Source organism: Schistocerca gregaria, chromosome 6, assembly GCF_023897955.1.
Source record: "Schistocerca gregaria isolate iqSchGreg1 chromosome 6, iqSchGreg1.2, whole genome shotgun sequence".
Classification (NCBI taxonomy): Eukaryota; Metazoa; Arthropoda; class Insecta; order Orthoptera; family Acrididae; genus Schistocerca; species Schistocerca gregaria.
The window spans coordinates 428,818,245-428,962,423 of record NC_064925.1 but is presented as its reverse complement, the minus strand read 5'-3'; the positions used below and the strand labels follow the sequence as shown (position 1 = coordinate 428,962,423).

At 42.7% G+C, this 144,179-nt stretch overlaps 2 protein-coding genes across 4 annotated transcripts; one reads left to right on the top strand and one right to left on the bottom strand.

Moving 5' to 3' along the window:
• Window positions 1-81,128: 81,128 nt before the first annotated feature.
• Window positions 81,129-103,122, top strand: LOC126277978 (kxDL motif-containing protein CG10681). Of its 2 annotated transcripts, none has more exons than XM_049977639.1 (4): window positions 81,129-81,289; window positions 81,380-81,579; window positions 102,639-102,773; window positions 102,855-103,122. In XM_049977639.1, exons 1-4 carry the CDS (start codon window positions 81,147-81,149, stop codon window positions 102,977-102,979), a joined length of 603 nt encoding a protein of 200 aa, XP_049833596.1. In that variant the 5' UTR covers window positions 81,129-81,146; the 3' UTR covers window positions 102,980-103,122. The 2 variants fall into 2 exon arrangements, with proteins under 2 accessions (XP_049833596.1, XP_049833597.1); XM_049977640.1 differs by having other exon boundaries at window positions 102,639-102,778.
• Window positions 103,123-108,963: 5,841 nt separating this feature from the next.
• On the bottom strand, window positions 108,964-143,245 carry LOC126277977 (ubiquitin-conjugating enzyme E2 C-like). Of its 2 annotated transcripts, none has more exons than XM_049977638.1 (6): window positions 143,012-143,245; window positions 142,859-142,886; window positions 121,060-121,146; window positions 111,910-112,114; window positions 111,699-111,831; window positions 108,964-109,492 (listed from the first exon to the last, which is right to left on the bottom strand). In XM_049977638.1, the coding sequence occupies exons 1-5, from the start codon at window positions 143,113-143,115 to the stop codon at window positions 111,719-111,721; spliced, it is 537 nt and encodes a 178-aa protein (XP_049833595.1). In that variant the 5' UTR covers window positions 143,116-143,245; the 3' UTR covers window positions 108,964-109,492; window positions 111,699-111,718. The 2 variants fall into 2 exon arrangements, with proteins under 2 accessions (XP_049833595.1, XP_049833593.1); XM_049977636.1 differs by lacking the exon at window positions 108,964-109,492 and adding an exon at window positions 111,238-111,551 and having other exon boundaries at window positions 143,012-143,244.
• Between the last annotated feature and the right edge of the window lie 934 nt (window positions 143,246-144,179).

Sequence of the window (144,179 nt, the reverse complement as noted above, 5' to 3'; positions counted from 1 at the left end):
TGTCGTGGGAGCTCGTCAGATTTACTTTTTAATTCTTTAACCTCATAAATGAGCATATTGATTATATCGTAAGTACAGTCTTTGTTATTCAAGTCTAGTCCTAACTCGTCTTCCATACACAGCCAGAACTTTTGTTTAGATTTCATATTTACACAAGAGAAATGAAATACAGTTTTACATTTTATGCACATAATTCCTTTACAGACACGATGTCCACAGTAACAGAGTCCTGAAACTTTTCGACTCAGGAAATTTACTAATGATATTCTGCAAGTTCTGTCTGAAGTGGTCTACAACTACAGATCCTGACCAAGGGGGTATATAAAAGTATCCGAACACCATTCTTGGATGTCCTTTGATATTCAGTTTCACCCATATTAATTCGCATTCGGAATCCGTGATAACCTCGCTAGATTTTATCGAATTTCTTACTGCAAAAAACACGCCGCCACTATTGGCGAATTGGCGACTAACCTGTTGTTGTTGTTGTTGTGGTCTTCAGTTCTGAGACTGGTTTGATGCAGCTCTCCATGCTACTCTATCCTGTGCAAGCTTCTTCATCTCCCAGTACCTACTGCAGCCTGCATCCTTCTGAATCTGCTTAGTGTATTCATCTCTTGGTCTCCCTCTACGATTTTTACCCTCCACGCTGCCCCCAGTACTACACTGGTGATCCCTTGATGCCTCAGAACATGTCCTACCAACCGATCCCTTCTTCTTGTCAAGTTGCGCCACAAACTTCTCTTCTCCCCAATCCTATTCAATACTTCCTCATTAGTTATGTGATCTACCCATCTAATCTTCAGCATTCTTCTGTAGCACCACATTTCGAAAGCTTCTATTCTCTTCTTGTCCAAACTATTTATCGTCCATGTTTCACTTACATACATGGCTACACTCCATACAAATACTTTCAGAAATAGCTTCCTGACACTTAAATCTATACTCGATGTTAACAAATTTCTCTTATTCAGAAACGCTTTCCTTGCCATTGCTAGTCTACATTTTATATCCTCTCTACTTCGACCATCATCAGTTATTTTGCTCCCGAAATAGCAAAACTCCTTTACTACTTTAAGTGTCTCAGTTCCTAATCTAATTCCCTCAGCATCACCCGATTTAATTTGACAACATTCCATTATCCTTGTTTTGCTTTTGTTGATGTTCATCTTATTCCCTCCTTTCATGACACTGTCCATTCCGTTCAACTGCTCTTCCAAGTCCCTTGCTGTCTCTGACAGAATTACAATGTCATCAGCGAACCTCAAGTTTTTATTTCTTCTCCATGGATTTTAATACGTACTCCGAATTTTTCTTTTGTTTCCTTTACTGCTTGCTCAATATACATATTGAATAACATCGGGGAGAGGCTACAACCCTGAGTCTAAAAATAAAAATTGTATTCTTATTTGAAACCTCCATTAATGAAATCTTTCAGTCCTTCTATCGAAGCGCTGTTGTATACTTCAGGTTCCATTAGGCTTATGATTAATAGTGAACTTTAGAAAGTACATTGCACTAATGCACGAATCACTAGTAGCTAAAAGACTGAAGCGTCGTTCCCAGTCGGTTTATAACTGGCATACACATTGTCGGTATTATCAATACTCGGATGAACTGCTTGTACGATATATTAGAAATCGTGTTTCGACATTCTGATAAAATTCCAGTTTGGAGCAGAATGGAAGGCATAAACCAGATGCGCAGACGGTATGTTCCGTGAGTCTGAGATCTTTGTATACAGTACTTTCGACCTCCCAAAGCTCTGGTCGTAGATGAACGGTATTAATGAAATTCATAGTTCTATCGTTCGTTCAAGTCTCCATTGCTGAATACAACAAAACCACAACAAACAACTGCAATACTTGTGGCTATATGTAAGCGTAAAAACTTTCGGACAAAAACAAAACTATATTTTTCTCGTTCAGAGACATGGCTCGAGCGTTGTCGTTGAAAAAAGTAGGATACAAAGGTGAGAGAGAGATGGAAGCATTTACAGACAAAGGCAGAGATAGATATTGCCCTACAATACGAAATATTCTTCAGCCTTGATGGACAACACTGGAAACCCCTCAGCAATGCATCTGCAGCTACCTAAAACATCAGCAGTACTCCCCAGTTACACCCCAGAATTGCTGTATATTATAGCCACATTGCGCAACAATGTAGACAGTAACGCTACTCCAGAAAAATATCGTGGTAAAATATATCCCATAAAAGCGCACTTTCACACCTCTCATTCTTATTGCCGAGCACATCTCCAGAAACTCTCTTTTTACTTGTTCTGTATTCCTGAAGATTCACGCTCTTCGCCAGGTAAGTGTGTGTGTGTGTGTGTGTGTGTGTGTGTGTGTGTGTGTGCCATAATAGCTTAGGCATTGTTGTGTGGCCTGCTATTGCGGTAAGAGGTATTTCTAAAGATATGAAAGCAAACGAACCTCTTACAGAGAGACGACGCCCGCCTGAATCTCCGGGAGATAAACGACTAAGATAAATAATGCCTTTGCTTTCATAACAAGTGCGGAACTGAACGAGTAATGATTCCGATCGTCGATAGTAAAACAATTGTCCGTAATCAAGTTCGATCTCTTTTATCTCATGCCTCTGCCGCTCTTGATATCAATCGACAGGTATACTCACTCCATTCAAGATTACCATTCATGTAACCCAGCAAGTGTTGTCGCAGTGTCTTGACCTGTAATGAAGCTGTTAAACAGTGGATTTTCTCTCTTGTTTTGTCTTGAAATACTACAAAAGTTCACCGCGCCATTACCTCCCAGTATTCAAAACTAGGCGTTCGGATATCATGACAGTAAGAAAATCATGAGCAGTTTTTATTCTTTTTCAATCCAGCTACCCCTGTGTGCTTTGAACTCCAACCCCCTCCGCCCACCTACCACCTCTCCCTACTCCACCGACTTTTTCACCAACGCCTCCAAAAGTCTTTTCCGTTTCAACATAGTCAAAGTTTACCTTACATACGAGCACTTCCTTGTACAATGTAGTTCTGCACCACAGCAAGAGGCCTAGGAAAGTTTTTATAAACACTATACACTGCTGACAAAGAAAGTAGGCACACAGATGGTGAGTGGGAAACGAAATGAAGCTTAACAGGTTGAGAGGGTATGTGATGTCATCACAGCGATTTCAAAATCGGGTCAAATTTATAGAGAACTCGGCAGTATGAAGTTATTTATGAATATGATGTTGCACCCACTGTGGCAGGGATGATGCATTGATTTGGTTGCGGAGAGTGCTATAAAGTCGTTATATCCTATCCTGAGGTCAGCTGGCCCACAATTGCTGTAACTGCTCCTTGATGTTCTGGTTACTGACTGTGGGATGGATCTGATGACCGATCTAGTCAGACACGCGCTCTATCAGGAACAGATCTGGGGACCTCATCTGTCACAGGATAACCTCATCATCACATAACAGTTCTGGGGTCACGTGCTACGTGTGGACGACCATCCTGCTGCTGAAAAATGTCACCACGATACTGTTGCATCATGGTTAACACATGAGGACGCACGACGTGCGTGACGGACCATCGTGCCATCCAGTGTTTCTTGATCACTACTGTCTGTGAACTGAAGTCATATTCGGTGGCTGCCGACGCCATGGCGCCGGGAATAACGTCGCTGCACTTCTCCAAAATATTGAGAGAATGGGACCTCTTCCTAGGTCACTGTCATACTCGCCAACTATGGTCATCTGGTAGTGCAGAACAATGGTTCATCGATGATCACAGTGTGACGCCATACATCAGCAATCCATGTTACCCAGTCATGGAATAACTCCAAATGTAGCCTCTCGTGCTGTAGTGTTAATGGCGGCCTATGCGTGGGACAATGATTCCAATGGTGCAAAGTGACATAGAATGTTATGGGGAGTCCATTAACTGTTCTTGTGTGGCGGCAGAAAATGTGAAGGGTTTATGATGTACTTGGTGCACAATATGGTGATCCTCCTTTGTGGCCATTAGACTTGGTCGACCTAAACCTTGAGGACGAGTATGCTTGCCACAAGACTGTCATGCTGCTCAACTTCAGGTCACTGTCACATCCACATGCCCCACAAATCTGGATATTCCACGATTCGACGAGCCAGCCAGAGGCCCACAATGATGTCTCTTTCAAACTCTGTCAGGTGCCAATAATTGTTTTCCACCAGGGTAACTGGCATCTCCGTGTCCATCATCAAGATTACCCAACAGCCGATGCTCCACGTGCCCTTTAATCTCTGGAGAGGAAGAAATTTTTTGAAGAAAATGAGTAATTCAAACTTCAATTACAATCCGATACAAATGTAAAATTTAGAAAGTATGTGCAAGGTACTCATTAATTTCTAATTTGTATAAAATGAATGTACAGTGAAAGTAATAATATTGCTATAGCAGTCACACACACACACACACACACACACACACACACACACACACACACATATATATATATATATATATATATATATATATATATATATATATATATATATATATATCATTGTGCTCTCTTGCGCCTGAAGCACAGATCCGGATCTTGCAACACCTCTCTCCGTCTTCCTCAACCAGTGTCTCAGTTCTCCCCTTCATATACCTGTATTTTGTTTTGCACTTCCGTATGGGGGCGGGGCGCTGCAGCACACAGGCCATATCCCCAAAACAGGTAGATGAGCAAGCTAAGGTAATCAGCGTAACTTCCTTCCAAAAAGGACAAATATAAGTTTGTAGGTGTCCCACAGTGCGAAACAAATTTCAATAATTGCTCGAAGACATGTTTCGTAAGCGAGTTCTCTTGTGTATGAATTAAGCTGTTTTTTTAGATTTGTATGAATTGCACTTCTATAAGTGTATGTAGCTGTGGAGGAATACTCATATAAAATATGCCTTTGATGCAGTCGGGAACTTCGTTAGCAGATTGCACAGAAAAAAGTGTTTCTGAGGCCATATCCTCAGGCGACAATCTACAGCATGAATATATTTTAGAAAATGCATTTACTTTGCTATATTGAATTTTACATATTTATTTCGACCAGTTTCGGTTGTCATCCATCACCACACAAAATTAAAAAAGAATACAACATTTATATATTATATGTCATGCTACTTTTGCATTTCACGTATCGGGCACGCTTTTATTTTTTTTTATTTTTTATTTTTTTTCTTGGACGGGGTTGACAACCGGAACCTGCCGGAATAAGTGTGTAAATTTCAATACAGTAAAGCCTTAACATGCATTTTATAAAACATCCTGCATTGTTCCCAGGTTTCCCTCAAGGTCAAGATCACCATCCTCCACATTCCCTCTCTTCTAAACCAATTGCATGACGTATAAATGAGGAGAAATTTAAAAAAAATGGGGTTGAGGCATTGTCCTATTGACTGGGCGTAAGAGGACATCCTGCATGGTTTCCAGATTTCGAGGACCCTTTCAAGTAATTTATTACACAATTATTATGAATTATGATCCAAATCGGTTACCCAATCAGCATAATTTATGATCTAAAAATGGCTGAAGGTCGCCAAGACACAGGACATGTACATTCTTGTATGATGTCACAGCAGACCTATCGCCTTCTTTGTAGTTCTCAAACCTAGCGATTTTACGATATTCTGACCGAATCTGTGAAACAGTGTGAACTTGCTACGACTTTACCTGTATTCGGTAGCGTTTAAAATTCGGACTCGTGCATCCATGCAACAATATTAACGCTTTGAACCCTGTGCTGCTTTATGAAGAATTATTTGACTAATCATGCCAGCGTATTTAACTGACTGACTTTTAATTTGAGTGTAGAATTCCTGCTGAAACGTATAGTTGACAAAATATTGGGTCGTTTTATTTAGCAACAAAGTATTTGTCACCCTCCGCTGCTTAACTTGAATTATTGTTTGGAAAGTTATGTTTCCCTCTAAACATAATGACTGCATTCACCACTGGAACAGGCACGTTGACTAAATTCACCTTGAGCAGTTCCTCCTGAAATTCAACTCTGCTGTTTGATATTTATGGCCTCCGCTTTCTGATGAAACGATTTTTGAAAGCTAAATCTGTTCATTCAACAAGGAACAGTTATTTATGTTTTAGTAACGTTAGAATTTGCTTTTGAGAACCAGAATGAAATTGAAAGATATTTATCGACTTCCTTGCTTTAGCTCTTTTCAAAAGACATTTAACGTTAGTATTTGTCATTTGAGTAAAGTTAATATTCTCTTGGAACTTTGAGTAAAATTTGATTGCATACGATCATTTTCTTAAACACGTTTCTTATTTTTTTTTCTTATGCATCGACTCCACGCAACAAGCTTCAACTGCATCACAACTCGTGCGGCGTGCAGCTGCCAAAACTTTCATTTCAGACACGACTCAGGAACCCACAAAGCGATGAAACTGAAGTATATACTGGTTTCGCCGTGTCTACAGTCAAATATGAAACCATTTGCGTGCAAGTCATTCCACGCAACGAGTGGCGCAACCCGATGTCGTCGTCTAAACTAGGCTTAACTGTCACGAATCCGCAATGCTGCCACCTGCCCATGACTACCACTACTCGTTTCAAACATTCTCGCTATTCTGTGTCACCCCGAAGAAAACAGCAAAGACACTGTCACCCTTCCCTGGGTCACTCCTGACATTACCTCTGTCTCCAATGAACACTCGCTGTAGAGAACAACATACTGGGTTCTATTACTTAATAAGTCTTCGAGCGTGTCACTTATCTCGGAGCCTGTTCCGTATGCTCGTTCTTTCATTAATAGTGTGCAGTGGGGTACCATGTCGAACACTTTATCTAGAAATATGGAATCTGCCTGTTGCCCTTCATCCATAGTTCGCAGTATATGGTGTGAAAGAGCAAGCTGGGTGTCGCATGAACAATGCTTTCTAAAGCCGTGCTGATTCGTGGACGTGAGCTTTTCGATCTCTAGGACATGTATTATGTTCAAACTTAGAATATGCTCTAGAATTCTGCAGCAAACCGATGTTATAGATATTGCCCTGTAATGTTGCGGTTCCGTTCTTTTACCCTTCTTATGTACAGGAGTCACCTGCGCTTTTTTGCCAAACGCTTGGCACTTCTGGAGGCAACAATGCGGCAACGAGAGATGTGCTGAAAAAAAAAAAAAAAGACAAGGAAATACTGGAAACCATTTCGAGGAAGTACAAAGTTCTGTGACTGTATCATATAAAGTGGAATTGATGGTAGCTCAAATTGATATTATAATGGATCAAACGTCTGAGCTATGCTGTGGCTTCATCGAGACAACTATTACCAATTGGATGTGGATAAAATGCAAGATTTTCCTAGCATTTTCAAGAAGATGGAGATGTGTGTCTATCCATCTGTACAGAAGACTACAAGGAAACAGTGATCGTAAGCGACAATATGACTGCTTAATGTCGACTAGCCCCAATTGTAGAATATGGATAGATAACAAATTAATATGTCAGATCATAAGCCCAGGGGTGAACGATGTTATCGGAAACCATTGTGTCGATTTTATAGAAAGCCTTGATAAGCATCTACAAGAAAAGTATACATATTCCTTGGCTAAAGAACTTGATAGTACCAGACTAGAGGTTACGATTTATCACTGAGTAACGGATGGTCTATTTGAGCATGTGGATGTGTGTCTACATGCATTAAATGTCAACAAACAGTATTTACAATATTTTCCGCTACGACCTGTGGCAATCAAATCTCTGTGGTTTAAATTACCAGACAGTTTACAAAACAGCTTCCATGATGTATTTAACAGTGTTCTGTAGTTTGTCTACTGATGCAATAAGAATACACAAAAGTTGAACGCACAGCAAATAAAACTTCTGGATAATCAAAAATGAGAAAAAATTATAAATTGTTTTCTGTCTGCCTATAGCTTTAGTTAAAAAAATGTATCTGTAAACTAAGTGGAGACTATTAACACCAACTCCAACAAAAATGATGTTAGTATTGTATGGGAGTGTTGTACAATAGTTGGAACTTTAAAAGTGGCAACTATTTATTTGCAGCTCCTACAAAATACAAACGTGCTTCAAAGTTTTACTAACCTTCAGTGTAGTCACCAGTCACCGTTGCCAGCGATGCGGAAGTCGTAGGATACTCTTAGCAGTGCCCATTGTGCTGATAGTTCGAGCGGCGCGGTCTATTGCCCGACGAATTTGTAGCAGTACTGAAGCAAATGCCGTGTTGTGCTTCCTTCTGTTTAGAAATCGAGTTGAACTCACGAGGGCTTAATTCAGGGGAGTGCAGTAAGTGGTGTAGCACTTAGCCCCGTCAGTCAAACAAATCAGTAACAGCTTGCACTGTATGTGCTTCAACATTGTCCTGCAAAATGATGGTCAGGTCCTCCAGAAAGTGTCATCGCGTCTGTCTCTAAAATGGCCGTAGGTTGTGTTCCAAAAATGAACAGCATAGAGACAGAAGTGATGACACTTTCTGCAAGGCCTGACCATGACTTTACAGGACAATGCTCAAGCACATACAGTGCAACCTGTTACTGATTTGTTTGACTGATGCGACTGCTAAGTGCTATACCATCTACTGCACTCCCCTGACTTAAACGCTCATGAGTTCAACTTGATTTCTAAACTAAAGGAAACACTTTACGGCATTCGCTTCAGAACCGATACAAATTCGTCGGGAAATAGACTGCACCGAACAAACCGTCAGCACAATTGGCACTGCTGAGAGTATCCTACGACTTCCGCATCGCTGGCAACGGGTTATACACATTGCTGCTGACTACTTTGAAGGTCAGTAAAACTTTGAAACACGTATCTATTTTTTACAAGCTGTAAATAAATAGTTGCCACTATTAAAGTTCCAACCCTCGTATTACAGCTGGAGAAACATACTTTTCGTAATCCACTTTATTATTCTCCTCATTACTGCCATATATATATATATATATATATATATATATATATATATATATATATATATATCTGCAAATTAGGATTGGTTCCCACAAACATCGCCATTAGACAGGTCTTAAGAAAAAGAACCAATATGTCAAATAAACGTAAATCATTCCCTATGAAAGTTCAAAAAATGGTTCAAATGGCTCTGAGCACTAAGGGACTTAACATCTGAGGTCATCAGTCCCTTGGGACTTAGAAGTACTTAAACCTAACTAACTTAAGGACATCACACACATCCATGCACGAGGCAGGATTCGAGCTTGCGACTGTAGCGGTCGCACGGTTCCAGACTGAAGTGCCTAGAACCGCTCGGCCACACCGGCCGGCCCTATGAAAGTGATAAGAATTTGCAACATAAGCTGTGGAGCTTTAAAGTAAGCAGTAAATATGGGATGTAGATAATAGCACATATGTATACTTTCACAAATACACTGTGGTGTATGCAAAGATGCACACACATCCATCACACTTACAGACGTTTACTGCAGGCCAGGTAGAGCCCCTGCTATGAATAACTTTACTTCAGAAGTTTGTCTTCAATCAAAAGACAGCAGTACAAGTCCTGGATTGTTTTTCCTCCAACCCTCCCGCAGCCACCAGGCATCAGGGGGCGCGAGCCGCCCCGGTATACGGTTCACATGTCATGGTAAACAGCGCCGCAATTGCAGGCAACAAATCGCTTTCATATCCTCATGACATCACTCTAATATTCGCTAGCAGTCGGGTATTTAGGTCGCGGCTTGCCCCTCAGAGGCCAATTACGCTCCAGGCTCCACACTGGTCACTGGACTTCAGCCAGTTGCCCTCGAGTCTACATTTTGGACTTGTTGCTCCCCATCGGAACGTGTCGACTCGCCTTCGCTGTGACCACCTGACGGCACTCCTTCGCTGGACCTGCATGTTGACCGCCACAAGCTCACAGCCCCATGGGACCATGTCGCTACCCCTCCAACGCACCTCCCTGCTGATCGCCCACTGCGACATTCATGGTCTTGGTCATGGTGAGCACCTTTTATAAAATGTCAAGGACTGACATTTCAGTTCAGGTAGAGTGGACATTTATCCCCACAAACCATAATGCGTCCTGGTCTTGATTAATAAACAAACGGTTGTTATTTGCTAGGTGTGTAATTCAATCGCCATCTGTTGCACCACTTAACATCAGACAGAAAAATGTTGGTTATGATGGTTCGTTTTGCTGGAGCTGGATGCACTTTCTTTTAAATTGTTTGTGTAGGTTTTCAAATCAATAGATATTCGCTTCTGTGATAGTTTGTCGTATGGAACAGCATATTCGCACTCAGTGTATTGTGATAGTGGTGTTCAACTGTGAATTGAGAAATTATTGTTAATGCTTTATTACAGTGTGAGTGTGTTGAACTATGCACCGAACAAGGCCTGTTAATGCCTTATTACACTACTGGCCATTAAAATTCCTTCACCAAGAAGAAATGCAGATGATAAACCGGTATTCATTGGACAAATATATTATACTAGAAGTGACATGTGATTCCATTTTCACACAATTTGGGTGCATAGATCCTGAGAAATCAGTACCCAGAACAACCACCTCTGGCCGTAATAACGGCCTTGATACACCTGGGCATTGAGTCAAACAGATAGAGGGCGTGTACAGGTACAGCTGCCCACGCAGCTTCAACACGATACCACAGTTCATCACGAGTAGTGCCTGGGGTATTGTCATGAGCCAGTTGCTCGGCCACCATTGACCAGACGTTTTCAGTTGGTGAGAGATCTGCAGAATGTGCTGGCCAGGGCAGCAGTCGAACATTTTCTGCTTCCAGAAAGGCCCATACAGGACCTACAGCATGCGGTCGTGCATTATCCTGCTGAAATGTAAGGTTTCGCAGGGATAGAATGAAGGGTAGAGCCATGAGTCGTAACACATCTCAAATGTAACATCCACTGTTCAAAGTGCCGTCAGTGCGAACAAGAGATGACCCAGACGTGTAACCAATAGCACCCCATACAATCACGCCAGGTGGTGCACCAGTATGGCGATGACGAATACACGCTTCCAATGTGTGTTCACCGTGATGTCGCCAAACACGGATGCGACCATCATGATGCTGTAAACAGAACCTGGATTCATCCGAAAAAAATGACGTTTTGTCATTCGTGCACCCACGTTCGTCCTTGAGTACACCATCGCAGGCGCTCCTGTGTGTTGCAGCGTCGAGGGTAACTGCAGCCGTGGTCTCCGAGCTGATAGTCCATGCTGCTGCAAACGTCGTCGAATTGTTCGTGCATATGGTTGTTGTCTTGCAAACGTCTCCATCTGTTGACTCAGGGATCGAGACGTGGCTGCACGATCCGTTACAGCCATGCTGATAAGATGCCTGTCATCTCGACAGCTAGTGATACGAGGCCGTTGGGATGCAGCACAGCGTTCCGTATTACCGTCCTGAACCCACCGATTCCACATTTTGCTAACAGTCATTGGATCTCGACCAACGCGAGCAGCAATGTCGCGATACGATAAACCGCAATCGCTATGGTCTACAATCCGACCTTTATCAAAGTCGGAAACGTGATAGGCACACATTTCTCCTCCTTACATGAGGCATCACAACAACGTTTCACCAGGCAACGCCGGTCAAGTGCTGTATGTGTATGAGAACTCGGTTGGAAACTTTCCTCATGTGCCCGGCCGGTGTGACCGGAACCGCGTGACTGCTACGGTGGCAGGTTCGAATCCTGCCCCGGGCGTGGACGTATGTGATGTCTTTAGGTTAGTGAGGTTTAAGTAGTTCTAAGTTCTAGGGGACTGATGACCTCAGAAGTTAAGTCCCATAGTGCTCAGAGCCATTTCAACCATCTTTTTCCCTCATGTCAACACGTTGTAGGTGTCGCCACCGGCCCCAACCTTGTGTGAATGCTCTGAAAAGCTACTCATTTGCATATCACAGCATTTTCTTCACGCGTCTGTAGCACCGCATCTTCGTGGTGTAGCAATTTTAGTGGCCAGTAGTGTACATAGTGTGTCCAACCATGTACCAGACAAGGACAGTTCATTTCTTGGATTCAGTAATTGTGTGTCGGTTTTGGTCCATCAATTTTGGTAATTGTTCGTTTTGAAGATGTTGTGTAGGCTTCTCCCAGGGGATTCGAGATCGCGCAACAACTTTCTTGGTATTTTTCTTTTCTGCGTAGTTCAGGGAATAAGCTATTGTTTTTAGTGATTAACTGATTCAATAAAATCTTTTGAGTGTACAAGCCGCGTCATCTGAAATAAAACATTTGAGCTTTTTATAGTCGTCTCTGCCATCTTCACCAGGAGTTAAATACGCAATGGCAAATATGCAAATGGAATGGTAGCGTATAGAACACTTCAGAGTGGGCTGAAGTGACACATGCACAGAAAACAAGTTGCAGAGCTCCCAGCAGCTCCGTCCTGCCGTGGAACAGAGTGATGTCAGATGGCGTGAGGCATCAGCACCACCTTTGTAACTGCACTTCCTGTGTTATGCCTCTGCCTCCGTTTTCGCCCAGTGTCCGAAGCCGGTCCCCATGCCCTAGGTATACCCTGGTCTCTCTTAAAATTATTGCTGTTTATTCTAATTTCGGCCGCTTCTTTGATAACAAAATCTCACTATGATGGTGTTTGAGCCAAAACACTCATCTTTTCAAATTGCATTTTATGTCCGTTTTCTAGGCAATGTGCAGTGACAGCCGATTTCTCAAGTTACCACTGTTTAATATGACACAAATGCTCTGCACAGCGCTAAGCAACAGTGCGAATAATTTGACCTATGTAAATGCTGCCACATTCACAGGGGGCGCCATACACGCCAGGAACTCGAAGACCTGTGTTGTCTTTAAATGGACATAACATATTTCTTATACTGAAGGAGGGCGGAACACTGGTCTCAGACCACGTCTCTTCAGTATACATCCTGTCTTGCTAGTAGTTGCTCCACAGTATGGAAGGAATGCTGCCTGCTTGATCTCTTCCGCCGATCCACAGGGCGTCTTTCGTCAGTGATACCTGAAAGCTTTAGCAATTTCTACCTTGCTGTAACCATTTTGTCTGGACTTCATATGCTGAAACGGGTTAAGTGGTGATTTCCTCCTACTTATGAATAAGCTTAAGCTGCAGTTCACTAGCAGTTTGGTTTTGCATAGTAGAGTGTCGTTTGAATTATCACGTCTGTTCAATCGCTGGTTCTATGTTTGCCTCAAATTCAGGAACCTGTAAAATCTCCAGGGCTCTCTTTGACTCAATTTCAGGGACTGTTGCATGGAGTCACTCAGCTCACTCACATACTGATGTTCGATCCTGGGGTCAATGCCCACAAGCTGCAGCAGAGCATCTCTCAGGTACTGACTAAAGTGGCCATGTCTCAGCACGCCACTACTGCACCTGCATCGAAGTTCAAAGAGTTTGACGGTCAGAAAGAGGAATGCGCCATATACCGTCAACAGCTGGAGATGCATTTCACAACACGTAATGTACAAGCTGTACAGTGCAGTGCTCAGTTCCTCGCAAGTGTGAGTGCAGATGTCTTGCGTTTAGGTTGTCAGTTTTTCTTGGACTCCCATCTTGAGTATGTAGACAATGAGACTTTGGTGGAAGGGTTAAACTACAGTCTGGAACCGCACGACCACTACGGTCGCAGGTTCGAATCCTGCCTCGAGCATGAATGTGTGTGATGTCCTTAGGTTAGCTAGGTCTAAGTAGTTCTAAGTTCTGGGGGACTGATGACCTCAGATGTTGAGTCCGATAGTGCTCAGAGTCATTTGAGCCATTTGAAGGGTTAAATAAGCATTTTTGTAGAGACACTCGGTGCCGACCGTACTTAGTGTATACCACTTTCTTGGTTAATGACAGACAGAGTAACCACAGGTTTTTTTTTGTTATGGTTTTAGGGCGCAAAACTGCTACGCTCATTAGCGCCCGCTCTGTGGCTTAGGAAAAGGTAAAAAAACTAAATTGGAAACCAGCAGCAATGGGAACAAAACTCAAAAAAGTGGGAAGACTAAAAACAGAAGGAAAGCTTAAAAAACCACTATAGGAGGGGGGTTGTTTGTCCCCAAAACGAGCTTCAAATGACTGACGTCATCTCACTGGCACTAATAAACTCGAGAATGCGATCTGCTGAGCGCATGGCATCCACTAAAGTGGAAGATATATCAGGCAACAGGCAACAGTTGTAGACGGGCGCGTAACGGAGTAAAATAGGAGCACTCAAGTAAAAGGTGTCTCACCGTCCACAGGTGAGAGCAGTGGGGACAGAGTGGGGGAGGATCGCAACTTAAAAGATGTCGTTGGCTAAAAAGACAGTGCCCTATCCGGAGTCTAGTTAAAATTACCTCCTCTCGACGAAGAGTTTGAGAGGAAGAGGTCCAAGCACAGGGAAGAGCTTTCACGTCCCACAATTTATTATTGGGAAGAATCTACGCACACTGTTTGACTGAGCACGATTGTGAACAATGTGCGGACTGGGTGTTCAAAGAGTTCTGTGTGTGACAAGCTGGGCCACTTTTAGTCAGTTTACAGTGTTGTGCCTTGCAGCCCTCAGTAAATTACTCACAGATTTCTGTGGTGGAAGTCCCTACGGTATCAGCACGTCCTTCGCACGGGGCACAACCGGACACCTACTCTGTTGTCGCTGGCGCTGTAGTCTCTGGGCCTCACGATACTGATGCCATCTCCGTCATCAGTCCAGTCATCGCCGACCCAGTCACAGCCTGCCCTCTTGACACTGGCCTAGCCACCACCTTTAACGCCGACGCTGTCTCCGTGGCTGTCACTGCAGCCAGTCTGACCTTGCTGCAGCGGTGCCTGTGATCGCATGTTGCGTCATTGCTGGCCCTGCTGCTGGTCTACCCATCCCTGCTGGAACTACCAATCCCGTCGTTTCGCCGTTTCCTTGGGTCCCATGGCAGTTCTCTTCTAGCCTTGTCTTCGTTGCCACCAGCGCTTGTCGTGCATGTGCATTCCAAGGATTCCTCCCCTCTATTTGGTTCTATCAGTACTGTGCCCCTCATAGCCTGCGCTACCTAGTGGTTGTTCCTCTCTGTGCTGGCACACCAGGAGCCCTTGTCTGCAGCGTGTGATCTGTTCAGCTTTCGTCGCCTGTGAAGTTGCCTACAGCCGTGGACAACCTCCACGCCTACAGTGATACCTTGCAGCCTTCGGCCGCTGCTACAGTTCATCACCTGAGATCTTCTGGGCATCAGGTTGCCCATTCATGGAAATTTCGTCACGAGCCCTGCCTGCGCCTGGATCTCGCCACCACTACATGAGATGACCAGTTGCCATTCCACTATGTGGAAGCGGCTTGTCTCTTTTTTTTTTTTTTGTCAGAATCGTTTTCTTGTGTTATTGTAATCTGCACTAGGAACTTTCTCTTGAAACTTGTGGTTGCTCTTCTTTTGCACACTCTAGTCTCAGAAACCAATGGTTCTGCACATGTGCTCACTAGTTATGCTTCCTTATATCTTGCATTCTTATTCAGTGGTTGTGTGTTTCTCAGGGGCTACTATCGATCTTTTCATGCGCAGTGTGCGGTTATGTTCAGCGCTTATGGAATGCAGTGTCGTGTTACAGTAAGTAGAAATTTCTTGATAACTTCTCAGGCAAATGTTTGCAAATTGGCTGATTGTACTGTCATTTCATTCAAGTCAATAGGACAGCCTACTGTGGTGGCTGAGTTGTGCATTCTCCCTTTTACAGAATATGGAAAAAAATTTGCATTGCATATTTTCTGTCCATTGCCGAAAGCTGCAACAGACAGAAACTGAAATACTAACATAGCAACAACAACTGTTTGTTTATTAACCAAGAACAGAATTCAATAAAATTTAAAGAATGAATATCCACTCCACTTGAATACAACTGAAGTTCATGGACAATCACCTGATGAGTGGCACACTGCTGTAGTGACACAGTCCCACGAGGCTGTGAGCTCATGGATGGTCAACATGCAGGTCCAGTAAAGCAGTGCCCTCAGGAGTGGCTGACAGAAGTCCAGCATGGTACAGGGCTCATGGCGAGGCCGAGGCACCTTCTTATGGGCAGTGGCAATGGATGGCGTCGATCCCATAGTATAGATTTGGGGCACCTGAAATAAATCCACAACTAATGTGGGACCCTGAGCAGAACTGGCCACTGAAGCGCCAAGAAGTGACCTAGATACCAGATCATAGATAAATACCAAGGTGGCATTACATAGACATGTGACTGTGTAGAAGGAAATTATTGCCTGTGATTGCAGTACTGTTTAGCATTACATGCATACCTTATATTAGCCTGCATTGTGCTTCTGTTGCTATGGTAGCAGTGGGAGGCTTGGAGGAAAACAGTGTGGCAAATTGTACACTAACCTGTGGTTGTGTTCTTCAGTTCATTGTCCGAGTTGAGGCTCTCCCTTTGAGTTTTTTAGTGGACCAAAGACATGGAAGTCGCAGGGCGACATATCTGGGCTGTAAGGCAGACATTCAAACTGCTCCCTCTTCAACTTGGACATTACACTTTTGTGAGCTTGTAGACATGTAGATGCGTGTTATCGTGGAGCAGAATCATCCCCTCTGTGAGCAGCCCAGATGTGACCTGTACAAGGTAATTGCATCATCTCTCCTTGAGGAGAGGTATGTGGTACCACTGCATACATAGCCACGATAGTTAGACACTTGTACCACAGGTCAGTAAGCCACAACAACGTGATAATTCATTTCGAGAGTTCACTTACAAACAGAAGGCATCAATACAGTTCGCCAGGCCATTTTCCTCCAAGTCTCCCATAGCCGCCACAACGTCAGGGGTCATGATCCCCGCCGATATGGAGTATGCATGTTGTGGTAAACAGTGTGGCAGTCACATGCAACAATTCATTTCCTCATAGTTGTATGTCCATACGAAGTCACCCTAGATGTCATCTGTTGTCGGGTATTTAGGTCGACATTTGTCACGTCAATGGCCAGTTACGCTCCGGGCTCCACACTGGTCGTTAGACTTCTGTCAGCCACCCTTGAGCCCATACTTCAGACTCATGCCTGGTACTGCTGCTGCCATCGCCTCATCTTCGTCATGAGCACATATGATGCTGAACGTCCGTCAGCAACTATCGAGGGCACTTTTCGGCTGTGTGTTGACTGCCCATAGCCTTAGAGTCTCCTGGCACCATGTCGCCTCTCTTGAATGTCAGGGCCCTGCTAATTGCAGCTTCTCCGTTCATGGTCTTCATCACTGTGAGCACCTCTTAGGCAATGTCAAGGACTGGCATTTCAGTTGTAATCATGTAGAGTGGACATTCGCCCCTGTAAGTGTAGTAAGTTCTGTTCTTGGTTGATAAACAAATAGTTGTTATGACAATTTACTCCATACATAGCTGTTATAGTAATGAACTGAAATGAACTGCTCTGCTGGCAGTACAATCTTGGTTCGAAAATTTTGGGGTTGTGTAGTAGAATACTATATCCATTACAAGTAAAAAATGTAAACACACACACATAATAACATTGTATGTTATACACATACACATACACACACACTTGTGTGGACACTTACATCAGTAGACCTAATTAGCAAAACACGCTGTGCAAGAAGGATTAAAAAATATTTATATTTTTTGTAAAGAAAACTACACTCCTGGAAATTGAAAAAAGAACACATTGACACCGGTGTGTCAGACCCACCTCACTTGCTCCGGACACTGCGAGAGAGCTGTACAAGCAATGATCACACGCAAGGCACAGCGGACACACCAGGAACCGCGGTGTTGGCCGTCGAATGGCGCTAGCTGCGCAGCGTTTGTTTGTGCACCGCCGCCGTCAGTGTCAGCCAGTTTGCCGTGGCATACGGAGCTCCATCGCAGTCTTTAACACTGGTAGCATGCCGCGACAGCGTGGACGTGAACCGTGTGTGCAGTTGACGGACTTTGAGCCGAGGGCGTATAGTGGGCATGCGGGAGGCCGGGTGGACGTACCGCCGAATTGCTGAACACGTGGGGCGTGAGGTCTCCACAGTACATCGATGTTGTCGCCAGTGGTCGGCGGAAGGTGCACGTGCCCGTCGACCTGGGACCGGACCGCAGCGACGCACGGATGCACGCCAAGACTGTAGGATCCTACGCAGTGCCGTAGGGGACCGCACCGCCACTTCCAGCAAATTTGGGACACTGTTGCTCCTGGGGTATCAGCGAGGACCATTCGCAACCGTCTCCATGAAGCAGGGCTACAGTCCCGCACACCGTTAGGCCGTCTTCCGCTCACGCCCCAACATCGTGCAGCCCGCCTCCAGTGGTGTCGCGACAGGCGTGAATGGAGGGACGAATGGAGACGTGTCGTCTTCAGCGATGAGAGTCGCTTCTGCCTTGGTGCCAATGATGGTCGTATCAATCAGGACTGCATAAGACCGAGGCACACAGGGCCAACACCCAGCATCATGGTGTGGGGAGCGATCACCTACACTGGCCGTACACCTCTGGTGATCGTCGAGGGGACACTGAATAGTGCACGGTACATCCAAACCGTCATCGAACCCATCGTTCTACCATTCCTAGACCGGCAAGGGAACTTGCTGTTCCAACAGGACAATGCACGTCCGCATGTATCCCGTGCCACCCAACGTGCTCTAGAAGGTGTAAGTCAACTACCCTGGCCAGCAAGATCTCCGGATCTGTCCCCCATTGAGCATGTTTGGGACTGGATGAAGCGTCGTCTCACGCGGTCTGCACGTCCAGCACGAACGCTGGTCCAACTGAGGCTCCAGGTGGAAATGGCATGGCAAGCCGTTCCACAGGACTACATCCAGCATCTCTACGATCGTCTCCATGGGAGAATAGCAGCCTGCATTGCTGCACTGTACTAGTGCCGACATTGTGCATGCTCTGTTGCCTGTGTCTATGTGCCTGTGGTTCTGTCAGTGTGATCATTTGATGTATCTGACCCCAGGAATGTGTCAATAAAGTTTCCCCTTCCTGGGACAATGAATTCACGGTGTTCTTATTTCAATTTCCAGGAGTGTATATGAAAATCCGAAATCGAGTGGTCAATGCTAAAAAGGGCTTTGTGGGATTTTTGATGTTGTTTGTCCCTTGTGAGAGAATCAGTATCTGGATTTAAACTAGGTAATTTTAGGGAACTGGCTCCTAAATGAAACATGAAAAGACTTAGATACTGTTCTAGTATGTCTGTTCAGTAGATTTCTCATTTACATCAATGAAGAACAAAATGTACAATCACAGTATAAGACAAATAACTAAAAGAAATTATCATCAGATTTAAAATTCATATTGTTTGAAAAATTAACTGTTTTAGATAAAGTTATTGTTTAAAGGAAATTGGTGTTTACAATTACACCAACTTAAAATATTTCCATAAAATGCAAGAAAACATATAATGTCAATTACCTGAGGCTAGAAGCCAAAGATTTTAGATGATATTTTGTGATTGTAGCTGTTATTATCAATTTTGACTTCACTGGTTTCCATAAAAACCTGTTAGACTGGAAATACGACAAATGAACCTTATTCCACTTTTTGAGCCCATCGTCGAAGATTTTCGTTAACATTGCTTCTACTTTGTATTACACAAAAAATGTATGAAAACGTCCTTGCCCTAGAGAATTAAGTTAATAACTTTGAGGGCACCGAAAATATCTGCTAGATATGCCAGCTCTAGGTACCAGTTTTCGTTGGTCAGACAGTCTAAGTAGAAATTTGCATGTTTTCCATCGAAATCTCCACAAGAGAAACCCTGAGTTCTTCATGGAGTACCAAAAATCTTGATTGTACTTACCCCTCGACAGTTGCCGAACTTTACAGAGAAATACAAGCTCTCTGTGTCCACACAAAATACCAAACAGTTAGAGTTTTGAGGCCTTGCTTAAATAATGTTGGAGATTTAAACTGCATTAGCAAGAGTCCTTTAAGACCCTTATCCAAACACTTAACTGTAAGAGTCTCTCTACATATGTTGCACAGTGTCCACTGAACTGAGGGAGAAACTGACCTAACTTCCAGTGTGACTAGCAGACATTAACATTTGCCCCCATCAGTTGTCAAACCTACATACTTCGATCAATATACTTCATTTTCTTTCATTAAGCTTGTCAACAGATATGACGGTAGTAGGGGGTCAGAGCGGATATGAGGACAATCTGCATTACTGCTAAATTTATTCAAGATGTCGTTGGTAGATATGGCAACGAAACACTGATGATATCACTGCATATCATGGGTTCCAGCCCCACTCCTCCCACCACTACTCCTCTGAAAAAACGCAGCCTCTTTCCCCTCCAACCTCACTGCTCCTCAAGCCCACACCACCCTCCCCACCTGACCCTCCCTGACTCTTCCAGAAACTGCTGGGAAACTCTCAGTGTGTGCTGACCTGTTGGTGTGGAAGGATACAGTGTGCTCTCTTTAATAACATGTTGTATTGTCGTCCAAGTTCTTGTTTGTGCTCCTTGTGAGGAGTAAGGGTATTGTGGATAACATTTTCCAGAAGATGAGTGCAAATATTACAGCGAAGGTTGCAGTTAATTTAAAAGGTCCATCAAATCTTCTGAAAGTGGTATCAGAACACTATGTGACTGCAGAGCTTCTAAAAATGCTCACCCATGTAAAATCTGTTTCTGGGAAGAAATGGGAGTACTGTTCTTTCCCTGAAGACATATTGCTGCTTGTGTTAAATGTAGACCTACCCTTTTCCCGTGTGCTTTGTGTCAGAGACCTGTATTAGTACAGTAAGAGCATATTTGACGAAGGCAACGATGTTTTAAGAGATACTACTCGTATTATTTTATGGTGTACTTTCTTAATACACATTGTGATGAATTATTATTAAAAGATTTTCCTCTCTTTTTTTTCTATATCAATCACACTTAGGTCTGCTCTTAATATGGTAGCTATGATTACACTGTGATCTTAAAACCTCCTGACCTGCGTTAAAGAATCAATTTTTTAGCATTGAAGCCTGGAACTGATGTAGGATACCACTGTTCTGTTAATGGATGCAATCTTCCATGGGGTTAAAAAACATCATTTCGACACCCACCAGAGTACTATTGTTAAGACCTGTGCTACAGAGTGCCATATGATCTGGTACCAAGTGGTTTGCAACATTTACACCTCACTAAGCTAGTAGTAACTAGAGTCTCTATTGGGGTGTATTGCAGGTAGAAAAATAAAATCTTATTGCTGTCTCCAGCTATGGATCACATTATTTTAGTATAAAGTATTACACAGCAGATGTAATCTGTTCTGGTATATCAACAAGTGCCGGCACAAAGATGAAGAACAGAACCGCAGACAAGGCTGTGAGATGCCATCAGCCAATAGCGTGCTGACTAGCACATCATCATGATAGGAGTGGCATCTAGACGATTTGAATATAAGCGCCGCTCCTGCCAGCCTTGGCTGGACAGTATTTGCACAGTACTATGAGAGCACTATGACAACAGTGACATGTGATCCATATCAATTGCTTACATGGACCTTGCATACAGCAAAGGACTTTGACTGTTTGCATGTCGGCCATCGCTTGCGACACCATTGTAAATTCAAAGTTACTTATTGTCAATCTGCTTTATTGAAATAAAACTATTAATGTTATTTGACTGAATTGTTGTATAGCTACATGAGAAAGCAGCATGCTTTAGACACAACAAGTAGGCAGGACCCCACTTAATCAGAATTGGTGGTTGAAGGTGCTTCGATTCTTAATGTGTGTTCTGCATGTTGGATGGAAAGATAACGTCACATATCAGTATCTTAAGCCTATGCACTCTAGAGATATTGCACCATTTTCCATAGTCTGGGGCATGGTGTATATTAGGAGAAACTGGTTTGGATGCAGCAGGAATATAAAAAATCAATCTAAAGTAGAACTGATTGACCCTGAAATACTGTTGCAATGGTCTTCTACAGATAACAACAAGCTTATAGGTTGGGCTGAAAAGTAAGATTTTTTAGAATCAGAATGGATATCTTTGAATACGTAATGTTTTGGAGAAACGATTACATCTTCCTCAACTAAAAAGAACCTGGATTATCAGATTTGACTTAAAACTATTGAAATCGACTGTCAAGTTTGATCCCATCTAAATTCTAGCGATACAGAAGTATATTTCAAAAATCAGTGTGAAATGTATATGCTGCAAAAGTCTGAGGTTTTAATGGTAGTTTTGTTAATGGTGGTAGGGAGTATCCTACACAGAAGCACTATACTTAAATAGCTCAGATAGTCGTTTGGAACCTATGTTACACTCATCTGATTCCACTACACTGCAGGATTACTGGGTATTTTGTTCTTCATAAGATTACATTTGGAAATTAGGATGGAGTCTGTATGGGTGAATATTGCATGGAAGACTGTAGTTTTAATGGAGCATTTGTTAATGTTGGGAGGGAGTATCAACACAGCATCACTGTGCTTAAATGGCCCTGACAGACGTTTGGAACAGTGTTACACACATCTGATATCACCGCTTTGCTGGACGACTGGGTATTTTCATCATAAGCAAATTACATTTCAAAATCAGGAGAGAATCAATATGCACATATTTGGCGTGGAAGCTGTGTTTGTACTGGAATACTGGTAGGAGGACATACAACACACAGCATATAAGGTGGAGGAATAATTTTGTCCCTTAACATACCATTTTACATATAGAAACGTAATCTACTCAGCAAGCCGAGGAGTTTGCTACGACCCATGTCCGTGGCTCGAATAAACTCGATATTAACAAGCATTCCCTCCTTTGCTTGTTAATATTCACATAGTATTGCAATCACTTTGAAGTGAAGTGACGCAGGGAGTTCCCAGACGTCGAGAGAAGTAGAACATGGAACGCATTACGAGAGGGGCCATAAACCTTCGACCCTTCACAGTGGGGAGGCAAGCAGCATTAGCTAACAATAAACCATTAAGTGAGCTTCTCTGACTCACACCTGTGTCGAATGGAAAGAAGCATCTTAGCACAGCAGGGGTCCACGTAGCCGCTCTTAGATGACCAATACACGGAATTCGCATTTACGAAAAATGTTGAGTCACACAAAACAAAATTAACAGCAGGGCAGAGATTATGGGACGGAACACACATAGAAAGACCACGCCTGATACCTGGGGAAGCTTCTAGGAAAGGAATGCTTTCAGAATCACAATGAGATGTCTCTGAAAAGCACAAAAAACATTATCGCTGTGTTTCTTTCTTTCAAAACAGAAAAAAGCCGACAGTGGAAAGCACCGCAATTTTTAACAAATACTCGCATATCACATGATGAAGGCGTAGAGAACACGAGGGTGCACATGGACAGCTCGTGTATGGGCGGAGTCAGAGTATAGGAGCGAAAAATGAATGCTATAGGCCAGAAGGAAAATAGTTTCCACTCCCAATACGCTTCTCAAGCCTCACTGGGCCAACAAACGACGCAAGTCGTATCACAATCAGCATTGGCCACTACAACCTGTGATAGGGGGTGATCACAAAGTGCAGTGGGGGAAACAAGGAAGATATACAGACTGGGGCTGTGAGTAGAAGGGAGAAAGGTCTCTTCAGACAAGGGCCATGTGTAGACGGAACACCTCCTGTTTTGTCGGTCTACAACAGCTTTTTAGTGAACACTTGCATTTACTGGGTTCGAAAATCTCGTAACATCTCTGGAGTGGAGATTAAGGATTTTGACCCGAGTTAGTTACGTTCTGCGGAACAATTACAGAGGGCAAAGGTGTACACGTCGCTAAGGCAGAGCGAGTGGACATTGCCAATAGGTTGGCTAAGGTAAAACACAGTTTTTCACCTCACGAAAACTCAGTGCAGTCCAACTGCTGATACAGTCAAGGCCAGAATAGTATTGAGGTTTACAGGTCTGCACAGCATCGACGCACCGCCGTCTTCACACACCACTGCCAACCACAACAGTTGCCAACAAAGCATGGTAAATAATGCATTTGCTCAGTTGCTCAGTAAGGGAGTCATTGGCTTGTGTGTGCTCTTCAGTTCTATTGGAGTTGTGTTACATATTTTCTTCTCATTCCCTCGTTTCCATGCTAGCCATGTATCGCCTGTGTGTTCATAGGGCTTAAAAGTCGGGAAAGGTATTGGTAAATATACGTTATTGTCCAGCTAAAATAGCAAAGACAATAGAGCATATTAAAGTGTTGTAAGTGTAATGTTTTGAAGGATAAATTGTTTTGTGATCATTGTATTGTAAGTTATGCTAGGGCTTCATTCTCATGTAGCAATCCTTTTCAAAGATTGTTAAGTATTCATGTTTATCACGATTAATTTCATTTAGTTTTGTGAATACATTGTCAGGATCTTCCTAATTATAGAAGATTTTCCAACGTCACCAACTACACACTTAAACCTAATGTGTATGGTGATTCTGTAATAAAAAGATTTAATACACATAACAGTTGTTTGTGTGTTCTAAAGTAGAGGCTACCCCTTCCTCACTAAAATATTTTAGACTATGTATGATGGCTGTTATACTGATGTCTAATCGTGACTTCATCTGAGATCTCTTTACATTGCAGGACATTGGTTCACAGGCACTTTCGTTCTGTCAGATATCTCTGTGTATGGCAAGTGGTAAGGACAGGTCATAACGACCAGGAGAGTTCGTTAGTGACTCACTTTTCGAAACTACGCAACAGTATTTTGCAATAATTATTTTTTGTATATTTTTGATTCCATGTTTATTGCATCAAAATCTGTTGGAACAATGCAATGCAATGAACTATCACTGATCTTAGAATGGCTGAGCGAAGCAAATCACAAACTGCACATCTCCATCTCTATGCTCAACAAGCCTAAGCCAGACAGTGGCATAGTTCTGCTCTCTGTGCACTGCAGTGCACTGCATTAGGGGACATTCATAGGAATATGGACAATCAATTTTTACTTGATCTTTATGCGAGTGAGCGAGATAGGATCGAAAAAAAATCAGGAATACTGCTAGAACACAGCCCACACCTTGCAGTGTTTTGCGGAATACATATTTAGATGTAAACCCTTATGGAGCAGAAGGCTGTGCCACTCGTAGGCTATAGCCATTTGCAGAGGAATGACGGTTGGTGGTAGTTGAATGTAAACAGTTGTATCCTTTGAATCTAAATAGCCAAAGAGATCTGTTACTGCTGTTCCATTATGCCATTGACCACAAATCACTAGAGGCAGCACAAGTCGTAAAAAATATCTGGATGCAAGCATCTGCTTGGTTGTGAATTTCTTTCTGTAAGTTAGTGTGCTATTTGTCTCATTATGATAGCTCTCTACCCAACCAGTGACAGGCTAGACAACCTTATAACTAATGAAAAAATACTGTCAGAACGTGATGCAATTTTGATAGAATTAGCAGGGGTCTGTTACTTGGTTGTAGCCATCTCTTACTCCCAAGCTCAGGTAGATGCAGCTGCCATGTATTGAAGACTCGACAATTCGTGATATGTTGTGAGCAACCATTTTACTCCCTCCCACATCTTGCGAAGTGACTGCAAAGAGAAAAATTGGAGCTAATATTAAGCTTTTTATCGAAAGACATTCAGCAGCATAAGTTACATTTTTTCTCTGATAAGTAACAGACAACATTCTTCTATGAGATTTGTGGAGACTAAGTGGGTGGACTGACATTTTAATAGGTAGACTAAAAGATGTCTCTGAACCACATCTTTAGGACCACACACAAAACGTTCATTCTAGAAAATAGTCTTAACAATTTCTGGGTGGGAAGATGGGAGGCATATTGCACACTGTTGATAAAACGTCCTGGTATTTCCACAGTTCTGGAGGGCAGTTACATTTAAGTGCCCAAGTGTTTGCCAGGCGTTACGAGAAGAATAGAATGGCTTTTGCGAGCATGGACAAGCTGAGGACTGTCGCCGAACCACCCTCAAAACACCTACTTGTATGTGAAGTGCTGCTGCAAGGTCGCCAACACACAGAACGTTTTCTTCTGGAAAACATGATTAACGATCTGCAGGTGGTCTTTGTGTGAGGACATGAAGCACTTCATTCCTTGTTGGTGTTTCAGGTGGTCGGTGGCTGTCCATCTCAGAATCATTTCATTCACTGTCGGTGACACGTTTCCCTCAAGTGGTCGGCAACGGATGTCCCAAGAGCATTGTAAGCTATCTGCACAAGCCCCCTGGGGGTTACAGATCGCGGTAACAAAGATCAACAAAGCAGGCTGTTGGGGTGACCCAGTGGCCTCCATGGCACAAACCGCCGCCAGTGAGCATCTCCTGAGGATTTTATTACAGAAGTGCTATCATTTTTTTCGAAATGTTGATATGTTATTGTCAGTCGATTATTTTTTTCAAAGTTTAGAGAGGATTTTTCAAAATTTTGACACAGTATTTAAAGCGAAGTTTTCCAACACCTGCACTACATTATGTATTGGACCTTCATATCATCTGTAGGTGAAGATTAGAAGTATCTAGGTGAGGCTTTTTGTGATCGATAGCTGTGTTGTGTGCCGGTACTATTTTTTGACGAACTTTACAATATGTTTAGCGCTGTGTTGGATCTTTATATGGTGTGTAGCTGTACATATAGATGTTTATAATTTCTTATAGGTGGAATTTGGACATCTCTTTAGATGTGTTGGCGTATTATTTTTCATGAGCTTTGCAGTGCATATTTGATCTTTATGTGCTGTTTAGGTGAGGATTTCATTGGTACATTTTTTTAATATGTATTGGATCACAGAGCTATGATATTTTAACACTACAGTCTGGAGCCGCGTGACCGCTACGGTCGCAGGTTCGAATCCTGCCTCGGGGATGGGTGTGTGTGATGTCCTTAGGTTAGTTAGGTTTAAGTAGTTCTAAGTTCTAGGGGACTGATGACCACAGCAGTTAAGTCCCATAGTGCTCAGAGCCATTTGAACCATTTTATCACGAAGCGGCGGCAGCAGAGCGGCAGTCTGTCGCCGGCAGTGCTGCGAGGCGGTCACGCGCCAGACCGCTGCGGGCGAGGCGCGCACGGTGTGTTTGTGTTTACTTCGGCTGCTGTAAGAGCCGTTTTCCTTCTAGACCACCATGGCGCACAACTATCGGAAGGAGACATTACGTTTCAACTTTTGTTCCGACTTCGCCCGACCCAAGACCCTGGAGGTAGAACGATTTATCCGCGATGAAGTTAAAATACCACCAACGGATCTAATTGGTATCCACTTGTCCATAGTTAGCAGTACCGTCTACGTCAAAATGATCAACGATGCGGCGTGCGACAAGGTGCTTCAAGAGGCAGAACGTGGACTGTGCTTCTGTCATTCCGACGGCAACGTCGGACCCGTTATCGTCGATCACGCAGGTCTCGGCATACGAACGATAAGGATCTTCGAACTGCCATTCAAACTACCTGCAGACGTCGTCATCGAGGCGCTCCGTCCCTGTGTCAGCGTTCTGGGACATGATGCCGAACGATGGACACAATTTCAAACCTATCCCGTTTTAAACGGTGTTAGACAGGTCCGCATCGAGTTGCAGAAACACATGCCTTCCTATCTACGTATCGGAGGCTGCTGTGCCGTTGTAATGTACGACGGCCATCCTCGGACCTGTTCCGGTTGCGGGAAACAAGGTCATCTACAGTTTGAATCCATTCAACGACGTGTCGCGCAGCTCCCGTTGTCGGAAGCGTCCGTCCCACCCACGATGACCGCCCTACCGGTCACTTAGGCAGCGGCTCTTGCCACGTCTACAGTTTCGTCCAGTCCGTCGCCCGGTTCTTCCGATCGGCACGTCCCACCGTCCCAGTCACCTACAGATGGTGCAGACATCCCACCTGACAACCTTGCCGCCGAACAGGCTCCCGCACGGGACGCTGAGGAGACCAGTACTTCTTCACAACACCTGGTTGATAATTTCATTGTACCCACCGGCGCCTTCGAACCAGCTCGACGCTCCTCCTTGACGTCGTCCAACACTGAGGAATATGTGCACAAACAACACTCGCCACGTAGGCGCAAACGCCGCCGCCGTTCACCCACGGGCTCTCAAAGCGTCGCCACCCGCGACGACGAAGACGACACCCAACCAACCGACAATTCCACACAGAGGTCGGCGGACAGCTTTCACGATGAACAAGACGTTTAGCAGGACGGGACCACCATGGAGGTCACCACGCACAATGTAAAGATTGGTAAGCTGGTTGTGACGCTTGTTTCCCCGCCGACAGCTCCAGATCTCTCTTACCACGACGCAATTCCCATGGACATTGGACAGACCCACGGCACAGGACCATGGGCTGACGACGTTGAGGAACGTACGCCCCCTCCTGTGGATGAGCTGCCTCCGCCGGACGAGGCTGTCTGTTAACACCAAAAGCGAGGCGCTGCAGCAGATGGGACGGGACTTCCTGTCGGTGCCCTCCTCATACTTCCCTTGGTGATGGTAGATACACATCCACCACCACTGAAACAAACGTACACAGGTTCGCCACACTGAACATCAACGTGATCGACACTGGTCCCAAGCTGCAGCTCCTATGTGATATGCTTCAGGCCTCTGACGTCGACGTTGCCCTTCTTCAGGAACTACGTGTTGCCACAGTACCACCGGTCTACAGATACGACTCGTACACGTCCACATGTGACCAATCAGGGCGTGGAGTTGCTTTCTACACACACGAAGGAATCCCACTCAAGGACACGACAATCCTTCCCTGTGGAAGGGGCATGGCTGTTACCATCTTCGACACGCGCGTCATCAATATCTACGCTCCATCTGGCTCCGCGAACTGTCAGCAGCAGTCCACTTTTCGGCCGTGACGTGGCGCCCCTGTTTTCTGGGCGCTATGATCGCTTTATCATGTGAGGCGATTTAAACTGCGTCCTCCATCCGCAGGACCAAATGCCTGGTTATTCGTCATGCCCAGCACTGCTCACCTTAATTCAAGTTTTTCATCTAGTGGACGTTTGGGAGAAAATTCATGGCAATACTCCCGGTTTTACTCATTATACAGCACATTCTGCGAGCAGACTGGACCAGTTTTATGTCTCTTCCCACCTTGGCAACGAAGTCGCCCAAGCAGAACGATGGCCCCTTGCATTTTCGGACCATTGCGCCGTCATTTGCTCCCTGGCTTTGCCACCTCAGTTAGTATGGCGCAGAAGAGGTTACTGGAAGCTTAATACCTTCCTCCTTAATGATCCACACTGCCGACAATGTATTGGCACAACATGGGCGTCTTGCGAGAGACGCCTCGTGGAGTACACATCCACATTCCATTGATGGCTCAAATGTACCAAACCTACGATCAGAAAGGTCTTCATGCAGTGTGGCAAGGAAGCAGCAGCATGGCATCGAGACACCACAAATATTCACTATGCCGTCGTCCGTGAGCTCGACGCGCTCCCTCCATCACCTGAAACCCATAGGGAACAACAGCGTACTAAAGCTCGTCTCCTCTCTCTCCAACGTGCACGACTGCACGGTGTCATGGTGCGTTCCCGACGACAGGACATCCTCCTCGACGAAACACCATCCACAATCCGTGCCGCATCCGACCATCGTCGTCGACCTTGACTTTTCGTCCCCAACATCACGACCTCCGACGGTGTTCACCACACAACACAGGCGGCAGTGGTGCTGAACATTATCGCCAATTTTATGACGATGAACCGATGGCAACGCCAATTCCTGATGATCTCCGTCCTTCCCCTGATCGGACCCTCACCGTAGCGGAGTCAACGTCCATGATGTCTGCAATCACCGCAGAAGAGGTGGTAGATGCGATCAACAAGGGGGCCAAGAATAAATCACCAAAACCAGATGGTCTCCCCGTGGAGTTTTAGTGGGCGTTCAGCACGTTAATGCTTCCTCACTGGACGGAAATGATTCAGGAACTCATTACTCCATCGTTCCCAATTCCACCTGAATTCGTCACTGGCATTCTTCTACCTGTGCCTAAGCCAAAGGGAGAGTCTCATGTCTCTACATATCGCCCCCTTACATTGATGAATGCAGACTATAAATTCTATGCACGCCTCTTAGCAGCGTGCATACCAACCGTCTTACCTACGGTCCTTTCACCGGAGCAGACTGTACGTGGTTGTGGGGCCACCTTACAAACAGCCCTAGGAGAATGCCGTGACCTCATCGCACTGGTGGCAGTTTGTCGCCTTCGTGCACCACTCGTATCCATCGACTTAACGAGTGCCTTCGATCGCGTTCCACACCCATTCCTCCTCATGGTGGCGACACGTATGGAGTTCCCATTACTTTTTGTCGGTGACATTCGTCGGTTACTACTTCCCGCGGTCTCGATGATGCAGGTCAATGGGAGGCTTGTAGGACCGATTCTTATACGCCGCTCTGTGCGTCAAGGATGCACTATGACTTCTTTACTATATGCCATTGCACTTGAGCCACTCATCACTGGTATTACCTCTAGGCTGCACGGTCTCACTATACGTGACTGAACCATTCACTGCAAGGCTTATGCGGACGACCTCCTCTTTCTCATCTGCTACTCCACGGATCTCAATGACGCCATCCAATGTATCCACCAGTATGGACGTCTTTCTGGTAGCATTTTTAATGTCCGTAAGTCGACTATGATGCACTTTGTGCGCGGCCTCCCGGCTAAGGTGCCGACCCCACTCCTAGTCAGTACCACCCTTCGTTACTTGGGTATCGAATTTACGAGCTCCACACATCGCACAGTGGCGCTCGCTTACCGGCGGCTCTTGCAGTCGATTCGGCACCATGTCCGCTGTCAGGTCACCGTAACTTGAAGCAACTCCAACGTGTGTCCTATGTCAACATGTATGTCACCCCTGAACTGGTACACGTCGCCCAGATCCTCCCAATGCCGTTACTCCTTGGCCGCCGCATCCAATCAGCCTTTGGATATTTCGTGTCAAAGTCCGCTACAACACTCTAACGCTGCCTCCTGCAAAAGGTAGCCTTGGGCTCATCAACGTGCGGGCTCGATCTTCTGCACTCTCTGTGCATACTATGTCGCGGCACTGGCAGGGGACGGTTCCGTCCTTAACACGCAGCCTCTTAGATATCATCCGACCAGCTTCTCTCGATCCACCGCTCAATGTGCCACCTATTTCTCCATTATTGTACCACGTCACCAATTGTTTCATAGAACTCAGCTACGTTCGGGCCGATCTTCCAGTCACCCATCCTCCCCGTACAAAAGACTATTATCATTTGCTTATGCTGTCAAACTCTTGCGACCCCATGGTGCTACAGCACCCTGCCATTAACTGGCAAACTGTTTGGGGGGGTGTGCATGCACCCTTTTTACCGTCGTTTGTGTCTGCACTCTGGTATGTTTTAGTCTACGGCAAATTTCCGACTAATAGTAAACTTTATCACATGGGACTGGCCACCTCCCCACTCTGCCCTGACTGTCAGCTCAGAGACACCGACGAGCAGCACCGTCTTACGTGCCCACTCAAAAGAAACGTATGGCTCCTCATCCAAAGAATCGTGGGCTTTTACCTCCGTGCCCCACCAACGACGATAACCCCAGATTTCTTGTTGTCGCCCCAGACATTTCACTACCCTCTTGCTAAGCACCATACACACATCTGGTTTCGAGGACAGACTTTAGAATACCTCTTTCAGAGTGGTCCGCATACAGTCCTTGATTTCTAGTACAAAGTTGTGATCGCGCATAGCACCCTCACCCGAAAACCATCTTAGCGACAAACTTTTGCCCGTTATCTCCGTATCTCCGCAGCATCTTCCTTGACCCCCCCTCAAATATGGGGTGTGGCATGCCTACCCGTCACATATGCAACACCCTTATCCACTTTCTCATGCATCGACAAAAAAAGAATACGTTATATTTTCTCGTATTTAATGTTCTTCTAATATTTATTGTTTAACTAACAATTATTTGTATCTGATTAAATGGTACCTTGAAGAAATGATGCATTGAGGGGAAAAAACGTCACATACAAAAAAAGTGACGAGCGTGACAGGAGAAAAAAAAAAGTGGTTAGTGTCCAAGCCCCGTAATCGTAGATCGTTGGTCACTGGATCGAATCCCGTTCGTCACTTTTTTCTTTTTTCAAACACAGTCATATTCTTTACTATTTATATTACAACTGATATAACGGGAAAAATACGTGTAATCATATGAACTTTTAATAAATTTACAATGTTATTTGGCAGTCTACAATGTTTTATTATCACAAATAATGTACCTAATATTGATAACTACCGACTAGTAACCGACCAAGTGCATAAGAAGTAGTAGAAATAGTAGTAGTAGTAGTAGTAGTATGGTATTCTGCCTTACGGAAGGTCTTGTCATGGGTTAAGCCTCTTCCACTTTTGTCTGTCCGTAGCCAGTCTTTTCATTTCTGAATATTTGTCTCCTTTTAAACTGTCCAGCATTTGATATATTCTTCTTCCTCTTCCCCTTTTTCACTCCACCATTCCCTCTATTCCTTCCTTCAATAAACGGTCCCTCTTCAATGTCCAATCCTGTTCAGTTTTCTCTTTCTGATAATTTTCAGCATGTTTCTTTCTTCTCTAACCCTTCTTAATACTTCTTCATTCCTTACTCGGTCTTCCCATTTCATTTTTCCAGTCTCCTCCATAACCACATCTCTAGTGCCTCCAATCTTCTTTCATATTCCTTCCTCAATGTCCAGGTCTCCACAGCATATAAACCATATACAGGGTGTTTCAAAAATGACCGGTATATTTGAAACGGCAATAAAAACTAAACGAGCAGCGATAGAAATACACCGTTTGTTGCAATATGCTTGGGACAACAGTACATTTTCAGGCGGACAAACTTTCGAAATTACAGTAATTACAATTTTCAACAACAGATGGCGCTGCAAGTGATGTGAAAGATATAGAAGACAACGCAGTCTGTGGGTGCGCCATTCTGTACGTCGTCTTTCTGCTGTAAGCGTGTGCTGTTCACAACGTGCAAGTGTGCTGTGGACAACATGGTTTATTCCTTAGAACAGAGGATTTTTCTGGTGTTGGAATTCCACCGCCTAGAACACAGTGTTGTTACAACAAGACGAAGTTTTCAACGGAGGTTTAATGTAACCAAAGGACCGAAAAGCGATACAATAAAGGATCTGTTTGAAAAATTTCAATGGACTGGGAATGTGACGGATGAACGTGCTGGAAAGGTAGGGCGACCGCGTACGGCAACCACAGAAGGCAATGTGCAGCTAGTGCAGCAGGTGATCCAACAGCGGCCTCGGGTTTCCGTTCGCCGTGTTGCAGCTGCGGTCCAAATGACACCAACGTCCACGTATCGTCTCCTGCGCCAGAGTTTATACACCTCTATCCATACAAAATTCAAACGCGGCAACCCCTCAGCGCCGCTACCATTGCTGCACGAGAGACATTCGCTAACGATATAGTGCACAGGATTGATGACGGCGATATGCATGTGGGCAGCATTTGGTTTACTGACGAAGCTTATTTTTACCTGGACAGCTTCGTCAATAAACAGAACTGGCGCATATGGGGAACCGAAAAGCCCCATGTTGCAGTCCCATCGTCCCAGCATCCTCAAAAAGTACTGGTCTGGGCCGCCATTATTTCCAAAGAAATCATTGGCCCATTTTTCAGATCCGAAACGATTACTGCATCACGCTATCTGGACATTCTTCGTGAATTTGTGGCGGTGCAAACTGCCTTAGACGACACTGCGAACACCTCGTGGTTTATGCAAGATGGTGCCCGGCCACATCGCACGGCCGACGTCTTTAATTTCCTGAATGAATATTTCGATGATCGTGTGATTGCTTTGGGCTATCCGAAACATACAGGAGGCGGCGTGGATTGGCCTCCCTATTCGCCAGACATGAACCCCTGTGACTTCTTTCTGTGGGGACACTTGAAAGACCAGGTGTACCGCCAGAATCCAGAAACAATTGAACAGCTGAAGCAGTACATCTCATCTGCATGTGAAGCCATTCCGCCAGACACGTTGTCAAAGGTTTCGGGTAATTTCATTCAGAGACTACGCCATATTATTGCTACGCATGGTGGATATGTGGAAAATATCGTACTATAGAGTTTCCCAGACCGCAGCGCCATCTGTTGTTGACAATTGTAAATACTGTAATTTCGAAAGTTTGTCAGCCTGAAAATGTACTGTTGTCCCAATCATATTGCAACAAACGGTGTATTTCTATCACTGCTCGTTTAGTTTGTATTGCCGTTTCAAATATACCGGTCATTTTTGAAACACCCTGTAAATGCATAAAGTGATACTGAAAATGTTTGCTTGTCCGTGGTTTGAGAAATCCCTTATACATGGAAGGAGCTACTGCCTACAGGAAAATTAAAGAGACCTTTGGAGATAAGAGAACCACTTGTATGAACGTCAAGACCTCAGATGGAAACCCAGTTCTAAGCAAAGAAGGGAAAGCAGAAAGGTGGAAGGAGTATATAGAGGGTCTATACAAGGGCGATGTACTTGAGGACAATATCATGGAAATGGAAGAGGATGTAGATGAAGATGAAATGGGAGATACGATACTGCGTGTAGAGTTTGACAGAGCACTGAAAGACCTGAGTCGAAACAATGCCCCCGGAGTAGACAACATTCCATTGGAACTATTGACGGACTTGGGAGAGCCAGTCCTGACAAAACTCTACCACCTGGTGAGCAAGATGTACGATACAGGCGAAATACCCTCAGACTTCAAGAATAATCTAATAATTCCAATCCCAAAGAAAGCAGGTGTTGACAAATGTGAAAATTACCGAACAATCAGTTTAATAAGTCACGGCTGCAAAATACTAACGCGAATTCTTTACAGGCGAATGGAAAAACTAGTAGAAGCCGATCTCGGGGAAGATCAGTTTGGATTCCGTGGAAATATTGGAACACGTGAGGCAATACTGACTCTACGACTTATCTTAGAAGCTAGGTTAAGGAAGGGCAAGCCTACGTTTCTAGCATTTGTAGACTTAGAGAAAGCTTTTGACAATGTTGACTGGAATACTCTCTTTCAAATTCTGAAGGTGGCAGGGGTAAAATACAGGGAGCGAAAGGCTATTTACAATTTGTACAGAAACCAGACGGCAGTTATAAGAGTCGAGGGACATGAAAGGGAAGCAGTGGTTGGGAAGCGAGTGAGACAGGGTTGTAGCCTCTCCCCGATGTTATTCAATATGTATATTGAGCAAGGAGTGAAGGAAACAAAAGAAAAATTCGGAGTAGGTATTAAAATCCATGGAGAAGAAATAAAAACTTGAGGTTCGCTGATGACATTGTAATTCTGTCAGAGACAGCAAGGGACTTGGAAGAGCAGTTGAACGGAATGGACAGTGTCATGAAAGGAGGGAATAAGATGAACATCAACAAAAGCAAAACAAGGATAATGGAATGTTGTCAAATTAAATCGGGTGATGCTGAGGGAATTTGATTAGGAACTGAGACACTTAAAGTAGTAAAGGAGTTTTGCTATTTCTGGAGCAAAATAACTGATGATGGTCGAAGTAGAGAGGATATAAAATGTAGACTAGCAATGGCAAGGAAAGCGTTTCTGAATAAGAGAAATTTGTTAACATCGAGTATAGATTTAAGTGTCAGGAAGCTATTTCTGAAAGTATTTGTATGGAGTGTAGCCATGTATGTAAGTGAAACATGGACGATAAATAGTTTGGACAAGAAGAGAATAGAAGCTTTCGAAATGTTGTGCTACAGAAGAATGCTGAAGATTAGATGGGTAGATCACATAACTAATGAGGAAGTATTGAATAGGATTGGGGAGAAGAGAAGTTTGTGGCGCAACTTGACAAGAAGAAGGGATCGGTTGGTAGGACATGTTCTGAGGCATCATGGGATCACCAATTTAGTATTGGAGGGCAGCGTGAAGGGAAAGAATCGTAGAGGGAGACCAAGAGATGACTACACTAAGCAGATTCAGAAGGATGTGGGTTGCAGTGGGTACTGGGAGATGAAGAAGCTTGCACAGGATAGAGTAGCATGGAGAGCTGCATCAAACCAGTCTCAGGACTGAAGACCACAACAACCACAATGGAAGGAGCCCGAAACTACTTGCTACCTGCAAGTTTTGACTGCCACTGACAGCTTTCGAAAGATGTACAACTAATCGTCGCTTTCATCATTACGAGTACAAGTTGCAGGATAGTATTTTTCGTAAAAACATGGAAAACAAAGTTAAACGGCACCAGCTACATTGAATAAATGCTATGTTTCCACACACACACAAGGTCTTGTGAGGTTTTGCATGGAAAAACAAACCTCGCTAACATTTTTAATAACCTCTCTTTCATCCGATAATTTGGTAGCAAACCATGCATAACACAGCATTTCCTTAAATATCGGCGCTGATAATTGGTCATGCAGTATCGAGTGTATTTTAATAGCGTCTTCACAAGAAGCAATTTCTCGTTCTCTTTCGATTAAATAAGAACAATTTTGAAGACGCTTAACGAAACGTATAACTTGCCCGTAGAAATAAACATCGCATGGTTGGCAAATTGGCGTGCATTTCGGAGGTACGAATTTAACTGTACATGTTCCAAGTCCTTCGTTAGCGGTAAAAATTTCGTCGTTCAAACCAGGCTTCGTCTGCCCCCCCCCCCCCCCCCCCCCTCAAGAATCTATTATTAATATGAATTTTTCCTTCTTCACATAGGATAGCATGACGCTGGATAAAAATGAACAATATAATTGCGTGGTAAGTTTCTCGGATTTCGAACTCGTTAGGACGACTTTCGAAAGATCTCATTAATTTGTCAAAGGTGTTCTGAACCTTCGGTCCAAAGGTCCCCGTGGCTTCTCGCAAACAAAGAAACACGTGTGGCCATAATTCGCCACACAATGTTATCGCATATTGTGCCATATACGAGTGCGTCACCTTATTCATATCGCGCCCTCTGACAAACACGGTCTTCGAATTTCTTTTGGCGAGACTTCTGTTGTATGTGGACTGGTACTGGCAACCTGTCTGCTCTGTACTAATAGCAATTTTTTTTTCGAAATTTGTGATGACTGCCCTCCTCTGCAAGTGAAACTTTCTCGCGGCTTGAGCGTTTCTTCAAAAGACACACATTCCCTCAAACTCACATACTGCGTGATCAAATGGTTCAAATGGCTCTGAGCACTATGGGACTTAACTGCTGTGGTCATCACTCCCCTAGAACTTAGTACTACTTAAACCTAACTAACCTAAGGACATCACACACATCCATGCCCAGGCAGGATTCGAACCTGCAACCTTAGCGGTCTCGCGGTTCCAGACTGTAGCGCCTATAACCGCTCGGCCACCCCAGCCGGCTACTGCGTGATCTTCCTCTGCCGAATTCTGTGCCGTAGTTTGAATTGTTTTATCCATGAAAGCGATGCTTTGAAGGTGAAGTCCTCTGATTAGAATTGGCCTACAGCAGCCAAAGCCCACTGCTGTAGGTTTCTGGTTGTTACTTGAAAAGTAAAATCAGTTTAATTTTATTAATATAATTATTTCTTCGAATGAGGTTGTTGAAGATGTAGAAAATTAGATGTAGAGTGATAAAAATGAAGACTTATCTGCTGATAATTTTGGCGAGACTCCACGAAACGGTTATAGGTCCATGAATCAATTACCGAATACTTATCGATCGTTGGTCCTCCAGATTTTATGTTTTCTTCCCATCTGTTCAGTTCGTCTTTTCTTGTCCAACTTCTAGACCGTTTTCTCTGGAGAGTTCGAAGACTCCATCTGGGGTGTTCTTTCGCCAGTTTAACAACTTTTATTTTGGTCTCCAACGGAACAGTTCCGTTTTAGCCGCGCTAGCGGGTGGCCGTTGTTAACTGCTGCTCTGCTCTTCTGTGTTTATATCGCTGTACGTGTGCTTCGCCGAGTGCTGTCCGTCCGTTAATCTCCATGTTCGTTCATATTCCTTGTGATCTGATCGCTGTGTCTGGTTTTGTTGCTACTAATTCGAATTTCGGTTGTTTAACCGAAATTGCGACGCTGGATTTACCATGTTTACAAACCTTGGGAAGAATACTCTGGTATTTGCTTTTGACAAGGAATCCCGTCCTGTTCAGCCGACGTGACTGGAAATAGATGATTGGATTACACAGGTGATTGGTCTCAACTCTGAAACTGTCCATACCTGGCAACTGGATCAGGAAAAATACTGTTTTTGTCAAGTTAATCAGTGCTGCGACTGTTCATAAAATGTTACGAAAGTGGGGCTATGGAGTAGATTTTGTGCATAGAAATGGGTATAAAAGTATGGTTCCCATCTATAGAGTGGACATTCATTACAAAACCGTTCGTGTCTTGGATCTTTCCGTTGAAATTGAAAATGATAAAATGGAGGAAGCTCTTTCAAACTACGGGGACGTTACATCAATTGCAAATGAAACATGGTCGCCACGCTTTAAACTGCAGTGTTTCAACGGGGTAGGCTGTATAGAGATGGACGTTAAAATGAATATTCCGCCTCACATAACTGTTTGTGGGTATTGGGCACAAATTGTTTATACAGGTCAGGTAGATACATGTCATATATGTAACGAAACCGGCCACTTCAGACAGGAATGTCTGCGGCGAACTGTTGTTCTTAAAAGTAATTTGATACAGCGTCAGAAGCTTACCTTAAATGATTTGTTACCAAAGAATAGCCAGGATTAACTGGTTGAGGATGTTATCGCAGCGTGCCAAGCTAATGTCTCCCTTCACGGTAACAGTCAGTTTCCCCCGTTAACAACAAAGGGAAACCCTGTTACCACCACTCGTGAAACTGAAATGCAGTCGAAAAAACGACTTCTGGAGGCAACTGATAGTTGTTCAGAGGACGAGCTGTCTTGTCCCACTCCCTCACTTCGCAAGCAAAAACAGTGCGATGAGGAGGCAGAGGAACCGGAAGGCAAAATGCGAATGGAAACTGATGAACAGAATGATAATACACATATGGTACCGGAAAATGAAGGGGGTGTAATCAGCATTAATCTGTAAGAAACAACAGGTGCAGTAGCCGATTCAAAGATCAGCAGCTATCTGTTAATAAACAAATTCAGGGAGAGGTTTCAAAACTGCAGTCTCCATTTGTTTCCCTCGATCAGGAAGCGAGTGAAATTAAGAAAGAACGAGCAAGTGGTGGCCAAACTGAAATCACTGTCAACACCTCAGGGCAGGCGCCGGCAACCGAAATTACGAAAGCGCCTGCTGCTACTCCAGATAAGCCGCGAAGTAAAATACTGACGCAACCAAATGAGAATGTAGCTTGAGAAAGTGCACCAGCAAATCAGACTGCTTGAGGTACAACAGAAAACATCAGAAGTAGAAAATAACGGGACAGTAACCAATAAACTGGTTGAAGTATTATTCCGTGTTCAGCCTTCCGAGAAAACTGTTACAGCTTAACTGAACGCTCAACCACAGGAAACTAAATTAGTTCATCAAAACAACTACATAGTGACAGCACAATGACGCAATCTTATTCTGTAACCACTATTAACATAAATAAAATTACGACCGGTTTTGCAATTATCGGCCCTTAAGGAATTTTTGTACGACTGTGGGACTGATATTGCCCCGTTACAAGGCGTTCTAATTTCGGATTTAGTAATTCCCGGTTTTGTCAGTTACATAAATGTATCTCCCGAAACAAGTGTTGGAACAGCTGTTTTGGTAAGGGAAGGAAATACAGTAAGCCAGGTGGAACGACTGGAAACCGGAAGGGGAATAGGACTAAATATCTATGATGTGACTAACATCAACTTGTACGCCTCTTCAGGAAGTTCTCACCGAGCTGACAGGGCACGTTTCTTCAAAGATGACCTGATATGCTTGTTAAGGAAAACTCCAAGACAGTTATTACTTGGAGGTGATTTTAATTGTGTTTTAAATCGAAAAAATCAGTTACCCAATTTTAATTTCTCAAGTGAACTAAAACAACTAGTTACTGGCTTAGAATTAAAGGATATATGGGAAATCAGATACCCCTCCATTGTTGAATTCACTTCTGTCACGGCAACATGATGTAGCAGGATTGATAGATTATATATTTCTCAAAATCTTGAAACTTCTGTGACAAAGTAGAAACCATTCCTATGTACGTTTAAGACCATTGAAATCTAACAAGACTGCCGGTTCGCCGATTCAAGAATCAGTGGAATTTGAACACTTCCTTGTTAGTAAATCTTGATTTAGAGGACCTGATTAAAGAAACATGGGAAATATGCATGCATGCTCGTAGTAGATATGCCACTGCTATTGACTGATGGGCAAAAACGGCGAAGCCAAAGTTGAGGAAGGTTCTTATTCAATACAGCGCCCAGAGCGCAAGAGAAATGAAATGCGCTATAGAATATTACTATTCCGTTTTGAGAGATCTATATGATCAAGTCTCAGCAGGTTCCTCACTTCGGATAGCAGACATCAAAATAGTCAAAGCCAAGTTACTTAAGTCAAATGGAAGGGTTGAAAATAAAATCGAAGGCAAATTCGGTGTCAGAAGATGAAACTACTTCCCTATATCATTTAGTGAAGCATACGGAAAACGGGAGAAGGACTTTTATTGATGAAATTCGAACAAAACACGGTACGATTCTCAGAACCCAGCAGGGTATCATGGACGAGATTTATCGCTATTATTGCGAGCTATATGCTGTACACCAAAGTAGTGATGCTTCCCTGGAAGAAATCCTTGACATCCTAGCCCCACAGCTGACAGAAGATGACAACGGAAATTTTCTCGAGGTTGTCAGTGAAGAAGACGTGTATGAGACTCTGTGCGCCTCACCACCAAAAAAATCCCCAAGACCGGATGGTCTGCCAGTGGAGTTTTACATCTGTTGCTGGCCAATAGTAGGTGCTAAAATCACGGACATTGTAAATGAGGTTATTCAGGGTAAAATGATTCCGGCTGAGTTTAAGGAGAGTAAAATTGTTCTGGTGCCAAAAAATAATGGAAACAAAGATTTAAATTATTTTCGTCCAATTTCACTGCTGAATTCTGATTATAAATCAATACCTAGAATAGCAAAGAAGACAATTTCATGGCTTACAGATGAAATTATTAGTCAACAGAACTGCGCGCAAGGCAGAACCATTTTTAAAAATCTAGCAGAATTCAGGGATATCATTGCAATAAGTTCTGTAACAAACATGAAGTCTGCTTTATTGTTTTTAGATTTTTATAAAGCGTTCAATGTAGTAAATCATGAATATCTTCTATGGACATTGAATAAAATAGGTTTAAAGATGAGATCATACAGTTGATTAAGAACATAGCAACTAGAATAAATGCTAAAATAGCGATGAATTGTCAATAATCCAGGCCAATGAAAATACAATGAGGTGTTCCTCAAGGAATTCCTCTGTTCATGTCGTTCTTCACCATTTCGCTGAAACCTTTTCTCCGACGTGCCCATGCTAAATTAAAAGACTTAACATTATCAGGAAATAAAACAGTTATAAGAGCCTATGCTGACGATATAGGGGTCAAAATAAGGAATAATGACGAGGTAACCACGCTAGCAACAATGATTGAATCGTACTGTAGAGCATCTGGAGCCAATGCAAACGAAAAAAAGTAAGATGTTAAATCTCAGAGGTTTTTATAATATCAACGTCGAGTGGGCAAAATTAGTCCGACAACATAAAACACTTGGGATCACCCTAACAGCATGTCTTTGAAAATGACGGCTTTACATTGGAAAGTTGCAACAGATAAAGTGCAAGGAGCCATTATAGAGAATTTAACTCGATATATGAACCAAGTTCAAAGAACACAGTATATCAACTCATTCATCTTTGCTAAAGCTTATTATACTGCCCAGCTGTTTCCAATACAGAGAATGATAGCGAGGAGAATAATGTCGAAAATCACCAACTTTTTGTGGAGAGGTGAAGTGTTCAGAGTACCTGCTAAAGTAGCCACTTTAGATCCTAAAACCGGTGGACTAGGATTCACTGATATAACAGATAAAGCCTCTGCACTTTTTATCAAATGGCTTGTTAATTTAATAAGAGACTAGCGAGAAAGCATAACCAGACAACTTTTCTAGATCATTAAACCTCGAAGCCTGCTTCCCCCGATTGACGTGCAGAATATCAACAGTTGTTTACAGCATGTGAGGATTTTCTATGTTGAGTTTAGTTATGTAAGTGTCGAACTCAGGCAGTCACGACTATTAACATCAAGAGCGATAATGCGGGAACGAAAGAAGAGCGAAGGAAGGAACAAAATAGAACGACAGTTTCCAAACATTGAGTGGACTGAGATTTGGAAAAACAGTAGTTCTAATATGCTCACGTCTAACATAAAAACGTCTTGGTACAAGACAGTTAACAACATAGTTAGCACCAATGAAAGACAGAACGCAATCGGACTCTGTGAAACAAATTTATGTGAACAATGCCATCTACTTGACTCAATAATTCATAGATATACTTGCAGTGGTCACATGAATAGTTGGAAGTGGATCCGGGAGCAAGTACATCCCCTGAGTATATGTCGCTGTCATTGATACATAGGCCTGAAGCACGCTATTTCCCAGAAGCAAAAAATAACGCCGTGTACTGGTTGCTGGGAAATTTTGTTAATTACGTCCTTAACAAATTAGGATCCGACAGCATCGTAGAGTTCAAGGTACACATGATTTGTGAATTCCACCAAATTAGAAGGTATTCGAATCACAAGAACAAGTTCGGTAATACGTTAAAAATTGTATTTGAAAGAATGGGCATATAATATTAATAAAAAAGAAGACTGTGTTGACAGTGATGCGTTGTAGTTACCTTAAGGATATTATTTAAAATTTTACAGTATATTTTTGGTGTGTGCTTTTTCTACTTCAGAGAGTAGTTTCTAAAATTTATAAGTTAATGTACAGAACTTATGTGACAGTGACATTGTGTGTCTAATAGTGTCAAAACACAAAACATTAAAGGTGCATTATTTGCTTATATTATAAGCCTGGAAATAGACAGTTTTTATGCAAATGTCCTTATCGATTGGGTAAAACCATACGATTTTATCTGACATAATTTAATATTCAGTGGCTGGCACATTGCCCTGTTCATTTTTGCACTGTGATGTGTAAGTCAGTTTTTCAGTGAAATACTTATTACATAGGGAAGATCACTTCCGATACTTAACATTCAATTAATGTCCAGAAAGTGTAGTTGGGAGGCTAGTCAACTTTATTATACCTCATTTCCTCCATTCTCAAGTATTTCAGAAATTGTCTAATATGATTATTAAATTGTTTTATATCCCACCAACTTGCTGATATCCATCATAAAGAGCTATTTATGCTTCTGTAAAGAGTGGAGCACATGTAATTCAAAGTTGATTTTATTTCTTCGTGATGAAGTATGAACGTCTTTTTCTTTAAAAAAAAAATTTTTCTTGGTGTTTAACTTAATTCTTTCTGGTAACTTAATCACTAACAAAATCTTCTGTTGTCTTTAACATCAACATAATTGTAATGATCAATTTGTCTTTGTTTAAATCACTTCATGTGCAACATGTGTACATAGTTAATAGATGAACTTAGTATGTATTTGGAATGTGTAACATTGTTTTTAATAAATGTTTTTTTATAAAAAAAAGTGGTTAGTGTCCAAGCCCCGTAATCATAGGTCGTTGGATCGAATCCCGTTCATCACTTTTTTTTCCAACACTCATTTTCTGTACTATTTATATTACAATTGATAACGGGAAAAATACGTGTAATCAGATGAACTTTTATTATATTTACAATGCTTTTTGGCAGTCTACAAAGTTTTATTATCACAAATAATATAATATTCATAACTACCGACTAGTAATCGACCAAACGCATAATTAGTAGTAGTATGGTATACTGCCTTACGGTAGGTCTTGTCATGGGTTAAGCCTGTTCCACTTTTGTCTGTCAATAGCCCGTTTTTTCATTTCTGAACATTTGTCTTCTTTGATATTGTCCAGCATTTGATGTCTTCTTCTTCCTCTTCCCCCTTTTCCCTCCACCATTTCTTCTATTCCTTCCTTCAATAAACACTCTCTCCTCAAACAATGTCTAATCCAGTTCTGTTTTCTCTTTCTGAGGATTTTCAGCATGTTTCTTTCTTCTCTAACCCTTCTTAGTACTTCATTCCTAACTCGGTCTTCCCATTTCACTTTTTCCAGTTTACTCCATAACCACATCTCTAGTGCCTCCAATCTTCTTTCATCTTCCTTCCTCAATGTCAAGGTCTCCGCACCATATAAACCATATAAATGCATAAAGTGATACTGAAAATGTTTGCTTGTCCATGGTTTGAGAAATGCCTCATACATGGAAGGAGCCCGAAACTACTTGCAACCTGAAAGTTTTGACTACCACAGACAGCTCTCGAAAGATGTACAAGTAATCGTCGCTTTCAACATTACGAGTATAAGTTGCAGGAAGGTATTTTTCGTAAAAACATGGAAAACAAAGTTAATTGAATAAATGCTATGTTTCCACATACTCAAGGTCTTTTGAGGTTTACCATGGAAAAACAAACCTCGCTAACATTTTTAAAAACCTCTCTTTCATCCGATAATTTGGAAGCAAACCATGCATAACACAGCATTTCCTTAAATATCGGTGCTGATAATTGGTCATGCAGTGTCGAGTGTATTTTAATAGCGTCTTCACAAGAAGCAATTTCTCGTTCTCTTTCGATTAAATAAGAACAATTTTGAAGACGCTTAACGAAACGTGTAACTTTCCCGTAGAAATAAACATCGCATGGTTGGCAAATTGGCGTGCATTTCGGAGGTACGAATTTAACTGTACATGTTCCAAGTCCTTCGTTAGTGGTAAAAATTTCTTCATTCAAACCAGGTCCAAAGTTCCCCGTGGCTTCTCGCAAACAAAGAAACACGTGTGGCAATAATTCGCCACACAATGTTATCGCATATTGTGCCATGTACGAGTGCGTCACCTTATTCATATCGCGCCTTCTGACAAACACGGTCTTCGAATTACTTTCTGCGAAACTTCTGTCGTATGTGGACTGGTACTGGAAACCTGTCCAGTCTGTATTGATAACAATTTTTTTTTTCGAAATTCCAGATGACTTCGCTCGTCTGCAATTGAAACTTTCGCGCGGCTTCGAGCGTTTCTTCCGCAGACTCACATTCCCTCAAACTCACATACTGTGTGATCTTCCTCTGCCGAATTCTGTGCCGTAATTTGACTTTTTTTTTTAATCCATGAAAGCGATGCTTTGAAGATCAAGTTCTTCGATTGAAATTGGCCTGCAACAACCAGAGCCCACTGCTGTAGGTTCCTGGTTGTTACCTCAAAAATAAAATCTAATTTTCATTTTATTCACCATCATCATAATCATCATTTAAGACTGATTATGCCTTTCAGTGTTCAGTCTAGAGCATAGACCCCCTTATAAAATTCCTCCATAATCCCCTATTCAGTGCTAACATTGGTGCCTCTTTTGATGTTAAGCCTATTACTTCAAAATCATTCTTAACAGAATCCAGGTACCTTCTCCTTGGTCTACCCTGACTCCTCCTACCCTCTACTGCTGAACCCATGAGTCTCTTGGGTAACCTTGCTTCTCCTATCCGTATAACATGACCCCACCATCTAAGAATGTTCGCCCTGACTGCTACATCTATAGAATTCATTCCCAGTTTTTCTTTGATTTCCTCATTGTGCACACCCTCCTGCCATTGTTCCCATCTACTAGTACCTGCAATCATCCTAGCTACTTTCATATCCGTACCCTCAACCTTGTTGATAAGGTAACCTGAATCCACCCAGCTTTCGCTCCCATACAACACAGTTGGTCGAAAGATTGAACGGTGCACAGATAACTTAGTCTTGGTACTGATTTCCTTCTTGCAGAAGAGAGTAGATCGTAGCTTAGCACTCACTGCATTAGCTTTGCTACACCTCGCTTCCAGTTCTTTCACTATGTCGCCATCCTGTGAGAATATGCAACCTAAGTACTTGAAACCGCCCACCTGTTCTAACTTTGTTCCTCCTATTTGGCACTAAATCCGTTTATATTTCTTTCCCACTGACATTACTTTTGTTTTGGAGATGCTGATCTTCATACCATAGTCCTTACATTTCTGATCTAGCTCTGAAATATTACATTGCAAACTTTCAATAGAATCTGCCATCACAACTAAGTCATCCGCATATGCGAGACTGCTTATTTTGTGTTCACCTATCTTAATCTCACCCAGCCAGTCTATTGTTTTGAACATATGATCCACAAATAATATGATCAACAGTGGAGACAGGTTGCAGCCTTTTCTTACCCCTGAAACTACTCTGAACCATATACTCAATCGTCAACTCTAACTGCTGCCTGACTATCCATGTAAAGACCTTTAATTGCTTGCAAAAGTTTTACTCTTATTCCATAATCACGTAGCACAGACAATAACTTCCTTTTAGATCTATAAAACATAGATACAATTCCCTGTTCCACTCGTAGCACTTCTCCATTATTTGCCGTAAGCTAAAGATCTGGTCCTGACAACCTCTAAGAGGCCTAAACCCACACTGATTTTCATCCGATTTGTCCTCAATTAATACTCGTACTTTCCGTTCAACAATACCTGAGAAGATTTTACCCACAACGCTGATCAAAGAGATACCTCTGTAGTTGTTACAATCTTTTCTGTTTCCATGTTTAAAGATTGGTGTGATTACTGCTTTCGTCCAGTCTGATGGAACCTGTCCCGACTCCCAGGCCATTTCAATTAGCCTTTGTAGCCATTTAAGACCTGCCATTCCACTGTATTTGATGAGTTCCGACTTGATTTCATCCACCTCAGCTGCTTTATTGCACTGCAATCTATTGACCATTTTCTCCACTTCCTCAAATGTGATCCTGTTTCCATCATCATTCCTGTCCCATTGTTCATCGAATCTGAAACATTACTGATCGTATTTTCACCTACATTGAGCAATTCTTGAAAATATTCCCTCGATCTGCCCAAGGCACCAACAGGATTCACCAGCAGTTTTCCTGACCTGTCCAAAATACTTGTCATTTCCTTCTTACCTCTTTTTCGAAGACTGCTAATTACACTCCAGAATGGTTTTCCAGCAGCTTGACCCAAGGTCTCCAACCTGTTTCCAAAGTCTTCAAGACTTCTTCTTGGATGGTGCAATTATCTGTTTGGCTTTGTTTCTTTCTTCAACATAACTTTCTCTGTCTACCTGAGTTGTAGTATGTAGCCATTTTTGATACGCCTTCTTTTTCCTTTTACAGGCTGCCTTGACTATGTCATTCCACCAAGCTGTTTGCTTCATCCTACCTTTACACACTACTATTCCAAGACATTCTTTGGGCACTTCTAGTACTGTGTCCCTGTACCTTGTCCATTCCTTTTCCAGTGACTGTAATTGACTACATTCAACTAACTGGTACCTTTCTGAGATCACTGTTATGAACTTGTGTCTGATTTACTTATCCTGAAGTTTCTCCACTCTTATCCTCCTACACATGGACCTGACCTCCTGCACTTTCAGCCTCACAATCCCAATTTCACTACAGATTAAATAGTGATCAGTGTCATCAGAGAATCCCCTGAATACACGTGTGTCCCTCACAGCCTTCCTGATCTGTTATTATATAGTCAATGACAGATCTGGTTCCCCTGCCTTCCCAAGTATACCGGTGAATGTTCTTATGTTTAAAAAAAGGAGTTTGTGATTGCTAAGCCCATATTGGCACAGAAATCCAAGAGTTCTTTCCCGTTCCTGTTGGCATCCATATCCTCTACAAATTTACCCATAACCTTTTCATACCCTTCTGTTCGATTTCCAATCCTGGCATTAAAATCACCCATGAGCAGAACACTGTCCTTGTCCTTCACTCTAACAACTACATCACTGAGTGCGTCATAAAAGCTATTCATCTTATTTTGATCTGTCCCTTCACAATGCGAATATACTGACACAATCCTAATTTTCTTGCTAGACACTGTCAAATCTATCCACATTAGTCGTTCGTTTACATACCTTATTGCAACTACGCTGGGTTCCATTTCTTTCCTGAAGAAAAGCCCTACACCCCATTGTGCTATTCCTGCTTTGACTCCTGACAGGTACACCTAGTATTCTCCCACTTCTTTCTCACCCCTTACCCGAATGTCACCAACAGCTAAAACGCCCAACCCCATCTTACTTGCAGCCTCTGCCAGCTTTCCCTTCTTCCCAGAGTAGCCCACATTGATATTAATAGCTCCCCATCTCGTTACCATTCGTTTGCCGAGTCGTATCTTAGGAGTCCCTGGTTTGTCAATTAGAGGTGGGACTCCGTCACCTCTAAAGGTCCGAGGCATTTTGCTCTGATTGTTGCCAGCATCATATTTATAGTACCAGGGAAGCTGGTTGCTGGCCTTACTTGCCCTGGGTCCTGTTATAACCAGGAATAACACAATAACCTCTTCAGTCTGGTTTATTAAATCACAAATCACTTTTTAACAATTATGTTTGCCAAGCGCTTACCCAGGCTCACACTCAGAAGTAATGCATAATTAAAGTTTGGTTATACTAATGTCCAAATGTGCATGGTGGGGTGCACGTCCCGTAGTTATTCCCAAGTACAGTGAAGTTCAGTCTCTCCGAGCGAAGTCGCAAGATTTCCGCTGAGCAGCTAGGTAAGTGGTGCGGCGAGTCACCCACAAGCAGCTGGAACACGGCGTACTGCACTTCCAGTTGAGAACTGTCGTTTGCGGCGGCGGCCGGGTTTATATAAGGCTTGCTAGTTAATTGAGCCGTCGGCTGGGGTCGCTGTTTTCCAGGGAAAACCAATCTCAATGTTTCCTGGCGTAGCCAATTGCTGTGTGCTGACAAAAGCGCGCGCGCGAAGGCGGCCAGCGATGGTAGCCGCGAGCCGCCCGGAGAAGTGCGGCCAGCGATGTATTTCTCGGCCACGTAAGGGAGCGTGCGTGTGAAGACGGCCAGCGGTGGAAGCAGCGGGCCGCCCAGAGAAGCGCTGCCAGCGATGTATTTCTCGGCCACGTAAGGGAGCGTGCGTGTGAAGACGGCCAGCGGTGGAAGCAGCGGGCCGCCCAGAGAAGCGCAGCCAGCGATGTATTTGGCGGCTGCGTACGGAGCGCGTTGTTCGGTGTTTGTTAGAAGTGGTGTATACCACAGGTCCCACTGAGTTTTACCCCTAACGGTTGAGGGACTAACCGGTGGATTTGGTAGTCTTTGTCGTCTGAGCACAAAGGTGGCCACGACTCGGAATATGTCCGAGATGCCCAGCCTTATTCCAAAGTAACTGGTATCCCGACTGTCAGGAACACTTACTTGGCCACTCATACGTTGCCTGTGGTTCACGAACTGGGACATGATACCAGGAACCCACACCATGAACCACCATTTTATTAATATAATTATTTCTTCGAATGAGGTTGTTGAAGATATAGAAAATTAGATGTAGAGTGATAAAAATGAACACTTACTTACTGATAATTTTGGCGAGACCCTGCGAAACGGTCATAGGTCCACGAATTAATTACCGAATATTTATCGAGCGTTGATCCTCCAGATTTTATATTTTCTTCCCATCTCTTCAGTTCGTCGCTTCGTGTCAAACTTCTAGACCCTTTTATTCGGAGAGTTCGAAGACTCCATTTGGGGTGTTCTTTCGCCAGTTTAACAACTTTTGGTTTGGTCTCCAACGGAACATAATCGCCTTTTGACGGCTTTTCTGCTGGCTTATGATCTTCATCGTCGGATGAATTTTCTTCGACTTCACGGAATTGATCTTCTTTGTCTGCCTTATCAAAATAAATAAGGTCCTCGTCAATGATGAACATTTTTTTCTCCTAACATTTCCATGGTAACCCGATACAGTTCTTCTCCAATCACCATTGCATCGGCAGAAATCGTTGCTGATGCTTCTGTATCAATGACGTCCGCTTCTTGAAGAAGACTCTCACAACATACGACCGAATCTTTCAAACGACCTTTCGCAACTGCTCTTTGGATTGAATATTCATGACATTCCTCGTCCGCAGTTCTCGACGAAACGGGCGTCACTTCCATTTTTCTAGTCGCGATGTGAGGTTTTATGCTTCACGAACAATTCGCACATACGTTATTTCTTCCTGTTACATAAGCAAGGTCTCACCGCTATGCGAGTTAACCGTCGAATGATCCCCATTCTGCCCCGGTTCGAGCCTGGCCTTCCCCTCGTTGGTCGTTTACTAGTCGGTAGTTATGAATATTATACTATTTGTGGTAATAAAACATTGTATACTTAATGGAAGTACATTTGATTACACATATTTTCCCCTTTATATCAATTGTAATATAAACAGTAAAGAATATGACTGTGTTGAAAAAAAAGTGACGAACAGGACTCGATCCAGTGACCAACGACCTACGGTACGCGGCTTGGACACTAACCACTTTTTTTTTTAATTCTACAAAAGCAGTAACAAAAATGGCTGCAATGAAATGACATAAATAAAGTGACAGATAACTGAAGTCATAAATTACAGCATTCAAAGAATGAGTCTTTAGCAGTAACACAACTTAGCACCTCCACTGTCATCTTTTTTTGGTGGCAGTTCGGCACGCACATTTTCTTCTTCTGCAGCCTGAGGTTCCTCATCGTCATTTCCCAAAAACAAATTAATCATTCAGTAAACCCTTGATGTGTGTTCCTTCCAGGGTACATTACTTGGACAGAAGAACAGTCCCGAACAGCGACATCGCAAAATAATTCACTGCCTTGTTATTTTTGTCAGTTCCAGCCTTCTAAACGCATCCATATGGAGTTCAAGATCTTTCTTTATATCAGACACCAGATGTTTGTCGCCATACTCTTGTATCTGCTGTACTACTGATTTATTTTTCGTGTGTGACTTGCAGATGAGGTTAGGGTCGGGAACGTGATCCAACCCATCCCCTCTCCACGAGGAATCCAGTTCCTAACCTATACCCATTCTGTTGAAGACAATTCGGAGCATGTTACCATATTTCTTATTGTGATTCTGATATTTATGTATTTTTCAAATTCATTTTCCATATGCATCTTGTATTCAATATGTTCATAGCTCCCAATATTGTTAAAAACATAACTTGTATATTTGCCCATTAACCAAATCACTGCGTTATTTTTTGGCTGAGGGTAGTAACTTTCCTCTGGTTTGAAGAAAATGATAGTCGGTACATTGTTTGTTGAAGTTCTTGTTATCTGAGCAATTTTTTTCCTGGTCCACCTCCAGTTGATAAACCGATCTCCACATGTGTAACGATGAGGCACACTATCAACGAAGTGTCGTTTGCTGCAGAGGTTTGTGTCACTTAAACCGGTGGCAAAGAGACGCTCATTAGTGCTGATTATGTTATTGACTCCCTTGTACCACGCTGTTCTCACGTCAGACGAAAGAACATATTTCCGTCTTTAAGCTAAAATCGCCTTCACTGTAACATTTTTGGAGTTTGAAAGCTTTTTGCTGAGATAACTTAGTTCAAGTAATACTCCCTAATGTGTTTTACCTTAAAACTTATTCTTTGTATATTTATCATCGGCTCTACACTTTCTGGCCTGACAATATCGTATAGTTTTCCTGTAATGCACCCTGGATCATTACACATTATGCTCCATGTTCGTTTGACATACAATGCCATCGCTTTAGACTAGATGTCGGTAAGACTCGGCTGCCGCCACTTCGTGATAATAACGGCCACGCACAGGCACATATTCGATGACTGAAATTATCTTGCGATTTTCTCAATAACGTTTGAGAAGTACGCGCTACTGCTTACACATTTTATTGTCCTCATGGAGTATTATAAGTGTACGAAGTTTGCAGTAAATCCGCATTCCAAACGTCGTGACCTCCCCTTGTCAGTGGGGTGCCAACAGTGACATGTCCTGTCGACAAAAAGCGAGCTTATCCAATGTCCCGCACCGTCAGGCATGCGTTCCAATGCAGAGGTGAATGGGAAGAGTAGGGCTGTCCCATGTCCCACAAGCGCTGAATGGATTTCAACGGCAGGGGCCGGGTTGCACGTCAAATGCAACGCTGTCACGCCAGTCCCTGATGGCTGACTGCGGCCTGACCAGGATGACGCCAAGGGTCCAGCTGCTGTCCAGAAGCTGCCGAAGATGCCGGGTGCTGCCCAGACACCAGATGCTGCCAGAGACGAGAGGGAACGCCAGAGGCGTCTGCCGCCACTTCTGCCATGTCACGCACTGAGTGAGAGGCCATTCCACCGCGACGCAAATTGCTGTTCTTCGGTCCTACCAATTACGGTTTGTGTGACATTTTCAGCTGTAAAATTTGTCTCCCCAGGGAACCTTGTGGAGGGAGCGGTAGGATACCTTTCTATATCATCATATGTACACTACTGGCCATTAAAATTGCTACACCAAGAAGAAATGCAGATGGTAAACGGGTACTCATTGGACAAATATATTATACCAGAACTGACATGTGATTACATTTTCATGCAATTTGGGTGCATAGATCCTGGAAATCAGTACCCAGAACAACCACCTCTGGCCGTAATAATGGCCTTGATACACCTGGGAATTGAGTCAAACAGAGCTTGGATGGCGTGTACAGGTACAGCTGCCCATGCAGCTTCAACACGATACCACAGTTCATCAAGAGTAGGGGTAACTGGCGTATTGTGCCGACCCAGTTGCTCGGCCACCGTTGACCAGACGTTTTCAGTTGGTGAGAGATCTGGAGAATGCCTGGACAGCGCAGCATTAGAACGTTTTCTGTATCCAGAAAGGCCCGCACAGGATCTGAAACATGCGGTCGTGCATTATCCTGCTGAAATGTAGGGTTTCGCAGGGGTAGAATGAAGGGTAGAGCCACGGGTCGTAACACATCTCAAATGTAACGTCCACTGTTTAAAGTGCCGTCAATACGAACAAGAGGTAACCAATGGCACCCCATACCATCACGCCAGGTGATACTTCAGCATGGTGATGACGAATACACGCTTCCAATGTGCGTTCACAGCGATGTCGGCAAACCCGGATGCGACCATCATGATGCTGTAACAGAACCTGGATTCATCCGAAAAAAGTGACGTTTTTCCATTCGTGCACCCAGGTTCGTCGTTGAGTACACCACCGCCGGCACTCCTGTCGGTGATGCAGCGTCAAGGGTAACGGCAGCCGTGGTCTCCGAGCTGATAGTCCATGCTGCTGCAAACGTCGTCGAACTGTTGGTGAAGATGGTTGTTGTCTTGCAAACGTCCCCATCTGTTGACTCAGGGATCGAGACGTGGCTGCACGATCCTTTTACAGCAATGCGGATAAGATGCCTGTCATCTCGACTGCTAGTGATACGAGGCCGTTGAGATTCAGCACGGCGTTCCATATTACCCTCCTGAACCCACTGATTCCATATGCTGCTAACAGTCATTGGATCTCGACCAACGCGAGCAGCAATGTCGCGATACGATAAACCTCAATCGTGATAGGCTGCAATCCGATCTTTATCAAAGTCAGAAGCGTGATGGTACGCATCTCTCCTCCTTACACGAGGCATCACAACAACGTTTCACCAGGCAACGCCGGTCAACTGCTGTTTGTGTATGAGAAATCGGTTGGAAACTTTCCTCATGTCAGTACGTTGTAGGTGTCGCCACCGGCGCCAACCTTGTGTGAATGCTCTGAAAAGCTAATCATTTGCATATCACAGCATATTTTTCCTGTCGGTTGAATTTCGCGTCTGTAGCACGTCATCTTCATGGTGTAGCAATTTTAATGGCCAGTAGTGTAATACCTTTTTGTGTTTTTGTATGTATCAGTTGAACTGTCTTGATTGTGAGGTCTATGTTTCCTGCACATTTAATAATGCTCTGATTATGTGTCTATATTTGTTTTTAATATCGTAGAAAATAATACACAAATTTACACAACTTAGTTAATAAGACAAACAAATTACAATGTGATTTCCTTGTTCATTGAGAATTTGAGAATGTATGTGTTTGATGGTTGAGACCAAATGAGTGATAGAACAGGAGTAAATCAATGAGCAGAGAACATTTCACACTCCAGGACATTGTAGATCATTAGAGACATTAGACATCTCTAACCTCAGGATATGGTGTGAATGGGTACATTTCTTTTCTGCAAGACCTTTTAACCGCATATCAAATGTTTATCAGAAGTCATTGATGTAATAATGGCCCCTGTGTCTAACGTAATTCACACTACTAACAGCAATGTTTAAATTTACTCTTGCTGGCTTGCAACTTCACGTGAGTAAATGACCCCTAGAATGAATGAAGTCAAGCTAGGATGTGCTTTAGCAATGTCCAATCCTGATTGGTAAAGTTACGTATTACACACACACACACACACACACACACACACACACACATATATATATATATATATATATATATATATATATATATATATATATATATATATATCGGTTAAGAGGTTGAGATTCTCCTACTATTTTCAGTGATTTCCTCTGGTACATGTCACACTAAACAATATTGAAGTGAGACACTACCCATGCAAAAATGAATGGCAGGTAGAGGGCAGTGAAGGAGGACAAGTTACTCTCTCACCTATTTTTTGCATACAGAAAATTATTAAAAATTTCACTATAACCTGACACACCTTGAATTAGACTCTTAAAAGTTAATGACCTGAATAGATGTTGATGGAGCCTTATAGGGCGCTAAAAGTATGAGGTACTTTTATGATTCTTGATTCTTGGCTCATAGGAATGGCATGTTGGGAGTTGAAAGCATTTGGCAGCGAGCCCATCCCTTAGTAAATCTTACCAGATAGGCCCATAGCCTCACAGGGCAGACAGGGCAGCCCTCATCGAGACAGGACACCAACAACGCCGCACTACCTGCCTTGGCGCCAGCAGAAGCAGGGGCTGGGTGACGGAATAAAGGAATGCGTCTACACAGTGGAGTCTTAAACTGGGCGCTGGGCGCAGAGCCATGTGTAATAAAACGTTTTCGTGTTCACTGATAGTGCAAATAGGCCAGTGAACTACTTCCCCTGACAGCCTCGCTTGTATAAGAAAAATCCAGCGTCTGTGAAACTCTTGGAGATACAGTCTTTATTACACCTCATAGCTAGGACTAACAAGCTCCAAGGCACAGGCGATTTAATAAATATCTTTGCGATTGTATCTGTTCACTTAATGCTGAGGGAAGAGACACGACTTTGGGCCAAAATCATCCCTTCCTCCTCTGTGAAAGCTCAAAAAAGCCAGTAATTGGCGTTTTTTCAGAGACACAGGTTTCTTAATTCTTGCCCTGGTTCTACATGAATTTGTGCTGTCGTGTGGGAGGAGAGATTTAGCGCCTCTAGAGTTCTGTGGTTGGCTCAAGATGGTGTGAAGGCAGTGTCGCTAATGCACTTTGCGGGAAAGTGGATTTTTTCCCTGGAGAGAGCTGCAAAGCACTCGGGTGCGGGACTTTGGTCTGGTAAGCACTTCTGGTCGAAGCTCTGGCATGTATGGTTGGTACTTGGGAACTGTCTTGAAACTGACTTCACTTGGGAATAGTTCAGACTCAAAGCCTGTTGTGAAGTTCTTATTGTACCGACAATGTGTCTTTAAACGTCTCGGACTACCCATTTGCTGAGGGCAGACTTTTTCGTTTTTGGTTTACCAGTCTTGACGTTTGATATCCTTGTGTACTCTGCCATGTAATGAGCCAAATTGTTCCCTGGTACGACCAGTGAACGGGTGTGTCACACACTGAAATGTACCGTGATTTCAGGGCTCTGGTAGAGAGTAAATAGTGATCTGTCTGCCCGATCGCTAGGCCGTGAGATTTTTACATTTCGTTCGTGGCCGCGATCGATTCACAGCTGCAGCCTGCACATCTCACCTCCGTCGCACACGTCTCGCCAGGTACAAGTTACAACGCCGCACAAAATAAACCTGGTGTTGCACTGCTGCTCGAGCATTGTCAGGGTGTACGTATCTCAATCGCCACTAGCTGTCAGCTGCACCTATGTAGAGAAACTTCAGTAGATTTGCTCAATCAAAGTCAGCTCAGCGTCAGATCAATTCAGCTTGCGTTATCCACATTTTTAGGGTCAGAGTACTTGACTCACTGTTCACCTAGTTAAACTGTCTCTGCCACCCAGGATCCACTCAATGTAGTCTTAAATACGCTGTTAGTTGTTTAGAGTATTCAATGAATTACTTGTTTAGCACAATTTATGTGTGTTTTGGGAAAATAAATGTTGTTAGTACACTAAAATTTTGCCTATATTCTCAATCATTAAATAATCCCACCAGAGTTAGCTTTCGATTGAACATCTGAACTCTCATATTTGTTCTTAATTGTAGTTTCCTCCCTTGAAACCAAAGAAATGATTTCTTCGACCACACGCTTATTTCATCTGCTGAAATTGGTTTTCGAATAACTGGAAACGTTTGATGAAAACGCCCAGAATGGTTAAGTAATGCATCTCCCAGTAATTCCGGATTACCTCGGACATTAGAACATTCTCGCATCTTCTGGAAGGTTCCATAACATTTTGAAACGTTTTGAAACTTTCTCCAGCATTCTATTACGTTCTAGAAGGAACATTGTGGCCAGTCTCGGCCACTTGGCTACTTGATTCCAAATTGTTTTACCATCTTCCCATAAGAGGCCCATCAGTGCCACACCCTCTTTTGACACCCACATTTTCGAACGTAACCCGCGCAATCTCAAAACAAAAACTTATTACCCAGACCCCTCTGCCCCATGGGGCTGTGAAATTCACTTATGACGTTTTGTCGGCACTCACAGAAACATCAGTTACTTTTATTGTATACAAGGTGTCCGATAAATGCTGCGAGAAACTTCGAGAGGTTGTAGAGGGCGTCTTGACGAACAATTCGAGAATAGGAACCCACATCTGGGAGTATGATGTAATGACACTAAAGAATGTTGACGTTATAGGCACCGGCGCTGCTCGGTATGCCACCCTTACTGCAGCAAACGGGGTTCCCGGGTTCGATTCCCGGCGGGGTCAGGGATTTTCTCTGCCTCGTGATGACTGGGTGTTGTGTGAAGTCCTTAGGTTAGTTAGGTTTAAGTAGTTCTAAGTTCTAGGGGACTGATGACCATAGATGTTAAGTCCCATAGTGCTCAGAGCCATTTGAACCATTTTTTTGCAGCAAACGTGACTGTACGCTGACGGACTATGGGGTGGAACATCTTGCAGCGTTCTTTGTTATTCAATGATCGCGACTGATTGCCACGATCGCCAGTGGAGAAGGTGGAGCTAGCTACTGCTACGTAGATGCGTAGAAAGGCCTTGTTTCCTATGAATGCCATGATCAGTTGCATTGGTGGATGACTATTTCAGGCATGGGTTTCTACCTGCAATTTGTATTTCTCCTGGAATCCACAAAAATCTCCAGTGGTTTTTGGTGTACAGAAGAAAAAAAACTTTAGATGGAAACCCGTGTTCGAAACTATCAGCCATCAAGGCAACAGAGTTTCACATTCAAAAGAGACAAGGCATGTCTATGCAGCAGCTAGCCCCATCTTCTCCACTGGCGATCATAGCAATCAGTCGCGATCACTGAATAACAAATAAAGTTGCGAGACGTTCCGCCTTCGTTCCGTCAGCGTACCAAGTTGCATTTGCTGCCGAAGGGGCGGCCGAGGCCGAGTACCAGGCACTGGCGCCTATAACTTGGACGCTCTGTAGCCTCGTTGGATGATGTTTCCGGACACAGGTTGCGGGTTTTACCTTGATACAGAATGTTAGAGTGGCAGGCTGTACAAAAATCACGAACATGAGCAAGAATTGCTGCTGGTTTGCTAACAATACACACCTGTATTCCTAGCTTGACTACAGCAAACGTGCTGTTTACACTGTGAGTGGAGGGTCGTTAACACTAACGTAGAATTTTCCTAACTAAAAATATTTATTGAGTACACATAGAAAAGACGCGGCTTTGCATTCCAGACAGTGAGGTACTGACTGTGGCTATTGATGGCAGTAAGGTAGCAAGTGCTGTTGGTGTAGCTCTGAATTCACTATCTGTTGGTGCTGTGACATTTTACCAACACTGCACATGTATGACCTGAAGTTGACGGGTGTGTGGTGATATTATCGAAGCTGCAAAAGTTGTCAGCTGCCCAGCGTCCCATTTGTTGTACTCCAGAGAGAGCACGATTAATTCACAGCCACGTGAAAAGTTAATTTTCCACTGGTGACCAGACGAGCTCAAATCTGCACGTATCTGTCCGTGCATGTGGAAGAGATAAAATGGCCTTACTCAATTACCATGCAGAAGTAAATGTCCGATTTTCTAACTATCGTACTACAACACAGACACACATGCCATTGTTCTAGAAAATTGCCAGTCATGACATAGCTATAAAACTGGCACCGGTCATGACCCTGAAACAAATGCGCTCTGCTCCCACTATAAAAATGGAAAGACGTCCTGCGCCAATCGCAAGTCGTCCTACCAAAACCAAAAGGCGACTCTGAACGTGGGCAAACGTCACAGTGTGGCCACCAAATTGCAGGCCCCGCCAAGCCCCTGCGTGGAACTACTTAAGCACAGGGTGCAATGACTGGACATCTTAATTTACTGGTCTATGTGCTGTACCCCACCGGGGGCGTCCCTCAGAGACAGAGGGCAATTTCTGCTAATTCTAACACACCAAGCAGTGTGAGCACAACAGCCCAGCACTCTGCCTCATGGCAACAAATTAAGGCCACTACCAACACAGAGAGTGAGCTGTAAAGCGGTTTGGCTGGGGACAAGCTGGGCAACTCGGCAGCAGCGTAAAAGGTAGGCTGTGACTGGAGGCCCTTCGCTGCTTTCACATATTGTCCTCGCTTTTGTCTGGGAAAGTCCCAGACTCGCCACATTCGTGTGATTCCTTACCACCCTGCCTTGGCCGAATACAGCTGTCACTTACAGCTGGAAAAATCTAGTATTAATAAAAAAAATCCATCCCCTCACCAAACGAAATTTCTCAAACATGCAGGCACTGTGAGTTCCATCATTGATTCGTGCCTCATAGTCCCTAACAGAAATAAAATAAAATGACAACATGTAAATTATGATATATTAGCATATTGAATCACTAAAAGCAAATATATGTGTAAAGAATGGGAAAGGACGTGGTTGGCGTTCCAGAGAGAGAGTAATTGATTTAGGTACAATATGCATTGACTTCAGTGCAAAATTGAGCAAAACTTAAGTGATTTGTTCTATGTAAGCACTATATTGTGACTATGAACTACACTGCGAGCAAATGGAAGAACCACTCTATACCAGTTGATTACAAGCATGAAAAACTTTGCACGGGCCAGCAGTGTAGGACTCTTTTAGGATGTTACATGCCGCTGCTAGCACTGCACTTGTAAGTTGCGTTCTAAGGTAGAGGGTAACACTGGTCTTGAAGTCAGACGTCAGCCAGGGGAACGCAGCGTGCAGCAAGGTGGGGCAAGGGGCTCTCTCAGCATGAGCGGCAGCGGCCGGTGGTGGCCGTCAGTCTCCCTGAAGCTGGTCCAGTGACAAGCTGAGGGATATGTTTACGTTTATGTGCGGGTGCTATTGTGACTGCAGGTAGTATTCTGGACCACTTTGTTCAGTATCCAGTCCCTAGACAGCACAGTTTTCCAGCCAGAAATGTCTCAAGCCATAAAGTTGTAAACTTGTCCTTCTTTCAGACATCTGGGTATGTAGTATCTCGATGATGAAGTATCGACTTGTCACTTTGTATGCACGTGTTTCGCTCTCAGTGTGCATGACACGCCTGGCCAGATTGGCCGAGCAGTTCTAGGCGCTACAGTCTGGCACCGCGCGACCGCTACAGTCGCAGGTTCGAATCCTGCCTTGGGCATGGATGTGTGTGATGCCCTTAGGTTAGTTAGGTTCAAGTATTTCTAAGTTCTAGGGGACAGATAACCTCAGCAGTTAAATCTCATAGTGCTCAGAGCCATTTGAACCATTTTGCATGATATGTCTCTGGTGTATATAATCCTCACATATTTGGATACATCTTGACAAGCTGCTGCCTAAACAATATATCAGTTTTTCGTGGTGAATTTTATAGACATAGATTATACTTGCTTTCAGATTCTGAATTAGTGCACAGATCGTTCACCAGTAGGGCGAATATGCATCTCCAGAGTTTTGAATATCCCTTTGTGGTCTATAGGTCATTTTAAACTTACACAGGGTCCATACATAGTTGCCCTCATCGATTTAATTCATGTTGATGGGTGTGCAGAGCATCGCTAGGTCTTCATCTTACGTAAAGAGGGAAGCATAGCTCTCAACCGCTTTCGAGGAAATCTAACTTGAAAGTTTTAGGCATCCATACTAGTGGGGTAATGGAGCTCTAAGCCAACATTTGATATCAAATTCATAACACATTATTATGCAAATTATGTAATTATGTAATTACCCCCCAGGCCCCAAAGATGCCAGGGGTTTCCCACAGCCAGTGCGTGGTCCCCACTGGGGCATTCCCTGCCCCCTCCCTTCTCCTGCTGTGATGTAACCCAAGATGACAGCCCAGGACAAAAATGGTTGGAAATTCAAATTTATTGGTGGGCATCTCAAATTTTGTGTGTTCATCTTGAGGTTCAGAAATCATCTGTTCTTGTTCACAACACCACCACCAAAGGGTGCTGTTGACCCTGCCGCACTCCCCTCCCTCATCTGAAAATTTGAGGGAAAAGGTCTCAGTACGTGCTCAGCTACCCAACAGGACTGACGTAAGTATATATCATTTTTATGTGGGGGAGGGATATAGTTTATTTAAACAATTTGAGGTGCCATTGATCGAGCACTGAACACTACCTCTCCGACCAGACCCATTGCCAGTTACAATACAGTGTGCCTGATTCCGCCTAACTGCAGCCCTAATCCTGATTAGACTCTTCAGTTTAAGAAATCCGAAATGGGGATGTTGTTTAGTCAGTACACGAGACGAGGGTGTTGTTTCATCAATACACATCGAATTTCTCAATGAAATGTAGATTCCTCTCGTAGTATGAGTTATTTTTTAAGATAAAAGAAATCGGACCATACAAGCGTTTTCACTTCGCCAAAGTATCGTTACTTGCTGTGAAACTCTCGTAGAACACTACGGCATAGGCTACATTTCCTCTAAGTATTCTCTCATCAGATAAAAAAATATCTTTTCTTATCTGCCACGTCGTGCATCACAAGAGTAGAGTATGAAACACTTTTGCTCACGACAGAGTGCTAAAAGCATGATCTATCTCTGTCAGAGGATGCCTCCTCACTTTCGAACTCACTCTTAATGTAACCAAATGCTTCTCCACATACGAAGTCTCTTGAGATAACATTACAGAAAAGTTATAAATATCAGTTTATAAATATCAGTATATAAATTGGATAATACATCTGATTTTATTTTGATGATCGTCTCGCCCTGTGTAGGTTCCTTTAAAAGATCTCACCACAATGAATAAATGACTAATTAACAGCTCACTTTCGAATTAAAGAACACAAATGTCTCATCACAAACGATGTATCTCAAGGTAACTGCACAGACAAGTTGTAAATATTAGGTATATACTATGTGTCACTTAATAAATTCGATAATAATAGCTTATCCCCCCCCCAACCCCCATGAACCATGAACTTTGAAATTGGTGGGGAGGCTTGCGTGCCTCAACAACACTGATAGCCGTACCATAGGTGCAACCACAACGGAGGGGTATCTGTTGAGAGGCCAGACAAACGTGTGGTTCCTAAAGAGGGGCAGCAGCCTTGTCAGTAGTTGCAGAGACAACAGTCTGGATGATTGACTGATCTGGCCCTGTAACACTAACCAAACCGGCCTTGCTGTTGTACTACTGCGAACGGCTGAAACCAAAGAGGGCATGCAGCTTTACTGTATGATTAAATGGTGATGACGTCCTCTTGGGTAAAATATTCCGGAGGTAAAACAGTCCCCCATTTGAATCTCCAGGCGTGAACTACACAGGAGGACGTCGTTATCAGGAGAAAGAAAACAGGGGTTCTACGGATCGGAGCATGGAATGTCAGATCCCTTAATCAGGCAGGTAGGTTAGAAAATTTAAAAAGGGAAATGGATGGGTTAAACTTAGATATAGTGGGAATTAGTGAAGTTTGGTGGCAGGAGGAGCAAGACTTTTGGTCAGGTGAATACAGAGTTACAAATACAAAATCAAATAGGGGTAATGCAGGAGTCGGTTTAATAATGAATAAAAAGTAGGAGTGCAGGTAAGCTACTACTAACAGCATAGTGAACGCATTTTTGTGGCCAAGATAGACACGAAGCCCATGCCTACTACAGCATAGTGAACGCATTTTTGTGGCCAAGACAGACACGAAGCCCATGCCTACTACCGTAGTACAAGTTTACATGCCAACTAGCTCTGCAGATGATGAAGAAATTGATGAAATGTATGATGAGATAAAAAAAATTATTCAGGTAGTGAAGGGAGATGAAAATTTAATAGTCATGGGTGACTGGAATTCGACAATAGGAAAAGGAAACGGAGTAGGTGATAAACTGAAAGAACCAGTGGTTGTACAGAGTTTCAGGGAGAGCATAAGGGAACAATTGACAGGAATGGGGGAAAGAAATACAGTAGAAGAAGAATGGGTAGCTTTGAGGAATGAAGTAGTGAAGGCAGCAGAGGATCAAGTAGCTAAAAAGACGAGGGCTAGTAGAAATCCTTCGGTAACAGAAGAAATATTAAATTTAATTGATGAAAAGAGAAAATATAAAAATGCAGTGAATGAAGCAGGCAAAAAGGAATACAAATGTCTCAAAAATGAGATCGACAGGAAGTGCAAAATGGCTAAGCAGGGATGGCTAGAGAACAAATGTAATCATGTAGAGGCTTACCTCACTAGGGGTAAGATAGATACTGCCTACAGGAAAATTAAAGAGACCTTTGGAGAAAAGAGAACCACTTGTATGAATATCAAGAGCTCAGATGGAAACCCAGTTATAACCAAAGAAGGGAAACCAGAAAGGTGGAAGGAGTATATAGAGGGTCTATACAGGGGCAATGTTCTTGAGGACAATATTATGGAAATGGAAGAGGATGTAGATGAAGATGAAATGGGAGATACGATACTGCGTGAAGAGTTTGACAGAGCACTGAAAGACCTGAGTCGAAACAAGGCCCCCGGAATAGACAACATTCCATTAGAACTACTGACGGGCTTGGGAGAGCCAGTCCTGACAAAACTCCACCATCTGGTGAGCAAGATGTATGAGAAAGGCGAAATACCCTCAGACTTCAAGAAGTATGTAATAATTCCAGTCCCAAAGAAAGCAAGTGTTGACAGATGTGAAAATTACCAAACTATCAGTTTAATAAGCCACAGCTGCAAAATACTAACGCGAATTCTTTACAGACGAATGGAAAAACTAGAAGAAGCCGACCTCGGGGAAGATCAGTTTGGATTCCGTAGAAATATTGGAACACGTGAGGCAATACTAACCTTAGGACTTATCTTAGAAGCTAGATTAAGGAAAGGCAAACCTAGGTTTCTAGCATTTGTAGACTTAGAGAAAGCTTTTGACAATGTTGACTGGAATACTCTCTTTCAAATTCTGAAGGTGGCAGGGTTAAAATACAGGGAGCGAAAGGCTATTTACAATTTGTACAGAAATCAGATGGCAGTTATAAGAGTCGAGGGACATGAAAGGGAAGCAGAGGTTGGGAAGGGAGTGAGACAGGGTTGTAGCCTCTCCCCGATGTTATTCAATCTGTATATTGAGCAAGCAGTAAAGGAAACAAAAGAAAAATTCGCAGTAGGCTTTAAAATCCATGGAGAAGAAATAAAAACTTTGAGGTTTGCTGATGACATTGTAATTCTGTCAGAGGCAGCAAAGGACTTGGAAGAGCAGTTGAATGGAATGGACAGCGTCTTGAAATGAGGATATAAGACGAACATCAACAAAAGCAAAACGAGGATAATGGAATGTAGTCGAATTAAGTCGGGTGATGCTGAGGGAATTAGATTAGGAAATGAGACACTTAAAGTAGTAAAGGAGTTTTGCTATTTCGGGAGCAAAATAACTGATGATGCTCGAAGTAGAAAGGGTATAAAATGTAGACTGGCAATGGCAAGGAAAGCATTTCTGAAGAAGAGAAATTTGTTAACATCGGGTATAGATTTAGGTGTCAGGAAGTCATTTCTGAAAGTATTTGTATGGAGTGTAGCCATGTCTGGAAGTGAAAAATGGACGATAAATAGTTTAGACAAGAAGAGAATAGAAGCTTTCGAAATGTGGTGCTACAGAAGAATGCTGAAGATTAGATGGGTAGATCACATAACTAATGAGGAAGTATTGAATAGGATTGGGGAGAAGAGAGGTTTTTGGACAATTTGACCAGAAGAAGGGATCGGTTGGTAGGACATGTTCTGAGGCCTGAAAAGATCACCAATTTAGTACTGGAGGGCAGCGTGGAGGGTGAAAATCGTAGAGGGAGACCAAGAGTTGAATACACTAAGCAGATTCAGAAGGATGTAGGTTGCAGTAGGTACTGGGAGATGAAGAAACTTGCACAGGATAGAGTAGCATGGAGAGCTGCATCAAACCAGTCTCAGGACTGTAGTCCACAACAACAACATGGGAAATATCATAATTAAATGCCAGTATTACAATCGAATTACCGACTTCATTGTAGCTAGCAGTTAACCTGTCCCAGTAAGCTTTACATGAACACTGGTCACTGCACAGCTTGCCCAGATGGGAAGGAAAGAAGGTTGGCGATCTTCTATGTCAGCGACGGACAAATAAGTTTACACATGGCGATCCTGCCACGATCGTTCATTAGTAGGCATTTTAGTGACATAGTGGGATTTTCTAAATTTTTGTTAAAGGCGACCATAATTTCAGCTATTGATTGCGGTGTTGAAAAATCTTGCTACTGAATAAGGCAGAAGATTTGATGCAGTAATTGTGCTATGTAAGATAAGTAACTACTTGTGTTCTTGCTAAATCATGGTGACTTTTTTATGTTTTTCAGGATATTTGATATATTATGTGGTTTGTATGTTCTTGTATATGTATTGACACGAGAGAGTACCCTACGACTATGTTGAAATATTGGTGGGATAGTGACAGAGAAATTGAACATGTCATGGGCTTCCTACACCGTGCGTAAGTGTAGTTTTCTTGACATCGACGAAATGTTTTTTCTCTCTTCTTCTTATCTTTTGCTGGAAGCTTATTAGAATTATTTTTGTGATTTTATTTATTTTTTATGTGTTGCATTTTTGTGTAGTTACTTCTTATTTTGGGGGTAATAATCGTTAGTACATGAGGACGTGCAGGCAAGCCATGGCAGAAGAGTGAACGCAGCTTAGTGAGATAAATATGGAAGGCCCCAGTGAGGAAAATCCGCAGAAGTTCACGAGGTTCCATTTGAGTGTGAACAAATGCAGGCACAACGGTCCAACATGGATAACTTGAGTAGCAGAGGTTATGGTTATACTAGTGGTGGAGGAGAAAACTCTGAATCTGAAGTTGAACTCGAGTACCATGGTAGCAAAATTAATTTGAACCAGCAGGAGAATTATAGTCCGATACCAACCAGACGTTGCTACAGTGGTCCTCTGGCGTTTGAGGCAAGTCAGGGTAGCACTGTAAGAAGTCCAACCAGACATGTATTCAACCATAACAATCATTGGGTAGAGAAAGCTAGGCACTCTTGGAGACCGTGAAGTAGTGGAGGAACTGTGAAGATATATGAGTGATCTCTCGCGGAATTAATAAGAAAGATGGATAAAAACAAGAAAGATATCAAGGGTAAATTTAGACGCATAATGTAGAAAGACAGAAGAGATAACAATAAATATAGACAATAATAGAGATAGGCGATAATAAAGTCCAACAACTCCATTACGTAACATCTCAACATGTTTAAACGAGAGTTACGTTTGAAGAAGCCTTCCAACAGCCACTATAACAGTACTAAGTTGCACACAACACAGCTATGAAACTAAATCTGCCGTTTATATCGTTCATGAATACAACACTACACGTGCAGGATGAGTACATACGTCACAGTTTTAAATAAATCCTATACATTTATATTCTATGGGAAAATGCGATATTCTAACCACAATCATTTTAACCGATCAGCTCATTTGCCTCCCAGAATACGAATGTGTATCACGTTTCCTATTTTCGTTCCAACAATTTTTCGTTCCGCATTTCGACTCTTAGAAATCACATTAGCACATAGCCTTTTGCTGAGTTACTACAACTGTTCTGTGCAGCATCTACCACCTCGACGAAAACGATAACAAACACAGATCTTTCTGCCCGCCAAAAAATTTCGTCTTCAAAGATCATACTCGCAACGCCGTCAACTGGATGTGTAAACATCTGTGAACCTCGTCACTTTCCGTGTTTTGCTGTCGCTAGAGTCTTGTATCGTCTCTGCTAGACGTTTTCGTCTGTGATCAACATACCCTGCAGCACATAATCTTATATCATCTTAAAGTAGTCTTCGTTTCTAACACTATTCTTCCTTTTCCTAAAAGAATTGCTGCTATGCTACATTATGTCTCGGAGTGGACAAACTTCAGCTGCAGTGGAGTGTGCCATCTTGCAAACACTGCTTCTGGTGGTAGCACCAGCAACTTCTCTATCGTTCATTTGTTTTTGAAAGGGCACAAATGTATGAGAGTGCCCTCTTAAAAACAAACATGATTTCGCTGTCGTTCACAAACATACAAGGGACCCTGGTAGAAGTGCCATTTCTTCACAGAATGTGTGTGCAAGCGTAAAATGCATGCTGAGTTTAATAACTCAATTTTGCAGAATTCTGGAGAAGTTCTCCTTTAAAACAAACGATTCAACTGAAAAGATTACGTTTCAAATATACCCACAGCAACTAGGACAATATTTCATACTGAAGACACTGCCAGCTCTTAACCATCTAAGAATAGGGAAAAGCTTTTCCTTCTTTTATTTTATGCTCTCACATGCGTCAGAGTTCGCCACTAATTAAGATGCATTCTGTATACAAATTTTGCACTTGAGCACCTCTGGTGCCCTTCTAATCTTAGTGTCTCAAGTGCCTACATGTGTCTCTTGGGCATTAAGCTGGCCCTACACTCATGACTTGAGCGTTTTGAGCGCTGAAAAGACAAAAGACGCGTGTACAGCACTGTGCATGTCCTGCATAGCATATCTGCAAAAAGAATCCCTTCCATAACTGGCACAGTCTTCTGGGCCTTGAAATTTGCGTGACTCAACCCTCAGGGCCAAATTGCTTTGTTTGTTTCCTCTTCTACAATTCACACACATAACTCGTCTATCTGCTCTTAGGTGATATGAAGCAGCACACCTTTACTCACAAGATGAAACTGCTTTGTGCTTGCCTGTTCCTCGTTTCGATATTTCCATTTAATTTCCCATTGTTTTGGGTCTTTTAATTGTTCCTTTGAGACATAAGAGAAAAGCAGTCTCAGAAAATTCCGGAATAATACTCCTTGCCTATATAGCACCCTCAACTATGTCCCTCTGGCATAATAGTCTTTAGAATTGGTTTTCCTAATGGTAGTCAGGATAATGCATCTGCTATTATGTTCTCAATGTCTAGCTGGTTGTGAATGTCAAATTGAAATGCCTAGAGTCTTGGGGGCAGAATAAGTAATGAATATTGACATTGATTCTAAGGAGATAGAGACTGATTCTATAGATGGAAATTAGTGTCTTATGCATATATCTACAGCAGACATTGGTTAATTAGAATACCCAGAGACTTTAATCTCAACACCAAATAGTAATTAACGTAGGGTAATGAAATTTTGGGAACACATTTGTCTAGGTAACATATTCAAGCGATTAACATTGCAATATCATGAGTTAATGTAAGTGTGAGATAAGTCATTGAAAATGTGAAATGCTGGTGGATTAATAACCAGTGTAATTGCAAGAAAGTTGAAAGAAAACGCGCATTCACTGAGTCGTACAGGTGTCAGAAGTCAGTTTGTGGAATGGAGTTCCACGCCTCTTGCACTTGTTTGGTCAGTACAGGGACTGTTAATGCTGTTTGTATATGATGTTGGAGTTGTCCAATGATGTCCCACTTGTGCTCGACTGGAGACACTTCTGGTGATCAAAAAGTCCAATATCACATGTCAACACTCTGTAGATGATGTTGGGTCACAATAGCAGTACATGGGCGAGCCGTATCATGTTGGAAAGCAGCCCGTAGAATGCTGATCATGACTGGCAGCACAACAGATCCAGTCAACAGACTGACATACAGATTTGCAGCCAGGGTGCGTCAGATAATCAAGAGAGTGCTCTCACTGTCATATGAAATCGAGCACTCGACCATAACTCCACATGTAGGTCCAGTGACTAGCACATGGACAGGTTGGTTGGAGACCTCAACTGGCCTCCTCGTAACCGACACATGGCCATCACTAAGACAGAACCAGCAGCAGATGGTAGGTAATTCTGCACTTCCCTTTCGTTGGCTGTCAGGTGCAAAGTAATTTCAATGACAGTGTAATGACAAAATGTCTCACAAGATAGTCAAAGAGTCTGCATTTAGAAAATGCAATCAGAATTGAATTCAGTTGAATAGGCATCAATATGGACGAGATACTGTGATTAAAATTTTTTATACTTCATATAATGGAGGTGCCCTTTTTTCCCACCATTTTCTTAGGTTAGTAGAGGTTGCATTGTCCTGATGGCATTTAACTTCCCACCAGGGGGCATGGCACTTCCCCAACACAGAGGTTAATTAATTGATCAATTGAATTAAATAATCAGTGTGACCTAAATTATCTTCCCACCATTTTCTTAGGTTAGTAGAGGTTGCATTGTCCTGATGGTATTTGAACTTCCCACCAGGGGGGCATGGCACTTTCCCACCAGAGAGGTAATTCATTGATGAATTTAATTAAGTAGTCAATGTGGTCTAAATTATCTTCACACCATTTTCTTAGGTTAGTAGAGGTTGCGTTGTCCTGATGTAGTTTGAACTTTCCACCAGGGTGGCATGGAAGGGGGCGCGGCACTTTTCCTCCAGAGAGGTTAACTAATTGATCAATTTAATTAAGTAGTCAATCAAATTGATAAGAGTGAGGGGGGCCTATTCCAATAACTCAGTTCTGAAAGTGTACCTGCAACAGCAAGGGGGTGGGGGTTGGAGGATGGGGAGGGGTCTGGGGGAAAAGTAAGTTAAGTGTCTGTCACTCAAAAGGAAATGGGGGGAACATGGAAAAGCACTTAACAGATTAAGTCTCTTAGAATTTCTTGAAGTTCGAGCGCCACCTGTTTCCAATATATCAGCAGTATGGGATAGATAAGTACACGGAAGGAAACATGTGTCCTTACTCTGAACTTACATTGAAATCCTTTTATTTCTCATGGTTACAGAAGAAATACCTCCACATTTCTTCTTAGCATTGTCTTTAATTCTATTTTCTCTTCAACAGCCATGTCTTCCAGTATCGCCACTTCTGCTTGTATTGACTCATGGATTTCTGTCAGTGTTTCGTCTCTATCCTGAGAGCTCGTTTGTAGTTGGTCCGGTGCAGAGTGCAGTCACACACTGTGACTCTAGACTCCAGTAATCCGTACATTCAGACAATCCATTGGTAGTTCATCTTTCATCATTTGTTTTGCGAACCTAACGCACGTTTCGCCCTTTTCTCCTAACGTCAGTGTGCCTAGGCCCATATTGATTATCGCCTGAAATCAATCCCAATGACCATCTGAGCTGCGTGGTGGGGAACGATGAAAAAATTTCTGTGGAGTACATAACCCTGACAACTAAACTCCAGTCGTGTCTGATGATTAATTTCAGTGGGTTTTCCTCTGACAGCATCTCGGATTTTAATATTCTCTACCTTTAGTGTCGGAGGTTTCAACAACATATTGCATCTATAAAATAGGGTTTCCGAGATCGCTGAAATTTGGCTCCCACTGTCTGGTATAGCCTCAGCTGTTATTTCACTTAGTTTAATCTTAACAACCTGTGAAGATCTCGCGTAACACCTTCCTCCCTCTCCTTTAACAGCGATTCCATAATATCCTCATACTTGAGCATATAGGTGTGGCGGTTTCCGACATGTGGTGCGTGTTTTTGTGCCACCGTACCCGCAATGTTGGCTAGTCATGGCTGTTCGTGAATCTCTTCTATCTGTGCACGCCAAGGATTTGGCCCCCTAATATCTATAGTCTGAGGATTGTTATCTCGTCTCACGTGGGATGCAAAGTCATGTTGTGGGGGTCCTTGCGACCACGGCTGGTTGTTGCCCCACTTTTCTTTCCTCCGTTTATTACCGTTATAACATTTTGCTTCCTGTTGACCATTATGCGTTTGCCAGATGTTACTGCTATGTCATTGGTTCCAGTTTTTCATTTGCTTATGCGTTGAAATTTTGTGACACAACTTTCGTTTCCCTATTTCTCTTACAGTTACGTGCCAGCTTCTCGTTCAGCACGAATTCGACTTCTTTCAGTATATTCTTGAAGCCCTCCACATCGTCTCCGTGTTTACCAACCAGATTTTGTTGGTAACGTGTGGGCAGCTTCATGCAGCAAATACAGATAATCTCATTATTCGTTCACGGGTTAACCAGGAATTCCTTTTTCTTGACCATTTGGTCAAATAATTTCCCTGCACTTTTGAAGCTTGCACTTTCCATGTCTTTAGCCATCATTATTTCGTGTTTTATTCTGGTCTGAGTACCTTGTGAGCAATAATGATTGCGAATTATTGACCGAAATTCTTCGAACGATTCGCAAGACTTCCCACATTAAAGCATCGTTTTTGCCCCCAACCCTTATAAATGTGCACATACGAAGTCGATCTGTTTCCATGCTGGCCAATGCAGTGGCAATGCTTCTGTGAATTGGGAGATAAAAGTCCGTGGGTGCATAACTTTGTTCTCCTCTCGATAGTGTTGGAATATTCATAGGCTTAAGTACTTCTCATGGTCGAACTGCTACTCGTATCTTGGAGCACGTTCATTTCCATGACCTTGCTGTATACTGTAATGTGTCGGCGGTGTACTGTCTCTTCTGTTTGTACTGTTTTGTGTCTCCATACTACCGAATGTCCGCTCTGCGGTTTGCACCGCTGCAGAGGTAAACAGTTCGCATGACTGCTTCGTAGCGACCTTCGCTCTGCAGTCATGAATGCCACTGTATCTTGCCCCATCACGACCTGTCTACCTGCTTGAATGGGACTTGCTTCATAAGTGGTAGTACCTGGCTGGTTCTGTCCCGTGCTACTAGCACTGCCAGTGTTCAGAAACTCTGTGTCCCTAGTTAGCGGTGCTATATTTCCTGCCCTCTCTTCTGATTGCATCGCATCCCCAATTATCTGTGTGTGAAGATTTTCACTTCCTTGCTGCACGATATGCGCCACTCTCTATCCAGCTACTTCCTCAACGTTAATCTGTGATGACTTTCCCGCCGGCCGCGGATGGCCGAGCGGTTTTAGGCGCTACGGTTCGGAACCATGCGACTGCTACAGCCGCAGGTTCGAATCCTGCCTCAGGCATGGATGTGTGTCATGTCCTTAGGCTGGTTAGGTTTAAGTAGTTCTAAGTTCTAGGGGACTGATGACCTCAGATGTTAAGTGCCACAGTGCTCAGAGTCATTTGATGACTTTCCCGCAACTTTCGCCAATTTGTACAAGCGACGTTTCAGTTTAGTCAGTTCCTTTTTTCCGATGGAGGTAGCCGTCCTAGTTTATTCAGGAGCCTCTTGAGCAATCCGTTTCGCACCACGTGCATCTCATCTCGCCAGAACTGCGTTCTTTTTAACTTCACGTAACTGTTTCTTGATTCCTAGCATGAAGGAAAGCATTTTTGTTTCCAAACCTGTACGCACCCCATATAATTTCTCATCTGTCTTTCGGCTGTTATCGTCTATCTTTCTACTTATCTCTTGTGTCTTTCTACAGTATGCATCTAAATTTTCCTTGATATCTTTCTTGTTTTCATCCATCTTTCTTATTAATTGCGCGAGAGATCACTTGTCTATCTTCACAGTTACTCCGCTACTTCACGATCTCCAAGAGTGCCTAGCTTTCTTTACCCAGTGATTGTTATGGTTGAATTCATGTATGGTTGGACTTCTTACGGTGCTACCCTGACTTGCCCCAAACGCCTGAGGCCCACTGTAGCAACGCCTGGTTGGCATCTGACTATAATTCTTCAAATTAATTTTGCTATCATGCTAGTAGAGTTCGACTTCAGATTCGGAGTTGTCTCCTCCACCACTAGTATAACCATAACCTCTGCTACTCAAGTTATCCATGTTGGACTGTTCTGCCTGCATTTTCTCACACTCAAATGGAACCTCGTGAACTTCTGCGGATAGCAACATTCTATTTTCCTCACTCTGGCCTTCCATATTTCTTTCACTCGGCTGCATTCAGTCTTCCACCTTGGCTTGCCTACATGTCCTCATGTAGTAACGTTTATTACCACCAAAATAACAATTAACTACACAAAAATGCAACACATAAAACAGAAATCGAATCACAAAAATAATTCTAATAAACTTTCAGCAAAAGATAAGAAGAAGAGAGAAAAACAATTTCGACGATTTCACAAAAACTACACTTATGCGCAATTTCTCTGTCCCATCCCTCGAATACTTCAACATAGTAGTAGGGTACCCTCTCGTGTCAATACATATACAAGAACATACAAACCACATAATATATCAAATATCCTGAAAAAACATAAAAAAGAATTAAAAAGTCACCATGATTCAGCAACAACACAATAAATTATTTATCTTACATCACACAATTGCTGCATCAAACCTTCTGCCTTATTCAGTAACGAGATTTTCCAACACCACAACCAACAGCTGAAATTATGTTCGCCTTTAACAAAAATTTATAAAATCCAAATACATCACAAGAAATGCCTATTTATGAACAATCCTGGCAGGGTCACCACATGTAAACTTATTTGTCCGTCGCTGACATAGAAGATCGCCAACTTTCTTTCCTTCCCATCTGGGCAAGCTGTGCAGTGACTAGTGTACATGTAAAGCTTACTTGTACAGGTTGAATGCTAGCTATAATGAAGTCGATAATTCGATTGTAATACTGGCATTTAATTTTGATATTTCCCGTAATTGACAAAAATTACAAAAATGTGAATTTTTTGACCACCCACACACTCCTGAGAATGGCACATTTACTAATTTGCAATTATGCACCCCAATTACTGGCAGCTATGTTGATGAACACTCGACACCTTGCAAGGATAATTACGAGATCAAGAATACAAGATAAGTTGTTGGAAGTGATTAAGCATTGGTGAAAATCTCGCTTCTGAGCACACAAATAGCTCTAAGTGCAGAACTCTGCATGGAACGCGCATTGGTGCAATGCTGCGAAACAGAGCATTTATCTCCTGCGCTGATCCTCGTCACGCAGACAAAAAAAAAGTGCAGTCGCACACCTATAGTGAAGATAATCACTCAAACTGGCCCTATGGTGAAGATACCGATAATTCGGATGGTTCTGCCGTCTCCGAACCACAGCACTCCCAGTCTGAAGTAATCTGAATGGAAAGTTGCTTCTCAAACTTCATTCCCCACAGGACAGCATAAATTCTGCAAGTTAGAAATCAAATGCCAACTTTCTTTTGACAAAATCCGTAACTCGAATATGAGAAAAATCCCTCTCTGCACTATTCTGCACACAGGAACAATTCGCGTCGTAGTTCTCGCAGGATGCGTCCTGACTCGCCGACATCCAAGTCGAAGTCCTCTCCCTTCGAATACGATGGCCAAGACGCCTTTCCCAAGTCCGTACCGCTCGATGGCTGATGGCGAAGACCTCTTTCTCCACAATTCTCATGTTTTCCACGAGTACGAAAACGTGGCGGAAGAATACTCAGTCTGGCCAATGTCAAGCGCTCTAACATCGCCGAAATCCCTCCAACGCCATTTTTGAAATTCTACCCAATGATCGTATCGGGCATATAGCCCCTAGGCAAACGAAATTCCCGTCTTCGTCTCGTGCTCTCCAGCACAGGTGGCTCTGGAGGCCGGGCTACCCCATACGTATTGCCCCGCGTTTCCAGTGACCGCCACCTGGCGGCCAGAGCGGCCTAGATAGCTACGGCCAGCTGCAGACTTTATATCCTATAAGTGTCAACTTCAACACTTTTCACCGACGCTTTAAGTTAGCAACTTAATCATGCAGACATGCAGGGAATGCTACTCGAGACTGCCTCATATTTGTCATAAGTCAATGAAGTCGTGACCTGATGGCCTTGCCAGTCCCTTTATTATTAATACTGATGTTAATAAACTAACGTGTAAGTGCCCAGATCCTGACACCTTACTTAAGATTTTTATTTCCTTCTTAATTTGCTTCATCTTCTAGAGGCAAACTTATTAATCTGTTAAACATTGTGTCGAAGAATGCGAGTTTGCGGCCTTTTGGATGACATGATTGAGCATTGATCAGTCTGTTGTGGTAGGCTTTTTGTAAATTTCGAAACAATGTTTGTTGTTAGTGTTCTTAATAGTGTCAGTAATGTTACCTCCTATGAGCAATAGGTGTCATCTACGTATCTGTAGTAGTATGTGACCGTTTGATTAACTGCGGTTTTTGTTTCAAAGAGTTTTTTTTCCAACCTGTTAAGGAATATGTCAGCCATAGTTTCAGCAATGCTACATCCCATCATGACTCCATTTTTGTGTGTCTATATTTTATTATCAAAAGTGAAGTAATTTTGGTTTAAGGCAAGTTTTATTAGGTGTAAAATTTCTGTAGTTCCTTGTATAAAGATTTTTCTGTATTTGAGTAGATTTTATTCTATAATATCTATTGTTTGTTGGTTTGGGATGCTTGTATATAGGTTAGTAATGCCGAAAGATACAAATCTTGCATATGGGGGTATTTTTATGTCTTTGCTGTTTTAGCTAACGTTTTATAATTCTTTATTGTGTATTTCTTGTTGTATGTGAAACCCTGACGATGGCAATATGCCGACACGGGATAATCGTAAATAATTTATAAAATAAAAACCATTCAAAGAGCAGTGTAACTGGCTGATATTCGTAATAAAGACGCCATTAGAACACATATTTTGCGCTGTGGATCCTAAAGAACAAAAGTGATCCATTTCACTCATTGTAAATCTGTGCACTTGAAAGGAAGTGATGGATCACATTCCAGGATTGTTAAACTTCCTTATATACATCCTTTCTTATATACTGCTGCACTGTTTAGAATGGTGCCACAATACAGACGAGGAAGAAAGGAAAATTTTGATCACTTGTAATCCCATCATAGGATTGCTACGCCGGTTGTTAGACAAAAGACACCAACATCCCCCTCCCTATTCCCCCAATGACATCATCGATTGTTGCCAAATTTCCACCTCCCCTCTGACATAGAACAGTTGCCCAATGTGTAAAATCGCCAGATTTCTCCCCCCGCTCTTATAATGCCACTGTAGAAGTATAACTGTTGTCCTAGATATAATTGGGAGGAAATTAAAAAATACGATATGATTCATTATTCTGTTGGTGTAAAATCCAAGGACAGCCCGTGTGATGTCAGTACATAAGCTGCCAACCTGAGAATACTAGGGCAGTTTATATGATATTGTAATCCAAGATGGCGTACACCATACTAATCGTCACCTCACAGAATAAATATGTGTGCAACAAGGAAAAAAATGGCAACCAGGAGCGCAGTGTAACACAGGAAAGCAAATATCCTAACTACTATGACATATCAAAATAAAGACATATGAGAAACACAAAAATAAAGTTCCAATGTTAAAAACCTGGCATGGCTGCAGGAAAAAATTATTCCAGTACCACCTTTAAGTGTTGTGTCTCCTATAACTGGATGCAAGACTTCCCTTGTAGTCTCTCTTTTTTCCCCTTCAATTAAAATTTCACTTATTTTCTTGTGTCAATGAAGTGTATGCGGCTCTTTCCAAAATTCTTAATGGGAGCGATTCGAACCTCTCCCGTTGTTGCCTGGCAGTATTGTGATTACATTGGCTGTGACACAGATGCGGTGGATGGAGTTCAATCACTTCGGCAGCCTGTCGATTTCTGTTGTCCCATGCCAACTGCCAGTTGTTTGTTGGTTGTCTCCTGTCTCAAGGCAGATGTTGTCATACCACTGTGCATTGTCGCTTCCATATCCCTGGTTACTAGAATTTGTGCAGTGGGGCTGATGTTCTCTCCCCTCATTCCTTCCATGTTGTTCATTTCAGTAATTATGTCTAACCATTATTCTTACGGGTTTGCTGATTGTTGCCCTAGTTGCTTCTTTGCTTATCCTTTGTTCCTTGTTTCTCACATATCAATTCTAACTCACAGAGAAAACGTAGAGAACTCCTAAGTGTCTCCACAGCTTCCCACTAGTGCCTCCTGGTACATCAGCAGGAGCTTAGAGAAAAAGAGATGGATGATCTCAGACATGCTATGTGATGTGTCTGGGTACCAATTCTTTTTGATGAGGACCTCAGACATCTTAGCTGGTCCTTATAAACTGATAATTCAAGGTCTGGCTACATCAAAATCTCTTGTGTAATGTGATTTTGCATTTCTCATGACCAATTTAAGAAGAGAGAGAAAATGTTTTTGGTCGAATGTGGTTTTGTACCTTCACTTGTACATCTTCCTAAATTCGCAATTTGTATTTGTTCCAAAACAATAACGTGGTCAACAAGACAGTGGCCAGTCAGTATAAGTCAAGAACTGTTAAATTTATGCCAGCACTAACTGAATTTGGGTTTCAACCATTACAGCATAATTATTTAAATTCTATGTGATTTCACAGCTGTAGGTTGATTATTGTTACTGAGGTTGACTATTGTTGCTGAGTTTGGCCATTTTTGACGCTTTTATGAATAATTACTAGTGCTTTCCATAAATTTTATTTTAAGATTTATCAACCATTCTCACTTGTGACTAAACAAAATTTTAAAATTCTGTTCAATAAGAAGAAAAATTCTATATAATCTATTTGAAACAGATAAAAATGAGGGAGAGGTGCTTAACCATAAAGCAGAAGGGGAAATGTGCAAAATGTAATAATCTCACAAAAGGTACAACCAACTGTGCTTATTATGCTTTATTTCATGTCCCCAAATGGTTATATTGACCTATATGTGTGAAAATAGCTACGTTTTTGAAAGGTGCTGTACCTTAAAATACCTTCTTCTCTAACAATAGCTTATTTTCAACTAAAACTCAGCCTATTACAACCAAAAAAGGATCCACTATTTTAACTATATGCATATGATACGCCATCCCCCTCACTTGAACAAACTATTTTTTGAGGTTATAATTTACACATAAAATTTCTAATAAATATTTTAAACCTTCAATTTCAGTTCATAGTTTCTGATTTTGACACTATCCTGGTTATGATGTTTTTCGTCCTCAAGATGCCACAGACTCCTTTGATTATATTTATCTATTTCTCACAGTCTCACAGTCCATATGTCCTATTGTATCAGATAATACCACTGAAGAAAACAAACTAACATGGATGTTCATCCGAAGTCAGTACGCTCAGAGAATTTGATCGATTAGAATAAGATACATATGTAGTGGTATACTGATTTGAAAAGATTGTAGAAGGAATCGATGCCAATGTGACCGCAGCCTTGGATTGCGTTTACAGTGGTACTGACAACTGTCTACAGACACCATCGCCAGAGGTTGCCAGATAACATAGGTCAACAGCTTGGCTGCAGTGCATCTGGTCTTCTTCATCAGTTTTGGGTGGGGCCAAAGGGTTTAAGTTAATTTAGAATATATTCTATCCCCCCCCCCCCCAGGGTGGGATTGATACAACAACGCCTCTGTGCTTGCAGAAGAGAGCCGCAATGCGGCTTTTGCTATTAAAAGGACGCTGAGCTCGTATAAATGAGCTATGCCTGTATCGAAACGAGTGTGGCGAGTACTATAGACTCTGTCCTCACTTACTGGAAATACCACACAAATTTTAGAAATATAAATTTTCTGTTACATACTCAATATGATTCATGGTAAGTTTGGAAACGAAGATTACAAATACTACGTTCTGCTGTTTCTAAAGTTGTGCAGACAACCTTCAATGACTGTCATTCAGTGTATGCGTGAAAGAGAAATATAAAGTTTAGAATAAGATACCCTGAACACCTAAAGCACCGAGAAATGGAAACATGTACTTCTCAGTTGGAATACACTTCACGTAACAATCGCCAGCAATAATAAGAATAATTGTAGACAGTTAATGCCCACCTAGCACCTCCCAGAAAAAATACACAACAGTAACTTTCAGCATAAGAAGACATTCCACCCTTTTCACTTGAACAAATTATTTTTTGAGATTATAATTTAAATTTAAAATTTCCGATAACGATTTTGCCCACTTCTAATTTCCAATAAACCCTCAATTTCAAACCGTAAATTTCGAACAAGGCCCTATATCCCGATCATAATCTTTTTCTCCTCAGGATGCCACAAACTTCTTTCAATGAGCTTAGCCGGCTGGTGTGGCCGAGCAGTTCTAGGCGCTTCAGTCTGAAACCGCGCGAGCACTCTGGTCACAGGTTCGAATCCTGCCTCGGGCATGGATGTGTGTGATGTCCTTAGGTTAGTTAGGTTTAAGTAGTTCTAAGTTCTAGGGGACTGATGACCTCAGATGTTGAGTCCCTTAGTGCTCAGAGCCATTTGAATGAGCTTATCAGTTTCTTACATTCCACATTTCTTATTGTGTGTGCCAATATGACTGAAGAAAACAAACTAATTCGGATTTCAAAGATTTTCGTTCGTTGTCTCCATGTTTGGGCGATGAGGTCGGCTGCATTGTGACCATGCATATAGTTGTCGTCTTCGGCCGATGTCGGTCGTCAGCGGAATCCACCAATATCGATGCCACTGTGGCCTCAGCCTTAAGGCTGGTCCACATGCAACGATCTCAATGCTCAGTTGTCTGTATGCTCCACACTTCGGAGGGTGTTTGGTGTGATCCAACAGCTGTGTTATTTTTGTTTTGGTAGTGCTTGTGTAACCTCTGCTGCAGTGATTTCATTTAAAATGACAGATACTAACGGCTCGTTTATCCCTGGCTATCGTGGAAACCCTTCATTCACTAAAGATTGTAATATACAAGATATCTCACGAAAGACGCACAGGAGGAGTCTCTGGGTCACGCGGCACAGCCACTGGCCACCGACACTGCATCCACCAGGCACCGCCGCGCCTGACTCTCAAACACCAATCTTCTGTTAGTCGGCTGCGTGTGCGCTTCCCTCGAGTTAAGTATAAACAACGTTGCCATTTGATTAACTTAAGCTATTCTTTATTTAAAGTAGGTGCTCGAAGTGATGTCCCTCTTCTGAACATGTTAACAAACACTTGACGAAATGTCTAGCCAAACCTTGTCTTCCAGCTCTTCAAGCATATGGGAATTAGTTGCATACACCTTGTATTTTAACATTCCCCAAAGATATAAATCACCCGGACTTAGATCTGGAGAAAAAGGTCAGTCGACTACCCTATCATGATAAACATTTCATAATGCTGCCATAGAAGCATTGGCAATGTGTGGTCTTGCATGAAACAACCGTACATCTTTTCTTATGCGTTAGTTCTCGAAAAAAGGATGCAGTATATTCATCAGAGGAAAAAGAGTGGTCCAATAATTCATCGCACACTAATTGCACACTAGATTCCTATATTCACATCGCGCAGGGGTTGTTGATATAATTCATGAGGATTTTCGGAGCTCCATCGTCGACTGTTCTGAGAATTTACGTACCCTGACAAATGCAGCCATGCTTCATCAGAATAAAAGCATCTCCAGATCAACTTCCCCATCGTGCAAAGACTGTAACAACCTGTTGTAATGACTACACCGAGCAACATTATGTGAATTTCTCAGTTGATGCACTATCGTTATTTTGTATGGTTTCAATTTCAGTTTGTCTACGGGTCTGTGAGCAGATGCTCTTGACAAACCAGTCTGAAGTGCCAAACGGAGCAGATACTTTCATGGACTTCTTTCCAAGGCCTCTCCTATCTCGTCTAATTTATTTTCAGTTAAAACAGTAGGTTCTCTAGGCCTTTGTTCGTGTAACACAGATCCAGTCTCTTGAAATTTCTTCACTGATTTGTGTATTGTTGAATCATTGGAAACATGCACACTGGTAAGTCTTTGTATGAATTCAAGCTGACACTTCATATATGATTCAGTTTTTGCATAGCTCAACACAAGAAACACTCGTTGATCCTTTGTGTATACCATACCGATTGGAAACTCGATAGGAAACTTAAAACAAAACACCTGAACACTCAATCGCACAGTATAGAAGACAAGCGCTTGGTGTTTCTGTCTGAGGGCCAGGCCCAGTAACATATGGGCAGGGAAAGCCCCGGACTCGGCGCAGTTGCAATAATGACGTGTAGCAACAATATTTGAAGCGATTAAACTTGACAAAAAACTCAAAAGAAAACACCGTACACTCAGTGGCACAGTGTAGAGAGCACGCGCAAAGTATAGGTGTCCGAGAATTGCGCATAGCGACAACCGGCAAACGCAGCGGCAACAGCCGACAAACGGGCAGCGCGGACCCTTCCTGGGTGTCTTTCGATAGACACCCTGTATTTCAGTAAATTCAGCAGTTTAACTCCCTGAATCACTGACGCATATCTGCCATTTTAGAATTCACTTTGTACCGTAAGACTAGTACCTCTGGGTGCTAGACTGCACAAACGACTGACTCAACAGATTACGTGTGCCTGATTTGCGGTATTTCCAGTACACAGACTCCGTCTGCACCCATTTACACCTACAGATTTAACAATTTAGCTCAACCTTACAATTCCAACTTTAAGGTTCAAACATCTCAAACATGTGCAAATTTTCTGTCAACATTTAACGATGTTTCTGCGCAGATGAGAAGTGCGCAAATAGTTCTTTGCATGGGTAATGTCCGTTCAAAGAACTGACAATCAGCGAACGAAAATGCGGACTGATTACGATCGAATACTCTACGCACACCCTCACCTACCGTTTACAGCACAGAGAACATTCTCTTTCGCTCTTGTGTAAACAATGTTTGAAATTTGTTGTAGGACGTTTCGACGTTCAGTTTCGTAAAGCATGCTTCTAGATTAAGTTATTAATTTTTTGTTAATTTCATAAACTGTAAGTACAGGTGGAAAACAATAAGGATTTTTTTCTTTGTCTTCTTGGCCAAAGCAGCAGCCGGCACCCATGAAATAAAATTTTTCATTTCTGGTAGTGCTTACATCTCTGATTATAATTTTTAATATCGATATATTTCAAACCACTGTTTCGATCATTCAATGTTTACATAGTTGTGACAGACGATATGGCGGAAAATACGCCAGAGAGCGATCTGGGAAGTATAGAATGTTTTCAGAATTATACTGCGCCCGAAGTTTTTATTCAGGGCTTGGCTGGCATAGTTGATCAACAGGATGTTGAAGCAATGATTAGAGCTCAGAAACAAATGTTGGTAGACAATAACACTTCTTTTTCCATTCGAATAATGTTTTAAATCAATTAAATGATTTGTTAACCAAAAATATTGTTTTGTTACAGGTTACAAAGATTTGAAAAGACAAATGAAATGCTGACAAACTGCAATGCTCTCTCAGTAACTAGACTGAAGTCTGCAGGGTCGGAATTCAAGAAACATACGCAGCTGCTTCTGGAGATGAAAAAAGACTTAGATAATATTTTTAAACGTATTAGAATTTTAAAAACTAAACTGAGTGCTCAGTATCCGCAGGCTTTTGCAGGTAAACATAACATAATAAGATAGCCATACACGATGCTAGCTAATTAGATTGTCAGTTGTGCAGAGCAATTTAGCCACAACAAGAGACGATGCATGCCTGTAGTGGTATGGAATACCGTGAAGCCAAGTGTAGTTGCACTTAGTTCTTTGTGAAACATTTCGCTAATAATTTTGACAGTTAAACCAATATCACGTGGGGTTAAAGTGACGTTGTTTAAATCAGTCTATAATGTTAGGGCAGTAGCTGCGATTCTTAGACATAATCTCAGGACTGTGGGAAATCACAGATGAGCTGTTTGTATGTAAACATACGCTAACGTGAGGTTGATTTCAGCATTTAGAGTGAAGTGTTTGTAAATTTTATATGATTAAAGGCACTTACGTTATTTGTAGTTTTGTGCTTCGTGCAGTTCAGTTGAGTTATGACAAATGTGCAAGTATCCTCTATTTGAAGTCTTTCTTTGTGTTGACTGTAATGAAATAATGTATAAGAAAAACAGAACATCACAATGATGCAAGAACCTTATTCTCATGAACTTGAGCCAGTTCAGTAAGTATTTTGAATAGATTTACCACTTTGGTATTGGTTTCTATTTAAATTCCTGCTTTAGATCTAGTACTGTGAACCATGAGTGAACCTGTTCTTGATCACTGATAGAGAGTGGGAGCAGTGTCCATCGTGTTGACTACTATGGAGAGAGAAGTGGTACACCTTCACATACCGTAACACTGTCACTATACTTGTATCGCTTCATATTGAGCATGTACCCTCTGCCTGCCCCCCCCCCCCCCCCCCCCTGCCGAAGAATTTTTTATGAGCAAGAGTTACTACTGGGATGGAACAGAAATAGCTTCATCACTTATTTTTGCACTTTCATACTTGACTGTAGTCTGGGGTCAAGGGAAGCATCCAATTGCACCTGTCTGTCTGCTTTGAACTGTGCTGTTTGTGTGTTGTGTTATGTGATGTCATTGTAGCATGGTGTTTTTGAATAGGGTTGTGTTTGCAGTGTGCATGTTGTAGTATTTGTTGGTGCCCTCTTGCGGAGGGTGTTCGTGTTCAAAGGTATTACATGTGCTATATGATTATTTGACTTTTGTTACCATTTTGTGAAATAGTTGTTGAAAGAGAGTTATGTTGATATATTGTTTTGCCAGTTTGTGTGTTTGTGTTACATATGATAAGGGTTCTTTTTTGGGAGGGAGGGGGCTGGAATGTAATAGTGTTTTTTCTGTTTGAGATCGATATGACATGGAAAAGTTTTTAGTGATTTGCTCTGGGTTGTGCCTAGCAATGACAAGACAAAGAGGATAAGTTTTTGCTGTGATTTAGCTTGATCTCTGGCTATGTGTAGTATCGCCTAGTTGTGTTCATCAGTGGCTTTCATTGGTAGTAATTTTGTTTGGTTTCTAATGCATTATTTATGGTATGTTTCTTTTGGTAGTTTGTTGCTTGAATTTTAATTGGTTAAGTGAATGGGGGGTCTTTGGTTTTTGATTTGTGTGTGGGATTTTGGTATTCTTGGGTTCAGTTGAGCTTTACAGGTGAAGGGAATTTTGTGATACTGCATTTTGAAGTTGCATGTGTCGGATTTTGGTATAGAGCTGTGGACAATATTTATTTTGGGATGGTGGTGTATTTTCAACATCCAATGGTTGTCCCTTTAGTTTCGCTTTATTGCTTGAGGGAAATATTCTCAGATCATTTTTATTTTTATTCATGTGTGTATTGTTGACACACAGGAATCCTCACTACTCTTTTAGAGTAGGCATTGTTCCTGCTCAAGCACAGCTTACTTTGCCTTTAGATACCATCACAAAAGATCACCAGTACTACAAAGAATCTTTGAGATCAGTGCCATCTGTATTGGATGGACGACGGGATGATAAAACCCAATCTTCCTTCCTTTCTGTATTGGATGGAAAAATCCAGTATGTATTTGTGCTGAAAGATACAGGTCCACTCACAGGTGTATGCTGCAGTGTCCACCTCTGTGGCATTCATGCAATTAACTGCCACCAACATACTCTTAGGCTCAACCAACTTCCCTGAAATTGCATGCAGACTTTGCGACATGGATTGTTTACCTGGGAGGTAATTGTACCATAGTTTATTTTCAATAGCAGCCACACTGTTAGATTGCGAAAAAAATAATGTTGCCGTAACTGTGATATGGCAGGGGATAACAGTAGTGGTTGGGGTTCTGTTGCATGCAGTCATTGCACGCTGGGGGAGGTACAGTTAAACAACTAAAGCTCATGCACAAGCAGAACATGCCAGCTACAGTTATTGAGAGTGCAAATGATCTTACTAACAGGTTGTGACAGTATGACCAATAATTTGACAAATCAGTAGTCTCTTATTAGAATACCGAATAAGAAAATCAGCTGCATATAAACAAACGAGATAGCAACTTCTAACGATGAAGCACACAGTTCAGCAGATGTTGGCAAACTAATGTGGCTCCCCATTCTGAACTTAGTTGTTAACATGCCCAGTACCGAGAACAACCATGTGTTTTTGCACTGGTGCCAAGTAATTTTGTGCAAGCTCTGCCATACTAATAAATTACTTCTCAGTTCACACTTATTCTGCAAGGACGTAACAGTTTCTGCATCAAATTGTTGCTTCTTGTGAACAAATGTTATGGGTTCTGTTTGAGCCAACAGATGCATGGATCGAAGATGACTCCTCCCATTTTATGGTTGCCAGAAATCCATGAAAGCATCAAAGGCATGATCCAAAGGAATTCAGGCAGGCAATCAAAAGCTGTTATTTCATAGTCATAGTTGTACCAAATTTAATGTGTGTTAAAACCAAAATCTGATTTTTTTTTTCTTCTGTATCGACAAAAAAATTCTTGGCCCAAGATACAGACCTCTAACTAGATGAAAAATGCCTCTGGGTGACATTCATCTTGTGAACAAAATATAGAAATGCTCTAGCTCTGGAACAATTGAAGATTTTTGTTGCTTTTTGTGTTTGGAAGATTATAATTTTTCTGACAAATCTATTTTCAGTTTGTCCAACTTATTTTGTTATAGCTTCCCAAATAGAATTAAAAGATATTTTTTGACTATTTCATACAGTAATACATTCTCAGAAAAGGAGTTACTGTTTTTAATTTTAACAGGTTTTTATGGACAGCTAAATTTTTTGCCAGACATTAAACCAGTTTCCATTGTCATGTTGTCACATTGATCTCATTAATTCAAAATCTGGTCTTTTTAAAGTTATCAACACATATCTTTCAAATATCAAACACGCTGAAAGCAGTTAAAGTGTACTTATGGAGTAATAGGCTCTTCCATTGCATGCTTCTGTAGGCAATTTTTTTTTTTTTCCATCAGTCATAGCCGATATTCTTATATGATACATCTATTTGCTTTAGATATGGAGACCAACAAGAAAGCAATCTGGTAACAGACTGACCTGTAACAAAGCCCAAAGCATGGTTATGTTTGACTGTGACATTTTGTCATCTTGTTGAGATTAGGTGTTCTGCTTCTGGTCCACATCTTACCTACATAGTATTTCAACATGGTCACTCGACACCTTCAACAGATGTTCCCTGAGACTGGCTGACTGGGTCGTACATTTATACCTGGGTGGTTCCTGGAATGCCCTCAGCAGTCAACTTCAGTTTGGATATTCCTCATTGGTCCACTCCCACGAAGCACATTTCTGCACTGCTCCAGGTGTTTGTTATTCTGTTCGCACCCATTGCAGCTGTCTCCAGTGGCAGCAGCTGCTTCCTGGTCTTCCATATGCTGCTGGAGTTCTGTATTACATTCATTATTGCTGCAGAAGTCTCTTGCAACGGAGACCGCCATCCAATTTTCCGTATTAGTTCTGCCCCTGTGGTCTCTGGTTGTTAATATTGTTCTTATAACTTTTGCACCCATCTCTTATGTGGCAGCCACTGCCACCTGGTGCTCCATATGTGGTTTGGTCCTGTCATTCATATCTGCTGTTACTGGAGTTGGGAACTTTTCTCTGGTGCTTCTGTAGCAGTTCAAACCTCGGAATTCACACACTGCTGAGTTGGTATCCTGCTTTCCAGTTGATTAGGCCTTCCACCATCTTGGTTTCAATTGATTCTTTGATGACACTATCCCAGAATCTGGGAGTTTGTTCCAGTATCCTGGTTCTATCATAATCCATAGTGTATTTGATATTGATGGGCACCTAGGACACACTTTCCATTTTGTCTTTTTTCAGGATTCTGCTGATCTTGACAGAGATAGGTCCTACACACAGCAGAAAAGATATCTATCTTCCTGTTCTCTTCTTATTGTTCTTCTTGCAGAGTATTATGCTATCTGGTGGTATGTAATGCTTTGCAGATGTCCCTGAGTGAATATCTATTGTCTGTGAAAATTAGTTGAAGACGCTGCTTAAAAATCACTTGTGTGACCATTCTGGAATATTGCTCAAGTGTGTAGGACTCATACTAGTTCAGACTAACAGGGGATATTGAATGTATACAGAGAATGGTAGCACAAATGGACAAAGGTTTGTTCGACCGTTGTTGTTGTTGTTGTGGTCTTAAGTCCTCAGACTGGTTTGATGCAGCTCTCCATGCTACTTTATCCTGTGCAAGCTTCATCATCTCCCAGTACTTACTGCAACCTACATCCTTCTGAATCTGCTTAGTGTATTCATCTCTTGGTCTCCCTCTACGATTTTTACCCTCCATGCTGCCCTCCAATGCAAAATTTGTGATCCCTTGATGCCTCAAAACATGTCCTACCAACCGGTCCCTTCTTTTTGTCAAGTTGTGCCACAAACTCCTCTTCTCCCCAATTCTATTCAATACCTCCTCATTAGTTACGTGATCTACCCATTTAATCTTCAGCATTCTTCTGTAGCACCACATTTCGAAAGCTTCTATTCTCTTCTTGTCCAAACTAGTTATCGCCCATGTTTCACTTCCATACATGGCTACACTCCATACAAATACTTTCAGAAACGACTTCCTGACATTTAAATCTATACTCGATGTTAACTAATTTCTCTTCTTCAGAAACGCTTTCCTTGCCATTGCCAGTCTACATTTTATATCCTCTCTACTTCGACCATCATCAGTTATTTTCCTCCCCAAATAGCAAAACTCCTTTACTACTTTAAGTGTCTAATTTCCTAATCTAATTCCCTCAGTATCTCCCGATTTAATTTGACTACATTCCATTATCCTCATTTTGCTTTTGTTGATGTTCATCTTACATACTCCTCTCAAGACACTGTCCATTCCGTTCAACTGCTCTTCCAAGTCCTTTGCTGTCTCTGACAGAATTACAATGTCATCAGCGAACCTCAAAGTTTTTATTTCTTCTCCATGAATTTTAATACCTACTCCAAATTTTTCTTTTGTTCCTTTACTGCCTGCTCAGTATACAGATTGAATAACATCGGGGAGAGGCTACAACCCTGTCTCACTCCCTTCCCAACCACTGCTTCCCTTTCATGTCCCTCGACTCTTATAATTGCCATCTGGTTTCTGTACAAATTGTAAATAGCCTTACGCTCCCTGTATTTTACCCCTGCCACCTTTAGAATTTGAAAGAGAGTGATGTCGAAGAAACTGAACTGGGATACTCTGGAAGACAGGCATGATCTCTCCAGAGGACTTTTACTAACAAAAGTTCCATGTACTGCCTTTAAATGATCACTCTAGGAATACAATCCCCTCCCACAAGGATCATGAGGACAAGATTAGAATAATTACAGCATGTAAAGAGGCATTCAAATAACATTCTTGTTGCGATGCGTACGTGAATGGAACAAGAAGAAACCCCAATAACTGGTACAATCGAACATACCCTCAGCCATGCCCTTTGCAGTGGTTTGCAGAATATCATTGTAGACGTAGATGTTCTAATTCTGTTATCAAGCTGTCAGTCAGTCAGTGTCTAGGCTCAGTGTAGATGTGTTATAACCACCCCAGTCTTCTGTGCTAATTGACAGCAGCTATTGGCCTGTAGATATGAGTCAGTGTGTGTTGGCTTTCAATACACATTAGCTGAAGGCCGTCGGCTGTACTTTTCACCAGGACTCCCAGGAATGGAAGTTGATCATCCACGATGAACTTCATGTTGGGATGTCTTGAGTTCTGATGGTCCAAGGGTCTTTACCGACCCTGGGGCCAGATGACAAACATGTCATCCACATAACTGAAGAAACACATTGGCTGGTTGATAGCAGTTGCAAGGGCCTCATTCTCAAACTTCTCCATAAAGAGAGTGGCCATTACCAGAGGCAAGCAACTACCCATTGCCACTCCTCCAGTCTCCTTATAGAATTGGCCTCCACATGGAAAGCTTTGCTGGATCATTTCGGCATTTTTAAAATATGGATGAAAAGATCCAGCAAACCTATCACTGATCAAAAAAAGTTTGTCCTGGAGTGCTACCTTGGTGAACAGACACCATGTACTAACTGACCCTGATGTCTGCATCTGAGGTACACAAGTTTTTTGAGAAGTGCCATGTGTCTGGGTTGCAGATGTGGTGCTAACGTCCCTACAAGGTAAGTGGCTGTTTGGTAGGTGGCTGCACCAATGTTGCTCATGATGGGATACATTGGTACACTTTGGGTGATGCTGGTTGGTACTTCTGTACACCCTATTGGTGTAGTTACATTCTAGTGGATTATAAGCAGAGTTCTCTAGAAGTAGTTAGGGAAGATGTGGACTTTTGACAGAATACCCAATCTCAATGAGATAATGAAACACCAGGAAAGTTGGATAGATTACGTGTGACAATTTCGTTGAGAGTAGGCAAAGCCATCAGATCTCTCTATGGAAAAATAATATCCTAAATTAATGTTTAGTGTAGCCTGAGATACAAATTTTTGTCAATGCAGTAGCCTACAGACAGGTGTTGTTTCTTATTTTCCTGAAAATTCTGTTGATGTGGTTAAAGTCTAACCTAATAGAACAAAATACCAGCTGATCTTATTTACAAACCATACAAAATTACACATGAACACTTTGATTAGGTACCAGCAACTGACTGAAACTTCATCATGCCAACAGTTAGCCGCAGTAGAATGCAGCTGTGATTCACCACACCACACACGTTCCAAAGGATAATACTTTTCAACATTACTTAGAAATGAAATTAGCAGTTCAACAAACTAAATGTGTTAGTGATTCAGTATCTTCCTTTTTTATTGGGTGACATTTCCAGTTATATAAATAGGAACTGGAGTACCCACAACACACTAAACATTGTGAGCTGGAAGTGAGTCCATATGTTAGTGTTGCTGTCTTGTAGTTGGAAATCTATATTCAGTGGGCAGATCACAATATTTCATTTAACTCACAACTGATATTTATAAACTCTGCAATATATTAGTCGTGCCATATACACAGACCACAAACATTCTTTTTTTTATAGGTTGTGAATCTGATTGTTTTGATTCTTCTGAGATCTTGGTTGAACAACTGAATCCTTAAAATTCATATAATGTAAGTATGCCCATTACTTTGCATCCAGACATGAATTTTCTCAATTCCTTTGACAAGGGTAGTGTTGAGCATTCTTTTGCTTTTTGCTGGCTGTATTCAGCTTCCAGTTTGGGTGACAGGAGGAGGCCTGTTGATGTGTGTGACTTCATTACTTATCTAAAATTCTCAGTATTCTGAACTGCAGCTGTAATTGGACTGGGAAGTTTGATTTGTAGGGTGATGCTCTAGCAGACCTCCTACATCATTGCTAAGCATCTTCTTGTGCTGAATAACACAATATACCCATTTTACTGGCACAGGTGACCATGAATTCAAACAGTTGAAAGAAGTTTTTTAAGTGAGTAAGGGCACCATCAGAAATAATGAGCTGTTAATGCAGGTATTGAAATTTTTTGTGTATGACTGACAATTCATCTTCAGAGTAAAATCCTGTGTCATTTTCTTGTACTTCTTGTGGTAGTTGCAGACCAGTTCTCAGGAATATCACCATGAAGTTGTTCAACTTCTGCATGGCCTTTCACTTCTGTAATATGTTGTTGCAGTTTCTTCAGATGTTGGTGTTAATGCATTCACTGTCCATTTGCCAAGTTTGTCAATGAAGGTGTCAATAGTGAAAGTTTTATGAAGACTTCATTCTCCTTCATTGTTCCATATGCAACCTCAGAAGACTCATTTATGTGTTATTTTGTCTCACGGATTGTGAATAAGATGAGTCACCTGTTCCTAGGGCAGTTACCACATTCATTAAATGAACTAGATTCACTCCACATGACTTTGTACTAATGACTTGATACATCCAACAAAGGCATTGCATGTCTCGGCTTAAAGTAAGTTCTTGTTCTTAAATGTTACCATGCATATTTCATAATTTACGCAGTGCATCTCTAGGTACCTCGATCATACCACAAAGTGAGTGACAACTAGTTGATTTTAAGAGAGATGGCAGAGAAACACCAACTAGAGAACGACTGAGGTTGCGCATACTGCTGTGATTAGTTTTCATCATATGCTTTGTTTCTTAGTGCAGATATTTATGTTCTATAAAAAAGAATGTCTCTAGCTATTAGAGTGAGCAACAGTGACTGGACTATTATGATTCCACAAGGCAAACTCGGAGTACTGTAGATTAACAGAAAATGTACAAAGTAATCCAGTACTGAATTGCAACAGCTCATGGTGCTGTGTCCATATTGTGCGTGCAGGTAACAGTGAACCATCACCACTCATTTGTGAATCAGTCAGTCACTGTCTTTTTTTGAAACTTCATGGCAGATTAAAACTGTGTGCTGGACTGAGACTCGAACTCGGGACCTTTCCCTTTCGCAGACAAGTGCTCTACGAACTGAGCAACACAAGCGCTACTCACGACCCGTCCTAACAGCTTTACTTCTGCCAGTATCTCATCTCTTACCTTCATTTTTATTCTGATGCAGGTATAGGTGGGTGCACAACCTCCCATATAGGTCATAGAGCATAAAATTTCAATCTTCCAGTGTGGAATATTGAATGTTTCTTCTCCTGTATGTTGAAAGTTTCTTTAATATTACAAGTCATGTATTTCTTTATTTTCACCACTGTCTTTCCTGCAACTTTTATGATGGTAGTGTCTTTTTGTTGGCAGTCTGATGGTGAGGCAGGTGCATTTGTCTTCAAGATAAAATGGCTCTGCAGTTTGAACATGGTCATCATAATAGAGATCTGGCTTCCAAACACTCCCTTTGTTGTCTTTGCATTTGTTACTCCTGTGTATTTTGATATAGATGAAATGTGGTGCTAAATATTATTCTACAAAAGGACTCTAAGATAACTGTTGGAATATGCACTTTTCATTCTAGGGTGCACAGGGTTCAACAATTGAATTGATGTTTGATAAAAATTCCTAACGTGTTGCACATGAGCATCCTTCCACCCCATTTCTCCTGAATGGAGAATAATTTGCTTTGAAGAGTGCGGCTAGTTGTGTCTTGGTGTAATCACACATAGCTTCCTCAGTAAATTTTCTGTGCTTTCTTAATGCATACACCATGTGACTTTAATCATTATATATATATATATATATATATATATATATATATATATATATATATATATATATATATATATATATATATAAAGCAGGAAAGTGCCGGTAGCCAGGCACAATAAATAAAACACACACACAGAATTTCTAGCTTTCGCAACCGACGGTTGCTTCTTCAGGAACATGACCAGCCTCTAGAGCTGACTGATTCAGGGAATGTAATTCTTCCTCTTCAAAATAGACTATTCCATCCACTTTGTAAGTGTCTATCTCAAGGGATCAGGTGCTTTTAACACACCCCTTTCCAGATAATGGAAATGATAACACTGCAAATTTATATGTAATCAAGCAAAGTAGTTAGTGTCATTACATGAACTACATGTTGGAGAAACTATAGACAAGACATAACAGAATGATAAGTCAATGTGTTACAGACTAGACTATGTAAAAGAAAAATTCTGTCAGACAAACAAAGATAATAGCTATCAAGATTTTAGAATAGGTAGTTTTGTCATAGAGATCAAAAGAAAGAAAAAGAAGAAGAAATTATGCTGAAGCCAAGTTCAGGCAAATGTGATAACAACAAAATAATAGTAAGGTTTAAGAACTAAATAAGCAGTATTAACAATGAACCAAAACCAGGAATAGTATAAATGGAAGAGTAACCATTACATCAGAATGAGAGAGGAGGGGGATAAGGGTGGATGAAACAAAGAAAAATCCGAAAAGAAGAGACAACTACTCATCTTAATAATAAAGTTTTGGATGGTGTATATACACATATAATTGACTAAAGGTGTCCTTTAGCTTTCCCTTTGCATTTCTTTCTTGGGCTGTGGTGTTATTTAGGGGGTCCATGTTCACACAATTTGAAGTCAGAGTCCAGTTATGTAATTTTAAAGTGTCACAGATGTTACAAGAATTTAATTTGAGGAATGAGACAAGTTCACACAATGTGGAACCAGGAGCTAACAGAAAATGGAGAAGGGCAGAGGAATGATAAAAATGCAAATAATGAAGGATGGAGTTGGACAGGGAGAGGAAAAGGATAAGAAATGCCAGTAGATAACATACCCCATTGTCCACATTATATGGTACTGCCTGGACCTTAACAGCAGAATCACAATTCAACTCCATGCTGTTGCACCCTGAATTGTGAAATGGTCTTCCCAAAATGAGTGTAATTGAAAGCACATCTGACCTACAAAATCCCATGTCTGTCCTTATGTCATAACTTTGATTCCTCAACTTTTCACATGGTTTCATATTCTTTTGAAAGATTCAGCTTAAAGCTTGTTCCAGGCATCTACTTACAAACTGGTCTTGTCCTGATTCTTGCATCTTCTATCCAACTAGAGATGGGCCTTCTCTATGGATAAAAAACGTTTATAAATTGACTTTTCTGTAACTAGTACTCTTTATGTATCTACAAAACAACTGTTAACTCATATGAATGGCCTCAGCTAAACTAATGTGGCATGATAACTAAGCCACCAAGCTGCAGAGCATGTTATTCACACTTACTTCACTGCTCCTGCCAGATGTGTCTCCATCCCTAACACTAGCTTTTGTGAATTATTCACATGTTCCTCTAATATATCCTTTGGTTGAACAAACCTCACGGCTAGAATCCTTGCTAGTTCCTGCTCTCCAACAGCCACAGACTTTTGTCATTCCCTTGCTTCTGTTTGTTATCACCACTTCTCTTCCAACATCTTGGGCTAGCTTTAGACATTTAAAATCCATATCAACCACCCATTACAGCAGAAATAAAATGAATTCAAAGTGTGGGGCTGTAACATGTCTGTCTGAAAACTGAAAGGAAACTGAAATTGGGCTCATTGGAATAAAATGTGGTAAGAGATTACACCAAGCACAGAAATGTATAGATGGCCAGTCTTCATTCACTCCATAAGTGAATGGAATAAGACAGAAAATATCTAGTATCGTGAAACTTCCTGGCAGATTAAAACTGTGTGCCCGACCGAGACTCTAACTCGGGACCTTTGCCTCTCGCGGACAAGTGCTCTACCAACTGAGCTACCGAAGCACGACTCGCACCCGGTACCCACAGCTTTACTTCTGCCAGTCTCTCGTCTCCTACCTTCCAAACTTTACAGAAGCTCTCCTGCGAACCTTGCAGGACTAGCACTCCTGAAAGAAAGGATATTGCAGAGACATGGCTTAGCCACAGCCTGGGGGAGGTTTCCAGAATGAAATTTTCACTCTGCAGCGGAGTGTGCGCTAATATGAAACTTCCTGGCAGATTAAAACTGTGTGCCCAACCGAGACTCAAACTCGGGACCTTTGCCTCTCGCGGGCAAGTGCTCTACCAACTGAGCTACCGAAGCACGACTCACGCCCGGTACCCACAGCTTTACTTCTGCCAGTCTCTCGTCTCCTACCTTCCAAACTTTACAGAAGCTCTCCTGCGAACCTTGCAGGACTAGCACTCCTGAAAGAAAAGATATTGCAGAGACATGGCTTAGCCGCAGCCTGGGGGAGGTTTCCAGAATGAAATTTTCACTCTGCAGCGGAGTGTGCGCTAATATGAAACTTCCTGGCAGATTAAAACTGTGTGCCCAACCGAGACTCGAACTCGGGACCTTTGCCTCTCGCGGGCAAGTGCTCTACCAACTGAGCTACCGAAGCACGACTCACGCCCGGTACCCACAGCTTTACTTCTGCCAGTCTCTAGTGAGTCGTGCTTCGGTAGCTCAGTTGGTAGAGCACTTGCCCGCGAGAGGCAAAGGTCCCGAGTTCGAGTCTCGGTCGGGCACACAGTTTTAATCTGCCAGGAAGTTTCATATTAGCGCACACTCCGCTGCAGAGTGAAAATCTCATTCTGGATCTAGTATCGTATTCAACCATCGTCTTCTTCCCCATCTTGCATCCCTCTGGGGTTTCTCAACTCCTTTTTTGTTTAAGTGTGTGGTGAGCATGGGAGCCCCAGCTATTGCGGCACTTACGTCCTCTCCTGTACGCAATCTCAGATCCTCCTGGTTTTACTCTCTTTCTGGTATTGGTAGCCTTTGATATTGATTCAGCTATTCCCTAGTTGTGCTTTCCTTTCTCAGAATATTCATTCACTTTACATTTGGTCCTTTCCTGGGTTTGACCTTCATTTTCCGAACTTTTTTCTGTAGTGTGGACTTCATGGGGAAGAACATTTTAAATAGTGATTTATGCATGCAAATCTTAAAGATCACCTGTGCACAATACCTAGACTCTTTTATGCACTTCAAAGCCAATGTAGTAGTCAATCTGACATATGGGGTCATCATGTACCCTTTCAGTCGAGCCCCCTGGAAACACAAGGTCTCCTCTCAGGGGACACTGTCTTACTGTAGGCACTTTTAGCACCTGGTGGGTAGATGAGTCTGCATGCCTCAATAACACTGACAGCTTTGGTGGTAGTAAAGCTACTGGCAGTCTCACCCTAGCTGGACAGGCCTTAGTGAAGGGGCCTGACGACATGTATCCCACAACTTAGGGAAGGGTGGATTGTGTTTTTTCCAGGAAGCCCCAAAAGCAGTGGTTGGAAACAATTATGTCGACAATAGGTTTACCAAGCTCCCCAGCACCGCCAGGCGTATTCTGTTGTAAACTCGGAGCATACTTCAAAAACTATCGTTAAGCGTGGCAGTGGAACATTGTCTATTTCGGAGGATGGGGGCCTTAGCTTCACTGCCTGGAATGTGAGGAAGGTACACACCTGTATAACAAATACCTCGACCTCAATGTGTGCTATGTGCTGGTAAGGTGAAAGGCTGTTAAGATTAAAAACAAAACAAAAATCTAGTGGGCAACCTCTGCGGTTCTGTCCTTGACAACTTACGTCTCCTGGAAACTCCTCCTTGTGCCAAAACCACTTGGTTGGTGTGTTTTTTGACATTGAAAAAGTATATGGCATCACTTTTATGAATGAGAATTACATGGACATCTGCCATCTCTTATCCAATCATTTCTTGAGGATCAATGCTTTCAATATTTTTGGTGGTGAGGTGGGCGATTGCAGGTTCCCTCAAGGCAGTGTACTCAGTGTCACATTGTTTGCAACTGTTATTAGTGGCATCTCCTCTGCAGTCAGGACCCCTATTAAATGCTCTTTGTTTGTGGATGATTTAGGAGTCTTCTTCTTCTCCCCCCCCCCAATCTCACAATGACAGCAAGGCGAACTACAGCTGACCATCAGGAGGCTGGCAGCTTGGGCCTATAACACTGGCTTTAGGTTCTCACCAGTGAAGACCAAGTGTGTCAGTTTTAACTGTACTCATTGAAGTTTAACCAACCACAATGGGGAACAATATTTTAAAGACACCGTGCATTTTTTGGGCCTACTGTTTGACTCCAAATTAACCTGTCTACCACACTTGTGGACAAATTCCTGTCTTCCTGCAGTTTTACAGGGCAGTTGTCAGAACATGGTTAGATTACGGCAGTGTGATTTATGGATCATCCTGTATTTCGTATCTTATGATATATGCTGTCCACCACAAGGGTATTCATATATCAACTGGAGGATTTCAGACCAGCGCACTTCAGAGCCTGGTGAACCACTACTCTGGAGTCAATGGCTCCTCCTCCTCCTTTTCAACAGGCCGTGAAAAACTTGTGTTGCCTCAGCCTTTAGTGTGGTAGATGTGATGTAGTTATTTGCTACTGACTATCTCAGGATTCTGGCTATATATTACGTCTGAGAACAAGAAAACTTGTACTCCAGACAATGTTTTTATAATTCTATTTTCTTAAATTTTAAGTACTTACCTCATTTCTGTCACTGTTCATACAGCCCCCCCGTGTTTCAGTTGCTATTCCTGATAGGGTTTACAAGGTGCATTTTCTGGAACAGTTTACAAATTATGTTGTGGGGACAGCTTTCATAATCCCTTCCAATGACATGTTGACTTTTCATTAGGGTGGTGTTGACCAAGCTGTTCAGTGCTCTACATCCAAAATCATCATCAATAACACAGGTATCACATCGCTGATGCCTTAACTGCTTGCTCCCCACACATACCGAAGACTAACTGACTCTCACTGGAGTACAAGGGCTCTTGGCAATGGCCATCATACCTGGTCGCTTTTGCTGTGGCTAGGTAGCATCCATGGGGAGAAACCTTGATCGGAGTTTTTCCAACATGCAACATATATGATTTGGTCCTCTCAGAAGACAGGTCTAGACATTTCAATGTGAACTCGTAATTAACCATTAATTTTTATGGAAGATACTGAAGATATGTTTGGGGAAAAATGCTCTATGTATTGCTACTGATTACATCATCCTCTGCTGCACAAACTATAAATCTTCAGGCCATGATTGTCAATATATGTCATCCCTTGTCCCGCACAAAACTTTGAATATGGTCCAAGGAGTCAACTTCCACAGGTATTGTACATTCCCAATAAGGAGCTATGGGTTAATTTTGAATGGCAAGGCACACATTTGTTTGACACATCCAATAAGGTCCCAAGGATAATTGAAGAGGTACAGGCACATTTATTTTAGCCTTAGAAGGAAGTGTGCTCCCAGAAAAATTTAGAGTTATGGTGTACACATGTGTCTTGAAACCATACATTTCATCACCAGTGAAGTGCTTCTGATGCTTAAGTTTGTCATCTTACTACATAGCGGACCAAAAATGTGGCAAACGTGGACAGTCACCTTTGTGGATCAGTTGGGCATAACACCATACTCAATGTTCGCCAGTCTTCAAGAAAGAAAAGACAATACAGAAGTATAAACGTATAAGCACATAATATTTATTTACAGTATATGATGACTAATTTACACAAAACTCAGTCGTCATTCCACTACCTCGGTTTCTTCCAAACTAGTTCTCCCCCGCACTTGTTGCATCATTTTCAGGAACCACTTCCAACCTGAGAAGCAACTTTCTTCTCCTACGTCTACTGGTGACGTGTCTCCCCGGAATCCCACAGATCGTAGGCCTGATTCTAGCGAGCAGTTGAAGGACCCACCTGTAGATTCCAAACTGCCACTCTTCACTTGTTCCATGCACATCACAGATAGGCCCATGGAAGCAGACTATGAGGAATCAACTGTTTGTTTACTGTGGATTGCATTGAAACTAAGATATTTTGCTTTGTTCTTAATAGTATGTGTGAAGAGGAAAAAAAAAAATCAACAGAATTGGTCAAAGAGTGCTGTTCTAGAAACTCTCATTTAGAAAGGCAGATAAGACCTCATTCTTAATTTTTCTGTGAAATGGTTAGTTTTTCCAGAACACATTGTCAAATATTATATTAAATATATGTAGTTCCATGTTATTTACTGGTACCTCATGTAAGCTTGCTTCTTTTACGCCAGTAGTCATTATATAGGTCTATATATTCGGATTATTTCCTATTTCTTTGCAAATCTGGGGCTGTAGTAGTCAATCTTTGTCAGTGATATCATCCTCAATAACTGATCACCTGTATTTTGTTGACAATGTCACTGTCTGTAGCAGAAGTTTTTAAAACATTTTGTGGGCATATGACCAAGAATAACTTGTAACTGAGTGTGGTACAAAGAGATAAGAATCTGTCACGAGACTGGTCTGTGGTTGGGTATATCATATACCATGAGCCAGGCCTGTGCAGCTTACATTTCACCTGAACCATGTACTGTGGGCAAGACCCATTAAGTTTACATTTTCCCCACCTGACGTACCACAGGTCCGGCTTGTGACAATCACATGTCGTCTGAATACCAGTCAAGAGTCTCACATGTGGTTATAGGTTAAGGGGTTCGTCTCCCCTTCGCAGTGCTGAAACAATACCAGTGTTCCATTCCTTAAGCTGTGCAAAACCCCAGCATCCACTGACAATTACTGGGTGACTGGCCTCACCCATGTGCTCTGGCAAACTGCTTGAAAGGACAATTGTCTGCCAATTATGCTGGGTTCCTGAATCTGCACCTTTTGTCCTTCTGTCACTGATTTCAGGGAGGGGCACTCCACAACAGACCATCTGATTAGGTTGGAAATGGCAGTCTGATAGGCGTTTTTGAAACACTGGCACTTCATTAGAGGTTGTTGATACAGTACAGCCTGGCACCATCATTTTTTATTTACTCCCCATGATAGGCCTGACAAGGCTCCCTTCAATTTCTATTAGCCAGTTTTTTTGGTTTTTTTTAATCAAACTTGTTGAGGGTTTAAGTTGTGCTCCACTCAACTCTCCATGGGTCCAACAGAATGGCACCCTGCAGGGTTCTGTGCTGAATGTCTCTTCCTCATTGCCATCAACAGGCAAGTGCCCTTTCTCAGTACTGGTTACACCTGCACTGTATGAATAAGATTTTCACATTTGGTACTGCTCCCACATTGTAGCTTTGGCTGAATGCCACCTCCAAGGTGCCATCCAGCAGGCTTCTGTTTGGATCCTTTCCCATGGTTTCCAATACTCTAGTGCAAAAACTTCGTTCCCGCATTTTGTCGTCATATCCTAGTCCAGAATTAACATGTGTGCATTCTGCTTGGATGTTGCTGCATTCCTTATTTTGGAACTCATCTTCACTGCCCCATGTTCAACAACTAAAGACTAACTGCATGCAAAATCCAAACACACTCTGCATCCCAAGTGGTGGGGGTAAAGGAAGCAGATTGCACAATCTTCCTTTGTCCAAGTGGACCTGGGCCACAGATACAATGTTTGTTAGTTCTGGTTTGATTAGGCCTAGTCCATCATTATGCAGTTCAACTGGCCACTGGTGCCTTCTAGACTAGTCTTGTAGACAGTCTCCTTGACTAAGTGGGGATCTTCCCTCTTCAGTTCCAATGGTACCAACCCTTGCTCACCACTTTCCCCATTCTACATATTTTTCAGAATGTAAAACAGGCCAGGTAGCAAAATCATTTATTTCAATAACATGTAGCAGGATCAGATTGTTTAAAAGTATGTGGATGTAAAACCGATCTGCCACTAGTCTTCCAGAATGAGAGGTGGGCAGTAATCACACCAGCAAAGTTCATCAAGGCAGCACAGAATAGGACTGTCCTTATAGAGGTATAAATGTGGAATCAGCTGTGCTTGGCACAAAAGGTCCATTTTGTATTCACAAAGATACGACTATGATTGTCATATCTGTGCGAACACTAAATGGACATTTTGTTTCAGGCATAGTCTATACTGCCTTTATACAGTTATTGGCGTTGATACAATTGTCAGTAGTACAGCTCAAAAAGAGACTCATCATGTTTTGAGTTAAAATGTCTATGTTTCAAAACTTGATAAGGCTTCTCTTACATTTCCCTATGGAGAGCAGATATTCCATTTCAGAGCACCATATTAGAATAAGACAAGCAGCTATGACGGGAAAGATTTTTGATCGTGGGGATGCTTTGGGACAATACTTCCAATTTCTTTCTGTGCCCATTGACTCCCAGGTCATTAGGTATGTTTGAGAGTCTTCAGAGTAGAAGAGACTTAAAGAATGGGAGGTGATATCTAGAGAAAAGAAACTAGTATGATTAGCAAAAAATAATCTTTTTCAGTACTGAAGTGTAGTGTCATTTTGTTTTGTTGATTATGATTACTATTACCAATGTGCATGCATGTATTAATGAATTTGTATAAAGGAAAAAAAAAATGGCCATACCCATCCAAGATTAAATTTTATTTTGCTATGGGAGTAAAGGAAAACAATTCATTTGTGCCGTATCTGATTTTTGTGAATGCCACCATGGCTTTCAGTTCTTTAGGCGTAGCAGGATTTTGTTTTTTTGAGGGACTTAATTAAATTGTAATTCTTATAACTACTTTATTCAAAATATGTAGAAATCATAAGAGTATTCTGAACTCTTAACTTGTGCAAAATCTTGGATAGTCTTATGAAAGTGCCATTCATCTTCTCCAACAACTGAGATTTGTCAAGGCCTGGACCTTCAAGCAGACAGCACAAATAATGCACAAGTTGTTGAATTATGGATTGATCTTGTGCTGATATGGTACTCTATAGCAGCATAATAATAGAGATGCATCCAGAAAGAATTGCACAAGTTAGATATTTAGGATTGCTGTCGGATAGTTTTCCTGCCAAAATGCGTAGTCATATTCCTAGATTTCCAAAAGGCTTTTTGATTCCGTACCTCATAAGCGACTATTAATCAAATTTTGCACATATCGAGTATCGATTCAATTGTGTGACTGGATTCATGATTTCCTCTCAGAGAGGTCACAGTTCGTAGTGAAAGTACTTCATTCTATTTGATGATTTACCGTCTATCTGGCATTCCGCAAGGTGTCCTAGGCCCTCTGCTGTTCCTGATTTACATAAATGATCTAAGTGATGATCTGAGCAGCCCCCTTAGATTGCTTGCAGATGAGGCTGTAATTTACTGTCTAGTAAAATCAATGAAATCCAATTATAAAATGATCAAGGGAATTTTCGTATGGTGCGAAAAGTGGCAATTGGAACTAAACAAAGAAAAGTGCAATGTCATCCACGGGCACTACAAGAAATCCGATAAATTTTGGGTATACACTAAATCGCATAAATCTAAGGGTTATCAATTCGACTAAATACCTAGGAATAACAATTACGATCAACTTAAATTGGAAAGACCACATAGATAATATTATGGGGAAGGTGAAACAAAGACTGCACTTTGTTGGCAGAAAACTTAGAAGATGCAATAAACCCACTAAAGAGACAGCCTACATTACACTTGTCTATCCTCTGCTGGAATATTGCTGCACAGTGTGGGATCCTTACCAAGTAAGAGAGACGGAGGACATTGAAAAAGTGTAAAAAGGGCAGCTAATTTCATGTTATCGCACAATAAGGGTGAGTGTGTCACTGATACAATACCTGAGTTGGGATGGCAGTCACTAAAACAAAGGCAGTTTTCCTTGTGGCAAGATCTATTTACAAAATTTCAATCACCAACTTTCTCTTCTGAATGCAAAAATGCTAGAAAAGTAGTATGAAAATGGTTCGATGAACCCTCTGCCAGGCACTTAAGTGTGAATTGCAGAGTAACCACGTAGCTGTAGATGTTTAACTGAACACAGTAAGAAGGAAATCTGGGAGTGCTGTCTCACATCTCTAGGAACAGATGGCTCTTCATCTCAAGTATGTGCCCACTCCATAGTATTATTGCCATCAGTAATGAAAACTGTTTTGGGTCTTGTCCTTTGGGGGTGGACTTTATCGATGTCAGTTCTTGCTGACACCAGTGACATCCTCTTCTCCTGTCTGTTACATAAATGAGAAGTTGACGATGTCCCCATAAGTTTACCCCCCCCCCCGGCAAGCCGAATCATATAAGGAACCTTCCACTGACAGAATTGCCTCAGGGCTCTGAGTCTCCAATAATTCAACATCTGTATGTTACTCAAAGGCTACATCTACTCATGATCTTCACTGTGTTTGGCTTGAAGGTGTCTTCCCTTCACAATGGCGAGCCATCCTAACCTGTAAGCCAGGCAGAAACAGTGTCTCTCTACAGCTTCCAACCAAATCTGAAAACTGTTTGAAACTATGCTGGGTTCTCATCTTGGTGCCCCTTGTTCTCCTGTCACCATGGTTTGTGGGAGGGATGAGCCACAACCAGACCATTTGGTCTGGTTGGAAACTGCAATCCTACAGACTTTTTCTAAATGCCAGCACATCACAGTTATTGACTTGCAGAACACATGACAAGGCTTGATGTCATCACATTTATCTTATCTTCCATGACTGCGACTTTTGAGGCTCTACCAATTTTTGTATCACTGGTTGTTTTAGAGCTCACTTAGCTATCCATGGTCCAAGAGAATGGTGTCCCACAGGGTTCTGTCCTAAGTATCACTCTTCCTTAGTGACAGTGTGCTAGTGCCCTCTGTTGGACCACTGGTCACCCCTGCACTGTTTGTCTCTGCTAAATGGCAGCCACAATCCAATGGATCTCTGCCTGGACAGTTTCCAGTTCTCTCCTGCCAAAAGACAGGTGCATTTCTGTCATACTATGGTCCATACTGACCCAGAACTAAGCACTTAAGTTATTGCACAGTCCTGTTTTTGCACCTCACTTTAGATTTAAAAAAGCTGTGTTGGGTGCCCCTATTCAACTGAAGACTAGTTGTATGTGCAAGCTTAACACATTACTTCCTTGCCCACATCTCGTGTATGTTTATTTATTGGTTGTGCTACTCTTCTCTGTATTTACTGGGCCCTGCTCTCATCCTGGCTGGACTATGGTTTTTAGGTTTGTGGCTCTAATTTAGAACCAGTCCATGATCATGGAGTTTATTTGGCCACTGATGACTTCCTGCCTACTCCCATAGTGTGTTCCAGTGGTACCAGCTCTGTGTCCCACGCTTTTCACGTATGAGGACTGTCGACCTGATACCTGCCCTTTAGTGGGGAATGTGTCTTGCAGTGTTCTCCATGTTTTATATGCACTTTAGTTTTGTCACCCTGTAAAGAATCACTACAAATGATGGACAAAATCTTGGTTTAACTCTAAAAAAAGTGTGCATATTTCAGTTCATTTGTTGTAACTGACAAGATATATTACCAGTAAGTATCTGTAATGGATATTTGTGAAGACACTTCTAGTTCTCATTCGCCTTTTGCAGCTGCAGCTGAACAGCAAACTGCTCAGAATCAGAACATAAATAAGTCTACGTACCTGAAAGATCCTGAACATTTACCTGAGGTTGGAAGTTTGTCTGAGCCTGGAGATACATGCTCCAGTAGTTTTGCTGACCATGGTGAGGTACAATTATTTTCCTTGTATTTCAATTGTGGCTAATGACCATCTTTTTTGTTCTTAATTTTTGTAATATTTGCAGACGATGATGAGGATGAAGAGACACATAGAAGAGAACGGATAAGGAGAGGCAACAGTTCTTCTACAGATAGTGCCAATGGAAACAGTAACAATGACACATCACCATGCACATCTGATACAGGATGATTTATGCTATATGTTGCAAGAAATATTTTTCTAATGGTTTTGATCTGTTAATGAGAACATCTACTCTTTTTGGATTGAGTCACATATTAAATGTATATACTGTGTTACTGGAGCTATGAAGAACAAAAGGGCATTACATTCTAGTCAATTTTTATTGTACATACCAAGTAATATAAGATAATAAAATGTGTGAAGTTTTCTGCAATTCCAAAAAAAAAATGTAACTCCTCAAAGCAAACATATGCGAAGTAAGATCTGTTAACATCTGCAAGAACTATATAACACTTGTTCTGACAGACGAAAGTGAATAGCCAACAAAATTGAAGTCTGTTGTGTGTGAGGAGCAAGTTAGACTAAAACTGGAAAGCTGAACAGTGCCATGTTTTAAGTACTATGTAAGTAAAATGAATGATATTGTACCTGTGCCACAACACACACAATAGTTCTTTAGATAAATTTATCCAAAGAGCAAAAACCAAATTATTTTTAACTTCCTTTGTGTGTTTATTGCTGTTCTTACATGTCATATAGTTCACTACAAAAACATTGGAAAAACTGCTTATTTGTGGAAGAAACAAAAAAAGGCTAACAGGTACAAGGAACATATTTTTGGAATTTTATGAGCAATTTCATTGGAATAAATCTGTATTGGACAGGAAGGAAAGATGGGGCTGTGATATATCAGAGATTTAAATTCCTGAACAATAATATGGTTACCAGCCTGGTACAAGCCTTCCAAACTGACTACTACTGTGATTTGTAAGCCAATTTTCCACTGTTCCATTCAAGGAACTGCACATTTGGACACACATTTCAGACTTATCCGTGAAAAAAAAAATTGAGATGGCTGCTGGGATGTCAATCACTGGCCAATACAATGTGTCAAAACAGGTAAGGAAGCAAAATATACATACAAAACATAAGAGGATGGAGTTTGGAAAACAAAGGTGACAGAACATGGAGAAAAGGACTTACATGATACCAGTCATTTGCATGGTGTATGTGGTGGAGGGGGGGGGGGGGGTGCAAATTCTCCCTGCATTTTCATATTTTGGCACAGTTCCCATTCTTTAAGCCTTTGTAATGTGCCTCAAAAACTTTAATCAAGCTTATTGCCAATATTTCACTACTTTCCAATCCTTCCTCTTGCAAGAGGAAACAGCAACTACTTGTAGGTAAGCTTTTAAAGTATTATAATGCATCTCTTATGAGGAATGTTTGGCAAGAACAGATTTCCTGGACTTGTAGCGTAGCTGTTACCTATACAAGCAATGCACACACTAGCTGTGCTGAGGTCAAATCTGGCTGGAAAGTTGGTGGCAGGGACAATATACTAATATCGTTACCCACATCAGATATTTGCAATTAAAACACTTAACTTGCACTAATGTTGAATGTACTACTGTTTAAGGCCTGTTTATATATATATCTGCTTAAACTATATACTACCCTCGGGTGATGTCCTATAAAGTAATTGTTAAAAGTGCTGTAACTTAACACATAAGTAGTTAATGATTGTTTAACTTTTGGCAAGTAAATGATTAACACAGTCACTGTATAAAGTTCTCAAATTCATTGTCCTTTAAGGGTAATTGTCATCTATACGGAAACGATGTGCATAACAAGTAACAGACAGAAGCAGCACTGTTTGTAGTTTGGTCTTGTCACAGCAATAGACAGTATTTCCAAATGTGAGATTTAGATAAAACAATTTTCCAACTGATCACATATGCTGTAGTACAAATTACATTATGTATTTCTGGACATACATGTTACTCCATTCAAACTTGACACAGAATGGCCTAAAATGGCTTCCAGCAGGGTTCTTTTTATAAAAATACAGTAATTACAGCAAAAATTAGCCTCACTATGACACAGAACAATTTTTAAGCTGTTCAGTATCATTGTTGAAAAGTTATATAATGCCCCAACCAATCAGTTACTTCCTTTTATTTCATCATTTTATGCACTGTGTTTTGAGTGAAATTTTGTTATCTTTATGGAAATGATAAATTCAAGTGATGAAATAAAATAACACATAACAGGGTAATCACAAAATTCAATTAAAAAAGTGTGTTGACAGGGGGAGATTGGAGTTGCAGAACATGATGTATGCTGTTTCGGTTACCTGGTATCAGAATAATTTTTACAGACCATGTCATGTTTGTTACATAAAATAAATTCTATATTTCATTTGAAAATTAAAACCACGTGTACTTCTAACCAAACTGTCAGTTTCGAGCCTGGAAATAGGAAATATGTGAAGTACTAGGTGCAACACCATGTCGTGTGTGTTGCAGACATATTCATATAGCCTACAACAGATCTCACTTATGTGGGTATCTGTACCCCCATCAGACCACACCATCAAGTCATAACTACAGTTAATGACAGATCATTTGGTGATAAAATGCAGTCATCTCAAATACAGTGAATGTGTTGGTTAGGGGCACTCAACAGTGAGGTTATTGGTCCAGACAGTAATAACTTGATGCACGAGCTAGCAATAAGAAGTAGTTGTTGTAGTAGTAGTAGTAGTAGTAGTAGTAGTGATACATATGGGGGGGGGGGGGGATTTGCAGAACACGATGAATGGTGTCAGGGTTACTTGGTACCTTAGAATATTTTCTCACACACCGGAAAACACATCATGGATTGTACCTAAACAGAGAAGGCCAGTAGATGAATTACACTACCAGTAAGGAATGTAGTCAGGCATTTTTTAATCTGCCACTTATGGAAGCAATAAAGACAGTATAAAGGAATCTTTTAGATATTTACCAAAAGCCTTGGACACTGCATGTCCAAATGCAAAACAAAGTTCAAACAACTGTATGGTAGTGGGCACACAAAGTGGTCTTTGTTGTAAATTTCTCAACATCTGATAGATGTACATTTCAATGGTGGTGCAATTACCAGGACAACAGCTTTCACAGCCATAGATGATGAGGAAACTGCCAAAGCAGAATGATCTGATGAAGCTCTGACCCATTCATATCTTAATATCAACAGAACTTCTTACACATACAAACCACCTGCAGGTGTGTAAATGATTTAGAATTGCAATTCTCTGTGAAAGGTACAATGGTCACCAAACTGCATTAGTGTTACCAGGCCTAGTATGACAGGCAAGAGGCATGAACAGTGACAGATATTGAGTGATCACTGAAAGACATGGAGATAGATGCAAATAACAGTTTCACACAAACATGCACTAACAGTCTGAAAGGCTACTCATGGGTTGCCATTTGGACAGCTGGTTGGATTGTGTTCTGTTACCTAGATTTTTAGGGCACTGAGATGACTGTGACCTGATGTTGGACTGCATGTGAACATGAAGGTAGGCATACTCATTGTCAGTGTTCCAGTCGAGGGAGGGGTACAGTATTGTGCACGAAGCAAAGCACATTGTAAACCCTTGAGATCTTTGCCTGCATAGGACAGCAATTAATGGTTTCCATCCAACATTCTGAGTCATCCCACACCCTAGATCAGATACCAGTAGCAGCTGGACTAGGAAATTACCACCCCATAAATAGGCTACCATTAAAATCTCACCACAAATTACTGCATTTGGAGTGGTGACTTGACCAGGAAGCATTGTGTTCAGTGATGAATTGCAATGCTGCACTACCACAAATGATCATCAGCAAGTATGGTGGCAGCTTGGGGAATGGCCCCATTCTTCCTAAATTTTGAAGAAATACAGTGGTGTTACTCGTTGTGTCATGGTGTGGGGATCGATCAGGTATGACTTCAGGTCACAGATGGTAATGACTGAAAGAACTCTGGCAGCCCAAGTGTACATCAGACATCCTAGTTTACTACCTCTTGTGCAACTGGAATGTGGTGCTATTTTTTAACAGGACAATATTCATCCACACTTGCCCAAGTCTTTATGCTGTGCATGATGTTGAGATACACCCCAGCCAGCTACATCCCCAGATCTGTCTTCAATAGAAGATGTGGAACCAGCTCAAACTTCGAATCCATCTCAGTGCCAGTATCCAGGACCAGTTACAACAGTAGTTTATCATCTTGCTGCAGGAGAAGCTACAACTATGATAATTCCAAACTGAATCAGTGCATGCATCCAGACCAGAAATCGTGTAATACAGGGTGATTAAAAATACCACAACTTTAAAAATGTGTATTTAATGAAAGAAACATAATATAACCTTCTGATATACATCATTACAAAGAGTATTTAAAAAGGTTTTTTTTCCACTCAAAAACAAGTTCAGAGATGTTCAATAGGGCCCCCTCCAGACACTCAAGCAATATCAACCCGATACTCCAACTCGTTCCACACTCTCTGTAGCATATCAGGCTTAACAGTTTGGATAGCTGCTGTTATTTCTCGTTTCAAATCATCAATGGTGGCTGGGAGAGGTGGCCAAAACACCATATCCTTAACATACCCCCATAAGAAAAAAATCAAATGCTTGCTGGATGCATGCTACATTTCATCACTCGTTCTTGGCCGTCCAGAACTTTTCCCTTTGCACAAACACCCATTCTCTGTAAACTGTTTATACCAATGTTTAATACACCACCTATCAGGAGGTTTAACACCATACTTTGTTCGAAATGCACGTTGAACAACTGTCGTCGATTCACTTCTGCCGTACTCAATAACACAAAAAGCTTTCTGTTGAGCGGTCGCCACCTTAGCATCAACTGACGCTGACGCCTAGTCAACAGCGCCTCAAGCGAACAAATGTACAACTAAATGAAACTTTATAGCTCCCTTAATTCGCCGTCAGATAGTGCTTAGCTCTGCCTTTTGTCGTTGAGTTTTAAATTCCTAAAGTTGTGGTATTCTTTTTGAATCACCCTGTATTCTTTGTAAACCTGACTCAATAATATAATCGCTGAAATTGTCACATAACCCTCTTGAACCATACAGTTTCATTTCTTCCTCTGCCTGGTGCTCACTTTTTTTTTGTCTGGCAGTAAATATTCACCAATTTTTTTCCCATGTGAAGATTATAATGGTGTCTGTTCTTCCTAATACTTTGTAAAAATGTGCTGATGTGGCTATACTACATAATGTTGGTGGTAAATCTGAAAAACAATTATGTGAAACAAATTGTTACTTCCTCATATATACTACAAATTACAAGAGGTAAAGTATTTCTGCACAAGTTGAGAAGCCTGCAACATCAGTGATATTACACATACAAATATTTGCAAATGTTGAGCTACCTTAGGTAAATATTTTCTACAAGGGATTGTCAAACTTAATCATTACGTAATTGTTTTGTTTGTGATAAATGTCTGTAGTCTTTGCACAGATTGAAATCCCCACACCGGAGAGGTGTGTGTGTGTGTGGGGGGGGGGGGGGGGGGGAGGAGAAGGCAAAGGCAGTTTACCCGCATCACACCACTAGATAAGCCAACATAAAATGGTGCATCACCCTTAAAGTGGTAATTGGCAGCATGTATCTGTTTTGGCTCTAGCAATGTGCAACAGTATTGTGGTATACAGATTTCAATGCGTACCAGGGCCACACACACACACAAAATGCCACAGGAGAATTCTAGTGGGAACATATCCTAGGCAGAGTGCCCAGAACTTGCCATCTAGTCACAGCTGGCCAGAAACAAAGTGCCAAGCTCATGGCAAGGCTTGCAGGACCAAACACTGAAAATCTCAGAATGTTTCTAATTTAAATGGACCACAGATGGAGTGCCAGGAATCAACCATTACGGAGAAGGCCATAGGTATAAACAATGGACCCATTTCACTCAGGTACAGTATCACATAGCATCTGATGAGCTATGTTTTCAAAATATTGTGCATGGACAACACTGATATCAACTAGGTTTCGAATATAAAGTTTTGTGTTGTCTTCACTTTGTTGTGGTTACTTGTTGCTTTCATTCTAAGCTTGGTATTTCTGAATAAAGACATAAGCAAAGAACGTATATGATGTAATCTGTGAACAGCTCTTAATGAAAACAGAGTCCACATTACTGTTTGTATTTATTTCTGTAATATGAATTATCCTATTAAATTAAGTGTTTCATTGCAGTTTATTTTTTAAGACATGTGAAGTAGTCTAGGACACAATTTTCTCTTGGTAGTGTGCACTACAAATAACTGTTCATTAAAAATGTAACTACCAACTTTTTACAAGATTTAGATATTATGTCCCTTCAAAAGTGTATACATCAACAACTTTACACCAGTAGCTAGAAAAATTGTCACACAGAATGAAACTCAGATCACCAACCAACAATGCTGAACATAAGCTTACACAGGCACATATTTGCTGCAGATTTTTCCTATAAATGTTAGTTAAATGATCATGTTCAAATCAGATGACAAAACTGTGGTGAATTATTCACTATCACACGTTTACCAACTTACTGTGAATACAGACTGTCTTCTCTTTAAATGCCCAAGCAGTCTTAACAGAATGAGACGACAACTAGGAGTGTGATACAGCAGATATTTTAATATCCAATCCTACCTCCTGATGTAAACACAAATATAAATTGAGGTACCTGGAATGAAATAATGATGAACTACAGTTTCTATCCCACAATGTGAGTAACCATTGTAAACAAACACTAAAACTTGTATTTACAAGATGTATAAACAGAAACCTGATATTTTTGTTTATATATGTAAAGATCTATGATTCATGTTAGCATCAAAATCAGACTTATTTTAAAATGAAAAATTACTGTAAACATGCATTTCATGTATCTGCATGTTTATTGTTCTAAAATGTTTGTATCAGAATTCTCTAATTTGTTTTCGATAATAAGTAACTTCCAACTGTAAACTTAAAAATTACTGTTTTAGACAATAAATGTATGCACATCTTAATTATTGAAAGCTATATTAATATAAGCAACAGCCCATCAGTGAAGTGCTGATTCAGTCAACTTTGTGATGCGATTGAATAAGTTACTCAGAACATTTTTCATTTCAGGAACATCAATTTCTAGAGTTTATTAACCAAGGTGCAAATCTTTAAATTAAAGAGCGCCTAAGACTTTCTTACAGACAGATATTTGCACTAGAGAGTGTGTGTGTGTGTGTGTGTGTGTGTGTGTGTGTGTGTGAGAGAGAGAGAGAGAGAGAGAGAGAGAGAGAGAGAGAGAGAGAGAGAGAGAGAGATAGATATATATCCAGATTGTGAACCTCAAGAATCTTTAAGATAAGTATTAATTTTTGCTCCGAAGTGTGGTTCTATTTTAGAGTCACAGCTTTTTATTCCAGCAATCAACACATCCTTGATATGTAGTTGTATTTTGTAGAGTTCCAATGAAGCACAATTCGCAACACAAACATATCTCTGACATTCTTGCCTTGGTTAACCACTGTAAGTCATTTTTGTCTCCACCCTCTGAACAATATGAGAAAGAGCTTACGTTTTGTAATTGTCAGAAACCCAGGACATGTATTGCTCATGGGATATTTATTAGCAGAGCATCTGAGAATGTGTACAATATGCAGAAATGCCAGTAAGTGCATGTTCTACGACTCAATGCAAGTCACTGCCTGTCATAATTATGCAAAGACATTTCCATGCTAGCTACATTGTTCCTTTTGTGGCCAATTCTTGTGGCAAACAAAGATTAAGATTACTGCAATGAGTTCATATCGGCCTTGATCCACATTTAACTGCTCACAATTTTGTCTTCATTAGATGATGTATTTTTTTGGCTTTCTGCAACGAAAACATTGTAGCCATGATACACTCCACATCTTTACCACTGCTTCACTATAAAACAGTTGATTTTAATTCATCTCTTGGTACCTACTAAATTAATTTTTATGTCACATTTAAAACTCTATTTTCATACTATTCAACAGAAAAGAAAGCCAGTGAAATATAAAAAGTAATGCCTAAAGTTTTAATTTGCATTTGAGTCCCACTGCATGTTTTTTTAAAACTTACCATATATATAATTGAAAGATCTATTAGCATCACCACAACTGTATCCATCCATATGCCAGTACAACCATTCAATTTGGACTGGATCTCACCCCCAACAATTTGGACAGTTTTCACTGTCTTTTCATGGGCTGCACTGTCAAATTTCAAGTTTTTCCCTTCACTCACATACCATTTGTTTTTATGATCTCTGCTATGTACATCTCTTTCTCTTGCAGATATCTAGATTTTCCTCTACTAGACAAAATTATCTAAAGAAATTCTACAATTTTTCTTTGTTTCAATAAAAACAGTGCTCAGAACGTATGTTTACTGGCAATGGCATTAGAAAATTGTCGCAAATATTTTCTTAAATTTGTATTTGCGAAGAAAAACAATTTCATTTGGTCAATGAAGACTACAGACGATATTAAATTTTAAGAGAGACTGACTTTAATTTTACAAACTTAGAACAGTAAAATGGGAAGGATGTACTAGTATGCTCTAAACCACAACATACAAAATTATTAAAATATGTATAAATAAATGAATATAAAAGATAAAGCAAGAACAGTTTAAAATAAATATCACAATATCAATCAGTGAAATTGTCCTTGTGCTTCACACGTGTCACGTTGCACATTCAGTTCCCATCAGCAACATCCTCTTCCTATGACCTGCAAACATTGTTGATTTACAACTGAACCAAAAATTAACAATGCTGAATTACAAAAATCCATTTTTATCTTGTCAAACTAACTGTCAGTAAAGCAAGATTTCTGAGATCTCTGAACAAAGACAGATAAGAATATGAAAGTACTTACATATTAATCCCCTATCATTCTCAATGTCCCTTTCGTTGTTTTTGGTATTCGCTATGCAGATGACGTTTGTATTCAACTTTATTTGACCACAAGGCTGCTGCCTGGACATTCAATGGAGATTCGTTGTTTGGTTCTTTGGGCAGAAAAATTAAATAGTTACACATCTAAAATTAACAATACATAAAACTAACAACTTTTCAAGTATACATACCACCAAGCAGAGACTGAATGGAGAGTAGAATTGTGCGCACATCATATAGAGCTGACCATTTTTCCTTCAAAATATCCAAACAGATATTTCCTGCCTGATCGACATTCGGATGATAACATGGGGTAGCAAATCGTACTAGTGGGGCTGAATATGGGTAGCTATGAGGAAATTCCAGGCTTAATTTGTACACCAGACCTTCATACACCTGTATAACAAGTTATTGATAGGTATTACAAACTGCTACATTACATATGTTGTTTCTACATATATGAAGCAGCAGAAAAAAGTGGAGGGAGGATAGGGGGTGATAATAAGGGCACATTGATTCTAGGATGATTAGACAGGAAACAAAAAATATTTTAGTTGCAAGCATTTTCCATACGCAAACTAGAAAATGCAATTCTAAAAAGGCAAAATTGTGGATCTATGATAACTACAAACAGTACCTTTCTTCTTCAGGGATAAAAATTTCAACACTAGGTATAGCACTCAACAGCATCCTATTTTTACAGAACCATAGTTGTGTAGTTCAAGCAAATAAATGTGGGAAAAAACAGGGCAAACAATATTGAAAATTTAACTTTGCCACTGTCACACTTTGCTAGCAGGCTGTTGCCTGAATCTACAAATAAGCCACAGGACATACATATTACACTTTGCTGGAGATTTAGTTTTCAGAGCTTTTTTTATTTAACATCTCATGAAAATTATTTTTTCTTCACCTGGGAGAACTTTTAATAAACCACTAGATTCTATGTAAAATCACGCCTAAAATTATTCTGGATCTTAATGTGTGCCTCCAGTCTATATATTCCAATAATGGAAATTTGATAACAAATGTCCTGCTCAACTCAGTAATTTACCTTCCAATTTGGATAGTAGTGTGTTACTACGTAAAAAAAGAACCTTTTCTGCAATCCTGGCATGCGTTTAAATCCCCCCATCACAGTACCATAGCATGCCACTCAACGAGTCAAATCAAAATGGTGCAGCCCATTGATAAATTGGAGTGTAATGTTTAATTTGTTTTCTGAATTTCATAGGGGACAATGCTGCAGAAGACTGACTAGCTGTTTTACATGTACAGCAGCAATGCATCATCATATGATACAGTGAAGTGACAGTTCGATCTCTGAAGAACTGGGGATCTCAATACGCAGATGCCCTGGTTTTGTAACAGGTATCACAACTTGGATGATGATAGGAAAGTGATAATCAACCGTGGTCCAGTTATTAACAGTTTTTCCCAATATTCTTGAAATTTTTGCAGCTTGCTGAGTCTTCCATCATGTTCCAGGATTGCAACCAAATGTTGACATCTTGCTATAATATTTTGACTGAAAAACATTCAGCCACCTTCACGTGAATTATTACTATGTATAAAAATCAGTGTGGTGGTACACCTGTCTAAATATTAGGTGAAAAGGACAACTGAAACAATCACTTGACTGAATATTCTCTAGAAAAAGCTTACTTGATCACATTCTCCCACTTAGCAACAGAATAATATCGCTGCAAGGAAGTATTTCAATAAAACTTTAAACCATAGGTGCGAAACTTGCAGATTGGTCCCCTAATCCCTGTGCAACATAACCACACTATGAGCCTGTCAATCCCTCATTCGTAGAACAAGTCCATGAAGAACAAAGCTGCTGATTAAAAGTAGGCAAGAGATATCTCTAAAGTTATGAGCAATTACAAGACACACAAAAGTACACTAAAAATGACATAGTAAACAACAAGCAAAAATAGGTCAGAGACAATGAGAACATTAATAATTGAAGCAGTTAAAAGCAATTACAAGAGATGTATGAAATAATATAACAATGTATGAAATAATAAAACAACTCCATTCACAAGTTAAAGAGGAGGCCAATGTGCAAAGTGTGTAGGGAGATCCGAGTGTAGCAAAAACATCAGAAGAAGACTCTGAAATAATGAAAGCAAAATAAAATGAAATTTCTTGCCAGTGATTATGGTCTTCCAGTGCCTGTCTTTATTCCATGATCCACAGGGAGCAGCTGCAGGGGTCCACCTGATATCTTGTCAAGGTACACTTCTGACCCATTACTATTCTGGTCTTGCATTTCTTTGTAAGATATTCATTACTTTGTTTTCTTCCTAATGTTCTCTGAATCCTACCCCTGAAGCTTACTCTTAGCACATGTTACTGCAAGGCTCGTGTGTGCTGTATTTTATGAGCACTTGCTTTAGTCATAATCACAGTTTCCAGATTACAAGTTGTAACTGGCAGTATGCACATATTATAGACAGCCTCCATGATATTTGGAACATCCTTAGTTATCAGGATGAATCAGTTTCCAGAACACTGCACAGCTCAGCATTATTCCGCTAGGGATTTCTGGATTCTGGTTGTTTTCATCCATAACTTAATCCTGTGGTCAAGGCACATTTACTCATTAATAGCTTCATTACACTGGTTTCTGACTAAATGGCTGACTGTCTGGACTTGGTACTTTTGTTTCACTGATGTCTCTTTTACATCAAATTCTCAAACAAGTGAATTGGCTGGTTGATTGGGGTTGAAGGGACGAAACAGCAAGGTCATCAGTCCCTTGTTTCAAATATTGTCCATTCAGACATATTGACATCTCAGAAAAGTCTAAATGATAAAAGGTAAACTAAAAACATAAAATTGCAGTCTTGTTGTCAATGGTGAAAACAAAATGAGGACAGTCAGCAAGTGAGCAACCCCAAGGCTGTACTAGACACAGGAAATATACCACCACTGATGCAGTACAGGCAAGACCACCTACTATTCAAAAGCTTTCAACCACTATAATGTTGAAGTGCTTATTGTAAAAGTAGACTAACCAATTCTAAAAAGTGACAAAAACAGAGTAAAAGGGAAAGAAAAGAGGATCTTTGCCAGGGAGGGGAGTCAAGAATCCAAACACAGCTTACAGTGGGAGACACCCCAACCCTCACCGCCCTGCCCATACTCCAGTGTGTGATTAAAAACCTTAAAACTGAGAATAAAACCTAATTTCACAGAGGGAACAGAGAACCAGTTCGACCATCCGAGAATAGTCTGCCAACATTAAAATGCAGGGAAGTCTGTACTTACTACACAGAGCCAAAAGAAGTGGGCATTCCACCAAAATGTGGGCTACTGACTGGAAGGCTCCACAACCACAAAATAGGGGTGGCTCATTGCACAAAAGAAAACCATGGCTCAGCCTGGTATGGCCAATTCGGAGACGACACAGGGCGGTAGAGTCCTTTCAGGAGAGGTGGAAGGAAGAATGCCACAGGACAGGTGTCACCTTAATCGCACGAAGTTTATTAGACAGGGAAGGAGCCTCCCGAGAGTTGGCCTATGATTGTGCGAAGTGGGATTTGATGTGAAGCTGTAAATCTGCTGCAGGAGGTGTTACAGACAATGGGGGTAAGTGACTGCTCCCCCAGCCAAACGATCAGCAAGCTCATTACCCGGGATACCCACATGGCCAGGGACCCAAAGGAAGTCAACGGAACAAGTAGCACAGTGAATATCAGCAAGATGGTCAAGGATGGCAGAGACCAAGCGATGGCGTGAAGAACACTGGTCAACAGCCAGAAGGCCACTCACTGATACCGTAAATAACAAAACGCGGTTGTGTTGGGACAGTTTATTAAAGTTAAGGGCCTGGGAAATTGCCATCAACTCCGCAGTAAACACCCCCCATGTAGGTGGCAGCAGATGATTTTCCGTTCCAACAGAGGACTTGAAGGATATATCCTACATGACCAGCAGATTTAGATCTATTGGTGTACAGAACAACAGCATCCCAAAACTCCCATAAAATTCGCCAGAAAAGGAATGGAACACCATGGGGGGAGGGGGGGGGGGATGGAATCTTTCGGACCTCGGCAGAGATCCATCCAAATTCAGGGCCGAGGAACTAAGCAAGGAGAGGTGGCGGGGAGGGAGCATGGAAGACAGGACAAAGAAGGAAGCTAGAAATCACGGCAAAGAGATGCAAGGCGGAGCCCAACTGGTAAGCCCACCCAAGGGTAGGAATCAGGTGGGCGACATCCCTGGTCTGGGAACAGGATGGAATAGAAAGGATGAGTGGGAGAGGAAACCAGAAGCTGGGACCGCCGAACAGAAAGGGGGAGGGGGAATCCCAGCTTCAACCAGGAGACTCAACAGGAGTAGTAGGGAAGGCACTGTTGGCCAAATGGATACCACAACAGTGGACCAGATCCAGGAGACGCAATGTGGCAGGAGCAGCTGAACCATAAACTTGACAATCACAGTCAAAGCGAGACAGCACTAAAGCCCTTTTCGTGGAGAAGGATGGAGTGGTCCGCACCCCAAGAGATGTGGGCAAGGAAGCGAAGGACATTGAGTTTACGGAAACATCCTACCTTCAGAAGTCTGATATGGGGCAGCCAAGTGACTCAGGAAACTAAACTGTGGGGCCACAGGCAATCATCGTGCATCGAGATAGAGCTCTGGATCAGGGTGGATCGTAGTACGGCGACAGAAGTGGACCACCTGCGATTTTAAAGGAGAGAATTGAAACCCGTGTGAGAGGGTCCATGCAGAGGCACACCGTATAGCTCCCTGGAGCTGCCACTCTGCAGAGGCCATCGAAGAGGAACTAACCCAAATGCAGAACTCTTCTACATACAGGGCAGGGGCGACCAAAGGACCAACAGAGGCCACAAGTCCATCGATTGCAATGAGGAAAAGAAGTAAACTCAAGACAGAACCCTTTGGGATGCCCGTCTCCTGGGTCCTAAAAACAGTACCAACCCAAACCCCGAATGACCGATGGAATAGGAACTGGCAGTTAAAAATCTGGAGTGGGCCCCGAAGACCCCACTGATGAAGGGTAAGAAAGATGTGATGGCACCAGGCCGTGTCTTAGGCCTTGCGTAGGTCAAAAAATGCTGCAACCAAATGACGGCACTGGGAAAAAGCCTGCCGAACTGCGGTTTCCAAGTGAAGTAAATGATCAATCGAAGACCGTCCCCCTCGGAAACCACACTGGTAAGGGGACAACAGATCCCGAGATACAAGGACCCAATTGAGCCGATGGGGTACCAACCATTCAAGTAACTTGCAAACAACATTCGTCAGACTAACTGGCCAATAGCTGTCAACAAATAGGGGTTCTTACCAGGATTAAGGACAGGAACCACGATGCTATCCCTCCACTAAGAAGGGAAGTTACCCTGGAGCCAGATACGATTAAACACCCAGAGAAGATGTTGCCGTTGTGGAGCACTGAGATGTTGAAGCAGTTGGTTATGAATGGAGTCTGGGTCAGGGGTTGTATCATGAGAAGAAGAAAGTGCGGAAAGAAATTTCCATTCAGTAAAAGGTTCGTTGTAAGATTCTGACTGACAAGGAGTAAAACATAAGGTGGAAGCTTCAGCCCGCTGTTTCTAGTGAAGGAAAGCAGCCGGATAGGAGACTGATGCCATTGCAAAATGGGTCGCAAGATGTTCCGCAAGAATCAATAGGTCCATACAAAGGCCATCTGGGAAGTGAAGGCCTGGGAGGGTGGACTGCTGATGGCAACCTTGGAGAGCAAAGTGTATCCCATACCAGTGACATAGGGACAGTAGAACCAAGGGAAGAAACAAATTGTTCCCAACATATTCACTTGCTCTGTTTGATTAAATAACGGGCTTTCGCACGAAGGCTGGCAACGGATGGGTGCCTCTTAAGGTGTTGCAAAGCTCGATGGCGATCACGGACGGCAATGGCAATGGCCGTATTCCAACACAGGACTTGCCGGCGACAAAATGCTGCAGATGAGCACGGTACAGCAAGGCTAGCAGCGCGAACAAATGCGTCAGACACGTCACGTAAGACGTCATCAATACAACCTGACAAATGGGGAGAAAACACGACCTTCGCAGTGTATAGAGGCCAATCAGCGGGTTGGAAAGACCAACGAGGTAACCTGTCCATTGGGGAGCGGGAAGGGAGAGAGAGAATCAACGGGAAACGGTCACTATCACAGAGGTGGTTGTGTGGCGACCAGTGTAATGACCAGAGGGGAGAGGGAGAAGAAAGAGAAAGATGAATGGCAGAAAAGGTACCATGACCAGCACTCAAATGAGTAGAGGAGCCATCATTAAGAAGGCACAAGTCTTGGTCTGTAATACACTGATCTAAGAGAAGACCTCGTCTAGATGGAAATGCACTGCCCCACAAGGGATGACTAGCATTAAAATCTCCGAGGAGGAGGAAGGGAGAAGGAAGTTGCTGAAGAAGGGCAGTTAAGGCAGCATGTGTAGGAGTCCTGTCAGGAGGGAGATAAAGATTGCAAACTGTGACCTCAGAGTCCAGGTGGACCCTAACAGCAGCTGCTTCCAATGTAGTCTGAAGAGGAATCCACGTGCTAGCAATGTCTGTATGGACCAACATACAAACGCCACCAGAAGCCCGCAGGGGTCCAACACGATTTCAACAGAAAACACAGAACCCACAGAGGGTCAGTGAGTGATCATCAGTAAATTGAGATTCCTGTAGAACCACACAAGCTGCAGAGTAAGACCAAATAAGGTATTTCAATTCAGGAAGGTGACGGTAGTATCCATTAAAATTCCATTGGATAACCACAGAACGATGATTTAAATGGGGGTTGAACAGGCTAAAGCCAGTCATACCGCCGGGTCACCACCCGTCACCGACAAGGAGGGTGCGACATGCATGAACGACAGGTCAGAATCCAGTTGTGAAGCCGGGGATGGGACCTCTGGTGACACCAGAGGCTCTGTCACGGGACTTATGTTGTTTCTTGTTTTCTGGTCGAGATAAAGGAGGGCTGTGTGGCATAAAGGAGCCAGCTGCACCAAGATCGGGAACAGAAAGGGATTGAGCCACCTGGGGGCCTGACAAACCACGGTTATCGCGTGGCAGCAGACCTTTGGCCTGGAAGGTGCATCCCGGGAGGGGCGCCCTTGACCGGCAGACGCCGAAGGAGCGGGACCCTCCTCTGGCTGGGGAGGGGGAGCAGCACCCAGAGGAGAAGGTGTGGGAGCTGCAGGGAAAGGGAGGGGGAGGGGTCAGGGGGGGGGGAGGAAGGGGTGAAGATGTAACTAAAGCATAACTAGACATCAAGGACATAGGGTGAAGACATGCATACTTCTTACGAGCCTCTGTGTAAGTTCAACGATCAAGGGACTTACACTCCTGTATCTTCTTTTCCTTCTTATATACTGGGCAATCTGGTGAATGTGGAGAATGATTGCAATGACAATTAACACACACAGGAGGAGGAACACAGGGACTCCTCTCATGGAGTGGATGTCCACAGTCACCACAGAGAGGGGCCTGCGAACAGCGGGAAAACGTGTCCGAAATGCAAGCACTTAAAAAACCTCATAGGAGGTGGGATGTACGGCTTCACATCACATTGATAAACCATAATCTTTACTTTCTCAAGGAGGGTATCTCCTTCAAAGGCCAGGATAAAGGCACCAGTATCAATGCGATTTTCCTTAGGACCCTTCTGAACATGCCGAACACAGTTAACAGCCCGGCGTCCGAGATTGTCCCGAAGTTCCTCATTAGTTTGAAGAATGAAATCCCTATGAAAAATCACACCTTGAACCATACTGAGAGACTGGTGGGGGGTAATGAACACAGGAATTGTGCCAAGATGGGTACAGGCACGAAGGGCCACAGATTGGGCAGCTGAAACAGTCTTGATCAGCAAAGAATCCGACCGCATCTTGCTTGGAGTCCACTTCGTCAAACTTGTCTTCAATCGCCAAACTTGTCTTCAATGTGCTCCAAAAAGAATAAAGGTTTGGTATTGGTGAAAGTATCCCTATCAGTGCTGGTGTAAACAAGATGGCAGGGGAAAGGTTTCACCCCTAGCCGACAGGCCTGACCCTGTTCCCTGGTGGTAGCCCTGGAAGGGAAGGCTGAAGGGACAGGAGAAGCAGCACTAGAAGAATCAGTTCCACACAGAGACAGCCGCAGAAGAACGGCCAGAGTTCTGGACCCGTATGCTTTTCATTTGCATAGCGTTCGCCCTGATACCACCCACTCCAATCAGGGGCTCTCCTCACGGGCGTCACCCAGCCACAGCAAGGGCCGTCTAGCACAGCGCCCATTGCCGGGAGTTCCGATGCTCCAGGATGACGAGCAACCACTTCAAGGCTTGCATGAGGTGGTCACAGCTCAGGTATCGGAAGTGTGATCCGTGTGTGTTCGGAGGGGGGGAGGGGAGGGGGATGGGGGGGTACATAGCGACCCCACCACATGGGCTGGCTACTGTGCTGGCTATGCATCCTAGCATCAGACGACATGAAAGAAAAGGTGGAATGAATTAGGAGGGCACACGTCGGAGACACTAGGTAAGGTGCTCTTCCCCAAATGGCTCACACTACAGAAGAGAAATTTAGTAATGGAGGTCAAATCCAAGAGGGGGACCAGAGAATGCCGAAAGGATGAGGTAATTACGCAGCAAAACAAAACTACAAAGCCAACATTACCAGGAGGATAGTAGGGCCAACATAAACAAGGACACCAAGAGAGGGGGAGGAGATGGCAAAGGGGAAGGAGCAAGGATAGGGAAGGAGGGGAAGGGAAAGGAAATGCAGCCTGAAACAAGTAAGGCTCCAATAGCTCGCTATGCACGTACTCACAAGAGGACCATGAGCCCCGTGGGAGGAACAAAGTAATTGATGGTACAAATACTGTGGGGCCAATCACATAATACGAAGATTCTTTAAGAGGTATGGCCACATGTTTGAAGCAGCAAGTTGTTTTCATTTGGAGTCTACACTTTTATCAAAATATATCTGTATTTATGCTGGGTGTTGGTTTTAACAACACCATGCTTTGCCATGAATGGCCATATTCGAGATGGTGTGCCTTTCGTCACAAAATCCTCTAATCTTTGAATTTATTTCCCTACACAGCTATATATGGGATTTAAGATGGACTCCAAACCACAGAGGAAGTAGTGACAGCAAATTGTAAGACTATTTGAGGACAATGTAAAACTTGAATTATTGTCTACCACTTACACAGTGAATCATCAAATCTAAAAAGTTTTACTATGCTTATCGAAATAGTTACAACATAACTTTACACTCCTGATGAAAACCTTTGAAGCATCAGCAAGCCTCTAACCTACAAGTCTGCAATATACAAAAGTAATGAATACAAACCGTTCCCACAGGACCTGTTATAGTCCCAATCCACTTGAATAAGTTTTCACCATCAGGGAATGCCGACACAGTTTTATCAGGACTCATCTGTAATAAATTTTAATTTGATGTATATCATAACATGAACATCCCAACACTATTATAAAAGGCTGTCAGAATAATATAAACACACTTTGATTTAATATACTACAGTAGAACCTTTATTATCCAACGTCCGATTAACCTACTTCTCGGATTATCCAGCCACGTGTCTGTGTGTGCTCCATGCTGAACACATCACAGCTGGTGTCCGTTATCGGTCCACCTTTTAAGTTTATTACTCATCCATTTTAATATTAAAGCAGCAGTGCAGGTCTATTCCAAGTTCACCTTAACAGGTGTAAGTGAACCTGAAGTACTAAAAATAGCTACAAATCAGAAAAGGAAATGTGTTGTGTGCACGATCAAACAGAAAGAGTTCTGTTATGACTTGACAAAGGTGAGTCAGTTACTACATTAGTCTCAAACGGGTTCTAGAGTGACAACCATTGAAAACTGAAGAAAGGAGCCAGATGGAGGAATAGCAGAAGATGAAAATGCAATAAAGGATGCATCTGAGACTACCTTCAAATATTTGGAACAATCAACCGCTACAGGTGCGGAAATACTGTGGGCAAAGAAGTGCAGCCAGAAACCTGCAAAAACTGAAACAAAAACAGTTTACACTTTTTAAGTAGATTTTCAAGTAGCAAACCGTTTTCCTTCCTATTTATTAAAAATGCAAGTATTTTCCTTAATTCCGACTACATCGTTTTCAGCTCTGTAAATGACTTATTTTATTCTCCTCTGATCATTTGACCTTTTTATAGCATTCTGACCACCCTGAGCCCAAATGTGAAAGTTGAACAAGGTTCTATTGTACCTACAGAGTATTGTGGAGTACTCTATAACCCATTTAAAACTATCTTCTTTTTTCACTGCACTCTACAGGCAAGAAATCAACGTGTCACAACACTCAAAAGAACAATGAATTTAATTACAGTACAGAGCTATATTGAATACAGAGCTCAAACAGTCCCTCACTGTTAATTAAAAGTATTGGTACCAAAAGCTCACTTTAGTGAGGTGCAACCATTGCAATACTAGACTAAATATATTACATGAAATAAGCTCATTTTGGCCTCAATATATAAAAACTTCAGAATTCATAGTCTTGACATTTTAAGTTTGCTTTTAACAGGTAACCAGTTTCAGCTTTACATCTATCATTAGACTTTATAACAGAGGACACCTAATTGTCAAAAGACTTAATCAAAACCATTTAGGTGTTCAAATATAATAAAATTTAACAAAAAACAAATTCTAATTTGAATATGTTACATTAGTGAACAACCGACTTGAGACATTTGCCCCACAAAGCATTGAAAACATTTCTGACAGGTGCAAATCCATTCACAAAAGCTGCTGACAATACAGTCACTGATGTACTTCTTCTGTGACATGATGTGGAAACTATCTTATTACAGATGTTCTCAACATACAGGCAAAACTGATATCATGCAAGTGTTCTCATATACAAAGAGCTCAGCACTTTCTTGTTGGTGAAGCTTGATGATTCACTAAGGTGCCAAAGCATACCAATGCTAATAATCTTTAACTGTGTCCCAACATCATTGATATGCAAGAGCACTTTTACTTGATTACTGGCATGAACAACTCAGTGCAGTGGCTTCTGTATACGGCAAGTATTTCTGCAATCCTGAAATCATCCAATTGTGGTACTTCTGTGCTAATTTATTTACTTTCAAATGTTATCAGATGCATTTAGCTAGGGGAGCCACCCAGTGAAACAATTATACACTGATAAGTCAAAATAATATGAGCACTGCGCACCACGAGGTTGGATGTTAACCAGTGCCATTGCAGCAAGTAGCATGCTGTGAAAAACATATAAACACAGCCGAGACAGACTTGGGATCACCCCAGTAAAGATACGGGCTGCACATTGTGAAATCCACTGAGATAAGAGACTTTGTCAAAGAACAGATTATTATTAAACAAAGCCTGTGAACGAGTATCTCAAAAACAGTAAAGATGGTCAAATGTTCATGTGCTACTGTAATTAGTATCTAAAAAGGGGTAGAAAGACAGTGAAACTACCACTAGGTGCTAAATGGTTGGACTCTTCACAGAATTTGACGTTAGGAGGCTTTTCTGTTCTGTGAAGTAATATAGGTGGTGATCTGTGCATCTCTGCCAAAACAGCTCAATGCTGGTGCACAGACCAAGTATTTTGGAGCTCGCCATTCATTGAGGAGCATGGAGCTCCACAGCAGACCACTCTAACGCATTCATATGTTGACCCAATTACAACTACAAAGGACACAGAACCACCAGGATTTGACAGTCTGTCAATGGGAAAGTGTCAGGTTTTCAGGTGAATCACAGTTTTGCTACATTAGGTTGACAGTCGTCACCACAAATGCCATCATCGAGGCGAGCGGTGGCTCAAAACGCACAGTGCACCACAGGCACAGGCTGGTGGGAGTAGTATTATGCTACAGGAGACATTCTCCTGCACTTGCATGGGGCTACTTGTGGTTCGTTGGTTGGTTAAAGGGACCTAACTAAGTCCTCAGTCACTTTTTTCTTGAACACAGATCTACACGACTGTAGATCAGAGATAGCCTACTGTGTGAAACCCAGCGGAAGAAAACCCCACGGTTTACCAAGGTCAGTAAAGCTGAGAAAAGAGACAAAAAAAGAGAAGAAGACAGGAATAAAGGCAGGCAAGGTACCCATCTTGGGAGCAGCACCTGAAAGCAGAGTGCAATGAGGGGACAGACATCCTCCAGCAACTGCCACTTACCAGAGGAACTCTACTCAGAGATTGCCCTGGAAAGACTGGCAAAAAAAAAAAAAAAAAAAAAAAAAAAAAAAAAAAAAAAAAAAAAAAAAAAAAAAAAAAAACTGAAAACCAGCAGCAATGGGAGCAAAACTCAAAAGTTGGGAAACCAAAAACAGAAGAAAAGCTTAAAAAACCACTATAGAAGAGGGGTTGTTTGTCCCCAAAATGAGCTTCAAATGACATCTCACTGGCACTAATGAACTCGAGAATACGATCGGCTGATCGCATGTCATCTGCTAAAATAGAAGATGTATCAGGCGACAGCTGTAGACGGGCCCATAATGGAGTAAAATAGGGGCACTCAAGTAAAAGGTGTCCCACCGTCCACAGTTGAGAGCAGTGGGGACAGAGTGGGGGAGGATCGCCACAGTGCCCTATCCGGAGTCTAGTTAAAATTACCTCCTCCCGACGACGAGTTTGGGAGGAAGAAGTCCAAGCACAGGGAAGAGCTTTCACGTCCCGCAATTTATTATTGGGAAGTGTCGATATATTGGCCGTCTCATTTCCACAGATACCAACATGTCCTGGGATCCAGAGGAATGCCACAGAGACGACCCCCCCCCCCCCCCCCCCCCAAGTAGAGCAAGTCCTGAATCTGGTGGACCAGAGGGTGGACAGGGTAGATAGCTTGGAGACTGAGGAGAGAGCTGAGAGAGTCTGAGCAGATAAAATACTGTATCCGCTGATGGCGACGGATGTATTGGACAGCCTGGAGAACAGTGTAAAGCTCCGCAGTATAAACTGAACACCGGTCGGGAAGCCGAAATCGATTTGGGGTGTCGCCAACAATATAGGCACTCCCAACACCAAACGATGCTTTTCAGCCATCAGTGTAAATAAATGTGGCATCCTTCATTTGTGCGCATAGAGCAGCATATGCCCAACGATAAACAAGAGAACGGGTACCATCCTTGGGAAACTGTCAAAGGTCACAGAGCAGGCAGGTCCGGGGCCGGAACCATGGTGGTGCTGTACCCCAAGTTGTCAAGAAAGTTTTAGGAAAGTGGAAGGAAAGAGAATGGAGCAGTTGACAGAAGCGAACTCCTGGTGGTAGTAAGGAGGAAGGGCGGCCAGCGTACCCTAAATCCAAGGAGGCACCGAAAAAAATGTCGTGGGCTGGATTTGCAGGCATGGAAGACAGATGGCTAGCATAATGACTCAGAAGGACAGCTCGCCAATTGGACAACGAGGTTCAGCATCCTCACGATAAATGCTTTCCACAGGGCTGGTGTAAAAGGCTCCAGACACTAAACGTAATCCACAGTGGTGGATAGAGCTGAGACACTGAAGAATAGATGGTCAAGCGGAGGAGTAATCTATGCTGCCATAGTCCAATTTAGAGCGCACTAAAGGGCAATAGAGGCAGAGAAAGACCACTCTGTCTGCTCCCCAGGAGATAACATTCAGGACACGGAGGGTGCTCAGGGATCGCAGACAGCGAGCCGAAAGAAAGGAAATGTGGGAGGACCAGCACAGTTTCCTGTCAAACATAAGACCCAAGAATTTAGTGACGTCCGCGAACGGAAGGTTGACAGGGCCTAGATGTAAGGAATGCGGAAGAAATTCCATACAATGCCAAAAATTGACAAACGGTCTTACTGGGAGAAAAGCTGAAGCCGGTTTCGATGCTTCAAGAGTGGAGACGATCAAGACATCCTTTAAGACGTCATTCAAGAAGGCTGGTCCGTTGAGAGCTGTAGACGATCGCAAAATCGTCCACAAATAAGGAGCCCAAGACATCACGAAGCAGACAATCCATAATTGGATTTATGGCAATGGGAAACAGTACAACACTTAGCAGGGAGCCCTGGGGTACCCATTTTCTTGGGAGAAGGTACGGGAGAGAGGAGTGTTCACCCGCACTTTAAATGTGCGCTCTGCCATAAATTTACGGAGAAAAAGGGGCAGCCGACCCCGAAAGCCCCAGGTAAGATGAGGACCATGTGCACCAACAAGCCCAGACAACTGCAGCCCGGTCTGGGTAGAGGCAGCAACAGTGTGTTCTGACAAACCTCAATGGACCAGTAGGAATAAGTGGTCCTCCCTTAAAGAGCTGTGAAAGCCTGCTTCACAAATAAAACGTTAAACTAAATCAGCCACTGAGGCACCATGTAACCCAGGGATACGAGTCAGTGAGATCAAGAGCCCACCGCAGGGCGGCTAGGTTGGGACAGTCCAGCAAAATGTGGACCATCGCCAAATGGGGGACACAATGAGCATGGGGTGCGTCCTTGCTGTGGAGGAGATGATTACGTCAGCCAAGTATGGCCAATGCGGAGTTGGCAGAGGACAGTAGGGTTCTTGAGAGATCCCTGCATAGAGGACCTCCACTGAGTCATAATCTCCTTTATCACACGTAGTTAGTTTTGTTTTGTTTTAGGCACAAAAACTACTAAGATTATATGCACCCCATGTCAGAACCATAGAACACAAAGACTACACGCTAAGTACAATTGGCAGAAGGAAAGGCAGTTAAAAAACAGGGTCTCTTTCTTGGACCCCAATGATATCCAGTATTTACAAGATTAACAATGAACAATACAATATTAAAAATTCAATTAACAATTATGTTCATACACCATAGAAACATGAAGGCCCTGAACTAAAGATTAAATGTCCTTCACCATATTGCTATGACAGATAAAAAGTAAAATGGTGTCAATAGACTGCACATCATTCGCTAAAATGGCTTGAAACTCAGACGGCACACACAAATTAGAATGTACATGGTTAAAAGAAGGGCATTCCATCAGGAAAAGGCAAACCATTAAATGTTGATGAGAATGAGCACAGAGTGAGGGGGATCATCACTTAACAAATGACAATGACTAAAACGAGAAGGCCAAGAGGAGGTTGGCCAAGCCGCTAGGAGAGGTTTAATTCCCTGGGTCTTGTTCCCATGAAGGGAAGCCTAGTGGTGATGCCAAAGTGACACCACCTGCTGAAAGGCTGCAACACAGATCATTAGAGGGAACGGAAGAACAAGTGGCCGAAGTACGAGGGCTGCAGCCTTGGCAGCAGTGTCAGTGGCCTCGTACCCCATCAGACCAACATAGACATCACAATGGCTCCATCAAGAGTGAGCAAGTGAAAGCTCTCCTGGACCCACTGCACTAATGGATGCATGGTGTACATCACATAGAGGCTCTGTAGGGCAAAAAGCCTGAGACAATGACAATTGAGAAGCCTATGTTACCGAATAAACTGTGTGTCCTGATACAGAGTGAAGAGCTCCACTGTAAATACCGAGCAGTGTTCCAGAAGATGATACTGAAAATCAGTGGTGCCAATGATGAGGTCACACGTGACACCACGATCAGCCCAAAGTACTACCGCAAAGTTCTGTGCAAAGGTCATACATACAATGACAGAGCGAGTCTGCGGTAGTGTCCTTAGGAAGCAAATCAAGCTCAAGGTGAATATGGGCTGCTGCCACAAAACCAAGGTCGGGAAAGTGGCACATAAGATGAAAAACTGCTGCAGCAACAGCTGAAAGTTAACTCCAGGGGGTAGCAGAGAAGTGTGAAGTGCCCATACTGGCAGTCACAGAAGTCATCAAAGAAGGAGGCATAGAATGGTGGCCAGGCATGGCAGAGAAACTGCATGCACATCTGCTGAGGAGAGTATCACATCAGTATGACAGCGGTAGTTCGGCAGTCTCTCCTTAAAGACTCAACTGGGCTAGTGTAAAAGGTGCCAATGACCAAACGGATGCCATGATGGTGGATCTTATTGAGACAGCATAAGGTGGATGGGCATGCAGATGCATAAACAAAACATCTATAGTCTAGTTTTGAACAGACAAGGGATCGGTGCAAGCAGAGGAGGGTGATCTGATCTGCTCCCAAGGAAGTACCGCTCAGGACCTCTACGTCACAGTAACAGGGTACAGTGCACGGGCAGCCAGGTAAGACACGTGGGAGTACCAAGAAAGTTTCTTATGGAGCATGAGCTCAGGACTTTCGTAGATTCAGCTATCAGAGAAGCATATGGTCAAAAATGTAAACACATTTGAAGAAACCAACTGCACTGCCAGTAATTCATACAAACAGTGTTTTCAGTCACAAAGCAAAAACCATCATTGATGCTCCATGAGTAAAGATGATCGAGACATCACTGAAGACTCTGCTCAACGAGACAAGTCCATAGAGAACTGATATAAATCACAAAATTGTCAATGAAAACTGAGCTGGAAATGCCCGACGGGAGAGAGACAAGAATAGGGTTAATGGCAATAAAAAGAGGATGATGCTCAGGACGTAAGCCTGAGGCACAACGTTTTTCTGGATAAAAGTCGTCTGACAAAGCAGAACCTGATCTGGGCAGCCTATGCAGTAGGTGAATCGCCATGGTTGGGAAAAGAAGACTTTAATCAGGATGTTCAGGAGAGCTGTGAATGTGTGCGCACCATAGCTGGCAAGCAGTTAAGCACGTCTGATCTGCATTGGAGGGAACCCAGCCTCCACCAGTACACTGGTTACCGGACTTGTCCTAAAAGCTCCTGTCGCTAGTTTAACTCCGCAATAGTAGAACGGGTCAAGCAAACGCTATGCTGAGGGTGCCGCCACACCATAAATCACACTCCCATAGTCAAGGAGGGATTGAACAAGGGCTCTGTACAGTTGCAACAGCGTGGTGTTATCTGCATCCCAGTTGGTGTTGCTCAGGCAGCAGAGGGCATTGAGGTGCTGCCAACACTTCCATTTACAGACAAAGATGAGGAAGCCAAGTCACACTAGTGTCAAAAACCGGACCTAAGAATCGATTTGCTCCTACTGTGAGTGGATCATCATTAAGGTAAAGTGCTGGCTCCGGATGAATGGTACGGCACTGACAAATGCATTGCACATGTCTTCATGGTGGAAAACTGGAAGCCATGGGCTAGAGCCCATGACTGCACCTTATGGGTAGCTCCCTGTAGGTGACACTCAGCAACACCAGTACTGGAGCAGCCATACGAAATGCATAACTCTTCTAAATACAGAGAAGGTGGGACGGAGGGCCCGACAGCTGCTGTTAGACCGTTAATGGCCACTAAAAATAGAGAAACACTCAATACAGAGCCATGTGGTTGGTTTGTTTGTGGGATTAAAGGGACCAGCCTACTATGGACTTTCCCTCCATTGCGACGGAAACTCACCCTCGACCCAAATGCGGTTGTAAAGATCGAGGAGGCGCCGCTGGCAGTCCACTGAAAGATGTTGTAGCATCTGAGAGTGGATGCTATCTGGCCCAGGCGCGGTATCAGGACAAGCGGCGAGGGCACTTCGAAATTCCCACTCACTGAATGGAACATTGTACAATTCAGGATGGTGAGTGCGAAAAGGAAGACTCCGACGTTGGAGCGGAAGCCCAAGGGGTAGTTGGCAGAAGCGGAATTCATAGCAAAGTGCTCTGCCAAGCGGTTTGCAATGACGTCGGAGTCAGTACAAACTGCTCCATTCAGTGAGAGTGCAGGAACACTGACAGGGGTCCGATAGCCATAGAGGCGGCGAATCTTGGCCCAGACCTGCGATGGAGTGACATGGAGGCCAATGGTGGACACCTACCGCTCCCAGCACTCCTGCTTGCGTTGGCGGATAATACAGCGGGCTCGCGCACGCAGCCGTTTGAAGGCAATAAGGTGGTCGATTGAGGGATGTAGCTTGTGACGCTGGAGTGCCCGCCGGCGAGCTTTAATCGCTTCAGCGATCTCAGGCGACCACCAAGGCACAGTCCGCCGCCGAAGGGACCCAGAAGAACGAGGAATGGCAGATTCGGCGGCAGTAACGATGCCAGTGGTGACCGATTGAACCACTGCATCAATGGCATCGTTAGAGAGAGGCTCAATAGCGGCGGTGGAGGAGAACAAGTCCCAGTCAGTCTGATTCATAGCCCATCTGCTAGGGCGCCCAGAAGACTGACGCTGTGGCAGTGACAGAAAGTGGTCACTACCACACAGGTCGTCATGCACTCTCCATTGGACAGACGGTACGAGGCTAGGGCTACAGATGGAAAGGTCAATGGCGGAGTATGTGCCATGCGCCACAATGAAGTGTGTGAAGGCACCATCATTTAAGATCGAGAGATCGAGCTGTGCCAATAAATGCTCAACGATGGCGCCTCGACCTGTTGCCACTGACCCACCCCACAGATGGTTACGGCATTAAAGTCGCCCAGTAACAGGAAAGGTGGAGGCAACTGAGCTATCAGAGCAGCCAGGACATGCTGCGCGACATCACCAGCCGGTGGAAGGTAAAGACTACAGACGGTAACAGCCTGTGGCGTCCACACCCGAACAGCGACAGCCTCTAAAGGTGTGTGGAGAGGTACAGACTCGCTGTGAAGAGAGTTCAGGACAGATGCAGACACCACCAGACACCCTTTCATAAGCTGCCCAGTTCTTATAATAACCCCGATAACCACGGAGGGCGGGGGTTCGCATTGCCGGAAACCAAGTTTCCTGCAGAGCAATGCAGAGGAAAGGGTGAAGGCTGATAAGTTGGCGGAGCTCAGCTAGATTACGCCGCTGGGTCACCTGCTGCCTCCGATTTAGCACCTGTGATAGTGCTTTCCATGGCGTCTGATGGACCGGCGAGATCGAGGTCTTCAGCGGACGCCAGAATCTCCACCGCATCCTCAGGCGCAGAGCTGTAAGGATGCGGTGGGATGGCTGCCACCGCGAGTTCCTTGGGCCGAGAGCTCTCCTTGGGTCGCACCGGCTGGAAGGGCTTCACCGATTCAGACTCCGGGACGGAGGAGGATCGTGAAGCCCTACGATCAGCTGACTGTGGACACTTACGCCATTGTCTGTCGTCAGGCTTCTCGCTGGCGGAAACCTGGGAAGGGAGGGACCCAAGGGATCCCTTGCGAGCGTGAGAAGCCGAAGAAGTTGGACACTTCTCCGGCTTAGAAGTGGGGACGGTCGTCACCGATGGGTAGGATGGTGTTGCTCCTGAGGTAGGTGGCGCAGGAGCAACCCGGTCGGTAGAGCCCCCCACTGGCGAGTGGGCAGGAGGAGTTTTACTACTCGTCAATCCGGCCATGTCATTCTCACAGGATGGAGTCGGTCGTATTTCCTCTTGGCCTCAGTATAGGTTAGTCTGTCCAGGGTCTTTTATTCCATGATTTTACGCTCTTTCTGGAAAATTCGACAGCCTGGCGAGCTAGGTGAATGGTGCTCCCCGCAGTAGACACAGATAGGAGGCGGGGCACATTGAGTATTGGGATGTGATGGGCGTCCGCAATCTCGACATGTGAGGCTGGAAATGCAGCGAGAAGACATATGGCCGAACTTCCAGCACTTAAAGCACCGCATCGGGGGAGGGATATAGGGCTTAACGTCACATCGGTAGACCATCACCTTGACTTTTTCCGGTAATGTATCTCCTTCGAAGGCCAAGATGAAGGCACCGGTAGCATTCTGATTTTCCTTCGGACCCTGACGAACGCGCCGGACGAAATGTACACCTCGGCGTTCTAAATTGGCGCGCAGCTCTTCATCGGACTGCAAAAGAAGATCCCTATGGTAAATAACTCCCTGGACCATATTTAAACTCTTATGGGGTGTGACCGTAACGGCAACATCCCCCAACTTGTCACAAGCGAGTAACCGTCGTGACTGGGCAGAGGATGCCGTTTGTATCAGGACTGACCCAGAGCGCATTTTTGACAAGCCCTCCACCTCCCCAAACTTGTCCTCTAACTGCTCGACGAAGAACTGAGGCTTTGTGGAGAGAAAAGACTCCCCATCAACCCTTGTACAAACTAAGAAGTGGGCCGAATAACTGCTACTGCCATCCTGAGACTTACGTTCCTCCCACGTTGTGGCCAGGGAGGGGGAATGTTTTCGGATCGTACTTCTGAGCATTAAACTGAGCCCGAAAACGCTTAGAGACTGCTGGCGGCTGGCCACCAGCGAGAGACGATGTACCACGCTTCATTGCGGGTCATCCGCCCTGATGCCACCTACTCCGACCAAGGGCCCTCCCCACGGGCGCCACCCAGCCACGGCAAGAGCCACCTGGCAGGATGGCCGTTGCCGGGAGTCACGATACCCCAGGAGGATAGGCATCTACTCCTTGGCATACGTGGCGAGTTAACGGCGTAGGCAACAGTAGAGCGATCCCTGTGTTGCCAGGGGGCTACAACCAACAGGGTACATGGCGGCCCCACCACAACGGACTGGCTACCGTGCTGGATGTTAGGTAACATGTGGTCCATGGTCGCCGTCGGTGCAGAAAGAGGCACTGCACAGTGCAAGGTGTTATCTGCACGCAGAAAAAGAGTCATGCCCAAGAGATGGAGAGCGGACAGGACTGCAGTTCAACGGTGTATAAGCTGGCGAAAGGTCTGATCGCAAGATGGACACAATGCACCAAGTAAGGCGCCCTTCTCCAATCGGCTCGCTCTTCGGAAAATTGTGAGAGATGGAGGTCAAACCCAACAGGGGACCATCATATAAGGCCGAAAAGTTTGAGACTCCTTTTAGTCGCCTCTTACGACAGGCAGGAATACCGCGGGCCTATTCTAACCCCCGAACCCGCAGGGGGCCAGAGCCATGTGGGACTCCATTCTTCTGGATATCGATGGATGTATGGGCGGCACCATCTTTGACACGGAAAGCAGCGAGTGACAAAGTTTTGCATAAAAATCTGGAGCAGGCCCTGGAGACCCCACTCGCAATGTAGCAAGGATATGTCGTCACCAGGTTGTGTCATACGCTTTTCGTAAGTCAAAAAAGACGGCAACCAGGTGTTGGCGTCTGGAAAAGTATGTTCCAATGGCAGATTCGAGGGACGCAAAATTATCAGTGGTAGAGCGACCCTAGCAGAAGCCACCCTGACATGAAGCCAGTAGGCCACGTGACTCCAGGACCCAACCCAACCGCCGACACACCAAACGTTCCAGCAGCTTACAAAGAAGACTGGTGAGGTTGATGGGCCTATAGCTATCCACATCAAGCGGTTTTTTTTCTGAGTTTGAGCACCGAAATAATGGTGCTCTCCCGCCATTGCAATAGAAAGATGCCATTGCACCAGATCCGGTTGAAGACTGAGGCTATGTCGCTTGTAGTCAGATGAGAGATGTTTAATTATCTTGTTGTGGATCCAATTAGGCCCAGGAGCTGCGCCGGGGCAATGTGCAAGGGCACTGAGGAGCTCCCACTTTGTAAATGGGGTGTTACAGGATTCACTGTGGCACGTAGTGAATGAGAGGACTTCCCCTTCCAGCGACTGTTTGAGAGGGCGGAAGGCTGGGGTTAATTCTCCGACGCAGAGGCTCAAACAAAGTGCTTGGCAATCGCGTTTGCGTCAGTAGAGAACACGTCATTTATGGTAACACCGGGAACACCTGTTGGGGTATGGTACCCAAAAATACGTCTGACCTTTGCCCAGACTTAAGAAGGTGACGTGTAACACCTTGACCAACACTCCTGCTTCCGTCATTTGATAAGTTGGCGAACACAGGCCTGGAGCCATTTAAAGGCTATGAGGTGCTCCAGGGAAGGGTGCTGCGGTAGAGCTCGCTGACACTCCTTAATTGCTTCAGCAGCTTCTGGCAACCACTAAGGGACCGCCTTACACCAGGGCACCCTGAAGAGCGAGGGATCAGTTTTGATGCCACAGAAACAATTGTGCTAGTCTCCTGCTTAACCATCACATCGACATTACCGTGTGGGGGAGGTTCAATGGTGGCAGCAGAGGTTAAAGTTCCCCAGTCCGCCTTGTTTAAAGCCCATCTGGGCAGGCAGCTGTGGGCTTCACACTGGGGCAGTGAGCAAGATGAGGAAGTGGTCACTACCACACAGGTAGTCATATGCTCTCCAATGTATAGATGGGAGAAGTCCTGGGCTGCAAAGTGATAAATCAATGGCCAAGTAACTACCATGAGCCACACTGAAATGTGTGGCGGCCCCTGTATTTAAGAGGCAGAGACCGAATTGCGCCAGTAAAGTTTTGACATCTCTGCCTCGGCCAGTAAGAATGGTACCACCCCACAAGGGGCTATGGGCATTAAAATCTTCGAGAAGTAAGAAGGGTTTAGGGAGCTGATCAAACAGTGCAGCTAATACATTCAGGGGTACTGCACCATCAGGAGGAAGTTATAAATTGCTCACAGTTATTTACTGTGTTGTTCTTATCCTGACAGCACAGCTTCAAGAGGGGTTTGAAGGGGCACAGTGTCACTACAGACTGAGTTTAGGACGTAAATGCAAGCTCCACCTGACACACAATTATAGTCGCTATGATTCCTGTAATACCCCTTTTAGCCACGGAGGGCAGGGGTCCGCATTGCTGGGAACCAGATGCAGATAGCAGGAGTAAAGCTTAACAGTTGCCGCAGCTCAGCCAGGCGGTGGAAAAAACCGCCGTCATTCCACTGGAGGATGGCATAGTGAGACTGGTAAAGGCATCGAACATTCATTCAATAAGGCAGTTTACACCTCAGGTTCACCTGCTGCCACTGACTTTTTGCTTGAGCAGTCTATATCCACTGTGTCTGAGGGTCTGGCGAGATATAGGTCCTTAGTGGACGCCAGAATCACCAACCCATCCTCAGACGCAGAGCTTGTAAATAGCAGTGGTGTGGGTGCCACCGCAACTTCCTTGGTATTATGGGTCTTTATTTCTCTCGCTGCTCCTTGGGTTCCCTGGCTGGGAGGACTTCACTGGCTCAGTGTCCGGGCATGGGGACGAACGCAAAGCCCTATGACTAGCTGCTTTTGAGCTCTTCAGCCACTGGTAGGTGTCATTTTTCCCACCAGCCGAAACCTGGGAAGGGAGTGACCCAAGGAGGCCTTCCTAGTGAGAGAAGCCGAAGAAGACATGCTTCCTTGGCTTAGAAGTGGGGATGGACTCCCAATGGTTGGGGTGGGGGTGTGTTGCTTCCAAAGTAGGTGGTGTGGGAGCAACACGGAGGGACGTGCCCCCCCCCACCCCCCCCAACATCACGGGGTCAGGTGTAGTCTTCCAGCTCTGACAGGTGACTGGGGTTGGCAGAGCTGATTGTGCCAGAACTGTTGTAGTGGCAGCAAAGACAATGTCACACGTACAGGACACAGGCATTCAAATTTTCTCTTAGCCTCAGTGTAGGTCAGTCTGTCCACGGTCTTGTACTCCACGATTTTCCTTTCTTTCTGGAGAACCCTGCAGTCAGGTGAGCAAGGTGAATGGTGCTCTCCACAGTTGACACAGATCGGAGGTGGGGCACATGGAGTATTTGTAATGTGATGGGCATCCGCTATCTTTCATGTGATGCTGGAAGTACAGCAGGAAGACATATGACCGAACTTCCAGCACTTAAAGCAATGCATTGGGGGAGGGATAAAGGGCTTTACATCACACCAGTAGACCATCACCTTGACCTTCTCAGGTAATGTATCACCCTCAAAGGCCAAGATGAAAGCACCGGAGGCAACCTGATTATCCCTCAGACTCCGGTGGACACGGCGAACTAAATGTACACTTAGCCACTCTAAACTTGCATGCAGCTCATCATCAGACTGCAAAAGAAGGTCCCTGTGAAGTACGATACCCTGGACCATATTTAAGCTCTTATGGGGCGTGATGGTTACAAGAACACTCCCCAGCTTGTCACAAGCGAGTAATGTCCGTGACTTGGACGAGGATGCTGCTTTGATCAAGACTGACGCAGATCTCATTTTGCTCAAGCCCTCCACCTCCAAAACTTGTGCTCTAAATGCTCAACAAAAAACTGAGGCTTCATCATCATGAAAGATTCCCTACCAGCTCTCGAACATACAAGGTACAGGGGCAAATAAGATCAGCTGCCATCCTTAGCCTGATGTTCCTCCCAAGGTGTGGCCAGAAAGGGGAACAATTTGGGTTCGTACATCTGGGTGTTGAATTGAGCTCGTGATCGCCTAGATACTGCTCGTGTTTCACCACTGGCAACACATGGACTATGCTTCATCACGTGTCATGTCCCGATGTCACCCATTCCAACCATGGGCCTTCTCTTAGGTGCCACCCAGCCACATAAAAGGCCACCTGGCAAGATGGCCATTTGCTGGGAGCCCCGATGCCCCAAGGGGATGGGCATCTGCCCCTTACTTACGTAGGGAGTTAACAATGCAGGCATCAGCAGAGCAATCAGGGGGCTACAACCAACATCCACCCTCACAACAGACTGGCTACCATGCTGGATATCTGGTGCAAAGAAGTCCATGGTCATTGTCGACCCAGAAAGCGACACTGCATAGTGCTTCATGGAAAATACACCCTGGACGATTCTTCGCCCAAGAAATGGAGAATGAGCAGGACTAAAATGTGATGACAAAAAAGTGGGCAAAAGATCTCAATGCACGACAGACACGATGCACCATGTAAGGCACCCTTCCCCACTTGGCTCGCTCTTCGCAAAAATTTTGAAGAATGGAGGTCAAACCCTACAAGGTACCACCACAAATGCTGAAACATGTGAAACTCCTTTTAGTCGCCTCTTACGACAAGCAGGAATACCTCGGGTCTATTCTCACCACCGGACCAGCAGGGGGGCAGAAATTAGGGAGTGGATATTGAGGGAGTGGAGAGTAAACAGCTGATGTTCAGAGAGGGTAAACAGGAAGCCGATTACGATCATAATCCCTGATCTGGGCTCCTGTTACGGGAGATGGATTACGGTGTTTGGAAAAGAGGAGATAGTAGTTCGGATACTTAGGGGACCTGCAAATGTGGTTAACATAATTGACAAGCAGTCGTCGGCACCTGATCCACAATGGAGGGAATCTAGCCTCTACAAGTAAGCTTTTCATAGGATTAGTTCGAAAGGCTCCTGTTGCAAGTTGAACGCCACAGTTATTTATCAGACCCAGTATCCACAATGCTGAGGGAGATACCAAACCACATTCTGGACTCCCATAATTGAGAGGGACTTATCAGTGCTTTGTAAAGCTGCAGAAGAGTAGTGCAATCTACACCCCAGCTGGTGTTACTCATACAACGAAGTGTGACATGATGATCTACGACCACCACATTGAATAGTGGGTCATCAAGGTAAAGATCTGGTTGGGGGTGAATGGTACGATGTCAACAGAAGTGAATAACTCAAGTCAACATGCTTTTGTATCTTAAAATAGCTGGAGGAGCTAAAACCACAGGTGACAGCCTATGGCTGCACCTTTCGTATGGTGCCTTATAATCTACATTCAGTGACACCCACACCAGAGGAGCAACAGGTCACCATCGACCCTCCATTGGAAGGACGGGAGAAGATAGGAGCTGCAAATGGAAAGGTCAATGGCCAAAAAGTTCTGTGTACCACACTGAAGTGTTAGGAGGTACTAGTATTCAAGGTAAGAATGCCAAATTGTGCCAGTAAATGTTCAAGGACTTTATGACGGTCGGTGATCATAGTTCCACACCACAAAGGGTTATGGGCATTGAAATCACCTAAGAGTAGGAGAGGTGGAGTGAGCTGAGAAACCAATGCAAACAGTATATTCGGAAACTTCACCATTGGGAGGGAGGTAAATGTTGCAGATGGTAATATCCTGAAATGTCTTTACACCAACAGCCACAGCCTACCAACTTGCTGTAGAGTGTCCATTTCAGGCTTATACGTATATATGCAGTTTCTGAGCACCAGCAAATTGAGAATCACTGGAAATCCATTGTTAACTGTGTGATTCGTTCCAATAACATAATGAGAAACATTGTATTAGCGGCAAAAGAATTATTGTAACTTGCGTATTATGAGAGTAGGCTATTTGAAGGCAGCTACACACTGAAGATCCGCCCAAAACGCATTGTTCTTGGTACAATTTGTTATAATTTAATTTCAATTAGTAACATTTCCTAAAACTGGCGTTTATTAGGTTCTGATACTTTATTATTAGTTTAATATAAGTATATACTATAATATTTAATGTTATGTAAATATAAGTTCACCTCTTTTTGAGGGGTGACTGTTCAATTGGCTTAATTTAAAGGAAAGCTTGCGCTATTTGTATAAAGATATTTTGCTCCTTTTTCTTTTACGCTTCGTAATTCACATGTTGCAAAGTTTCTGATAATGGGCAGGAACAGTGATCAAGTAATACTGAACTTTGAGTTTTACTAAAATGTGGGAATGATGAAATAATGTTTATCTTATGCGGAGAAGTATTCCACATTTGTACTGCACTGTTTGTAATGGAACTTATATAAGCCTCTGTCCTTATTGATTGGACACGGTACTTTCCTTTTCGTGGGCAATGGATGAAATGTGCGTTTTAATAGAGATAATGTGGGAATTTTGCGCTCGCCCGTCGAGTAAACAGTGTGATTTACAAACTAGAAACATCTCTCGACTGCCGCTGGAGTGCACTGCTATCGCGTATACCACGTTGGGACCCACGTACCGTATTCACGAGTCGCATCGTTCCTGAGCGTTCAGCAGCACACTGAACTTGGCACGCTCAACATTAACGTTCGACAGCACGGTCCGTGTGCCGACAGCTTTAGGGTAATCTGCTACAACTGGTTAAGGGTTATGGCATCAACATACATAGGCAATGAGTTCCTTTGTATGTTGCGAACTGGGGCGTCAGGGGCTGCCAGATTCTCCACCTCAGCCACAGGAGTGGCACAGGCAGGATCTGGTGGCATGGGGGGCACTAGAATGTCATTCTTACATACATTCTCTTGTCTTACATCTCCTTAGAGGATTTTGATGATTGCGAGGGCTTCATTGAATCAGTTGCAGGTACAGAGGCTGATCACGAAGCTCTGTGGCCAGCAGTCTGTTGTCCTTCAGCCACTGGCTAGTGTCCGGATGTCGACCAGTGGAAACGTTGGAACGTAGTGTCCCGAATAAGCCTGAGGATGATGATTTGTCTCTGGCTGGGAGGTGGGGACCAATGTCCCTGGTGCACAGGAAGCCACTTATCCCAAAGTAAGCAGAAGAGGGGAGCCCCCAACCATCAGGGGGGCAGGCACGGGTGAGCAGCCCTGAGGACCCACTATAGGCAGTGTAATGGGCAGGAGTATCGTCCCCAAAGAGGGCGATGTTGTTGTTGTTGCGTGTGACATTGTTGGACATGCTAGGAGCAAAGGCTCGTAGTTCTTTCTCTCTCAGTGGGCGAGTTTGCCCAGAGTATTTTATTCTCTCTCTGGAAAACAGCGCAATTTGGTGAGCAGAGAGAATGGCGCTTTCAACAGTTGACACAGATGGGGGCAGGAGCACAAGGATCATTCACATGTAGCGCTCGTCCACAATCTCAATAGATGGGGCTAGCACTGCAATGCGAAGACATGTAACTGAATTTCAGGCACTTGCATCACCGCACTGGGGCAAGGAGAGGGAGCATACAGTTTCACAGCACATCGGTATACCAGCACCTTGAAGTTTTCAAGCAATGAATCACCCTCAAAGGTCAAGATTAAGGCACATGTAGCAACGCTACTGTCATTTGGCCTTCCTATATACTTGACAGATGAAGTGTACACTGAATTGCTCCAAGGTGGCGCGTAGCTCATCCTCATCTGATTGTAAGTGCAGGTCTCTGTGGAAAATGATGCCCTGAACCAAATTTAGACTTATGGGGAGTAACAGTTGCCAGTATGTCACCCATCTTGTTAGAAGCGAGCAACAGCCGTGACTGGGCAGGGGGTGCCATTTTGATCAAAACTGACCCACTTTTCATTTTACAGGCGGCTGCCACTTGCCCAACCTTACCTTCCAAGTTCTCAACAAAAAATAACTTTTGTGGCAAGAAGGAATCAGCATCAATTCTCAAACAAATGAAGCATTGCTCTGCTTGCCGCTAAACCTTACATTCCTTCCCTCGCTACGCCATGGGAGGAAACAGTTTAGGGTCTTCTCTCTCTGCATTGAAAGAGGAATGTCCTTTCATGGAGACTGCTAGAACTGTATGGCCACCAGCAGGAGATAACTTCATTTGCTTCCTTTGCGGCTCATCTGCCGGGGAGCCGTTCAATCTCAATGGGGCCTCTCCCCATGGGCGCCACCCAGCCTCAGCAATGGCCACCGGGCCATAATCTGTTGCTCAGACTCCCTGTGCCCCAGGCATTACAGGCACGTGCCCCATGTCATATATTGAGAGTTTTTAGCTCCAGCACCAACAGTGCGATCCCTGTGTGGCCTGGGGGCTACTGTGGTGGAGGTACTTGACGACCCACTTCCCAACAGGATGACTACTGTGTTGTTTGAGAATTTTGAAAATTGATGGTACGTCAAATCGAACAACAGGGACCATGTGTTTGTTTAATGAAAAGTTTTAGAATATGCTGGCAGTGGAAACTTGGGGTCCAGTCATAAATCAGATCCAAGCTGGGTCAGCACCATGAAAACCAACTGAGAGGCAGGGGGGGGGGGGGGCGGGGGGGGGGGAGATAGTGGAAGTAATGCTGCAAAGGCTGGAGCCCCGTAGAAGCTAGTCACATACTCACAACTGCTAGAAATAATGTTGCCTGGGCCACAGACTGAGAAAGGAGCCCACCTCATGTAATATGGACAGCAAGACATCACAACATTTGCTTCGCCCATACTTTTTTGTAGGGACTGAACAGCACAAGTTATTTACCTATGCAACAAACATGATTCATACCTAGGTTTGATGCAAAGGGCCTCAGAAAATTCACACAGTTGCAGCAAGAGAGCCTCCTCACTATGCTCTTGGAGTGCGCAAGTTTCTAAAGGAACACTTTCTAGAATGGTGGATAGGTCGTGGTTCACCAGTAACACCTGCATATGTTATCTTCATGTAGTCATGCTACAAGACCAGCACAATACTATTCAGGATGCATTTCACACTATGGAAATGAGTGTTTGGCGTCATTGGCCAGAAGGCCCCTTATGTGGCAGATCCAACCGCCTTGGTGCAGGTCTCATTACATTTCGCGTCACATTGGGCGACCTGCACGCCGGATGGGGGATGAAATGATTTTGACAACAACACCCAGCCTCTGAGCAGAGAAAATCCCCGACCCAGCCAGGAATTGAACTCGGACCCATAGGACGGCAATCCGTAATGCTGACCACTCAGCTGTTGGGGCGAACATTTCACACTAGGAAACCAAACATGCTCAAAAATATGCCAAGAACATGGAGATGTACGGAACTGTGTTTACAGCACAGTGGGGAACATACCAATATATTTGACACTTAAAAGTACTAGTGCTAAAACAAAACAAATCAATTAGCATTCAACACTAGGGGCACACGGACTTGTCTCACACCCTAAGATCTTGACTCTACAATCATTTAAGTCAACAAAATTGCTACAGTGAACTCCCTTGCCAACCAGTAGACTAATCTGTCACATAGCCCAGTGTCAAATTTAGGTTGGAAGTTGACAGTGAGGAGGTGAGACCAACAAATATAAATACAAAATGTTTTTAACATACTGAAATGCAGTGTAGCCATGTTCAACTCAGTTTTCATTATAAATGTTAAAACTGCAATGTAAATTCAAAACATCTATACATAATGGTTACTTCTTGTAGAAGTATCTTGGTGTGAATTATGTATGCGTATCTCACAAAAACTAGCCTATAAAAAAAAAAAAAAAAAAAAAAAAAAAAAAAAAAAAAAAAAAAAAAAAAACCCACAAGGGTCCACTACTAAACTTTTAAGTAACAAATACACATGATTTCTGATGACAAGCATTAAACAGTAATGTTTGTAACTAATGAAGCAAGTAACAATTTTCATAAAGTAGCACACAGGCAGCTATGACTAAGAATCTAGCAAATTTCTTGACTGTGCCAGTTTCACTTTACCAGTGACTGCCCAGTGTTTATGCATGTTAATGGCCATAACTTGGTAAAATTTCATCAGCACCTTTGTAAGCTGCTGTTAAGTACAGGATTGTGAGCAGTGACTATATGTAAACCTTGAATCTGTTATAAACTTTCATGACAAATCCTCTATCAGCAGCTTTGTCAAACAGATGCTAATGAAATGCAAGTACAATGGGCCAAAATAGATAAGTGTTTCAAAGTTTTACTGACCTTCAAAGTAACCACCAGCATTGTGTGCCAGTGATGTGGAAGTCATAGGATACTCTTAGTAGTGTCAGTTGTGTTGACAATTGAGCAGCGCAGTCTATTGCCCAACGAATTTGTAGCAGTTCTGAAGCAAATGCCGTGAAGTGTTTCCTTCAGTTTAGAAATAAAATTGAACTCACGAAAGCGTTAGTAGGGGCGTGCAGTAGGTGATAACACTTAGCCCCATCAGTAACAGCTTGCACTGTATGTGCTTCAGCATTGCCCTGCAAAATGATGGTCAGGTCCTGCAGAAAGTGTCATCACTTCCATCTCTATGCTGTTCATTTTTGGAACACAACCTACAACCAGCTTCGAGACAGAAGTGATGACACTTTCTGCAGGACCTGACCATCATTTAACACCTACAGTGCAAGCTATTATTGAGTTGTTTGACTGCCGGGGCAACTAAGTGCTATACCACATACTGCACCCCCCTGACTTAAGCCTTTGTGAGATCAATTCTACTTCTAAACTGAAGGAAACACTTCACGGCATTCGCTTAAGAACTGCTACAGATCCGTCCACGCCCCTCGAGCCATCAACACAACTGGCACTGCTAAGAGCATCCTACTACTTTCACATCGCTGGCAACGGTTTATACACAATGCTGGTGACTACTTTGAAGGTCAGTAAAACTTAGAAACATCTCTATTTTGTACAAACAGTAAATAAATAGTTGCCACTATTTAAGTTCCAACCCTTGTATTATCTAATTCCATTTGCTACTAGCTATAGTTCAACAGACATCTAGACAGCAAATCGTTAAAACAATTCTTCATGGTCATACCACGATAGCAGCTTGAAGCAATTATCCGCAGCTCCAATTTCTTAGAAAATTTATCAGTGAAATCCGAGACACAAAACTACTCACGAAAAGATAGAACTGACAAAATTTACTAGGCATCTGACCTATACTCACCATTAGAGACATTAATTCTTTCTGTAGCCTGAAAAAGAGAGAAGCATCACATCATCAGTTTTCGGGTTGATCTATGAACCGAGTAAGAAATAAGCAAGTTTCTGCCTTAAAATATTATCAATAACACCAACAAAATAAACAGAAATACATTACCTCTTACTAACTGCATGATTATCTCTTGAGATTGTTTGCGATTCTTCATTTGCTTTCGCAAGTGTCCTACTGTCATCTACAAGACGATTGGTCTCTTGTGCCATCCCTTAAAGTACGTTGCTTTCAAAACCAATATAAATGTGGCACCACAGTTTTTAAAACTACTCACAGCCAATAAGATATCTGGAACAGAGCGCTCACTGTGTTCATAATGCAAAGTTTATCTGAAGAAGAACAAACAATCACAACGGCGGTACCAAGGAGGTTCGGCAACACAAACAGCGAGATACAGATGAAAAATACTGTTTGGCTCGAACATTCTAAAGGCAGTTAGTAGGTGGCCAAAAAATGACAAGTACAAGTAACTTAAGAATAACATAATTCAACTGTGGGTCCAAAAAAGGTTCATAAAATCTGACAAAAAATAAAGGGGACTGCACAAGCTCAATATTTATTGACAATACTAGTTTGCCAAACGTTCAATATATTGAAGCGACCTCACACTATCAAAAACAATGACAGAAATTGTCAATTGACGACACTAGTTTACACGGTTAAGACCCAAAAGAAAGCGTGTACTGCAATTATATTACTTCTAGCTTGCAAGCAACAACAAAAAAACTAGAAAGAGGAAATGAGTGCGAGATTATTATTAGTGTTGATACGAGCTAAAATAGGGAAGCAAAATACGTTAACGAGGGAGACAGTCGCATTCGGCAAGAGACAGGAACATCTTAGAGATCTTTCTGACGACAATCAGGTCATTCTAATGCTCGAAATTTAGTTCTGTAATATCAGCAAGCACAATTAGTAAAATTCTATGGACACCCATGAAGCAAATATATCTCCAGGGCAAAGACCTGTTCAGGAAATTAACGTTAAACATTTCTTTTTTTATGCTTTGTGATAATTTGGTGTATATGGAAGTGGATGGTTCACTCTAGCTATCGTACGATGTGAGAATGTCTCTCTACCTGGATTGGAATCGTTCGCCGACAGAGATGTCATCGTTTACAAGACCTTGCATTGTGGAATAGATGCTAAGTCTCAAATTTGGATTCCTTGTTGTGCTATCTGTCAGACAGGGGGAAGCAAATTATTATTTGTGGGGACTTCAATGTAGATTCTCTGAAAGAGGGTAATAGTAAAAATGACCTTGAAGTATTAC

Excerpts from the sequence above, each read along its gene's own strand:
- LOC126277978 (XM_049977639.1), top strand. The coding sequence starts at position 81,147 with ATGGCGGAAAATACGCCAGAGAGCGATCTGGGAAGTATAGAATGTTTT. Across the intron at positions 81,290-81,379 it reads ATTAGAGCTCAGAAACAAAT|GTTACAAAGATTTGAAAAGA; the intron begins GTTGGTAGACAA and ends GTTTTGTTACAG. Across the intron at positions 81,580-102,638 it reads GTATCCGCAGGCTTTTGCAG|CTGCAGCTGAACAGCAAACT; the intron begins GTAAACATAACA and ends CGCCTTTTGCAG.
- LOC126277977 (XM_049977638.1), bottom strand. The coding sequence starts at position 143,115 with ATGGCACAAGAGACCAATCGTCTTGTAGATGACAGTAGGACACTTGCG. Across the intron at positions 142,887-143,011 it reads AATCATGCAGTTAGTAAGAG|GCTACAGAAAGAATTAATGT; the intron begins GTAATGTATTTC and ends TCTCTTTTTCAG. Across the intron at positions 111,832-111,909 it reads CATTCAGTCTCTGCTTGGTG|AACCAAACAACGAATCTCCA; the intron begins GTATGTATACTT and ends TTCTGCCCAAAG.